Consider the following 144179-nt stretch of genomic DNA (forward strand, 5'->3'; position numbering starts at 1 on the left):
CGGGAGGAATCCGCTCCGTGGAAAAGAGGGTCTGAACCACCACAGCGAGGCGGAGACCCATCAAAAACCACAGGCGGGAGAAGCCTGTGGACGTGGGATTCGGCCGGTACCTTTGCGCCCCCCCTACTCATGGGGAAACCCGATTTCGGGGTTCCGGAGCAACGTGGGGTGAATGGCGCGGTGCCTTGAATCGACTGCTTCTTTCACGGAGTGAAGCCGCATTGCTGTTGCCGGAGAGCGCTGACTTTTTCCTGTGGACAATTGGAGCTTAAATAACTGTCCGTGAGTAGAACGGAAAATTGGAATAAGAAATTTCCTTTAATTTGGCACTGAAGCGGAAAGGTATAAACAGGAAGTCTGCCTTCCGCTTTTTGTAAATAGATTGAAGCAAAGACACGGCAAGCTAGAGATTAGAAAATCGTTTGTAAAGGATCAATTTTCATCATTTAAAATTACTGAACCCCCCCTTGGAAACAGGAGAAGAGGGGGGAACTTTTTCTGGACTGATTAAACTTGCAGAAGACAAGTAAAGAAAAGCAATTCTCCACCGTCCTGAACCTGGGAGCGGGGTGTCAGGACAGACGTCTTCGGGAAGTTCATTGACTATAGACAAACGTTTTTGACAGATAGTTAAAAGAAGAGAAACATATTGATTCCCTTGTTCCCCTTCGCATCTAAAAGGAACAAAATATTGACAAAATATCTGAAAAAGGAAACTTTGTTGTTAGATTTGCTTTTTTTTTAAAAAAAGAGAGAGATGGATACAAATAGAAGCTTTTTCCCCTAGAGGGAGCTTGTGAAACTGTTATTAAACTCGAACTGGGGAGCTTTGCAGCTGCAGTAGATTAAGATCGTAAGAACAGACTCTGACCTTCAACAAGAATGTACTCGGAGGCTCTGGTGTTGGCCTTTTGTAAGACAAGTGCCTTATTGGAACAGTTACATGAGAAGATGGATTTGATGACTGTTGGGATCGGAAAGTTTGGACAGGCAGTGGGTACTTATTTAGAACCCACTCAGGAATTAACTCAGGAATGTGCTTTGACAGATCAGATGAGGGAGGAGGTTGTTGCTGGACCTAGTGAGGCAGAGATGGAGGGAACTGTGGCCCAGCAGGAACATGAGTTGTTGGACTTGACGAATGAACCTGGAGAAAGCCAGATTTGGAGAGACAGAGTTCTGTTTGGCTTGGAGATGGGGGGCTGGATAGACCCCCCTATGCAGGGATGTTTTGACCTTTCAAGTCTGGCTTTGGGCCGGGAGGCGTTCGGAGTTGTGCGGGCCCTTAACTTTGGAGGGACTTTGAAACATGCTTTTAAGTACCACATGGAGTTCAGTCTTGACTTTGGAAAAGGGGCTGATCTGTCAAGAAGGGACAAAAACATTGTCAACCTGTAGTCTACCCGAGTGAAAGGAGCAGAAGACAAAGTAAAGCACAGGTATAAATATGAAGAAGATCTGCGGATGGGACATGGAAGAGATCCAAGGGCCTCGGATATAAGGTTACCAGGTTGATGGACTAGATGGATGGGATAGAAAGGACTGACAAAACCCGAGACCAGGAGAAAGAGACGTTGGATGAAGATTGGAAGAAAGTTTTAAACAAATTATTTAGGAAAATCTTGTAAAAGTAAAGAGTATTAGAAAAATGTTGGAATGGGACTTCCGGGTTGGCGCCATCGCCGAATGGCGGACTCCCTCCGAGCTCCGGAGGGAGCCTGCTCGGCAGGGGCTGGGTCCTACCGCACCGGCGATGCGGGGACCCTTAAAAACCACGGCCACGGAGGCCGTGGACATGGAGACTCGGCTGGCACCGCTAGCGCCCTCCCGACTCGTGAAGGAGCCTTTTTAAAGGCTACGGATCGGGTGCCGGGGAGAAGCGTGGTGCTTTGAGTCCTCTGCTATCCCTGCCGAGCGAAGCCGCATGCCATTTGGCGGAGAGCGCTGACTTCTTCTATTGAAAATTCGGACTTCTTAACAACAACCCGTGAGTAATTTGGAAACCGGGTTCAAAAGGAGAAAAAAAAAAATTTTTTTTTTCGGATTGGACACGAGCGGGGGGGGGATCCAAAAAGGAAGTCAGTCCCCCTCCCTACTGTAAACCTTCCAAAACAAGGATGGTGGAAACCAAGGTCCAAAAAGATTTGTATTGCTGATAAAAACTAAGAATTCCACGATGGGGAACTACAAGAACTGTGCTGGAGGAAGAATTGAGGGAGAAGGGAAACGTGACCCCCCCCCTGGGAACCGGGGTGATTGAAGAGAGAGCCTGGTGAAAAGAGTCGGAGATTTTGACAGCTGTCAAAGTAGCTGTCAAAGTCGGAAAGCAGAGAGGATCTTATTATGAGAACTTTGCTGGTTAAATTTGTTACAATTTGCTATAACCCGTTAAAACTTGGATACAAAATGGCGAAAACATGGATAACAATCGGACTTTTGGACTAGAGAAAACAAAGTTACAACAATCCCCCTAGAGGAGTTTCGGGACATTACAAAGATGGTCGTAAGTGGAAAAATACCATTGGAATTTTACAGGACTGGTTATCTTCTGGGAAAGCTGCAAAACGGAAATAATATTTTGTCTACAGGGTGTTCAGCTAAAGGAGACAATAGAATTTTCTATTGAAGAAAGGAAGGGACTGAACGCAAGTTTTTGTTCCTGAATAACAATAATCCCTGCAGAGTTACTAAACTTCTGAATTAGAACGTTTCAGCAGCGGAACAAGAGGAAATTGGACCACAACTTGGAAAGAACAATGGGGGGAGTTTTATTAAAGATTTGAAGTTAAATGTCTTAAAAAATAATTATAAAAAGAAAAAGCCAGCAAGGAGTTGGGGGAAATAGGTGATTCATGGACTTTAAGAATTCCAGGCAGATAACACGGTTTGGTGGTCAGGGGGAAATTAAACCGGGGACAGGGGGGGGAGAACTAAAATCCAAAGGCTTGTCAACTTTTTTTTTTCTGAACTGGCTCTTTTTCACCTATTATACTTTTTATTTCTTATTTCTTATATTTCTATTGTGTGGGGTGTCCTTATTTTTTAAAAAAAAGGGAAATTGTGGAATGAAAATGGGGTGGGCCCTGGGGAGAGAACTTTTGTTTTTTATTAAGGGTATTGATGAGGAGTGTATAAATTTTAAATTCGAATAATGGTTTAAACAAATTAAGTTTTAATTAGAACTGAGAGCTTGTGGAGCCAACAATATGAAAGGGGAATATGGTAGGGGTGGGGGAAGGGGGGAGTCCCGGAAAGTGGATTTATGAAAATAAGGCTTTGAATGTATTTTAATCTTTACTTTCTGTATCTTTGAAAATCTTAATAAATATCATTTAAAAAAAAAAGAAAAAGAAAAATGTTGGAATGAAATTATTTGGCTTTAACAGAAATGTTAAAAAGAATTATGTAAGAATATGTCATGGTTAAGAGAATTTGGTATAAATAAGATTTAAGTTTTAAGTTTTAGGGCCTTTTATGGTAAGATAAGGTTAAAATAGATTAAGGTAATTTAAGATAAGGTTAAAATAGATTAAGGTAATTTAATGACAGAATATTATGAAAGATGGAAAGGATTTGCTGAGATAATTAACAACTACAATACAAAAACGGGAGGTGTGAGGAGGTCGATGAAACAAGGTAATGACAGTTAATGATTTGGGAATATTGGATTTGTTTTTAAATTTTTTGTCTATTTTTGCTTTTTGATTTTGATGTATTATGTGTTTTGTTTTTTTCTCTTTTTGACCTTTTTTTTTTATTGATTCGTATTGTTTAAATGCTACTTGTTTTTTCCTTCTTTTTTTTCTTTGTTTCTTTGTAATCTTAAAATTCTCAATAAATATTATTATTTTTTTTAAAAAAGATACTGAAAAATACTTAAAATGTCTTATTGGAAAATGGCACTATGGAGGCACCAAGGTAATATTGGCCCCTGGCTGGGTTACCTAACAGTGTAACCAACCTTTATTTCATTAAGGGGTTTTGAGCTTTCTCTCCAAAAGTGCAGTGGGTTATCCATAGAGCTGAAATATCTTTCGTTGTCTAAACTTCATGCCCCAGAGTGATTGATTAAAGCAAAGTTTCTCTTGGACAGGTACATAATGCAATCAATGATGATAAATGATGGGCCCTTTATACTCCTGTAGTTATGTCATCATTTTCTTGAAAAGTGCCTATCAACTATCTTGCGCTTGTCATATTAAACTTTACCACTGTAAATTATCTCATGATAATAAGACTACCTTGAAATGTGCATTTCAAACAATACCCAATTGCTTTTTTCTTTTTTCAAAAAGCTCATTCTTAACCTTTCATAATTTTTGCTCCTCAAAAAGCTGTTTATATATATAAAAATAAGGGAATTGTGGAATTGAAAAAGTAATTTTTTATTTATCTGACAAATTAAACTTATTTTTTTATTTCTGTGGACCTGGATCAAATTGTCCTGTTCAGCCGTCCTGCTTCTATGTTTAATCAACATGCAAGGGGGAGGGGAAAGACAAGCACACTAACTCCTCCCTCCTTGCCCTCCATGAGTTGCATGGATAACTTCTGCAGCAGGGAGCCTTTTCAGCTCATAGAAGATTCCCACATCTTGATTTTCCAGGATTTTAAATCACACAGGGAGCCTCCACTAGTAAAGAAGACTCCCTGTTGAAGTTATCCCTCCAATTTATGGATGGGGGTGGGAATGAGAAAGCAGAGTTAGGATGCTCCCCTCCTTCCGTGCTCCCCCTTACGTGTTAATTAAACACAGAACACCTGAAGAAGCCTTGCTTTTGTTGGGAACTGTATTTTGAGTTAGAGATTGCATTGTTTATATAAAAAATGGCTGTGTACAGAAGGAAAATACGGTAATCAGTGCAATATTCGCTTTGAAATACCAAGTGACCCAGTTTACCTTTGCGACATGTTCTTTAGAAACTAATTAATATGATTGGGTATAATCTAATAAACTTGAGAACACATCCACAGATGTATGAATAATGTAGAGGGCCTAAAAATAATATTTGGGGATTATTATTATTATTTTGCAGAGAATTACTTTGCAGTCATAAATTGCTTCAAGAGCCAAGATTACTTTAGTTGTAATAATCAAAAACTGCTACAAAATAAGCCCTGGCTCAATTAAGAATACATATGGTTCTTAGGATGAGGGCTGTCTTTAGCTGTGTACTATCAGTGCCATGAAATAGTGGGCTTGTGCTGGATTTACAAATTCTGGAAGCAAAAACTATTCGCAGGGTAGTAATAGACCATTCCCTAATCCAAGTGGGGATGTTTTTTATATAGTAAGTCTGGTCTGCAGTAGCAAGAACTGAAAGCAGCAACATGTTCTAGCACAGGCATCCTCAACCTCAGCCCTCCAGAAGTTTTTGGCCTACAACTACCATGATCCCAAGCTAACAGGACCAGTGGTCAGGGATGCTGGAAATTGTAGTCTCAAAACACCTGGAGGGTCGAGGTGGAGGAAGCCTGTTCTAGCATGTCTACCCACTCTTTTAGGGTCAGTGTTTTTATTTATTCCCTAAAGGCAAGTTAGACAATTTTTTCTTTGGTTACTGAGCAATCCAGTATTTTATTACTATTTTATTACTATCACTAAAAGTGCCCTGTTATGTACTGAGTTGAATAGGATCCAAACTGCAGCAGTCTGATTGGTCCTAGAACAATAGGATCCAAAATGCAGCAGTCTGATTGGTCCTAGAACAATAGGATTCAGAATGCAGCAGTCTGATTGGTCCTAGAACAATGCAGCAGTATGATTGGTTGGCAGGAGCCACCCAATCCAGCTCCAGATAGAAGTGAATCCACAACCTGATTGGCCTACAGGAGAATTCCGGAATTAGCCAATCACGTGCAGCCCATTGTGTAAATAATGTATATAAAGCAGATACTTTGAGGGGACTTTCATTCCCTCCTCACCACTATGAGTGGAATAAAGAGCATGAAATCACTTTGCAACTCTGAGTATATTTCACTGGCGATGAGGATGGGATCCCGCTGAGCTGACCGCCACACACAACACCGCAGCACCGCCACCTGCCGCACCGCTGCCTCGCACCGTGTATCCAGGCTTCAGCTCCAGGACCCAAGGAACTCAGAATGGCAACCGACAGCAGCTTCTCGCCATTCAACCCAGCATCTGGAGACTGGGAAGCATATGCCTCCCGTTTCACCTTCCTCCTAGAAGCCAAAGGGGTCACCGATGAAGAAGATGCCAAGAAGAGGGCGATATTCTGCAGCGTCTGCGGAGAGGAGACGTTTGAAATCGCCCAGGCTCTCCTTGCGCCTGAAGACGTCGCTACTGTTCCATACAAAACAATAATGGAAGGGCTGAAGGGGCACTTTTCGCCGCAGCCCTCAGTGGTGGCTCGTCGAAATGCCTTCTACGCAAAGCGGCAAGCCTATGGGGAAACAATAATTGGGTTTGTGACCTCTCTCCGCCAAGCCGCCCGGTTCTGCAACTTCTCAGAATTGGAGAACATGCTTCGTGACCGCCTCGTCGGAGGCCTGAAGGATGAGAAGCTACAACGACGCCTCTACGCTAAGAAGGTCCTAACATTCCAGGTCGCCCTGGAGGAGGCCCTGACAACAGAAGCTGCCGAGAGGTCGACGCAAGAGGCATGACCGAGTCTGCTGTCCCAACCGAGGGTCCACCACGAAGACACCACCGACGACTCAGAATCTGACAGGGAGGAGGTGCACCGAGTACAGCAGCGCACTCAAGCAGCGCACAGACCACAGCTGCCTCGACGAGAAGGAGGGAACTGCGCAAGCTGCGGGGAGAGTCACGAGAGGAGGACCTGCCGTTTCCGCAATGCAGAGTGCAGGCAGTGCGGAGAATTGGGACACATCGCCCGGGTGTGTCGTGCTCAGCCCACCCGACACCAGGCATCAGATGACCGATCCAAGAGTCCCAGGTCCCAGGGCCCAACGCACCAAGGCAACTTGATGGAGCTCACAGACTTCCAGGTATACATACCAGCTGCCCCACCGCAACGTAGAGAAAATTTATGTAGAGGTACATATAGAGGGGGCACTGTGCCGCATGGAGCTTGACACGGGTTCAGCTCTATCCATAATCTCGGCAGGGACCTTAAGGAAACTGTGTCCTAGTGGGGGTCCCAAACTCAGGCCGGCCCCATTCACCCTCTGGGACTTCCAGAAACGTAAGGTGGGGACCTTCAGGGTGCAATATCGAGGGCGGACGCGGCAACTGGACTTGCTTGTGGTCAAGGGCCCCTACATTAGCTTACTGGGATTGGCATGGTTTGGACCACTGGGGCTAGCCTTCACTGGGGTGAACCACACTAGCTTACAAGTGGACGTGGACGCCATATGCAAGGAATTTCCGGGGGTGTTCAATGGGAAATTGGGACAGTATACGGGCCCCCCATTGCTCTACAGCTTGACCCCGCAGTACGACCTGTCAGGCTCAAGGCCCGCCAGGTCCCGTTCGCCCTGAAACCCTGTATAGACGAGGAATTGGACTGGCTCGTGGAGCAAGGAGTGCTGGAGCTGATGCCTAATGCCCCCTGGGAAACCCCAATCGTCACACCCGTCAAGCCTAATGGTTCGGTCCGCATCTGCGCAGACTACAAATGTACCATAAACAAGGCCCTCACAGCCCACGCATACCCAGTGCCAGTGGTCAGCCATGTCCTTGCCACCCTGGCTAGGTCAAAAAAATTTGGCAAGCTGGACTTGGCCCAAGCATATCAACAGCTGCCAGTCGATGAGGCCACAGCAGAGGCACAGACGATTGTGACGCATAGAGGAGCATTCAGGGTAAATTGGCTGCAATTCGGTGTCAGTGTGGCACCAGGCATATTCCAGAATCTAATGGACTCTCTCCTTAAAGGGATTCCTGACATCACCCCCTTCTTCGATGATGTGTTGATTGCTGGGCCCACACCAAAGAAGTTTGAGGACCGCCTCTGCACCGTTCTGCACCGTTTCCAGACGGTGGGTCTCAAGGTGAAGCGGGAAAAATGTCTACTAGGAGTGCCTCAGGTGGACTTTCTGGAATTTATGGTGGATGCAGAAGGGGTCCACCCTACTGGGGACAAGGTACGGGCCATTTGTGATGCCCCAGCGCCCAAGAGCAAGACTGAACTTCAGGCCTTCTTGGGACTATTGAACTTCTACCATTCCTTCCTTCCCCACAAGGCGGCAGTAGCGGAGCCCCTACACAGACTCCTGGACAAGCGGGCCCCTTGGGTGTGGGGCCAGCGCCAGGAGGCCACATTCCAGGCAGTCAAGAACTTGCTTGTCTCAAACTCAGTCTTGGCACACTTCTACGAGAGGCTGCCGGTGGTGCTAGCATGCGACACCTCGCCCTATGGCATCGGCGCTGTCCTGGGACACCAACTCTCGGATGGAAGAGAGGTACCGGTGGCATACTTTTCCCAGACACTCAATGCAACTGAGCGGAACTACTCGCAAATTGACAAGGAGGGTCTGGCAATCGTGAAGGGAGTAAAAAAATTCCATGATTTCTTGTACGGGCGGCCCTTTACCGTGGTGACTGACCACAAGCCGTTGCTTGGCTTGTTTGCCCCCGAAAAGCAGACCCCCCAAGTACTGTCTCCTCGCGTCCTCAGGTGGTCAATTTTCCTTGCCAGCTACCAGTATGCACTGATTCACCGCCCTGGGAAGGCGATGGGCCATGCGGACGCCCTCAGCAGGCTACCACTACCAGAAACAGGCCCTGACCCAGCACCTGCACAAGAGGTTATGAGCCTGGAGCTGCTTCCCGACCGACCCATTCAGGCACAAGAAGCTGCACACCATTCCAAGAAAGATAGGGTCATCTCCCGGGTCCTGGACTGGGTATGGATGGGATGGCCCAGCAGCAGCCCCGGGCCAGAATTCGCCGGCTACACAACCCGCAAACACGAACTGTCGGCCCACAAGGGGTGCCTGTTATGGGGAAGCAGGGACGTTGTTCCCCAGCCCCTCCGCAAAAGGGTCCTCACAGCCTTACACGAGACACAACCAGGGGTAGTGAGAATGAAGGCCCTTGCCAGGAGTTATGTGTGGTGGCCAGGGATCGACGGAGAGATAGAGGCCTGGGTCAAACACTGCCAGGCCTGCCAAGAATCCCGCCCAGATCCCCCAAGGGCCCCAGTCCAGTCCTGGGAGTCCGCCCGAGCACCATGGTTACGCCTGCATGTGGACTTCGCTGGCCCCTTTCAGGGGAAAACATTCTTCATATTGGTGGACTCCTACACCAAATGGCTGGAAGTCGCACTGGTACCGTCCACTTCCACGTCCGCAGCCATCCGGGTACTACGCAGGCTGTTTGCAACCCACGGGCTCCCTGACACTCTCGTCTCAGACAACAGGACCGCATTTACATCAGGAGAATTACAAACCTTCTCAGCGCAGAACGCCATCCGCCACATCCATTCGGCGCCATTCTACCCTGCCACCAATGGCCAAGCAGAACGTATGGTGCGGACCACCAAGGACCACCCTCCATCGCATGATGCAAGGGGATTGGGAGTACCGCCTTGCCACATTCCTTCTAGCACAGCACAGCACCCCCAGCCCAACGACTTGCCGGAGCCCTGCTGAACTACTAATGGGTCGGTGCCTTACAATCAGATTGGACCGCCTTCACCACGATAGAGCTCAGGATGAGGTAGTGGTGGGGGAAGGCAGGAACCCCCGGACCTTCGAGGCCCAGGACCCAGTGTACGCAAAGAATTTTGGGGCAGGCCCAGCATGGGTACCCGCCACAGTCACCAGGGTCACTGGCCCCGTGTCGTACGAAGTGCTAACGGATGGGGGGCAATGCTGGCGCCGCCACTGAGACCAGATACGGCGACGATTCCCAGGAGAAAACCAGGAGGAGGACAGGTCAGAGGAGTCCCAAGGGAACAGTGGGGCAATGAGGCCCATAGAACAAGAGGGGCCAGCAGGAGAGGCAGAATCAGTAAATACAGAGAGGACATGCGAGGCCGAAAGGACACTGGAACCAGAACCACGACTGAGCGAGCTGGTTGCACCAGACCAAACGGCCCCATCACAGCCAGCATCCTTGGAACACGAGCCAGAACCTGAACCCCGGACCAGGGAACACCCCAGGCCGCAACGCACACGTAGGCCGCCGGCGTACCTTGAGGACTATGAATGCAACCTCCCGGGCAGGACTGGAACTTAGAGGGGAGAGGTGTTATGTACTGAGTTGAATAGGATCCAAACTGCAGCAGTCTGATTGGTCCTAGAACAATAGGATTCAGAATGCAGCAGTCTGATTGGTCCTAGAACAATGCAGCAGTATGATTGGTCGGCAGGAGCCACCCAATCCAGCTCCAGATAGAAGTGAATCCACAACCTGATTGGCCTACAGGAGAATTCCGGAATTAGCCAATCACGTGCAGCCCATTGTGTAAATAATGTATATAAAGCAGATACTTTGAGGGGACTTTCATTCCCTCCTCACCACTATGAGTGGAATAAAGAGCATGAAATCACTTTGCAACTCTGAGTATATTTCATACCCTTAGGCTCATGATGTACTGCAACACTAATCTGGGTGATGTTGGCCTTCATTTCCTTTTTTGATGTTTTGGTTTGATCCGTTACTGCCCTGGAACCTGCAGAGAGAGGTGGTGAATGGAGAATTGCATTTTCTCATTTCTCCAGCTGATTCCCAGGCACAACTCTGCCCTATCCTACAAGAAGGATGTCAGCAACATTTCCTGGAATGCAAGGTTCTGAACTCTTACTGACTGGCCTCTTATATGCTGGCCAAATAACCTTTCCAGTAGAGCTTGTTTGTTTTTTAAGTTAGGACTTATTAGGTCAATGATTTTCCTAACCAATTGTGTTTTAGATTCTTGAAGCTGCTGTTACTACGGTAAGTGTATGTGTGTGTGTGGTGTGTGTGTGCGCGCGTGCGTGCATGCACTATTTCTTGCAGCTTCTCCTTACTTTGGAAGATTCCCAGATTCCTTGAAAGAAGTGTGGTAGATTGAATGGAACACATTTGCCTCCTTCTGTCCAAGTAAGGAGGAAACCACTAGTTAGATGAATGCCTGCAGTAAGGAGGATAAACTTACATTAAAAAACCATGTTAGTATATATATATATATATATATATATATATACGCGCAAGTATTACAGCAAGCATTTCAGAAAGTCTCTTCAATAGGCAGGCTAAGAAAAGCAGTAAATGTAAGAAGTTGAACAGCAGGAAGCACAGCTATAAGGCACCATTAATGTTTCATTGCTGATCTCCTGTAGCAGAATACCAATTATTTAGGACTACCGTTGCATGGTAATAAATGTTGTATGATATATTTTGAATGCTCTTCACTTAGGTACCCAGAGCCTTACACGGCATACTTCCTAACAGGCAGCGATCCAGAATTTGCTGTATCGCCTCAAGCTGGGGAACTTCTTCCACTTGACTCGACAGGAACCTGGATCACTGTTGGATTCAAGCCTAATATGTACAGCAAGAAACACACAGCAACATTAGTAATACAGGTGAGCCCTGACAATGGGATGCCTGATAGGGAACTTTACTGTAGTAAGCTCATGGACTTAGGGATTTTTTCTCTAAAATAAATGCTTATAAAATATCCTTTCTGTGGCTAGATATCTCCTCCTAGTGAAATAGGTCAGCTCTACTATAAAGAAGGTACCTGAAAATGACTTTTGTTCTTGGTTGCTGTAGTATCCATATCACACTCCATCCATGTACAGAATTTACAGTGCGGAATTCTGAGTTGCCTTTCCTACCCATAGTGTGAGATGGCTCACTTGACCCAAACAAAGATGCTAGAAGTTGATGCTGTTTATTTCAAGCACCCCATTAATCCCTGGGGTACAAATAAAGCCAGCAGCCCATTTATTATTTCTGCTTACTTCCTGCTGTGAACTAATTCCCTCAGAAGCTGCATCTCAAACTGTTGAGCATTAACAAGAGTTTTGATTACCTAGGGCGTTAGACAGTATACATATTTCTAACACTCTGATCTTAGTTCATAAAACGAAATGTTCTGCCTTGCTTTATTATTGCATGGTAATGTTTTTTTGCACCATGGTGCAGTTCTGGTAATGTGGCTTTTTGAGGCACCCCCTATGCTGGGAACAATAAATGACCCAATTACACACATTGTGGCAGATAGCTGTTGTCTGCTTCACAGTAATAGACTATGAACTCATTTCTAGTGAAATTTCTCTTTGGTGCTTTCAGACCACAGCAATGCAATGGATGTATGAGATCAACGGCCTGCCCCCACAAACTGTACCACCAAGTTCATCAGCAAAAGTTGACTGCAGGAATACCTATGTCAGATCAGCTACGGTGCAACAACGCAACTTTGTACGGGAAAATATGAAGCTCTTATCCACTGGCGTGTCCTCCACCATTAAAGGAGCACCTCTCGTTCTAAGAGCAAAATAAAGCATAATGCCCTCATTTTATAATTTTTTTTATTTTTTAGAAGAGTTGTATTTACTCAGACTAAATACTTTATACATAGTGAATTGTAAAACAATAAATTTTGTAACAATTCTAGTGAGCAACTCAGTGCAGAGTTTGTTTTACCAATTGGGAGAATGTGTTGGGAATTTTTGCTGAGTTTCCCTGATCAAGTGGTGATAGCATATTAGCATAAAAATACTGCAGGATCTGCAATGTCCTAACATTGGAATACCACTGCATCATTTTTAGGATAGCCATAATAGAAAAACCAAGCCCCCCAAGTATAGGGTACCATTGCAATCTACTACTGGTATTACTGAAGTTAATTAAGCACTTGGTTAGGGGCTTCCCAGAATCAAAGTCATTTCATTAACCAATGCATGTGCCGCATTGAATACTAATGCAATTTTATTAATACTAGTTCAATACAGGTGGTTTTAAAAAATACTTTTTGTTGCTTCCTACTTGTATCCTTTTTGACTTTCTGTAATCTAAGAACTACAAATTTTAAAAGTTGTTTTGAGCATTGCAAACAGCAAGGGCGCTTGGTAATGCCGGCCCCGCAGGATGCATTTATAATATTGATGGTGTGGAACTGGTAGGAGCTACTGATTTACTGTCTCTGCTGTGTCAGCTTCGTTGGCAAGAGTACAGTGAAATTATAACAGTAGCACAAGAACTGTGGAATTCTGGCTGAGCTATCCTTGGCAGAGAAGTGGGGGAAGATGCTGTAAGACACACTTAAATTCATTCAGTCGTGAAGACCGCAGGGATCTGGGTCAGCCTGCAACATACATTAAAGCATTCAACAAGTGGCACTTTCTTACAGTGAGATAAAATGAATGGGCATTATGTGGGTGCAGTGATGTATGGATTATGTCCCTACCTAGCAATCCTAATAGCCTAGATCAGCAATGCTGTGATCTGAAGCTTTAGGATATGTTGACATTGGGGTTTTGTCTAGGACTTAGATGCACTCATTCTTTGCATATGACCTCCACAGGAAGCAGGGTAACAGCAGTGCTAAACCCTGTCATTCCAGGAAGAATGGGTAGTGTGAGGGAAGGCTCCAGAGTGTGCATGTGTCGGGGGGGGGGGGAGTATTATGCCAAAATACTCACAACATTGTGGCTGTATTTCATGATTGGCCCTAAAAGAACAAGTTCTCAATGGAGAAACCTGGATTGTACAAGGAGGTTGAGCCATTTAATTTAGACCACTTCCTCTTTCTCCAACCAGATATTAGACCACTTCCTCTTTCTCCACCCAGATATTCTAACACATCCCTATAAATTTTACTGATGCTCTGCCAAGGATGGATTTGTTTCACACAGACCTCCCCAGGAGTTTTCATCTGTGCCCTAACACTTTCTGCTTCCACTGTTGCTGCACAATCCTATATGACTATCACACTTGCCCCTACTCCACTGGTGCAATTATGTGGCTGTCCCAAGACTCACTCTGCATAATTAACACTGAAGAACCTACCCTGGGCATAACTACCCAGATCTCTTCCCTTAACTTCTATTTTGGGGAAGAAGGGGTTATTCTAAGTGTGGTCTTTTGGATCATCCAGTATAGACTGGAAGAAAGGTGGTGCTGGGTTAGCTTGACTAGAACCATGAAACCACATTAAAAGAACTCTGTAAATGCTATTTTACCCACAGTTTAAGCAGTATATTTTAATTGCAAATCTGAAGGGTAAAAAATAAGAATGGCATTTGCTGGCTTCCTTGGTCTGAAATGAGCAAGAAAAATAGTTAAAATCAAAATATTTCAATAGGACTGTAACAGGTAAATCTAATATTTATAATAAAAAAGATAAATATCAAGGCACATCCAGGGTGTTTATCTGCCTGCTAGATATTTAATAATGGTATTTCTCCCTGCAGTGACTTCTTGCTCTAAAATAAATGACTGAACAGTGTCTTATTGCTGACACAGATCACAGTTTGTTGCTAATGGAATGTTAACTGCTTTTTAAATAACTCTGAATAAATCTGCTGATCCATAAGATTCATCAGAAAGAAATTCAATTCATCTCTTGGCTCTGTTACCTGCGCTGACATTAAACATATTCTTCCATAGTTTACTTCACTCTGGACTCATAATGCCACTATCAGCACCCGGTTTGCAGCAGGACAGTTTAACAGAAGGACTGTGACACATTAATAATATAATGTGAAATGGAGATGATATCTAAAAGGAGGTGAGGGCCTCAAAAACATTTTCTCTACTCCTATATATGCAGACTCAGAGCCTTCTGCAAACTAAAAACAAACACAGAGAAAATATATAATGGTCCTATGAAAAGCAATCATATAGAGGAGTTTGCATCTTTAAAAATGTTTTAAAGTTGAGAGGCCAAAATTACACAACAAATCTTTCTTCTTGTATCTCATTTAAAACATATACTGCCCTTTAACCTATTTAGAATTTCAGGGCAGCATACAACCAATTGCATCACAGTACAAACACACTAATAACTTATCACAAGTTGCATTAAAAATGTTCCTGTGGCAGTTGCATAGTCATACATTCTAGCAATACCAATGTAGGTGCTAATGGATGATGGGAGAATCACGTTCTGCCACCAATGACCTACTGTGAGTTGACTGCAGTTGAAACAATTTTTCCTCCTACAATAATTTGAAGACCCACTGATGGGAAGAGGATTGTATCACTTGCAAGCAATGGGCTGCAGGATGTATGACTTGCCTGTACGATGATGATGAATCAAAGAACGTGGCAGCCAATGGAGGCTTCTTGGAGTGAAAGGAACTGTAACCGCATGCTCACCAGAAGCCCACAAAGCACATCCCCATATGAATGAATATTAATAGTCCAGTTTTTTTGCAGATATTTCTAGTGTTCTATAGTAGACATTGCTAACTTCAATTCTTCTGAACATGTTCTCAAGATATCAGGAGAGAAGTGGCAGCTTATTGGACTCCCAGCAATCTAACATTAAAAAAACAGCAACCCATGAAGAAAAGAAATGACAATAAGGTAAAGGAAGAAGATAGGGCAATCAAAATATCAAATATTAAGGAAACACAAAAATGAACAATGACCCAGCTATGTGGTGCATTCTAACGTCATTCAAACATGCTGCATTTCCCCTTGGTGATATGCATTTGGAGTTGAAAAATGGATGCTTCTGTTTTTTATGAGTTTTTGTCTTTACAAATGTCAAGCGTTGTAATATTAGCTGAAATATGGAAGAGCACTAAGAATGGTATGTTCCAAGACAACAAAATAAGGTATAGTATCTTAATAAATCATTCTAGACAAGCAAGCCAAAAGTAAGTTTGCTCAAGATACGGCAAATAAATAATGGATATCTTGGATATCTACTTCAGTATGAGCAAGGAATATGAAATATATCACATATCAAATACAAATGATAAAACAGTAAAATATATGAAACACAAAGTAGTATGGAGCAGACTAGCAACTAAATTCAGGTATTCAATACAATTAATTGGCCATCAATTTTAGAAGTCAAATCAGATATTAGGTATTAAATTCTGCCTGAAATACTATACCCACGTTGTAAAGGACATCCAGACCTGCCACAAAGGTAGTTCTGAAGTGCAGAGCAAAAGCAAATTTGTCCCGCTTGGCAACACTCAAGATCACATGTGCCTTCCTCCTCTGATCAATTTTAGGCTGTTTGGACACCCAACATTTAAAGCTTACAACTTTCCCCAAAGAATCCTGGGAATTGCAGTCTTCTAAGAGTGCTGGGAACTGTAGTTCTCTGAGGGGGTAAACTAGAGTTTCCAGAATTCTATGGGCAAGTTGTATGCTTTAAATGTATGGTTTTCACACAACCTTTATTGTTCTAAAACAGGATGGGAAAGTTGTGGCCCTCCAGACGTTGCTGAATTCTAACTCTCATCAGTCAACAAGAAGGGATGTTGGGGACGGGAGTCCAGCAACATCTGGAAGGGCGTAAGTTTCCCATCCCTGCCCTAAATCTTATTCCACGTATACTGATGGTGAGTTTGTGCACGAAAAGGACCGATCTCACTTCTCATCTGAAGTTTGGCAAGATCTAATGGCAAGGCAGCCTGAAACAGCTTCTCACCTCTTTGTAGTCTTAACAGTTTCTATGTCAATAAAGGAGACTGAATTGAATTGACTTAACAGTTGCAGATTTCTTTTGCAGGGGAGGAGTTCCACAACTTAAAATTAAAGGATATGGATGACAGTTCTTTGTGCACAAGTCCTAGAATCCTCTGCCTGCAGGCACCGAATGGAAAGAGTGCAGGTGGATTGTGTCCACTGTCTTTTTCTATTTGGTGCAGCAACTGGCTTAGATAATTGTCAAGGTTATGGGGGATTAATCAAGCGAGAAGGAAATGCTGGCAGGTACTAAGAACACTAAGGTCAGACGCAGACATCTGCTGGGATGTCAGCAATACAAAGAGATCTCTGTCTCTGATAGCACAGGATAAGACAGAAATTGCAGAGGAACTGAAAGGAGAGGATGAAATCACAGTGGAAAAGTTAACCAGCTTGTTAAACAAAGAACTCGAAAGAAACGATGCTTATCTTGAAGTAGTAGCTTACATATTCAGTAATGCAGGTGGTTTAAGTGCAAAAGGATCTGAAACAGTAAATACCAAGAAGTGGAAGGGATGTTGGGAAAGTGGCAGTTTTTGTTTGTTGGCATCAGTCTGTCTTGGGAGACAATGGAGGAGTTGCAGAGTTACAGAGCCTACTGTGGCTATAGAGACCAAGACATGTTTTGTTGCAGCTGGGGCAGATGAAGGCATCCAATTGTGCTGCTGCAGATACACCATGGTGTTTCTCCTCTCAGCAGTCATTCCTCCTCTGGGCACTGCTGTGGATACACAGCCTGACTGTCTGTGTCCAGGCACCGCAGTAATTGGCAAGGGATTCTCACACAGCAGGGTTTGATGTTCTTAGACTTCATGTCATGTTTGGAGACATCCTTGAAACAAAGTTGGTCTGCCAATGGGCCTTGTGCCTGAAGCCACCTCTCAGTAGAGCACTTCCTTGGGGATCCTGCCATCTTCCATTCAGTGGACATGGACATGGCAGTGTGAACATCACTGAGATGGGAGTGCAAACATGCTGGGAATATGGGCTTGGGAAAGCACATCTTTGTTTGAAATTCCGTCCTGCCACGTGGTACCCAAAATCTTCCTGATGCAGCGCATGTGGAAGGTGCTGAGGCATTGCTCATGGCGGTTGTAAGTTGCGCACAACTCACTTCCATAAAGCAGTGTGCTCAACATGCAAACCTGTAAGACCTTCATCTTGGAACTGGACATTAGCATCACATTCTTATATGCTTGCTTGTCTGGTTCAGCATCGATGGAGAGGTTGCTAGATCTGGCAGAACCCAGGTGGTCAAAATTGCCTACCACCGCAAGTGTGTGATCACCAGTGCTGATACATGGAGTCCTGGTTACTTGCAGAATACTATAACTGGAATCTGAATGAGATTCCCAAATAAAGGAGGCAGGAACAGCCTCAGGACATTTAGAACTTTAGGCAAAATGAAAGAAAAGGTGTGCACATGTCTATACACACAGCTATCCTGATGGTTTGACTTCCTTTGTGTCTCCTTTCCCCTCCAAAGTTCACACAGCCCACTCCCTGACTTGGAGAGTTTATAGTTTATCAGCCCAGTATGTTCTCTCGGCCTTCCCTTATTTATGGCGAGCCACATCAGTGTAGCACATGAAACCCAGGGGAAGGTAGGAGCAGTTCTGGTCTTCCTTCCGCTTTTAAAACTGTTGTGGTAAAGTTGGGTACAGAATGTGGAGGAGCACAAGGAAAACCAGTCAAAGTCAGTCAGAATGACAGAAAACCCATTTTCTCGGTGAGAAGCAAAAGACCATATTTGGCAAGAAGACAGCTGCACTTTCATTAAAATTCAAAGCTACCAATGGAGCAAAGCAGTAAGACATAAATCTGCTATTCTGCTTTAGTAGTATGTGGCAATATTAAACGCTTTAACATAAATTTGAGAATGTGAGCTGCAAATATTAAAATTCTTGAATCTGATTCTATTTTCAACCAGGCTGTGACTGATTGGTATGCCTTTATTATGTATACAGCAAAAGAAGATGCAGAAGAACCTTCCTCTCACTACAAAATTTTGTAATGTAACTGTAAACTATAATTTGTTTATTCATTTGGACACATGAGTGGAATTGTGTTGTTCTAAGAGTTTGCAGACCTACAGTAAACTGTATTCTCACCTCCTGGGGAAGACGGAGTGGTGAGTTTTTCCTGTTTTCCTGTTCTTTGATGATCTGCAACTTTTAAAGGGTTTAACCATGTGGTTTGTGTGACTTTAAGTGGCTTTTGATACCATTGTATCCTTCTGGGCAGTTTGCCAGGATGGGCTTGAATGGCAGTTTAGTGCTGGATTTGATTGTCATTTTTTTTTCCTAGCAGGGAAGTTTCAGGGCTTGTCCACACTTAAAAATAATAACCAAGACAAGGTATATTAAACTGGTGAGGCTGTTGAGGGCTAGGAGCTGGCAGGCTCCGTGCAAAAAGGTACTTGAAACTGTAGGTTCCCTCCCCCCACTTCCATTAGATGGCAATTAATGGTGAAGCAGAACAAGGAAGCTGCTGCTTCTAAGCACCCTCTCCTTTTAAAAAGCAACTTGGCAAAAATGGCACCATCACTGTGGCTTGGCAGTGAAAAACATCAGCTTGCCTCCTTAGAGCTGTTTATTGTTTGCAGATTTAGAAATGCGTGGGGAGCAGGGGAAACATTTCCCCCCCTCAGCAGTAGGTTGACAGCAACAAGCAGCAATTAGGCCCTGGAGGAATCAGCAAGGTTACAACTATTGGTCATGGTGGTTTACAATAAAAAACAGAATTAACAGCATCCTCTTGGGTCAGGAAAAATGTATTTTGTGATTTCAGTAGAAACTCTTTGTTTCAAGCAGTGCACTTGCTAAAAATCATTGCTAGGTGTCACTGGCTTCTAGAATATCCTCTCCCACATCCAGGTGATGGAAATGATTGTTGCCTGTCCAAATTATTCTTGCTGCTAGGGCTGTCAAGAAGGGTCAGAAGTCCATCTTTCAAGCCTTCTTATGACTCAATCCTACACATGCTTAGGACATTCTCAGGTACGTAGGACTGTATTAAAAGCTAATGGTGCAATACTGTGCATATTTTACTCAGAAGAAAGTCCTGCTATACAGTCATATCTCGAGTTGTGTTTGCTTCACCTTGCGTTTTTTCTGGTAACGAACGAGGCAAACCCGGAACTGTTTACTTCCAGGTTCGCCACTTCGCGCATAAGCAAGAGCGATCTGCATGCTTTGCGCATGTGCAGGAGTGCTCTATCGCGTTGCGCGCAGAAGCGGTGCTCTACTTATGGACTTTTCAGGGTGCGAATGGCACCCCGGAACAGATCGTGTCCATAAGTAGAGGTACCACTGTATTCAAGAGGGTTAACTGCACATAGCGCTGTAGCCTAAGAAGACACCTACCAATCTTCTGGAGGTAATACAGTTTATTTATTTCACTTACTTATTTAACAACGTTTATATACCACTTGATTGCTAAAAAACAAACAACCCTCCTAGCCATTTTCAAAAATAATAATAATAATAATTTATTATTTATACCCCGCCCATCTGGCTGGGTTTCCCCAGCCACTCTGGGCGGCTTCCAAAAGAATATTAAAATACTATGATACATCAAACATTAAAAGCTTCCCTAAACAGGGCTGCCTTCAGATGTCTTCTAAAAGTCTGGTAGTTGTTGTTCTCTTTGACATCTGGTGGGAGGGCGCCACTACCGAGAAGGCCCTCTGCCTGGTTCCCTGTAACTTGGCTTCTCGCAGTGAGGGAACCGCCAGAAGGCCCTCGGTGCTGGACCTCAGTGTCCTGGTAGAACGATGGGGGTGGAGATGCTCCTTCAGGTATACTGGACCGAGGCCATTTAGGGCTTTAAAGGTCAGCACCAACACTTTGAATTGTGCTTGGAAACGTACTGGGAGCCAATGTAGGTCTTTCAAGACTGGTGTTATATGGTCTCGGCGGCTGCTCCCAGTCACCAGTCTGGCTGCTGCATTCTGGATTAGTTGTAGTTTCCGGGTCACCTTCAAAGGTAGCCCCATGTAGAGCGCATTGCAGTAGTCCAAGCGGGAGATAACCAGAGCATGTACCACTCTGGTGAGGCAGTCCGCAGGCAGATAGGGTCTTAGCCTGCGTGCCAGATGGAGCTGGTACACAGTTGCCCTGGACACGGATTTAACCTGTGCCTCCATGGACAGCTGTGAGTCCAAAATGACTCCCAGGCTGCGCACCTGGTCCTTCAGGGGCACAATTACCCCATTCAGGACCAGGGAATCCTCCACACCTGCCCGCCTCCTGTCTCCCAGAAACAGTACTTCTGTCTTGTCAGGATTCAATCTCAATCTGTTTGCCGCCATCCATCCTCCAACCGCCTCCAGACACTCACACAGGACCGTTACCGCCTTCACTGGTTCTGATTTGAAAGAGAGGTAGAGCTGGGCGTTCCACAAGGCGGGCACCACTAATGAGAAGACCCTCTGCCTGGTTCCCTGTAACCTCATTTCACACAGTAAGGGAGCAGCCAGAAGGCCCTCGGAGCTGGACCTCAGGCTGAATGATGGGGGTGGAGACGCTCCTTCAGGTATACTGGGCCGAGGCCGTTTAGGGCCTTAAAGGTCAGCACCAACACCTTGAATTGTGCTCAGAAACATACTGGGAGCCAATGTAGGTCTTTCAGGACCAGTGTTATATGGTCTTGGTGCCATCAATATGAAGAAGGCAAGGCAGGAGTGCAAATTTCACAGCTACTGTACTTGATATGGAATTGCTCCTCCCTGTACTCTATACGATGTCAAAACAAGCCTCACTCATCATCTAGCAACTGTTTCATTGACAATACAGGAAGATAAGAAGCTGCTTTACATTTAAAGACTATTTACAGAAATATTGTAAAATTAATGAATGTTAGAATGATGCCAGAATGAAGTTAAGTGGTTTTAGCAGCAATGTCATAAAGGTGTATGTAAAAATGGATGGTTAATTGGTGAGAATCTAAAGCTATAATATATTAAGTTAAAGGACTAAGACAAAAACAAAGAGGGAAAGGAATTGCTGAATTAACCAATTGAACTGGAATACAAAAAAGGGAGGGGAGAGGAGGTCAGGGAAGCAAGGAAATGAAATGTAAGATACGGAAGGATTAATTTGTTTTTAAGTGTTTTTTAATTTTTTTTCTGTACTTTGTATTTTGTATGATTTTTCTCTTTTTTTCTATATTTTCCCTTGTTTCTTTTCTCTTTAACTATGTAATTTTTTGTTTCTGAAATTTTAATAAATATCATTTTAAAAAAGAAAGAAAGATAAGAAGCTGCTTTACGCTGAATCAAACCACTGGTCCATCTGGCTCAGTACTGTCCACACTGACTGGTGGTGGCTCTCCAGAATTTCAGACTGGGATCTCTCCTAACCCCACCTGGAGAAGCCGTAGACTGAACCCGGGGGCTTCTGCCTGCAAAGCAGATGTTCTGTCACTGTCACTAAGCTATGAGCCTACTGTTCTATTTCCCACATAAATTCCTTTACTTGCACATGTCACTTTTTTGTATTGCGACTTCACTTCAAAAACCGAAAATCAGTCTCACTCCACTCCCATTTTCAATGGGTTTTCATCTCCCACAGACCAGGCCTTCCACACCCACCAACACTATCCCTTGCTCTGTTCATATCAGCTTAGAAATATTCACTGTTTAATGTTCACTCGTCGAGTAAAGATGGAAAGGCAAACAAATGTTTCTTGGAATGCTAGCAAAGCATCTCAAGCAGACAGAAAAGAAGGGAAATGTGATTCATGAGTGGCAGGAGGTCTCTGCAACCGATGAAAGCAAAGGCAGCTTCTGTTGTATTGCCTCAAACAGTAAGGCCTTCATGCAATAGTCTTCAGGGGAGTTTGTTTCACATATGTAGTAATTTTCCTGTCTGGCAGGCTGGCAGTGAACAAGAGCAAGTCCTTTGTGCATAGATATTTACAAGGCACACCAATGCTTTCACTTTGGGCATCCCCATTCCTACTGGAGGAACATGCTCCTGAAGACCTCTTGTGCCAAGAAAAATGAATGTTGCTTGTTTTCCCCAGTCACGCTCTGGAGGATTCAGCTCCTAAAGCACTGTTTTCCAGAGCCTGTGAAAAAAGAAATATTAGTTTCCTTTCAAAGCACAATAGTTGTATGCAGATATGAAGCTAATATTTGAACTCTGTCAAGCAAGCTCTCCTAATAGGATTTTAAAGCCTCTAGCCAAGAACTCAGCTTCCATTATTACAAACAATTTACACATGCCACAGGCAAATACTAATGTTTAAACAATAAAAAAGGATCTAAACTCTGTTGTTTAAACGACAAGAGTATAGGATTACAGGCTAGTAATCCTATTTTTAGCCTCCCCCCACCTTTTTCTGGCACTGCCTAATCTGGGTACAAACCAGCCAAATATGAATTTAGTTGTACAATGGGGTGCTTAATATCTGCTACATCATTTATCTGAAGGTGCTTTCAGATATTTATTTTTTGTTGGTAATGGTCTCATGGGGTGGTTCCTTGTCAGAGAGAATGCTTGTCAACTTGGCATATGAAACCACCCACCTTTGAACGCAACAAGGGAAACATCCCTGGCCATTTTGGAGTTCCACATATAATGCATGAGTAGAGACTTTGTTGGCCGCGATTCTGACACTGTTCCATCTAAACATGATCTTGAGTTGCCGGAAATGGGTGTGAGCAGAATGTTCAAACCCCAGTGCCTCATATATGGTATTCTTTCCCCTGATTCCAAACAGCATATTCACTTCCAAGTGTACACACAGCCCCTACACGTGAATTTCCCTGCTCACTTCAAAAGCGGTAGTACTATGGAGACACACATTTTGCATCTGGAGCTGTTCCTTCCATTGAAAATAATGGGAATGCCCAGAAACCATCTGCTCCATAGGAAATCATTCGGGGAAGGGCCATAGCTCAGTGGTAAAACATGTGCCTTGCATGTAGAAGAACCCAACTTCAATACCTGACATTTCCAGGAAGGAAGCCCTGCCTGAGACCCTGTGTACACAATACTGAGCTAGATAGACTAATGGTCTGATTCAGTGTAAGGCAGCTTCCTATGCTCCTGTGGACTGAGGTGCATATCTTGAAAGGGTTAGTCATAGAAAATAGCACCTAGGTTGCTGCAGAGGTCAGGAAGCAGGGTTCTCCTATCAGGCCCCTAGGAAGTGCAGTCCAGAAGGGCTGTGGCTCAGTGGCAGAGCATCTCCATTGCATGCAGAAGATCCCAGCTTCAAATCCTCACATCTCCAAGTAGGGTTGAGAGACAGCCCTGCCGTAATTTCTTGAGAGTTGCTGTCAGTCAGTGTGGAAAATACAGAGCTGGATGGACTAGTGAACTGACTCAGTGTAAGGCAATGTTCCTATGGATTATGGCACATGTACCGAAAGCAGAAACAATGCTACCAGCTTTATGTTGCATTCATGTTACATTTCAAGTTACCTTTACAAATCACAAGAGAAATACCACAGTTTGTGCATAAGAACCTTGCAATCAGATGTAACCCTTGGAGCAAAACATATATTCCTTTAGAATTACCATTTCTTTCTTGCCCCAAGACAACTCAGAGAACAAGTGTGTGGTCTGCATTTAAATGTTCACATATCTGCAAGACCTTGCAGGAGAGAGTTCTTTGATTACAGAACAGCTTTCTTCATGGGAAAATTGGTTTCCTTGGGATTCAGGTGATCAGAACGAGGCATTTTACTGAGTCTGAATGGTATAGATTGCTATCCGGAAACATTCAGAGAAGTCTCAGCGCATAATCAAAAGGAATCTGTGTTAAACCCAATAAGCCTGAGCATGAACTAGAGTTCTGCGGGAACAAGACTGTACAGTGGTACCTCGGGTTAAGAACTTAATTCGTTCTGTAGGTCTGTTCTTAACCTGAAACTGTTCTTAACCTGAAGCACCACTTTAGCTAATGGGGCCTCCCGCTGCCGCCGCTGGGCGATTTCTGTTCTCATCCTGAAGCAAAGTTCTTAACCCGAGGTACTATTTCTGGGTTAGTGGAGTCTGTAACCTGAAGCGTCTGTAACCCGAGGTACCACTGTATTTGTGAAGCCTCCACATTTTACTACCAAAGTGGCTTCAGCTCATGCATCTCTGCACAGAGGAAATATCCAACTTCCTTTTCATTCATTAACCTGGAAGTGTGGGAAAAGGAATCACAAAACACTTGCACTTCCTGTTTCAGCATTTCTGTAGGTGTTGCCCCAAGACTTATACAGCTGATGATATTGTAGATTTACAGGGGCAAATTCCATCAGGTGAAATAACTATTGTCTTATATAGAAGCAGTGTGGGAAGCTAAAATCATAAACAATTAAGGTACTGAAAGAATACAAATAATGAAAAAATAATATATCAACCTCAAACCAAAAAAGAAACCATTAAATCAAGAAAAAAACATGAAACAAAATGTTAGATCAACATTTTGGAACAAGGCAGCAGTAGTAAATAAATATAAAAATAAATATAAATAAAACTACCATCATCATGCCAGTAGGCATTTCAATATATTCCAGATTATTCTTAGTGCACTAGCAATTCCCATCAGTGGGACCTAACAATAAAATATATACACAGTCTCAGAACTGGAAGACACACCCCGCCAAGAAAAGAGCCCAATGAAACCCCTCCTCTCACTAGGGTTCCACCTCTTGTCCAAAATCAGATTCTTATATTTACAAGGCACTCAATTCTGTATGTATGTTGCCCCTTGGAAACTTAATTTATGAAGGCAAAAATGCTTCATAAAAAAAGATTCTGGAGGAAATAACAATAATTTAATTCATTGAAACTCTGAAAGACAGAACACACTAGATCACTTGGGACTTTGAAATCTGATGTTAATTGTATTTAAATGGCTCACATAAATAAGCATTTAATCAAGAAACTTTGAGGGGCGTATGGCATGCAAGAGCAAGTGGAAAATATGTTTGGGTTTTTATTAACATTGCTTCATATCCTAAACTCCATTTTCTTTGCATCAGTAATATGATTCTTACTGTATTTTCTAATTCCTCCCTATATACCCCAACATATGTGTGCTTCACATGCACACACTTTTGCATAAGAATATATCTTCTTATATAAAACTCTAAGTCACTCACTTTTGTTGGAGTGCACACTATCAACCCATTAAAAGACGGGGGACGCATTAGTCCTCTTCATTGGCTATACTCCACACAACGTCTATAGGATGAGCGGCACTGTGCCCTCTGCCTCTGTCCTTGGTGACATGTCCCATGCCCTTCCTGCCCTGCCCTGTTCATACCCTGAAGGAGGGAAGTTTGCTGAGCATAGGCAAACTCTTCCCATGATTGGGAACCCTGATCACACATGGTTTCAGGCAACGGTAAGAGCCTAGGCACATTCACAAGACTTGTCTGGTGCAGGCATTTTGCTAATGTGCGAACAGCATGGTGCAGAGCCAGCAGGTTCAGCCCTGAGAACTCGCTTTCCATGAGATCTTAATCATATAGAGAAGATAGGGAACCAGTGGCCTCCAGATGTTCTTGCATACCAACTCTCCTCTGCTCCAACCAGCATGGCCAATAGTTAAAGAGATGATGGAAGCTGTGGCCCAGCAACATCTGGCAGCCACAGGCCCTCCATCCTGAAACAGATCATAAGGACAGAAAAAGGCCATTGACAGCACAGTTTATATACACATGCACACACAATACCCTTAGCAAGGCTGAATATTTCACTATTGCTTTTGAATCAAGGCTTTCAGGATAATCATGCAATTGCTGCATTGCACCTTTGGCATGTATTGAATTGATCGTTCAGATTACAGAGGCATTCAGTGGCAGAGTTTGATGATTTGTGTCGTAAACAAATACTTTGGTTGCTCAAGAGTGCCTGCTTTATTACAAGCTTAGAAGACTCTTCACATCATTCCAGATACCTGCTTTGGTTATAACTCTCAGATGCCACAGCTAATTACTCCAGAGCACGGCATGGATAATCAAGGCACGGAGCAGGTGGTGCCGTTTTGTCAGGCGTCACATGTGCTATTTTTGCTGAAACAAATCCAGAAGCTAACCTGCAATTCGAGCAAAAGAAACAGAAGGCTTTTTAAACAAACCCTTTGCCTAGACTACCTGGAGCAGACAGCTTCAGAGGGATGACTGATGCAAAACATGTGTTGACAATCTGGCTTGATCAAAGACTCAAAAGGAAAAGGGATGAGGTATTGTCACAGAGAACAGAAATGAACCACTGTTGGGAGTTGTTCTGAATGATCAGCTGGGGTTCAAGGCAAGTCTATTTCTTTACCCCCTAGCTTTTGTGGAAACAAAGGTGTGTGTGTGTGTGTGTGTGTGTGTGTGTGTGTGTGTAACACCCAAACCCACCAGATTACGCAGAGTGCAAGCATTTTGCAACAGAAGCAGACTACGAACAAATTGCATAGGCCCGCTTGAAAAACGTTAAATCACAGATATGAATGCTTCAATTATACAAAGGTTGGCACTTCTCCCAGAATGATTGAGCCAAATGCCCTTTGGCCATTGTTTGTTTCTAATATTATAATTAAATATATGAAATTGGAATGTTGTCCGCTGAGTAGCATAGATGGACCACTAAAAATGTAGACTGGGTAGAACCATCTACAGAACGATTTAAAACAACTCTCTTGTCACTGCCAATTCATTGTTACCATCTGTCCTTGTTCTTGTAGTTTTGCAAAGAAATCATAGCTAACATAACACGATCAGATGCCCAGATCCACAGAGAGAACAGTCGTTTTTAATGTAATGTCTTCACATCTCATCAGATTCAGCACAATCACTTCAATGTGCCAGGTTTTTTTCTTTCCCCCTTTGGTGATATGATATGTAGCATTAACAGCCAAAAGTCACTCCCTTAAAATATTTTCATCATACCAGATGCTAATAACTATAGAATTGCTACCCTTGGGTATTTGAAAAATAATACCACGGATGTCCTGCCATTCATGCTGTTCAATGAAGCATTTAATACAATCAATTTCACTTGAAATATGTCATGCCTTGTAAATCATTTTGCTGTTCGCCTTTCCAATGTCAACCAGTTGTCACACTGTCAAATTGAAATGAAATGGTTCCTATCTTTGCAAACTAAAATTCAAGGGGCTTTTCTGCAGACTCTTTTCATTAAGGTTGCATTCCTGAACCAAATGGACTAGATGTAAGTCCCATTGAGTTTCTGGGGCTTATTTCTGAGTAGACATGTTGTATGACAATGCTGGTATAATGCTGTATGATAATGACTCCCAAAGCCCCATGAGACTTGTGGGCAGGTTCTTGAGCAGTTTGTTGGTGTTAAGTCTGCTACAGCACAAGAGAACAGAGTACAGTGACATCAAAATCAGAGTCCACTAGCAAAAAGTACCACCCAAACTGCTTCCAGACTGCCCCTATGTTGTGAGTGGGATTCAATTGCATAGCAGTAAATTCAGGTTGCAGAACCAAAGTGGACTTGATGTTTTTGCACAACAAAACCACTTCCACAGAAAAACCAACCCTAGACTTTCTGCAGTGCAGAAGAATACACTGGAAAGTGTGGGATAACAATTGCTTGATCCTACCTTGTATAACCTCCTCACAAACAAACCATTGTTAATGTTTAATAAAGAAAGGGCATTGTATAACTACCCCACAAATCAGGAAGAATGTTCAGTAAACAACTGAGGGAGGCCTTGGTTTGTTAATAAAAACACAGTGGTTTGTTTTTTTCAGTACAATCAGTAAGAGCTGTCATCTCCCCACTACCCCATGTCGTGTTAATATTATCATATCAAGGCATACTGACTGAATTCTATTTTCCTCGGCAGAGTATGCCAAGGCTAAACTGAAATTAATGGCTTGACATTTATTTTACTCTTTGGCTTCACTGGGATTCGGACACACCTAATTCTAATGGGATCATATGTGTTATTTCTTGCATTTTCTTTGCCATTTAGCCTCACAGTGTGAAAGTATTTGTCCCTCAGTCTCTATACTCTGGTCTCTCTCGCTCTCTCCCCGCCCCCCACCTCAACTTTCCAGACCTTTTATGTGTCTGTGGAAGGCTACATCCTTATTACATTTTTGGATGCCTCTGGACCCTCTCATTTTTTATACGATCGTAGGCTAAACAACACATGATGTTGTGAGTCACTGAGGGTTATTTATTTATTTATTTTAATCCGAAGCTGCAGAGGATGCAGTCTAAAGGAAAAGATCCATGTGGGGGATATAGCTTCTTAACCCTCTCGCCTCATTTTCTTTTCCATTGCTCTTCTCTAGCAGTTTTTCCCAGACAGTTGGAGGATTTCAGCTAAAAGCCCAAGCCAAGAATGTGGATGCTAAATTGTAAGTAAGCACAGTATGTGGGAAATGTCTTTACTAATTGTATAGCACATTTGTTGCTTGGGCATTAGGGAGTATGTAAAACCCTTAATTCTACTCTTTTTAAACTGAGGGGTTTTTAATCCCACAATTTTCATGGGGTTTTTTTTAAGGAAATGCATCAAGGTACTCCTACTTTTTGTAGCAGTAGCAACGTTATTCCTAAAAACACAGGGACGTTTCTTTTTGATCCACACACCCCTACCCCATGTCTGATTTTGGGGAATGCAATAAACTAGCTGAAATATAAATAACAACCTTCCTCTCTCAAACCCTACCATAACTTAGGTTACGCAGCTCACCTCGGCTTCAAATTTGCAACAGGCATCTGTATTTAAAATGGCAGCTGTCATTGTGAGGCAAGATCAAAGTTCACCCCAAGTTCCTCCTTTGTGGGTCTTATCTCCTTCCCATTGCACCTAGCTAGAGGTGAGGGGAGGGAGATGGGGAGAATCAGGCTGCTCCATTTCTAGCCCTCTGGGGCCTCGCTTGCCTTCACCATTGTTTTATGGTGTGTTCAAAGGGATATAGCAAGGACATTCCTCAGCTGTTTTATATATCCTTCTGGTGTACAGCACAATCACCCATCCCAGCCATAGGCCCCATCTGCACTATGCATTTAAAGAAGGATTATATCACTTTAGACAGTCATGCCTCCCCACAAACAAGCCTGGAAACTGCAGTTTGTTCAGTAGCTGAGAGTAGCTGGGATACCCCTATTCTCCTTGAAGAACTACAATTTGCAGAATGGTTGAACAATTAATCCCTCTTCCCAGGTAACTCTGGGAATTGTGGCTCTCTGAGGGGAATGGGGGTCTCCTAACAACGCTAACACATCATTTCTGTTTTCTGCATACAGTGGTACCTCGGGTTAAGTACTTAATTCATTCCAGAGGTCCGTTCTTAACCTGAAACTGTTCTTAACCTGAAGCACCACTTTAGCTAATGGGGCCTCCCGCTGCCACCGCGCCGCCAGAGCACGATTTCTGTTCTCATCCTGAAGCAAAGTTCTTAACCCAAGGTAATATTTCTAGGTTAGCGGAGTCTGTAACCTGAAGCGTATGTAACCTGAAGCGTATGTAACCCGAGGTACCACTGTAGTCCTCTTGTGCTGTTACTTTTCTTTTGGTCTGTGTAATCTTAAGGCTAAAGCCTTTTTCTTTTGTAATATGAATGTCCCCTTTAAAATGGGGATATATATATATATATATATATATATATATATATATATATAATCCTTTTCCTGCTCTTAATGTAGGTGTGGTGGGTTAGCCACACAGAGCTGTTATATGTTGTCAAACACAAATGAATTTGCTCAATGCCTCTTCCAGCTGGCTCCAAGCTTGCAAACTAGTCAGGGCTTTTTTCAGGATATGCTGCTGTTTGATAAAGCTGCACCTCCTTATTTACTATTCATAGCCACTGTCTTGATTTCCTCTGCACATTCACTCATTCTGTTCAGGTGTCTCCACTTCTGTTTGATGACTACTGAATGTAACAAACGCTGTGAAATTCCTTCTCTTTTCTGCCTGAAGATTGCCTGCAAATGTTTTCTGTGAGTGCAATATAGTATAATAACCCATCTATGAGGCTTAGGAATGAATAGCTCAGGCACATTGCATTGCTGTCATAGCTACTGTCTGTGGCTGAAGGCTCCCATAAATTCACAGCTACAGCAGAAATACCAGGCTGCCTTCTCAGCTGAAGATTCATTACCAGAGGGGGGCAAATTCATAGCTGTATAAAGCTTTCCATCTGACAGTCAATTGTGATGCAAAAGGAGCAGGCACAAAGGAATCAGATGTGTGGAGTGGCGATATATCATGGCTAACATGGCAATAACAACCTACTGGACAGCTTTCTATTCAAAAAGCTTTTCTTGCACTGGTAGGTCAGAAATCAACAGGACCACATCCAAAGATGAAGGCCCCAACAATGCAGCCAAATATCATCGGGAGCATGGGTATTGTTGTGCTGGTATTTCTCCTTCACTTGCTGTGTGAGAGTTTCCAACCGAGAAAATGACGAGAAATAACTCTATTTGATGCTTGCAATAAAGGTCAATCCTGAACAGCTGTCTTTTCATGTGTTCTGTGAGGAATACTTGTGCAAAGCGGTAGCACCATGATCCGTTACACACTAGTCCGCTTAGGAATTCTACGTGGAACTTTCACACGAAAAGTCACATCCAATTAAAAAGAGACACATTTCCCAGCAATTGGGCTGCAGAGATGTTTCATGCCATCCTTCTCCACGGTCGTCATCCTATTGCAGCCCTTTTCCTGAATTCCCAGATTTCTCTTTCTTTCTTTGGTTTAAAATGGTGTTTATGGCACGACACCTATACATCTATTAATCATCAAATGCGGCCCTCCAGGCCTCTCTGTCTCCCCAGGCTGCACATCCTCTGTAGCCGCAGCCCTCATCATGGATGTAGCCAGGATTTATTTTAGGGGGTCAGGCTTTATGTTGGTGGGGACAGAACTGAGTTATCTGCAACGCAATTGGTTGCAATAAATTAATAAGTATTTTTATTTATTTACTTGATTTAGGTGGGGCAGCTGCCCCCTGCACTCCCCTGGCTACACCCATGCCCCCTTAGAGCTTGCTTCACACCCTTCTTGAGGGTTTGCTTTATCTGGCTGGAATGTGTCCTTGACTTCTGAAAATGATTCTTGCTTGACTGGACAGATAGGAGCATGGGAAGGTTTGTAGAAACTAGCCTGCTGTACAAAAGTAATTGCTCTACCCACTATTGCTTTTGGCACCACACACCACTGGCATTTGGGTCGCAGAATGGAAGGCGGCTCTTGGGCTGAGAAAGATTAGATAGAAAAACACAAACACACACACACACACAGAGAGAGAGAGAGAGAGAGAGAGAGCTCTGCTTTCTTCGTAATGCAGCCTTGAATTTCCTTCAGTTCTGACAGACATTACAGCAGCAATTCTGCTTCTGGAAATCTACCTAAGGGGTATCCTTGTTGAAGCAGTGCATTTCTCAGCAGGCCTATTGAAGTCAAGTCACCAAGTGGTATCACATCTCCACTTTTTGTTTCACTTTCCGTTTCATGTGTTGCTGTCAGCAAGGCAAGCACGTTCTGGATATGAAAACATGTAAGGAAAAACTCTACCTACAGGTGTGCTTAAAAAAAATAATACAGCCAACTTTTGCTTCACCAGCCTTGTTAAACTATTGGCGTACACATGAAGAAAACCTTTGAAACTAACAGTACAATGCAGCTTCCAGAAAGAAAAGCATAGGGGAAGACACTTGCTCACAGTGCACCAACGTTTAGAAGCTGTGGATTTTTTTACAAGCTAAAGACAGAAGGCAGGAGGTATTCCCAGATCACTATGGTGCAGGGGATGTTTAAGTCCTGAATGTGATCTTTAAATTGAATTAGGCATGATAACTACAATAAGGCATAACCAAATCTGAATGGGGGATAACCTGGACACTGATCTCAATATCAAGACTTAATCCCCAGGTCATATGAAATTGTAATAAAGCACATAACTGAGCATGTGCAGAATGTGGTCAATACCTTTTACACTTGTTTAGGACAAGGATTTATGGGCACACTGTATTCTGGCATCTTCCCTTTTAGAAATGAATCCCATCTTGGACCAATCTAAGTCAATAGAAAATATCAAATCAGCGTTCTAAACTTGCCATCAGTTTTGGATACCACACAGTGACTGCTTTGGCCCAGTGCTAAAATTCATTGTTGGTGAGAGCATGATGACTACTGCAGGAAGTCTTCTAATTATTAAATGAGTTTCTTAAACTGTAAAATATTGATGACTTCAATCTCCCTAAAATAGCACTCAAATACTAAATAGTGCATTATTTTCCCCTTCTTTTTCTGATTCACAAATATGTTTGTTTTGCAGCACAGTGGTACCTTGGGTTAAGTACTTAATTCGTTCCGGAGGTCCGTTCTTAACCTGAAACTGTTCTTAACCTGAAGCACCACTTTAGCTAATGGGGCCTCCCACTGCCGCCGGAGCACGATTTCTGTTCTCACCCTGAAGCAAAGTTCTTAACCTGGAGCACTATTTCTGTGTTAGCCTTCAGGAGTCTGTAACCTGAAGCGTATGTAACCTGAAGCGTATGTAACCCAAGGTACCACTGTACATCATTTCTTGATAAAACACCCTGTTCCCATTGAAATCAGGTGAAATTACTATTATGGTGATGAAAAGCTTTAAATATCAGGCAAATGTGGAAATAAGAACATGAGACATATCTGCATTCTGCTACGGATCTTAGGCTACTGACCATGATATTATTGGAAACAAATCATCAGACACTTTTTAAATAGATGCATTTTCATACCCACCTTTTCATGCTGCAGCACTATTACTCTCTCATTAACTCCAGAAACCAATTTATTGTTTGTGTCGTCAGTTCAAATGGTAATATAATAATAAGCTAATGAGGACAAAAAAGGAGGGAAATGTTGAATCATACATTATTGAAAATGGAATGGGCTGGACTATATCAAAGCAGCTAATGCTTTATAATAAAGGAATTCTGGGAGAATGGGTTCCAGTTACATTTTTGCTGAGTTAGGTTAAGCATACCCATGCCTACATCTAATATGGGCTTGCCTACATAAGTAATGAAACTGACATAAGAGATGGAAGATTCAATTCTAGCATTTGAGCAATATTATTACAAAGGTTTTGTGCCACCCCTAATCTCTGCTGAATGGCAGCAAGCTACCAAGACATCAAATTTCCTGTGTGACGTTGCCCTCCCCATCACCTTGGCAACCTCCTGCCTGGTTGATGGTTTCCATCGATAGGGTACTGACTTGCCCAAAAGCAAATCTCACTGGTTATGGAAAAAGCTTGTGGTCTGAATCAGAAAAAATAGCACTAGTACTACAGGCAATATGGGTTGCAGAGAGACTCTTTGGGTGAGTTCTGCTACCTGAGGAACCAGGGCTAGGAATGGGCACCAGTCACACCTGAGCGTGCCTGAACACTTTCATCTCCATTTGAGACACGCTCTCTCCTCCACCACCCCTGTAATGATAGACAAAATGTGAGGGGAAGCAGAGGTGTCCAGGACAGTCTTCTGCCCTGTTTCCTTCCTGCTTGCAGAATTTAAAGAGCTCCAAAGGCTATAGTATTAAACATTTATTTAGAATTTAGTATGCTACAAGCAAACTATGAATCCTTTATTTCTTCCTTACTAGTGTGTGTGTGTGTGTGTGTGTGCGCGCGCGCGTGTGTGTATCATTCCTAAGTCTCTAAGGTGTTTTTAAAAAAAACATTTTTATGAATGTGGGATTCTGTAGTCAGCATTCTTTTTCAAATAGCCTTGGAATTAGTTATTTATGTCAAACTTGTTTGTTTGTTTTTTTTTAATTCACTGATGCAGCATAAACAAGCCCAGCTATCCTACATTCTAAAGTGAAAGTCAAATTATTCTTTGAAATCGGTGGCTGCAGTCACATCGTAGTCTCAGCCCAAGGTTCTCTGCTTCAGCAGGAGAGCATCTTGTCAGGCCGTTTAAGGCCTAACCCTGCTGATGCCCCAGGCAGCCCCAGGACTTGCCCTGTTTTCTTGAACACTCTGAGGCAATGTGGACAATTACAGTGGCAGCCACTCAGAACCCATGTGAGAAATGTTGCTGTTGCCACAGAGTGCTGTTGTCCTTGTCCTCCTGTGGTAAGCCCTCTTCCCATGTCCGACAGAGTGAAATGGGAACAGGAGCAGGAAGGAAAAGGTCACATGCTTCCATGGAAGGGGAACCGGAGAAGGGCACACTAGGCCCTGTGTGAAGGCCCCCTCAAATACAGTGGTACCTCGGGTTAAGTACTTAATTTGTTCTGGAGGTCCGTTCTTAACCTGAAACTGTTCTTAACCTGAAGCACCACTTTAGCTAATGGGGCCTCCTGCTGCCACCGTGCCGCCGGAGCACGATTTCTGTTCTCATCCTGAAGCAAAGTTCTTAACCTGAAGCACTATTTCTGGGTTAGCAGAGTGTGTAACATAAAGCGTATGTAACCTGAAGCGTATGTAACCCGAGGTACCACTGTATACAGCTGGACCTGCATCTGGCCCCTTAGGTTCTCCCTTTATGAAAAGACAGGCAACCTTAATTGCACATTATTTGGAGCTGTGTAGTTTCCACCAACCCACCATGTCTCCCACCGTGTTTCTCTGATAATATATAGTGGAGAAAATGCAAGGTGTGGTGCTATACTATTTTTAGCATAGGTAAACCCCCCGGTCTCGTTGATCTCTCTCTGGATGCATCTTTAGAATAGGTGCTCTTAAGGAGGAACTAAAAAGGGAGTAGGTGGTTTTTGAGGAAGTGGGGTGGTTAGGCCAGACTCAATTACAAGTGCCTGAAAAGAAGTGAGACAGCATCCTAACCCATTTTGAGCAGTGATTTAATACTGCACAAGCCAGCTTCAGATTACTCAGTTTCTCAGTCCAGAAGCAAAAAAAAAAATCAAAAAATCTATTCATTGAAAGAAAGCTTGAAACAATTCCAGTAGAAGCAGTGATATTTAGTTCCTAGTTTCAAATCAAGCTAGTTTTACTTTTCACTGACCTGGAACATAATGTGAGTAGTGCATAAATTAATTATCTTTTTTGAGTTTGCCTCCTTATAAATTTATCCAAACGTCTGTTTCCCTCAAACCAGGGCTAAATATCTGTTCCACAGCAGAGCTTGCATAGATTTGTCCACAAATGTTTGTTTATTTGTTTGCATGCAGCCCGTTGCTGTGTGAACAGAAAACTGAGCTTTAGAACAGCAGTCCAACACTGACATTATCAACTGGAATATAAAGAGACATTTTGGACTCAATGTTCTAAAGCCTTACTTAGAAATAGCATTAGAACATGGCTGCAGCCCCTCCTATATCAAGTTGCAATTATTGGAGCAAATGGGGAGGAGTCACTTGCAGTGTGAATCAATGGGCATCTTAAGCTAATAGGGATTTAGCTCAGCCATACATTTTGGCTGGTGAGGGGAGAAAAGCTCCAGCTTCCTCAGAATCCTATCCCTCCTTGGAACTTAGTGCTCCCTTCCATAAGTTGCAGAAGTTCCAAGCCCAGCAACTGTGAAAGTGCTCGGCTATTAAGTGATTTTAGACCTCATTTTATGGAAATTCATTGGCCAGGAATTGAGAAACGGAATTTGAACATGGAATTACTCTTTTAGATTTTGCACATCTCTAATTGTTCTTCTAATCATGCACCAAAGTCTCAAGCGGGCACACATGATCGCACTATCTAATAACCATTTTTACTTACATTTGTCAAGGCTTTGGTTCACAATTTTTTCTTTAGCCCATCTTTTAGGGAAGCTCATTAGTTTCTCTGGTATTTTCAAACCTCTTGAGTAACTCCACTAAAATTAAAGGCGAGCAACCCTCTCACAAATCCCCCAAAACGAGCATATATTTACATTTTTCCTCAGCCTACTAAATTATCTTTTTTGTTATCGACAAGGCTTTCAGGAAGCCATGGTAACCAAGGGCTATTTTTGAATGATTTTAATGTGTGGTGTTTCTTGTGCAAAGAAAGAAAGAAAATCACTTGGTCTGGCACTATTGAGTAGATTGATCCACCTTGTGTGTGTCACCTCTTCAGATAATCTAATCATCTACAAGGGCCTCACCGCCTTCTCTGTGTTGTAATTGTATATTTTGTGTGTGTGTGTGTGTTCTGTCAATTTCTAAGAAATAAAGCTGTATATAATTTCTAAAGGCCTATAATTTCAACATACAGTAATTAATTCTACAAAAATAGGAATATACAATAGGCAAGTCTACTGTCAAGTTTATATACCACTTAAAGTAGCCTTAAAGAATACAGCGGGGGGGGGGGACATCTGGACCTGTGGTAGGTTCCCAGGCAGATGTGACAGTGTAAATGCAATAGCCCAGAGGATGAGGGCAAACTCCAAAAGAATAAGACTTCTGCACTTCCTCCCTTTGTCTAAGCAGAATTGGTATTTATAATAATTGTTCCCTGATAGTTGTTGGTGCTCTGATACAGTTTGACAAGAAACATGGAGATCAAAGTGAAGGACAGAGGGAAGGATTATAAAGAGATTGTGGTAGCATGTACTTGTGGCAGGAAAAAATTAGTGTACTGCAACAATTAATGCAAAAGATCTGTCCCCATATAAACAAGGAATGGTGAATTCTGTGCTCTCATCTGTCCTGGTGAAGCCCTGTACTATGATATATACTACAGCAGTTCTTATAAAGGCTAGTGGGGAAACAGATACTTAGAATCATAGTATCAGAGAGTTGGAGGGGCCTCTAGTCCAAGCCACTGCTCCATGCAGGAAATCGAGAGCTTAAAGCACTATAGCAGGGGTCAGCAACCTTTTTCAGCCATGGGCCGGTCCACCGTCCCTCAGACCATGTGGTGGGCCGGACTTTTTTTGGGGGGGGGAATGAACGAATTCCTATGCCCCACAAATAACCCCAGAGATGCATTTTAAATAAAAGGATACATTCTACTCATGTAAAAGCACGCTGATTCCCGGACCGTCCGTGGGCTGGATTGAGAAGGCGATTGGGCTGCATCCGGCCCATAGGCCTTAGGTTGCCTACCCTTACACTATAGCCTCATTCTTATCATGGCAGAACTTAAACTGGCAGGAAACTGGCTAGCCTCTTTGTTTGCATCCTGGTCTGCTCCAATCACATAAAGAGGGGGAATCAGGGTGTCTAATGGCATAAGGAATAGCCAGTCACCAACTTGCCCCTCTAACAATACGGTTGCACAAATATTGAAATTGAACATTTCAAAAGCATTGATACATTATTTTCAAGAACTGGACTTGAACATGCAAGCAACCTGAGTCCTCCCTGCCTAAGACCTTCCTGTCCTGTCCTCTCCTCTGACCTTCCTGCTAGTCAGTACTCCAATTGGGGAGAGGAGAAATAACAAAATTCATGAGCCCCATCACCTGACACCCCACAACTTAGTAAAATCTTCCCTCTATAACCTTCTACAGTGTGTAAAGGGCCAGGTCTACCTCTCATTCAAGTACTGCTCACAGCCCCCTCCTTCCCCAAGGAAAAAAAATAGATATTGGGGGAGGGGGAATACTGGACAGTAGAGGGCCGAAGTATAATTTGCAGCCAGAGATTGTTTAGCATGTAACTTTGGCCACAATGCTAGGCTGGATCTACATTGATCTGCTAAACATTTTACATTAAAATGTTCTATAAAGCTTAATGGGAGTTTCCCATTGCCAGTGACTCACTGCTCTGCAGCACCCTGTGGTGTCACATTTTAATAACACGTTTTAAATGACGAGTGTAGATTAGTCCCTAGAAGCAAGTTGCAAACTTGAAAAGGGCTGTATGGTCACTTTTAATTGGGACTTCTCTAACTGAAGCATGGATTCTCACTGTTGCATGTAGTATCACTTTGAATAATTTCCCCATCTCTGGGGGCTATCCATATTCTATATTGCAAGTTTCTACCTAGTATAGTCTGCACATATTTTAAGTCCTCCATAGTGAGTCTGATAACATATAAATGCCCAATTATCTGGCCTTTCTTGACATTAGGATGACTTGGAGCACATATTTTCCACATTCCACAATTCTAAGTAGTGAAGCATTGCTCTAAAAACTGTTACTCTCTTTCCACCAACCAATAGGTGCCTCACTCCCTGGAATCATCTATAATAAAGAGTCACACCCTTTGTACCTATAACTCCTTAACAAAGTGTGTAAAGCCTTGTGCTGGTCGTCAGTTTTATGATTTACTTTGACATTTTCATGGATAAAAAGTGCTTTGTAAATCTGTGATCATTGTCACAGGCTTGTTTGTTCTGGCCTGGGGACCTCATCTGAGAAGATAAAAGGTTTTCATCAAGGGCTGACAGGCAAACTATTTGCTCAGTGACAAAAGCCAGATGGAACTAAAAAATATGTTCAAAGGAAATATGAAAAATATATTTTAAAAGCTTCAAAATAAACAAGCCTGAAGTTGACTATGCTCTGTGTTCGTGACCATACAATATTTATCGTTCCAGAAGTTGCTTTTAATATCTTAATTTTCTGACTGAGAAAACCTTCACAACAGTGATTCAAAATGCTGCTTCTCCGTGGCTACAGAACAGGTATGCCAAGACTCTGAGGTTCTTGAATGTTTCCATCTGAAACTTCCTAGTGTGCCAAGAAAGTACCGGTAGTTTAAAAAAACTAACAAAACAAAAGCAAAACAAAAACACCACCACATAATTTTATTAATCTAGATTTCCAAGATAGCCTACAAAAGAGAACCATATAAACAGCTTAATTGATTTTGTATCTACTGTTTTTTGTATTTTTACTGTTGCTACAATAACTGCTTTTGTTTCTGAGAAAGTAGTGTTGAAGTGAGTAGGATCTATGCAGGATATCCTTGACATCACAATCTGACCCCTGGGATGAAATATACGTTGTGTATGTCCATGTGCATCTGAGCATTGGATGGCAAGTTCAGGACAATCCTTTGCACATGGGGTGGATGAGCCCTAGGGGCGGTAACTTTTTATACACGGATCAGAGTGTTGGGCAAAGGAGAAGCTGTGTGCTAGATGGGAATGTAAGATGAGGTGGATCCAGCCTGAGGGAGGTAGCTTCCTACTCACCCACCCCTGTCAGAGCACTGGCCCATGAGGCAGAGTGAAACAGCCGCCTCAGGCAGTGAAAGCCCCCGAGATGGCACCCTGCCTGCCTGCCTCGCTATCAGCATCAGTTCCAATTTCTGGTGAGATCTCACCAATGCCTGCTTGGCAGCAGACTGGAGTGGCACATCCCATTTAGCCTCAAGTGGCAAAACAGGACATGCCACGCCTGTGTAAAGTGTGTTGTCTTGAGAGTCCCATGGACTGCAAGAAGATCAAACCTATCCATTCTGAAGGAAATCAGCCCTGAGTGCTCACTGGAAGGACAGATCCTGAAGCTTAGGCTCCAATACTTTGGCCACCTCGTGAGAAGAGAAGACTCCCTGGAAAAGACCCTGGTGTGGAGAAAAGTTGAGGGCACAAGGAGAAGGGGATGACAGAGGACGAGATGGTTGGACAGTGAGTTTGACCAAACTGCGGGAGGCAGTGGAAGACAGGAGTGCCTGGCGTACTCTGGTCCATGGGGTCACGAAGAGTTGGACGCGACTAAATGACTAAACAACAACAAAACCAAGTCTGGAGAGACCTGGATTAAAAAAAAAACACCAGTCATTTAGTCATGAGGCTCACTGGATGGCCTTTTGCCAATTGTTTTCTCTCGGCCTATTTTACCTCACACTGCTGATGAAAACATAAATGGATGGGAGTGTGGGTGGGGGAGAGTGGATTCTGAACACTGCCCTGAACTCATTGGAGAAAAGGGCAAGGATATAAATGTAATAAACACACATTTGTGAATGTGACCCTTTTACCGCAAAAAATGGATGGAAGACTGAAAGTCCTTACTTGTTTGTTTCCAAACGTTGTCTCTGTCATAGATCATTCATATGGTTGTCATATCAATCAAATCTTATCTTATCAGAGCTGACAGATTACAGAAGAACCTTCTTCCCTTTCTGCTACCTGCCAGGATTAAGTGTGAATAATTATGGTCATCCCTTAACATTGCCTGATTATTTATAGTGAGATAAATCGTGAGACAGCCAATCTAAAGGGGGCTCACATTGACAGAAAACCATATATATATATATATATATATATATATATATATATTGTCCTCAGATAAGTTGATATAGAAAGCAGGTGTCATGACAGCCAACTCTGGGTCTCAGAACTGGCTGATGATGTATTTTAGGATTATAACAACTGTTAAGTTACCGTTCTTATTGTATTTGATTGCATGCTGATGGCTAGTTGATGGTTCTAAAGTGGTCCGTAAGGTCAGAGGTAAAGGGCACTTCTCTCAGTGCATGGATAGCTCAGTTGGTTAGAGTGTGGTGCTGATAACACCAAGGTTGCAGGTACGATCCTTGCATGGGACAGCTACCTGCTGAAATGGGCTCAGATGAATGAACTGTTCTCTTTCTGTGTGTAAAGCGGGGGAGAGAGAAAATTTAGACTGGAATGTAGGCAGCTGAAACAGCCAAGCAATTGGGTGGTGGATCATTGCCAAAGGCATGTGGTTTGCTTTGGGGACCTTCAGGTATTAGCACTGTCTATATGTTGTTCTGTGCTGAACATGTGTATTTTTTAACTAAACAGAGAACACAAAGGCACAAAAAGTGCCTAGAGCTCTCTCATTAAATGAAAACAGACCCATTAAAGGGCCGACTCCTGGAACTTCCTAATGCTTCTGCAAAGTGGTGTGACCTTCCTCCTCCTCCTCCCTCTTTTCTACTCTCATCCTAAATACATTTTGCTTAATAATAATAATATCTGACATAATAATGGATTGAATCAACTTTATTCTTATTCTGGCAGAAAATCTGTATCATGGTAAAGGGTGGAGGAAATATTTTGTCCTGTTGCCAACCTAAAGGCAAAATCACTGTGAATATGGAACCCTTCTAAAAGCAGTTTTAGCACTGCTGTGAAGAAGATGCAAAACAAACCCCTGTGTTGCAAAGAGAACGTCAGCAATGTCTAGGCAACACAATGACCATGTACATAAGCAATAGACAATCTTTATAGAATGCCTTCAAACCATAACAAGTACAAAATGAAATCCTTAGTCTCAAAGTCTCTGGAAATCTTAAAATGAAGCGAGGTACCAGACTTTGTACGATGAAAGACAAGCTGTGAAGCTTTGTGTATTCAGCAAATATGGTGTCCAACACTGAACAGTGATTCCGGATATTGACTATTTCATATAATTCTTCGTCAGCATGGTGGGAGGATATAGAATTGCTTCATAAACCCATCTTATTTCGAATGAATGTATGTAAATGAAAATATCAAATGCTGTGGAACAGTGCTCATGTAATAAGTCATGTAATAAATAATTCCCTACTCATCTTGCAGCCGTGAGACAGGTTTCTTCTTCCTCTGGCAGTGGAGACTCAGAGAAGTGACCTGCATGATAATTCCCCTCCCCTCGGCTTCCTGTTTCCTGTGTGTCAGGGGGTGGACACTTCTCCCAACACCGCGGAGAGAGATAGAGAGATAATCAGAAAATGATGGGGGAATTTTATTATCTGCATTCCTCTTTGGTTGGAAGAGGAACTAGGCTCTCACCCGCAGTTTGCCTGACGGTCTGGCCCCTCGCTTCCCCATGGAATGTGAGGGCAGGAAAAGGCACTGAGTGCGCGGAGCATTCTGGCTGCCACAATCACCCAATCCCATTCCTGGAAGCACAGGTTATCCTGCTAATTGGTTTTTTTAACTGGAGTAAACTACAGGTGCATGCTAGAGATGATGAGATGAGAAACTGAGAAAATGAACCCAGTTACAAGGATTTAAAATGTTTGGATTGAGAGGGGATTTCATTTGGTAAGAGAGACGATGGGAGGAGAGGAGCCCACAGTTTGCTTATACCTCTATATTTATGACACGGCAATGCATGGTATTTTTATTATAAAAAAATACCTGTACAAGTGAGAAAGGAAGAAATTGGAATATGGAATTTAACAAAACTGGAACTGCGTGTGTGAGAGAAAGGAACTGAGAGGGAAGGGGGGTGGATTGATAAGATATATTTGCTTCTGTTCTTAGTGAAGCTACTTTTAAACACCATGGTCATGATCCAGTTGAAATTAGTTGTAAGCCTCACTGAAAATTAGTTGCAATAATGAACACATTCCACTGGGTTTAAATGGGACTTTATGACTTGGTTTGGGACCCTTGTATCTTTTCATTCTGCCTTCAAAGTAATGGTCAAAATACCTACTCCCATCTTGGACAGACAGACTATGTCACTTCTTCTACGTTACACGTATTCTTCTGGATGCAGATAGCATGTTAATCTAACAAAACGTTACCTTTAAAAAAAAGACATATAGTTCATGCTGTCACAGCAACATAAAAAAAAATGTATTGCAGCATTGCACAGTGTAATGGTATCTGTTGGGAATGTTTCACAGTAGGCATGCATTTCCCTCCAGGGATTTTATCATTTTTTAGTCTCTCTCTTTCTCTCTCCTTGCACGCATGTTGCTTATTTCATGACCCGCAGTGTGTCAGTTCAGTCCTTCTGCTGAATAAAGACTAACCATTCTTTGAGGAGGAGAAGAAAAGAAACTTGGAGAGAGGGAAAGAAATTTCTGTAACCATTACAGGGGAAGAATGAAATTAGAATGGGATGTGAAATTCGGGGACTAATACAAATAATTTCCTTCCTGGTAGCAGATGCACAGCTCTCACCAAGTCATTTAGACAGCAGCCTGCACGCTTGCATAGAAATTCAGTCAGCCTCCCTTGAATTCTGGGAACTTGCTTGTTAGAATTCTTTCCTATGACGTCTGAAGACTATCAGCTGCAATGGAGAATACTAAAGACCCGCAGACCCACAGAAACAGATGTCTAATGTCTTGCTTCTGAAATTCAAGACCACTAAATCAGATTTAGTTAAACCCCAAGGCTCAGGTTACGGCAGCATTTGTAAGCAGAGGAAACACAGCATTCCTGCCATCAGTAGATAACCTCACTAATAAATTATCAGGATGGATAGGTAATTCTACAAAATGCTTTCCATTATGTGTGCTTTAGATACTTTTTCTTTGTCTAGATATATCAACGCTCTGACAATGATCCCATTGTTTAGAAATGTCACCGCCATCCATTATGTGCTGCACTCAGCTGTTGCATGTCATGCAGACAGGACTCCATTCCTTGCCTGGGCATGTGAGCACCATCCCTTTCCCACTCTCAACAAGCGATGTGTACCGAGTTTGTAATGTACATGACAGCCCAAGACAGTTGCAAGAATGGTATATGTTACAATTATGCTAAGTAATTGATCACAAGAATTTCCGTGAAGTGCATGAAACAGAATACCGAGACAGTGGATGACAGCAGAATAGAATACTACTGTTACTTAAAATCAAGGATGTGTACACATTATTGGATTAAAATGCAGCTAGGTCATTCTTCTTCTCAATTAGGATCAAATCTGATTTGTGGGGAAATGTATCACAATGCAGTATTTCATAAGAAACTACAGGATCAATACAGGACCGATAATAGTTTGTGGGTAGCGCTGTGTGCACACCACTTCCCAAACCAGGAGTGGGAGCACACTGGGTGCAAAATAAGCAAGAGTGTGTATGTGCTTCATGTACACTATGTACCACACCTGTATGGCAGCAATGGGTCCTGGAAAGGTAACATAGGAAATGCCCTGTTTTGATAGTAGAAAATAACCAGAATAATGGTGATGTGGTTGATGTGGTCCAAGCCCCTCTGGAATGTGTGCTTTGCTGGGATCAGCTCTGCTGATTGAGAACATCTGAATTGCACAGACATTTTGTATCATGGATGGACTGGTTATGCAAGTGAACTGGGAGACCCAGAGGCCAACTCTTACCTCAGCCATGAATTCAGGGGATTCTAAGCAAGCTGCTTTCTCTCAGTCTAACCATCCCTAACACAGCAATGGTAACTTTTATCTGTTAAAAAGATCACTGAGACAGCGAATGCGAAGCACTCGGAGCAGGGCTGAAGAATGTTGGTTGCAATCACCTGATAATTCTACTGATTTTGGTTCAGAGTCAAATCTCAATAATAATAATAATAATAATAATAATAATAATAGTAGTAGTAGTAGTAGTAGTAAATAATAATAATTTATTTATACCCTGCCCATCTGGCTGGGTTTTCCCAGCCACTCTGGGTGGCTTCCAACAAAAGATTAAAAATACATTAAAACATCAATCATTAAAAACTTCCCTAAACAGGGCTGCCTTCAGATGTCTTTTAAATGTCAGATAGATGTTTATTTCTTTAACATCTGATGGGAGGGCGTTCCACAGGGCAGGGATAGCATTCTACATATGCAGGTGGACTGAAGATGAAGAAAGATGTGAAGTTTTAAGTGTGATGGTGGTGGTTAGAATACACATTTGATGCATTCAAAAGCATTTGTTTTCAGGTCAAAGAATATGTGTTCAAGCCAACACGGAATGTATGCCTGTTACTCCTAGTGCATAGTCAAAGAGAAATAGACCTGTCACAGTCTTTATTTGCGAGGCATGGGCGTACACATCACTGAACACAAGTCCTTTCTTTCTGGAGCATACCAGAATCCTGTGTTTCTCATAGTAGGACAGAAGTTTCTTCATGAATCCAAAATGGTAATAAATGTTAAATGCCCCTCATCTCCAAGTTCTGCTGATGTTTATCCCACCCACTTTGTTCCCTAGCCCTCTACTGGCTTCATGCATCATTCTCATTACATGCTTTACCTATTCTTAAACTCTCCAAGGGCTTTGTCTCCTCATCTTCCTTTGAGTGTTTGACTGTCCATCCTGAGTGAGGTTCCACAGATTCTGTTGCTTAAATTGTCATTTCGGATCCCTGGGATAGATTCTTTGGCTTGATTCACACACATGTGTTCATGACTGTCGTTTCAAATAGGAGCTTGAATGGGTGTTTTCACACTTCATATAGCACAGACTGAAGGGTTATCCACACTTACCTTTCAGCCTGCTCTTTCAGGCACACGCCTGTGCTTAAAAGCTCCATGTCTGAGGGCTTTTTAATTTATTTTTTTGTTCCAGAGCTTTCCCTGTGAAAACCTGCTCTTTAGCACTCAGTTGGAACAAACGTAAAGTTGGGTTTTCTGTGAATTGCCATTTGCTCCTGTTGAGCAGGTTTAAAGAGCAAGTTTTCATGGGGCAAACTTTGAACAAACAAACAGCGAAAAAGGTCACCCAGATGCAGAATTTTTAAAGCGTGGAATGTGCCTGGAAAGAGCAGAGGAAAGGTAAGGGAAGACAAGCCCTGAATTTCCATCTCACCTTGGTCATTGACAGTGCTTTCTTAGGGGTGGCTGTTCAGCTGCTGGTCATGAAGCACGGAGGAATCAAGTGATGTCCCTGCCTACATGAACAATTAATGACAGTGTCCCCTGTCCAAATAGTATGTCAAATCATTCCTGGAGAAAAATGTATTATGACTCTATACTGTGACCTCTCTCTCACCCTAACATTTCTTTTTGGTGGGGAGAATGGACCAGCTGAACAATTTATTGGGTGTTACAGCTGGTGTTAAATGTTTTTATGGTAATATGTCATTTGAGATGCAGCTGTCGTATAAAGCACCCCAAATTGTACTTGTAAAAATTTAAGAGAATTCCAGAAATCATATCAATTGCTCTGTCTTACATTGTGTGCAAAAGAAAAACAAACCTGATCTTCTTTTTTTAACCACTCCCTTCCAAGTCCCAACAACTTTTTACCTCTTGGAAGCCATGTCTGGCATCTGTTGCCTTTGCAATATTATTGTCGGTGCCATTTTTTATGTATATAAACAGGAGCTTCCTAGTTCCAAATATGTAACTGGCTTATGGGTGGTCTGTTTAGGCAGACAAGTTCAATCTGTGTAAAGAACACAGCACAATGGTCTATGAAACAGTGGCACTGCATTATGCATCAGCCAGATATGTTAACGTCATGATGGAGATCAGTTTTAAAGTTACAAATGTGCTTGGGGAAGACGTGTGAATTAGAGCAATGGAATAATAATAAGAGTAACCAGTCCCACACACTATTTGCAATATATACAATAATATATGAATAGTATCCAAAGTCCTGTGCAGAGTGGACAGGACTAACAGATTCATTAATTTCAATAGGTCTAGTCTGAGTAACCCTTCAAGGTAAAGGTAAAGGGACCCCTGACCGTTAGGTCCAGTTGTGGCTGACTCTGGGGTTGCGGTGCTCATCTTGCTTTATTGGCCGAGGGAGCCGGTGTACAGCTTCTGGATCATGTGGCCAGCATGATTAAGCCACTTCTGGCGAACCAGAGCAGCGCACGGAAATGCCGTTTACCTTCATGCCAGAGAAGGTATTTATCTACTTGCACTTTGATGTGCTTTTGAACTGCTAGGTTGGCAGGAGCAGGGACTGAGCAACGGGAGCTCACCCCGTCGCGGGGATTCGAACCGCTGACCTTCTGATCAGCAAGTCCTAGGCTCTGTGGTTTAACCCACAGCGCCACCCACGTCCCACCAAGTAGCCCTTAGTTGCATACAATACTATGGGTTCTGTTCAGTGCTGTGGACATAGAAGTCTGCTTCTGCAATGGACTTCCCTTCCCTTTCCTATGCACACCCAAAATCTGCTCTGAAGAGCCCCCCCAAATCCTCTGGAGAAGATTTTGAGTGTGCATGGAGAAGTGCAGGGGAGAAGAAGGCAAATATCCATTGCATACGCGGAAGTCTGTTGTGCAAGCAGAATGACAGTGTTGGATACAACCCTCTATAGAGTTGTGCCATAAGTTTTTAAATCACTTGTCCAAGCAGGATTTATATGCAAATGTTGTTGTTGTTGTTGTTGTTGTTGTTGTTACATTTCTATCCTGCTCTTTTTCACAAAGGAGTTGAGGATAGCATGTTTAGGTTACCAAAAGACAGAGTGAGAACGAAAGCAATTACTGAGAGGCACAGAGCTACAGGAAGAGAAAGGTTTTGTTCTGTTTGAAGAAAGCCCAGACCAAGCAAGAAAAAGTTTAACTTATTAGAGAAAAGTAAGGTATAGATTTCTTTTAACAGGTTTTCTCAAGGATCTCTTCCTTGGTAGTCCAATAGACTGTTAAATAACACATCCACTGATCTTAAACAGCCATCGCCCCCACCCTCTTGCTCCTTGATATATAATTGCTCACTGGTAGTGGTTTAATTAGGGGATTTTTTTGTTTGTTTTTAAACACATTTTAAACAAATTTTGTCAATCTAATAAATGTATCCCAATTAATAGGTTGACATACTTTGCAGTAAGAGTGTTAACAAGGATGTGTTAAAGACCAAAGACACCAAGGTGAAAACGCAATGGAGTTCTTCCTCTTGAAGGACTTTCCTCAAAGCTACCTATCAAATTGACAAGGAGATGTACCAATTTATAACAGAGACTGAAGTTTCTCTCTGTAGCTGTGCTCTTAAGTACTGCATCCTGGGTATTATAAGTTCCAATGATGTCTGCAGGATTCGCAAGAGGAAATAAGATCTTTGTATGCAAAGAGGAGCATAGAACAAGCCGGAAAGGAGGCAATTACAGTGACAGGCTGCTGAGCTGAATTCTTCCTTCTTTAGCTAAGGTACAGACCAGCAGCTCTTGAAGCTTGAAATCAGGGCATGGAACTTGTGCACTGGGGACCTGTCCCATATCTACTCCTGACATGAAAGGGAAGACAGAAAATAACGCCAGCTAGCTCCCAATTGTTCCCCACTTTCCGTTGCTTGAATTAAAATTCTTCTGGCTGCTTAAACAGGGACAGTTTTAAGTATTTTGCCCCTGCTAAGCTTTCCTTTATCAGTTGTCCATCTGGAAGTTAAGAGCCTTCCTACCCTGTATTGTTACCCCATAATTCTGCAGCATCTTGACAGAGTTCATGTGCTGCCAGTGTTAGACCACATGAATTCCATACAAAAGGCCCTCAGGCTCAAACCCTGGCATCCCAGGGTAGGACTGCCAAATGCCAACTCCAGAATGTCACTGTTTTGCAGCAGGGATCCAAGCACTTATCGGAAATGTAGGTTTTCACAATGAAAGTGGATTAAAACACTCAGCACAACAAATCCACTTGAAGCACACACATGGACATGCACAACATTTTGAGATTAGAAAAGTGATGGGGAAATGCACTGTAGAGATGAATGGATTATTATTGGGAAGATTTATAGTTACCCTGTGAGCAAATCAGGGTGAATGCTCATTGTCCTATTGCTGGCCTGTAAACAAATGAAAATGAATATTCTGGACATAGACTCAATAAACTGGGTTTCTGGAGCATCCCAGTCTCCTATTTGAAACTCTAGAGAGCCATTGTCAGTCAATGTACGCCACAGTATATGAGGCAGCCTCATATGACTATACAGTACAGATATGCAGATGCTATATATTAATGACCTAGCATGTGAAAAATGTATGCACACACATACATATAGGCCCCAAATGAATGTGTTTAATCTTGTTTATGAAAGGAATCTTGAATATGCATGCAAGTTACTCTAAAGTTGGGAACGATAATGAACCAGTCAGGGGGTATTTCTTCACAGAACACAGAAATAATTCATTTCCCTAAGATGTAGACATGGCCACCAACTAGGATAGTTTGAGAAGGGTTTAGAAACTTCATGTAGGTAGGGAAAGGCAATCAATGGTTACTAATCATGGTGGCTATTTATTTTCCCCAGTATCAGACGCAGCATGTTTCTGAATCCTAGTTGCTAGGAAACATGACTGGGAAAGTGTTATTGTGCTCTCATCCTGCTCATGTGCTTCCCATGTGGTTGGCCTCTGTGAGAACAGGATGCTAGACTAGAGAGACCTTTGGTCTGATCTTCTTAAGTTCATATGAGTTCTATGCATGCAGAATCTGTCTGACTCTTAAGAGCCACCCTGTTTCTTTGATGAAATATGACCCACTAAAGTACCGTATTTTTTGCACCATAACACTCACTTTTTTCCTCCTAGAAAGTAAGGGGAAATGTCTGGGCGTGTTATGGAGCGAATGCCTATGGGTGGCGGGGGGGATCTGCTGCAGTCGTGAGCAGAGGATCCATGGTTCCCCTTCCTTCCCTCCTCCGTGGCTCGCTTTGAAACAGCAAAGCGGGAGAAGAGCCGCGGAGTGGGGAGGAGAGAGGGACAGAGAGCCCGCTTGCTTTAAAGGAGCAAAGTGGGAGAGGAGAGGAACCTTCTCCCCTTATACTCCTCTTCTTCATTATTAGCAGCATCCTTCTCCACACACCCCACGCATGCTTCTTCTCCCCTTAAACCCCTCTCCTGCATTATTAGCAGCATCCTTCTCCACACACCCCATGCGTGCTCCTTGTCCCTTGAGTGCTTTTCCTTCCCTCCCCACTTAAAACGTGGTTACAAAGCACGGATCCACATGGATCCTCAGGATTTTTGCACTGGGTCACCCCAAATTCACCATCAGATCACATAGCACGTCCATGGCTACATCTTGCACCAAAAAAATCACACACCCACTGTTGCCTGGGGCCGCAGTGGTGCAAAAACGTGGTTACAAAGCACGGATCCACATGGATCTTCAGGATTTTTGCATTGAGCTACTCCAAACTCACTGTCAGATCACATGTCTGTGGCCACAGCATGAACCACAAAAATCATACATCCACTGTTTCGTTTAGAATATTTTTTTTCTTGTTTTCCTCCTCTAAAAACTACGTGCGTGTTATAGAGTGAAAAATACGGTAAATGAATTCATGAATGGGTTCAACCACTTAACTGAAATACAAGGAAAAGTCCCTGTGTGCAGAAGCACCTTTGCTCATTATAGTGCATGTGAAATTCAGCATTAGTGCACCCTGTGCTGTTTTTGCCCATGCATTTAACTGCTCCAAAAGCCATTCGTAACAACTAGGTTACAAATTCAATAGGAAATGAGCTTAGAAAGTTTCAAAATGTCTTTTTTTCTTTCAACCACTCCTATGGGATATTTATGAGAAATGGGAAAAAAATGTCACCAGTATGGCACACTGCCTCATTGTTGAGTCTAAATAAATGCTATATTATAATATTAATAGTAGATTGGCTTTTAATGAGGGGGAAATAAACAGCAAGCTTTTCAAAACACACACAGTGCCTTAAAGAACATTCTGTATGACCTGGCCTGGTAGCCAATGCGCTATTGAAGGGAATTACGACTGGACAAATTTTGTTTCTAAAAACAAGAGGTAGATTCCAAAATGGTATATATGATCTGAGGAACAGAAGAGCAAACGTGTCACTTTAGTAAGATATGACAGATAATTTTAGAATTTTTCTGTGCACCTTCAGTCACAGTTGGCAGGGACCCTGAGGATCATCTAGTCCAACCCCCTGCATTGCAGGAATACCCAGCTGTCCCATATGGGGATTGAACTTGCAACCTAACCAACTGAGCTATCCAGTCAATCAAGAAACTGAGTGTTTGATGATTGGTTTATCTCCAATATAATATAATGGGACACAAAAAGATATCCGTAACTGATAGCCCAACCATACAAGTGTTGGTATGTTCAGGTGCCCCTCAGTGGCAACAGCAGGAGGTAAAAAGTCCCAGCAGGAAAATATTCAAACAACTGAGAAGTGATAATTTAATAGGCAGGCAATTAAAATAACTGTCCTCATTACACATGCAATAAACTACAAGGTAGTAAGCAGGTAGGGATGATTTTTACTGCTTTACTGATGAGACAATGAGTCACATTAGTTTCTGACTGTTAAACACACTAGAAAGAAAACTAGGTATATCTCTTTTTTTACACAAAATAGTTGGACTGGTAAATTGTGTGAACAATTTACGCATACTATCAGATTTACCAGTACTTGCCATACTACCAGATTTACTTGCTCTCAGTGCTTTTCTTCTAGAAAAAAATGTGCCAGTACTGCATACCCTCAAGTTCCACCAGAAAAAAAGCACTTCTTGCTCTTCAGAGAAGGATGGGGAACCTGTGGCCCTCTAGATCTTGTTGGACTCCAACTTCCATCAGCCTCAGACTGCTTGCCAAAGGTCAGGAGTTATGGGAGTTGTAGTCCATACGGAGGGCTGCAGGTTCACTGCCCATGTTGTAAGACATCTACTGCAAACTTCTGTAAGTGAGGAAGCATAAAATTCCATGTGAAGATGAGAAGGCAAAAAGGAAAACTCAATTTTATTTGCACTTTAATGGGAAACTACTTGATTTGCACTTCTTGATCCAATATACCAAATGAAATACAGCTGTCCTTTGAATTTGCACTAATCAAAATTTTGCAATGCAGTTCTCCAACCATACTTTACAAAAATACATATATGAGGGGAAAGTGTGCATGAAATATATATAGTAGTGATGATAACATTGAAAAATATTGGACAGAGATGCTGGCAAAAATGTGTACATTAGTCAAAACTGCAAAACTGCTTGCAAAAATGTGTTTATTAAGAGCAATTTGCACTAATATGCAGATAATTTTTCATGGTTGTTTTTTTTAAATAACCTCAGATTGCTGCAGGAATGTGGAAAACTGGATTTAAGATTTGAAAACTGAGAAACTGAGTGGGCCCAAATTGACAGATCATTCCTATTCACAAATAAAATAACACACATGGGCATGGAGAGTTCCCATAAGAGCATTAAATCTAGGGTCTAATATTACTTTGCTGCACACAATGTGTGAATAATCTTTATAGCCGAGGCACATAAACCCATTCTGTGCATTCATTATAAAAGTATGATCTATAGCAGAAGAGGACCAATACCTCATTCATAGAATTTAAGTTTCCTTTTGCATGTTTGAGCTTCCTGATTTGAGCCAAAGTCCTTCCAGTTAAGATCTTATATCGAATACGCTCTGAAGAGCTTGATTTAAAACCTCTTGTCACAAGACACTAATCTGACTCACTCCCTCAGTACAGGGATCACTGCTCAGTGGCAGAGTGCATGCTTTGGATGTATGAAATCCCAGATTCAGTTCCCACTATGTGAAGTAATAAGGAGATTTGTATTGGACTTCAGGGAATTCTTTTTTGATCTGCAGCCAAGCAGCTTTGGCAGTACTTGGCTAAGTAGACCGTTGGCCCAGCTTAGTATAACAGCTTCTTATATTCTTACTGGTGCCATATCATACCATGGAAAAGCTGTTGATCTTGGGAAAGGGATAAGAACTATAATAAGAAAGACCAAGGAAAGCACATGGGCACAGTCAAAATTATTGTTACTGCTGTTTTTCATTCCAAGGGTTTAGGCATGGGAGGCAAGGAAGGATGAAATATCTGATCGAAGCTTTTTCTTTTGTCAAATGGAACCAAATATCTTCTAGTATTATAATATGAAGTAGTATTGTTGTAATGAAGATCTTGGTTAAAATCCCTATCCATCCATCCATGGAGCGGACTCAAAAGACATTGGACTGCAGACCCTGCAAGGGCATAGATGGCTGCTGCTCCAACTTCCTTGGGAACAGGCTGGTCCTCCTGACTGAAAGCAAAGATCAATGGTTGCTGAGGGCTCTCCCCACTTTTTAAGAGGAGTTATGGTCAGTATGATCTTCTACCATATACATACATGGGTTGTGGTTGGGTTTTTTCTTTTCCTTCAAAATTCCATGCCGCTGCCCGAGTTGAGAGATTATTCTGATGATTTCAGAAAATATAGATTGCCAAGCAGATCATCTTCTTAATTCTAATTATATTGTTCAATAAAATTGAGTGACAATGGACTTCTCTGCCTTGTGATAAAGCTTTAATGTGGTCCTTTCTCAAGCCTGGGGATAATCAGTGGGAAAGACTGATAAATTTACTCATAAAAACTCCCGTAAGATTTTGTTGAAAGTTTCCAACTGCAATGTCTAATGTAGACATTATTTCATGGAATTTCCAAGTATTGTGTGTGGCTTTGAGGGCCAAAATTGAGGGGAGTGTCACACTACATTACTTCAGAATAAATAAAATGATTTGTTTTTCTGAACTTTTTAGTTTATTTCTTTAACTAGCTGTGTAAGCAGAAATGAGAGTTGTGTCATATGACCATTTTATAGTTTTTGAGCAGCATGTCTAAGTTCTTCTCTCTCTCTCTCTCTCTCTTTCTCTCTCTCTCTAAGTTCTATATCATCAGGTATTTTATTCACCCTTCCTCCACATACAACTTTCATGCCCTTGATATAAATTATGGCTAAGGGTTATCACACCTCTCCTCATTCTGACCAATTTAGGTCATTGGTCAATGACAAGAATGATAAAGAGGATTTTGCATACTTGCTCCTAGGTGGCATTTCATGGATAAAAATAAACTGGGAACCTTCCAAAATATACTCAAAGCACAAGTGATTTATGACTTGCATCGGTGTTGTCTCACAGACTACTAATTTTCAGAGTGTGTAAATGGCTTAGCAATCTAAAACTGTAGAACTAGTGGTGCAGTATCAAACCACATTTGTTAATAATATTTGCAATTCGGAAGCAGTGATTTGAAAACTTCCATCTCCCTGGGAAACACAACTTGTAATAAAAGTTCTAAGCAGCTTTATTCAGACTGCTGCAGCAATGTGTCTCCTTAAGAAGCTAATTGGAATGCCCTGTTCTTAACAAAATAAAGAAATACATCACAATCATTTGACAATAACACAGGAACCAAGAATTAGAGAAGGCAAAAGAAAAACTGTGGTGGCTAAGGTGAGGTTGCTAGTCAACAGTTTATTTTTTGTCCCATTTCTGGAAGGGTAAGAGGCAAAGCACTTCCTTTCCTCCCCACCCCCACCCCCATCCCGCAACTCCTGGTTCAGGAAAGACAAATTTCCTGCTCTCAGAGAACTCTGGGATCCCAAACATAGTGTGCATGGGGCCTTCCTGGATATGTGTGTGTGTGTGTGTTGGGTTGGGGGTTTCCTCCTTTTTTGTCTGTATTTTGCTTTGAGGTATGTGTAGGTGATTTGCCAGATTTGTGGGGAGAGCTCATCAACAGTTTTTCTTCTGTGATATTGGTATTTTGTAGTGCCCACAACAGTTTTGAAGATACCCAAATATGATCCTTGGCCCAAAAAGGTTGTGGATCCCTGCATTAACTCATTTTAGGCCTAGCATGATTTCCTGCCCTTACTTCCTGTGCCGTCAAATTACATCTCCTAGCATGCAGTGCTTCGGTTTTGTTGCACAGAGACATTTATTTGCCTAAGAACACAACAAAGAGGTGCATGTTTGTAAAATATACTGCCTCCTGTCATCAAAATATAAGTGACTTTTCTGTTTTAGCTACATAAATGTGTTAACGGCAAGACATATCCCTTTGTTCATCAGATGATGGATAAAAAACAAGTATGTATGAAAACAAAAGCAGACAAAACCTATATAGTGTTGCCATGTTCTGGAATGGCAAGTTTTAATAATGCAAGCTTAGAAAAACTAACAGTGAATTCAGTCTCCTTAATAGTCTTATACATAGCTTTAGCATGGGTGCTGAACAGGGGCTTAAGTTCCAAGCAATACATGCTTGAATTGAAATCCTTTTTAGCAATTGCTATAAAAAGGATTAGTGGAGGTTATGAAAGTTCTAGCTAAATTGATGGAATAATAAAAGAGAAAATTCTAGGATGGTGTTTACCTGCTGAGGTTGTGAGTGACAATGCATTAGCAGCTTAAGTACAGCTCATCTGGTGAGACTGGAAGCACTTCATACACGATGAATACTCTATACAAAAATCACTTTTGTGTATGAAACTGTATACGTCTCACACGCCATTTGCCATACATCTTTTTTTAATGACAATGCACTCTTGGTGCAAAGCCACAAATGATGTGATAAGTCACAACCAGGACTCAAAACAATTTGTTACATGAAATTGACTACCATATGGGAAATTGTTGCATGTGAACCAGGCCTGACCTCTTTTCAGGATGGAGAGAAAACAGTCAAGTCTGAACACTGTTATGTCTTGTCTGAATAACTATGCATGGTACAGCATGAGATTCTGCAACACCAGCAACTTTCCTATAAAGGTCAAAGGTGTCGTGACTTCTGCAGAATTGGTTGTTGGCTTCTAACACTGAGTGGGATAATAACAGGAATTTAAGTTCATTGTTAGCTCTTCAGAAAGTGGTGGCTAGGTAACATGGGTCCTGCTTAGGCACCATACTTTCAATTTGGTTATGGTAATCAAATATTTCAAAAAGACGGAGGCATTTAGTTTTGTCAGCCACTAGAGAGGGAGCGGGGATTTCATTTGGTCTGTACTTTTAAGTGGAATGGCCTAATTTGCACCTGCCAGAATAATGTATGGATCAGAATATAGTCATCCTTCAGATTTCACATTTCTCCAAATTTTATGATATGGTTCTCAGCTCAAAAAACAAAAACACAATTAATCTAGTAAAACATGCAAGCATAAGTAACGTGGCCTGGGAAACCCACTGCCATTTTTTATCTGACTGAAGTGTAAGAAAGAAAATTGTATCCTGATCAAAATACCCTTGCTCTAGTGGTGATCTTACCACTGGTAGGTATACCAAATTGAAGTTATTTGATTTGGATATTTCTTCAGAACTGAATTTGGAGCGAGACAGGGATGTTCCATCTTTGAGTGCAAAGAACAGGAATTTCTTGGCAAGGCCTCGAGTCATTAGAGTTATATGCCGTAGTTTATCACAAGCTTGCAAGAAATTCCCACTATAAATGGCAGAAAGAAAGCAATATAAGGCAGCAAAGGCATTTATGCGGGTGAGCACAGTATGCCTGCCTTGCTACCAAAGCAGTTCTGCTGAAGAAGCGAAGTCATGATTGTCTCAGGGAATGTGAGAGAACCAACAAGTAAAACAGTCTATGGGATCAGCAGCTTTTGTCAGTGAAAGCTAGTCCAGTGAGGCTTATGTTTCAGAGTTCCCCAAATTTATGTTACAGTGTGTTACAATGGAGAACAATGTCACAATCTACCTCTAGTTATACTTAGAAGAATATATGTGCAGCTAGTTGTGCCAGTGAAACTGAGAATGCACATCTGAATGGGTGTTGTATTGAAAGTGTTGGAGTCTGGAGAGACATTATTACTATCATCATCATCATCATCATCATCCTTACAATTTATTACATGCCCTTCACCCTAAGTTCACAGGATGGGTTACAACAATTAAAACAAAATATTAAAAAAGAGTTTAAAATAACCACCACACTCAGTTATGCATTCTACCACACATCTGACTGTGTACCTTATTGCATCTATTGTTCCTGATTTGGCACAGATCTCCTTAGCTAGATCAAGGCATGACAATGTTGCATTTGATCAAATATGGGGAGCTGAAGTTAAAATACTTGCTCAGTTGTGTAGCTCTGCAGGTAACTTCTGCTTATGTACCTCAAAGTATGTGTGAAGAAAAGAGAGATAAGAATGACACTGCTTCTGCTTTTAAAAGAAAAGTGCTGTAAAATGAGTACTTCATATAATTATCACGTATTTCCCTCGATGTTTACCCAGTGTTTACAACAAATATTGAAAACACAATAATAAAAAAACAAAACTATGTAGTCGAACAGGGGTTTAAACCTGTGGCCTTCCAAATGTGGTTGGACTCAATCTCCCAGCATGGCCAATGGGTCAAAGGTGATGGGCATTGTAGCTACTTCTGGAGGTCCTGAACTTGATCAACAAGGATACATGAGTGTACTTAATAAGCATTTTGTCTCATTTTTGGTGAGAACTAAGATAGTAACAAATTCAGCCCATGGAAATAGATTATAGAAATGACTACTAGACCACCATCTTAGTCAGTTTGTATAGACCAAAATATTCACAGCATAGTCCTTTGCATGTTTACTCAGATGCAAATTCCGCTTTGTTCAATGGAGCTTTTTCCCAGGTAGAGTGCCTCAATCTTATTTTGCAATTCTATGCATACTTAACTGGATGCAAGCCCTATTGAACTCAGTGGGCTAAGAGTTCTTGCCAGGGCAGCACCAGTGGCACAGCTGCCACTTACCAGGATGGGTTGGGATAGGGAGGTGGTGGGATTGGGGAGGAAGGAGCAGAGTTGTGGAGCCAATTTGGCATTCCCACTGGTTTGCCCACATTACCATGTTCAGCACTGCCATCCTGCTTAGCACCTGTCCCACCAGTTGCTCCTGCCAGAAGCCCTTCACACATTCCTTCATTGTGGACTCCAGAACCAGAAACGTGCCTCACAAATGTGAATTCTCTCCTTGGTCTCTTCTTTAGGCATAGGTGGAATGCCACAATTTTAACCACAACTCACAGTTTCAACCACAATTGCTAAAATATCAAAACAGGTAGATGTGATGGTAGGGTTGTATTACACTTCCCTTTGTGTAGGAATAGTGACTTAGTCCACATTCTTAGAGTAATGCCAACTTTACCACATATGCAGCTGAAATGTCTCCCAGAAACATCAAAGAAGGATGCACTCTCTTAATCTCAATGCCATTCTTAGTTTCAGACAGATGCTTCATTTTGTTGAGGTCTCCATTTTGTTTGGCTAAGATAAGAACAGTAATGCAGCTAAGATGACCAAGATATGAATGAGCTATCAAATAAAAGTATAGAACATACAGATTTGCTGAAATTGAGAATAGATTAAACTTTCCTGTGAATTCTGGGAGACTTTCCCTCTTTCTTCCTATTCACTCTCTTTCTTTCTCTCTCTCTCTGGTAGTTTTGTATAAACGTAAGTGTAAATTCTTTCTCTTGTCACATGCCTGCAATCCCTGAAGCCTTCTTTGTGAAACTCCATATCGTTTCACATGCATCATTTTCTTTTTAAACATGGGAACTCTGCTCTTTTGTCAAGTACAACAAAAATATCCACAGAAGCAATGGAATGGCATTCAGGTGGCCAACATTTCTCATGCCTGTGCTGTTCCCTGCTGTTATCATCCTGGCCTTTGCCTATTTACATTCCTTGTGCTTCGTGGACTTATATGCTTCATGAAGCAGAGATATTGCACTCCATCAATTAATGTTGCTCTTGCTAGTTTCTAATTTGTAGGTTCCCACTGCCTCTTTGTTTCCTTATTTGAATGCAATATATTTTAATTTTACAGTAAACGTCAGCTTAAATTAACATGGTTGTCCTAATGACATAATGTGACTTGAAGTTATGTAAATAACTTCTTTCCAGATATCTCTGATTAAGCTGAAGAAACCTCTTCCTAATTAGTTCTGAGATAATCAGTGAGAAATCACACTTGATTAGATATTTTAAATGCGCATCTCAAGTCCAAAATGGCAGTCTTTCCTGCCACATGACTTTTCAGAAGCTTCTTTGAGTTACTATGTCTTAGTTTTATGCAAACCACTCTGAATGTTGTTGCCTGTTACAGCCTTCCCATGGCCACACTGAGATTAATTGCTGGCTGGCTTCAATGTGTGTTAAGAATGTTAGGGAATGGAATGTTGTCTTCAACTCCCCTTAAGATATCATTGGTGGATCATCTTGGAAGTCTTACTGGCTGTGGCGGTAGAGAAGACTGCTACTGGTCTACTGCATTGCCAGTCAGTATTATTGCTTTGGCAATTTCAGTGATGTTGACTTGACCAGGGAAATACAGGATGGGGATATTAAATGAGGCATTAGAAATGGGAACTGCCCCACTGAATTCAATGGGGCTCACTTCCAGGGTTAGGATTGCAGCCTCATTCCTTTGCACATTTATTCAGAAGTCCCGTTGTGCTTTATGGGGCTTACTGCCTAGTAAGAGATTCAGAGAAATGCACTCTGAACCATCATAGCAGGTAGTTGTAGTAATGGGAGAACTTAATCTGTTGAATTTTTGCCTGTTAAAGCTAGCCAGAAAAGCTGGGAATCCTACACATGCCACATCCATCCCCAGCCTTCCCATTCCCTTCACTTTTTAAAAACACTGATATCAGCACCATAGACTGTTGCTCAGATGGTGCCTGGAGTCAAAACCCAACCTTATGTATGGGATTTACATGGTAATCCTATGCAAATCTACTCTGAAGTACGTTTCACTGGTAGCATCCTAGCAAGCTGACAGGGAATCAGAAGGGTACCATCGTTCTCAACCATCACCAACACATCATCATGGTAGGGAAGCTAGAGAACATGTATATTTTATTCATCTTTTATTTGTCATTAAAGTCCTCAGAATGCAAATGCAAGCTTCAGCAAAGTTATTAATTATGTAATATTTGCAGCTTGCTTTGAAAAAAAATAATAATCCAGTGTCAATGCATGCCACTTACATCTGCATGAACTCAATCCGGTCCTGACAACAAGGAACTATGCAAACAGCAGCAATTTCTGCCCCCTTTGCTGTCAGAATTCTCTGACACGCCTGAACAGAGGGCTTATGCTATTTGGTAATATTGCGTTTAATATTGCATTGTACAGGATGTGGGTTGAGGACCAGCATTAAACACTCACAGATGTCTCAATGCTTAATGCCCCCAGATCAGCTTTCGAGGGTGAAGGACAGTACCCTAAAGTCAACTCTCTGTCCTACTCATATGAGGCTTAGGATGGTAACCCAATTTACAGGACAGACCCATTCAGAGGCAGTGGGTCTAACAATTACGGTAGCTCCTATGGCACACTATCACCTTAGTTTATCTAACAATAATAGAATGTACCTTGTCAGACAAAAAACAAAACAAAACACACATACGCTTATTAAGTTTCATCAGAACATAAAATAATAGCATTGATAACAGCAGGGCATCAAGGTTACACAGAAGGCAAATTACATCATGACTTCTACAACATACATAAGAAGTTTCATCAAATAAGATATAGGAAAAATAAAAGGATAAATAATAACAAAGAACACACAAACAAGGAGCATTACATATATCTATAAACATAATTACGCCAAGCCACTCATTTGGTTTAAGAATATTATGTTTTAATAGCTACATTTCAAGCAAAGAACATGACTGGAACCTGCCCGTCAACACTTTAACTGGTTTTGACCATCTCAGCAGTTTCTTTTTACAACCAGAGAATCACATAGTTGGAAAAGATCCCAAGAGGCCATTTAGTCCAAACTCCAATCTTATAGCAATATGCTTCCAGTTAAGTAGGGAGTTCCCCAAGTACACAGAAACCTTCTGAGCAGGACGTGGGGTCAGAGAGCTAAAGCCCCATGTCGTGCACCCTATCATTTAAGTTATCGTCTTTCTGTGCAGGGCTTGTATACTGGTGGTGGTATGCTGTGATTTGGTGTTGCTTTGTTGTGGCAACATGGGCTGATTGTTTTAATTTTCCCTCTTCCATGGAAGTCAATATATATGCCATTTTGTGAAATGTAGTCAGTTTAGTACATTTATCTAGGATATGTAGAGAATTGCTTACTTTCATAAGTTGCAAAATCTAGCACAGGAAGTATATTGCTAATATTATGATAGTCCCATGGACTGCAAGAAGATCAAACCTATCCATTCTGAAGGAAATCAGCCCTGAGTGCTCACAGGAAGGACAGATCCTGAAGCCGAGACTCCAATACTTTGGCCACCTCATGAGAAGAGAAGACTCCCTGGAAAAGATCCTGATGTTGGGAAAGATTGAGGGCACAAGGAGAAGGGGACGACAGAGAATGAGATGGCTGGACAGTGTTCTCGAAGCTACCAGCATGAGTTTGACCAAACTGCGGGAGGCAGTGGAAGACAGAAGTGCCTGGCGTGCTTTGGTTCATGGGGTCACGAAGAGTCGGACACGACTAAACGACTAAACAACAACAACAACGATTATACTAGTATGGTCATTGATATCTGTTTTGCTTTAAACACACAGAAAAACAATAATGAAAGGCTACAAATATGATCAGAAATAGATTGTCCCTGAAATATGTAGTTAGCTCCCTCCTTTGTAAATTAATCAGCAGTTACCAAAAATCTTAACATTAATAATATCTTCTCCCAATGAAGCTAGCCCAGTCAATCTTCGTCTTGGGAGCATAGTTCTTGGGTAGATAGGATTTTGGAAGGTGATTCGCTTTCGACAGTACTGCATGCAAAAAGATGGACAGTTGAAACAGGAAAAAGAATTGAAAAAAATAGATTAAATACATTTAAGAAATGAATCTCTCCCTTCAGAATGTCTCCAGATCTGCAGACTTGAATAATATTTGTTCTTTTTGACTAGTTAAATCTAGAAAAATTAGCATAACCTATGTGGAAACCAAGGATGAATTTTGATTGGGAGAAAAGTTTTTGTTGTTTTTAACTTCATTTAAATATTTCTTTTCTTACTTCCCTGCCTGAAATCACTGAGCTGGAGATGATTTGGTTTGTACTCGCCAATCTATATGCCTTTCCCCATTTCTAAACCCTTTCCTTTTATTCAATTTCAGCAAGACTTCTCTTATCGTAAAGCACTACTTTCTAATATCTCTGCACCAATCTTAGTCTCCAATGCAATCTCCTCAATTCTTTTTCTTCCTTTTTTATGTCTGGGATTTGCTGCAGCACAGCCATTAATTCCAGGATCTGCTCTCTGTTTCAAGCTCAGTGAAAGCCAAGACTTTATAGCCTTACTTTGGCTTCATCACATGTCCTGATGCCTTATTTAATCCAGGACATTTCATCCTAAAACCCAGATAATGTTTGGAACTTTTACTGTAGAAAGTATGTTGTATTTCCTTTGCTGTTAAAAATAGCTACTTTCGGCTACTCTGGCTGAAATCAATGGCTCAGCTCCCAATGATTTTAGTTGCAGCTGACCTTTGGTGAACATAGACTAATGTATTAAGCTGAAATCATTAAGGAATACCTCTTAAACATAAGCTGAAAAGTGGCTGCTCTTGTGTTTTTAATATGGAGGCTTAAATTTACTGTCACTTCTTAAAATGCCGAATGAGACCATTCTTCTAAGTAAGCCAGTTCTTTGAGAAGAACTGGTCCAGCAAGCAATTGTTACAAAAGAACTGCAGAGTGCTAAATGTTAAGGTTCTGTTAATGGTGAATTGGACCTGGTATGCAATTTCTTGAGCTTTTAGTTTCACACCACATCACATTCTTCATGAACTATAACCAACCTTCTATCCTGTTGCCAGTAATTCAGGAACCAGAGAATACTCTCAAATGTGCAAATCAAGGGTACAACGTAGCCAGAGCTAAGCAGTTTACGGCTGCTGTTCCTTGCCCACTTAGCTGAGAGTCAGCCAGATACTGTACTTACAAGTGAAGATGTGTATCCCATTGCATTTTAATTCCAATTGAAACCCATCTGACTTAAATTAGAAGAACTTTGGCTAGTTCAGGCATGTGGATAAACCAAAGATGGTATACAGGGTAAAATTATTAAATCTGTAGGACCTGAGATTCCCACCATTTCTTCATTACTTGGCTCTTGTACCTTTGACAGCTGTCTTTCAGCCAGAAAGAAAATAAGTAAAACTTCCTCCTCATAAAACATGCCAAGGATGGTTGGATGGAAATAAGTAAATAAGCATCGTTACCTTGTGTGTGTTCCTATGGCCCTGAAAGAAAGAGACAGGGAAGTGAAGGTCTCCAATAACCCCTTTGCTGATCTTCAACCCTATATACCACTTCAGCCATTGGGGCACATATCATATCCAATTTTTCTTTTCTTTTTGAGCACCTGCATCATCCATGATTGCCTATAAACCATGGCCAAAGAGCCCCTGAATTCTAACAGTTCCTCGTATTTTCTCCTTGAGGCCAGATTGATGTAATCCTTTGCCACTAAGGCTTGGTGGGTTCTTTGCTGCAGAGCCCTAGTCTTTCTCCAGCTTTTAATCAAGATTATACTATATCAAGCAATATGGTGCTTCTAATGTACACCACTACATTTTTGCCATTTACGGGTCACAGACATGTTAGATGGGAGATCCTTGAGTAGAGCTTCCAATGTTTTTATTTGAACTTTAATATAGGTACAGGAGAATCCAAATTTCATTGGAGCCCTGGTGCTGTGGAAAGAGGGGAAAGAGTGTTTACTGTGACAGGCCTGGTGGATTTTCCTATCGCTGACTGGGTCCTCTGACTTTGTCTTTTGTATCAGGACTTTACTTAGGCAAGTGGTGCGTTCAGCCCTTGCAAACTTTTATCAGGGAACATGCTACCTTGTAAACCAAAAGAGACAAGATCTTGCTTCCAGGGAGTCTACAATCTAAAACAGATGAGAGGCAAGGTTAGGACAATAGAGGAAAAAGGGTATGTGGGCACTTCAGGGAGTGCCAATAAGTGCTCTCGTTTTGGATTGTTAAAGTGTGAGACGTCCCCATCACCTCAATGAAATGAATTGCTGGTTGACTTCAACATGTGTCAATGAATGTGATGTCTTTTTCAACCCCTCTGCAAAATTGCTGCCATATTCTGAAGAGAAAAAAAGAGGACACATTTGCTGACTTCTACTTTTAAATATGGATCACTATGGCGACTCTACCCATGAGAAAGTGGACTTGTCTTGGAAAAACAGAGGACACATAGCAACCCTAATGACATGGCGTTACCGTGGCAGTCTCACTAGGTGTGAAGATAAAGAGGTCTCCTATGGTATCACCAGACAAACTTAATTGCCAATAATACTGCTTAGGAAAATTCATTGAAGTTGAATGGACCTGGAGAAGATGGAATGGGGATATTAAAAGTGGGAGGGAGGAACTGTACAACCCCTACTTCTTTTATAAGATGCATAACACAACTTGCTTCCTTTCCCCAAAGTTTTATCAATTCATAGATGTTGTCTATTTACCTGCTTTTATTACAAGAAACAGAAGTGGGACAGAGGGCATTGCCAAAGCGGATAGGGTTAAATATCGGTTCTGTAGAGAGGCATGAAACATACCCTGCTGAGAATGACAAAATACTTGCTTGGTTGGATTCTCCGGATTTGTATCCTTCTCTTCAGTGTAAAACAATTCCCAGGGGGCTTACAAAAGCGTAAGGTACTTTACATTTGCATTCATATTCAAAACCATCAGCACTACAATCTCTCAAAGATCAAACATAAAAAGAATGGTTCTAAGTATTAGCACAACTAAAAAATAAATAAAAGCTAGATTTCATCTCCACTGCATGCTAGACTTCTGTGTTGCTACAGGTCATAAGGTACACCCAGCCTAGTCCAAGATGAGAATACAACCCACAAATAAGGAGCATCATCAGGACACCTCGCTAGAAAGTACCCTGATGCAGAAGGTCAGCTGTGCTCTCACATGAAGGAAAAACTGCCATTGCCCAATTCTATATTGCCCATCAAAAGGTACTCTGAGAATGTCTAGATATTAAAATGGCTATTTCATGATTTTATTGTCAGACAATGAAATAAAATCGCTTTTACAACCCGTAAAATAAAAATGAATTATACAAGGTTCCTTTCCCCGAGACTGACTAAGAAAGATTGTGCTCTTTTGGTCAGTGTACTTCACACTAAAAGAAAATAAATGAAGTGTAGGGGGAGACAATCAACAGCAAACACTTTTCTAAACATTTGTTATATAACAAGGTCATCCTAAGAGACTGGAAAGGACACAATCTTCCCCTAATTAAGTAGCTCCTGCAAAAACTCTTTCTTTGTGATGCTTCCAAGATTTTATTTGGAGGGCAATAAATTTGCAGTGCATATTCATTCTGCTCCTATTATAAAGCATAATTAGAAGAACAAAGGTTAAGACCAACGTTTTATCCAGAAAGATCTTGTGCCAGTACTACAGTTTCCTCAGGCACTGGTGACTAGTCAAGATTAATTAGTCTGATGACCTACAAAGGATATTTTTCTCCATTTCCATTAACTGTGCTTGGCAATGCCAAGAGTCAACAGTTGAAAATGAGTCAGACTTTACTTTCTTCATCGCTGCCTTCAAAATTCTAACTTGTCTTCCTAAGATTATATCAAAGGGATAGATGAATATGAATTATGTCTTTTCAAGAGACTATTATAAGAGGAAAATAATTAACAAGGTATGTTACAAATGGATTGCACATGCTCTGCATACAGAAAGTTCCATGTTCACTTCCTGGCATCTCCAGTTAGAAGGAGCAGGTGGAAGTGATGGAGAAAATGCCTGCCTGGGACTCTGGAGAGCCACAGCTAGTCAAAATAGATAGCACCAGGCTAGGCAGACAAATTTGGTCCCATCTACACTATACATTTAGAGCAGCATCATACTTTATGTGGACCCTCCACAAGAGGTCCAGAGGGGGGCAACACAAGAATGGGCCTCTTCTTCAGTGGCTCCCCATTTGTGGAATGCTCTCCCCCAAGGAGGCTCACATGGCACTTTCATCACATATCTTTAGGCACCAGGCGAAAGCAATCCTCAATAACCAGACCTTTGGCTGATTACAAATGTGTTTATTTGAGAGAATTATTGGCTTTTCTGTTTGTTTTTTGTTATGTTATGTATTTGGTAGTTTCATTTTGTATTTTTATGCAGTTTGCCATGTGAACTATGGACGAAGGTTGGTACAGTGGTAACTCTGGTTACATACTTAATTCATTCTGGAGGTCCGTTCTTTACCTGAAACTGTTCTTAACCTGAGGTACCACTTTAGCTAATGGGGCCTCCCGCTGCTGCTGCGCCGTCATCGTGTGATTTCTGTTCTCATCCTGAAGCAAAGTTCTTAACCCGAGGTACTATTTCTGGGTTAGCGGAGTCTGTAAACTGAACCGTATGTAATCTGAAGCGTATGTAACCCAAGGTACCCCTGTATATAAATTAAAAAACTAAATAAATAAATACCACTTTAAACAATCATGGTTTCTCCAAAGAATCCTGTGAACTGGAGTTTGTTAAGGGTGCTAAACGTTGTTAGGAGGCCCATGTTCCCCTCACAGAACTACAATTTTGGAGTAGTTTAACAATCAGTTGCTCTCGAACTCAGGATGCAAGGGAGAAACGTGCTAAAAGGAAGGCATGCTTTTCAAATCCACACCATGATCACCTCCCACCCGGAAACCAATGTCCCCACTGTGGAAGGACGTGTGGATCCAGAATTGTCCTCCACAGTCACTTATGGACTCATTGTTAAAACCATGTTTATGGAAGACAATCTTACTTGGCTACGAGTGATTGCCAAAGATGAAGAAGAAGCTCTTCCCAGGGAATTCTGGGAATTGCAACTCTCTGATGAGAATAAGTGATCTCTTAACTAATTCAAAATTAGTCAGAATGGTTGTATGCTATGTCCCTTCCTCACCCATTGAGAAAGAATGGGCTACTCACCATAATTTGGCTCTTCAGAAATTTCACTCAAAAGTAAACATAAGGTGGCATGAGACTTTGCATGGTATGTTATGTAGATTCCCCTGTGGCACCTCAAAATGATGTTTCATGCAACCTTTTCAAAGAAAATACCCCAATAAGGCTCAGCATGGCGTTCTTTTTCTCCAAAGCAATTGTCCACCATTTCCTCCACACACCCCTTTCTTATCTAGGCTGTGCATTCTGCCATTTCAAGTGCAGAGCACTACAACGTCTAACTTGTTTAAAACAAAAAAGGAAAATAAATAAAGCTGTTGTGCTGTGGCTGAACAGGAAATCATGCCAATGCACAGTTCAAGCTAGCATTACTTTTGTGCTTGGAGCAAAAGTCAGGTTTTTGCCTCACTGTTTGAAAAGGTCCTAGAAGGGTCTCTGGGTCCCTGTTCCCCCCAGGAGCAGCATTTTCAGCTTTGAAGGATTTTCACAGATTATTTTCTCCCTTTTTAATGCTGCCTTTTCCAGGAAGCTAAATAAACTTTGAATAGGTTTTGGACCCTTTGGCCATGCTTTATGTTTACTACGTCTTGTTCTTCAGGTAGTAAAATTGGAACAGAAGTTGTATGTAAGAACTAGCCAGCCTCCTCTGAGGCCTACAAAGGTTGCTCCTGACAGTGACATACAGCGTGGTAAACAAACCTGTCTAGATTTGAAGGCGGCTGCAGGGCTTGGTTTAACCACCGTGTACTACTCAGAAATGACAAATGGAGATGTGGAACCAGAAAGAGTTATGCAGCAGGGGCAAGGAAACTAGTTGCTTGCCACTTAAGACATTTCCCCAGCCTTTCATCCCTGAGCATTTTACCTAAATCTAGCTCATGTCAACAGTAAAATGAGCACTGAGGCTTTACAACACAATCTTGGTGCTTATTTGCCTCTAATGACAGCACAACATTTGCAGCAGAATCTGTTTGCTCATAGAAATCTTTTTTGGCAGATTGGATTTGGCTAATCTGAGGCAAAGAAGGAACAGATTTCACAACCTTGCAACTAATAACATTCTCAATCTCATTTATAATATTGTAGAAACACTTCATTTAAACTGCATAGCTGTTTCATTGGTCTTCAAAATACATTAAATTAGCATTGACATCAATGCAGAAAGAAACTGGGATTCCTCTTCTCTTTCACGGTTAATTCATGGAAAGAAGCATGGTCTGAATTATATTTCTCATCTCTTTTATTGCTCTGCACTTTATTCTATATTTTATTGCAGTTTTGTTTCTCTACATTGGTACCAATGTATTCTCTCTCTCTCTCTTTCTCTCTCTCTTATGATCCATTAATATCTTTGAAGTTTGAAGGTTCTACAAAAGTTCTAAACATGTAGGGATTCCCAGACCCTTCTAGGAAAGTGCCCTTTACACTTACGAAAACAGGGAAGCCATCATATTCAGCAGATCTATTTTGGTATTACAAGCCTGATTCATACTTTACCCAGATTATGTGGTAGGTCCCAAGAAATTTATTCCATATGGTGGGACTCCAGAATGCAACCATAGCATATGCATTTGCTTATTTTCCACATTTTATATTCTGCCCTCCAACAGAACTGCATTCCTAGGGCACCTTATAGAAAAAATGAAATACACAATAAAACAAGCACAGGACAACAATACACAATAACCACAGAGCAGAAGAACACAAAATAAAGCACACTGCCCAGAACTGTTTAAAAAGGCTTTCAAAGCCTGGGAAAATAAAAAAGACTTTTCTGTGTAATGGGGCAAGCCTTCCTGTGGAGGGTATTCTAAAGATGGCTCCTTCTCCATTCACCCACTTTAGAAGGTAAGGGACCCAGAGAAGAGCCTCAGATGATGACTTCAGTGAATGGACAAACTGGTACAGGAGAAGATGGCCCAAGACAAGTAGGGTGTTAAAAGGTAAACACCAGCACATGTAACCAAGCTTAGAAGCTGGGCTGAAATTATTTCTGCACAAAAGAGAGATGATTCTGTCAATTGATGCCTGTTAGCTATCTAGCAGCTGTGCTTTGAAATATTTACAAACCCATATACAATGTATTGTCATAGGACTGCTGGTGCTCCTGCGAGACATTCCCATTCGGCCCCAATAACCAATGCAATTGAACCTCACACATGTTACGACGTAAGACAGAGTCTGACCATATAGAAGGTGCTCAGTTTTATGGCTCCACATTCCTTAATTGTTGCACAATTAAGAGGCGCTACCAGAGGCGTAGCGTTGGGGGGGGGGGGGACACACATTTTTGACATACATATGAAGTTACATATGAAGCCATTCTAATTTGTCTTTCCCCATCATGTGAAGGCAAATAGTTAAAATGTAAGCTGTCTGAAACATCATGGCAAAATAAACAGAACTTGCCACCTTCTTCTACATCAATGAGCTTTAAAAGTGTCACATTCTTGTTTGCTGACACTTGTAGCAGAATGCTTGCATTTTGCAATATCTGCCAGTATTGGACACACTAAGGGAACCAGGCATGTTATTTGTTGTTGTGAACTCTCCTTTTTATTCTTTACTCATCCTGTTGCCATAGAAATGAATCCAAACACCAAACACTTTTTTCTTCTCCCCGACTTAAAGGCCACTCATTCCATTTAATTCCAGAGATTCGCCATCAATTGTGTGTGGGGGGGGGGGGGGGAACTGAAGTAAAACAATGCACTGGGCTGTTTAATAAAAAGAACCTTGATTTGCACAAGGCTGTGAGTGAATCAAACTGAAAAGCCCTGGGAAAAAGGTGAATCTGTGCACCAGAAGATTGCCTGCCTCTCCCTATTATTAGGTACAAAAATAGAATGGCTCTTGTAAATTGCTGCTAACCTCATCTCCAACAAACCTGACAGGAGAAAGACCATGCTGGGTAAGCTATTTTGATATTTAGAAAATTAGGCTTTAAAGAAAAATGTGGTGAGACCTCAAATTTATGCCACAAAGTGAGACAAAAGAAAATAGCTCCCTCATCTGCACAGTCTATAAATGGATACCAAAGAATTTCGTGAGCTAAATTAAATGCAATGTTCAGGGATGTTCTTATGAGATTTCACCACTTTTACCCGCGGTGTTAATAGTGTCGGCATCACTTCACATAAATTATTTTCCTACATAGATTTCATTCTGTAAGAAAACAGACTGTAATAAATGTCGAAGACTCTTTAGCATTTTTGCCCACTGAAAATCATGCATATGCACTTACATGAGAGTTATATGGGCCATATTCGCACCATATATTTAAAGCACTATGATATCACTTCAAACTGCAACAGCTTTCCCCAAAGGATTCTGGGAACTACAACTGTTCCTGAACAGGGATATAACCTTGAGACTAGATTACTCGAATGCACTCTATGTGGGCTGTCCTTGGGTCTGGTTCAAAAGCTCCAGTTGGAGCAGAATATTGTGGCCAGATTGCTGATGGGAACTTCTGGTCAAGAACATGTGACACCAATGTTAAAACAGCTGCACTGGCTGCTCATCTGCTACCAAGCATAGGTTCAAGGCTCTTGTATTGATTTACAAAACTCTGAACAACTTGGGTCCTCCAGGTTCTTTTCCCCCTAAGTCCCCCCCCCCCCCCGGAAAAAATCAGGAAATTTCAGACTTAATCCAATGAGAGTTTCTGAGAGTTACTGCATTTCTATTTATGGCACAGAACAGTTAGTTTGTAAGGGATTGTGGGAGTAATTTAATCCATTTTCTTGTACTGGTCAGGATTTCCATGCCAGGAATGCTTCTTATTCCTCATAAAACAGAAATCTGTATAATTAGACATCAGGAATAAATAGAATGGGAATAATCGAGAGGAATATAATAAAGTTCAACCTGCAACTCACTCCAAGTACTCATCTGCCTATTTCTGTTCTACCAAATGGGAAATGGTATAGAATTACATGGTATTGCCCCAGCAGTAGTGTGTAGCTGGTATGCCACAAAAGCAGGTTTCTACTATTCTACTCCTGGAGATGATTCTGTGAATTCTTGTTTTTCCGTAGTGGAGTTCCCGTGTCTTTAACAGCTGCACAATAAGAATAAATGAATCTCACACCCTCCAGTCTTCATGCTAGTAAAAGCTGTAGTTGTTGGCTATTTACCTACTGCACAGCTGTTAAATGCACATAGGGTATCTCACAAGGAATATCTATCATCTATCTATCTATCATCATCATCTGTTGTGATATTTTGAAGGATGGGATTGAATGAAAGCTGTTCATTTAAGAAAATTAATTCAGGAATGTGCACTGCACATTCATTTTTTAAAGACAGAGAAACATATCCCATAGTAGGTAGCTAACCAAATATACATTACCTGGAGCATGGTTTTGGGATTTGTTGCAAAATATATGTTGACACAGAAAGATGGGCAACAATATCTATGCCATAAACGGAATATTCTGTATTGCTGCCGCAGGACATTGACTGTGAGAATTCTACATTATACCATGCCTAGCCATAAGCAAACTTGCTTTGTAAATTACTGCATTCCTTTATTCCACCACTCACTCATCTATTTTCAGTATTGGAAATGAGAAATAACTATTAAGGCTCTAGCAATATGTGCCAAGATTTCTATTACCATTTCCAATATTCAGCATTATTACACATTATAAGTACCCAAGCCTACATGTCAAGTTGCCACAACATCTAGTAATGAGTTTGTCTTGTTATTTTTTCTAGAAAGTGTGCTCCAAAAGTATGCTTTGCTAGATATGTTCATTTTTTAAAATCTACATTAAAAATAAACAGAGCTACACATGGCAGTAGTAAATCTACTTCCAAGCTATTTCACGTTCTACTTTGTATAAACTAGGGCTTGGGAGACCAACCAACAGCCATAATAACAGAAGCAATTGGGTAAAGATGCTTGGGACTGATGGAGAGTAAATGTATAATGAAGGGAACCATTCTTAAAAAAAAAAAAAACACACAGAAAATGGGAACTTTTCTTGAACATTCTCCACTTTCTCTAACTGATATCCCCAATCAGAATTGAATCTGGAGGAGTTTGTCCACCACTGCATGGGCTTTGCCAGGGTTGGGGGAGGGTTTGGGGGGGAGCAAAACCCACATGATTGGTCAGTTAGTTGAGTATTTCTATTGTTTTACTTGATCTAAGGGGGGCAACTGCCTCCCCTTTGACCAAGCCCATGCCTTCTACCCTTTTGGAAGATACAGGGGACATGTTTAGCAATAGCTTACATTTAGAATTTTGAGGAATTATGATGTCACTCACAAAACGGAGGCCGTGGAGGTGTGGCACATGGCAAAATAGTCTAGGAATGGCCCCATCGGCCACCTTCATAAAAAGCCACCTACAGAAGCCACTGCCACTGTTGCTCTTTCTGCTTAGAATGGATGAGACAACAGGTATCAAAAGATGACATCCAATGAAATGTGGGTAAGGCTGAGCCAATATAAACAGGAACTAAGCAGGAACACCAAGCAGCCTCTCATGCATTGTGGATTCTTGAAATGATATCTACTGTGACCTTTCATGGACACAATAGGATGTGTTGATGGGAACATTGGCAATACTGGCTTACTTGTCCTAGATATGGACAGTCAAGCTGTTCACACTGGAATGAGGGTCAAAATCTGCTCCGCATCAGTGTAGGAAGTCCCTGCTCTCTTATTACAATCATGTTCCCATGGGAAACGGAAGCACCCAAAAAACCGGACATTGTAAAAAGTTTAAAACTGTAGCAGAGTCATACATCAAACTCCCATTCAATTTACTCACTACTTTATTGTAGGAATGGTTTCCTCTCAGTTTCTCATAAGCTTGGTTCTCACATTTTCACATCAGTTCGGATTCCCCCCCCCCCTGAACATTCCTGAGAAATTAGGTTCCCATTTCTTCTAATTTACACTTTTTATATGCAATCTTGCATTTTTGAAAATGATTTTTTCTCAATATAATATAATATAATTTCACTAATATATGCATTTGTATGCATATTATACCCTAGTACAAGCTGGAAAACTGCACTGCAAAAGTTAGAGAAATGTGGCTTTTGAAGGATGGCTGTGTTTCAGTTTACATATTATTTCAGAATGTGCAAATTAGGTAATTAGATTCACCTTGAATAGGAAAATGGAACAAATTTCCATTGGCATGCTTAGAACACATGCTTTTTTACTGTTATTTATTACTCTAGCACTCTCTGTACATAAATTGGATATGGTAAGGAGCTATTCTTTGCTTAATTACTTCTTCCTATTTTCTGTCGTCCCTGAAGACTAAGCACTAGAGGCTTGGGTGTAAAATTATTTCCCCACATTTCCTAATCCCCCCACAACATACTTCCTTATCTCCTGCTTCACTTATAAACACTAATATGCACATCCACTTTCAACCTTTTGGCAAAGGACCTTTTCCCCTGACTTTGCCAGCATAAAAAGCAACCAGTGATGGACTTGGGGCTCTCAAATTTGGCTGATGCTAAAATTTGGCACCCCTGTCTCTCATGCTCTGTTTTACAACATTGTTGTGGCACCCCCTGCAGCGTGGCACCCATACAGCCGCACTGGTCATGCTACCCTAAGACTGCCTCTGCAGCAACAAATGCCCTATAGGAACTTAAGCTTCATGTACCTCACTTTAACAGATCACTGCTGTGTGCAAGTCAACACAAAGGAAATTATACCTAATACTTACTACATAGGAAAATATTACCAAGTTGTATTACGTAGAAAACTTCCTTGCTGAAATCTGCACATTTGATTTATTAGAAGGACATTTTACTATTTGTCAGGATCAATATTGGTGCCAACACTATCACACACAGAATATCTAGTTGGGTCATTTTTCTATATAACTGTGATTAGTATTGTTTCAAAGCTGCATAAGGCATATGATGATGACTTCTGTGGTGATATTCTACAATGTTGCTATCAATAATGAAGCCAACATTAAGAGAAAATGATGTGAATATGGAGATTAACCTGCGTGAGGAAATTTCACAGGTACTTTATTATAGTTTCAGAACTCAATATGGGAATTAAATGAAAAGCATAATATGAACAAAAGGTATTGTATCAAATAGGGGCAAAACTAGATGATACATTAAAGGTGCACAAGTGCAACCACATATTTACCTTTTGTGAAGCCCTGTTCCATGCCCAATAATTGTTGGACACCTCTGCCCGATGGCATTGTGGCCCATAGATTCCAGCAAAGTACTACGCAAGGTTTTTGCCCAGTATCCTCTCTGTGTGATGGCCTCATGGGAAAAAGTTGTCCCATGAGCCCTTGCTGCGGGGGGGGGGGATCCTATATAAAGCTGCTTCCCCTGGAGCTCACAGCCATTTTGCTTTGAGAGCTTCCTGCCCACCCTTGGGTTAGAGCCTTCACTGAGCAATTTTGGGTTGCTGGTTGACAGGGCCAGAAATGAATTTCCCCCCCCATTCAACCTGATTGACGCTTGGTTGGGTATTTTTCCACCTTTTCCTCAGTGAAATTATGGCTTTCCTTTGTTAGGAAGAAGGAAATTGTTTGTATGAGGGTTGAAATGGCATTGGGCAGGATTAGAATAGTATAAGGGGCCCCCATAATGTCAGGAGTCCCAGTTTCTGACTTGATAACACAGCAAGCGTGGTTAATTAAAAAGGAATATTTATTGCAAAAACAAACAGAGTTCTCTAACATGCCGCCAGCCTCATCAATCATGATGACCCTTCTGAGCTTCTCGTCCAGTTACAGAAGATATCAAACTTTCTCACTTTGCACCTTTTGCCTTGTTTCCGGTCTAACAGGGCTATCGTTAGGAGGGACTGGCTCAGCTCCAAACCCTTCCTGTTCTGACAAACTGCTTCCTTCTCTGTTCGCGTCAGTAGAGCATTGGCTGGGTTCCGACTCGCCCTCAGCCATTCTCTTATCAACTGGCATTCCAAGGGGCAGGGGAGTTGGCACTCGCTGATGCTCATCCTGCCGGGCAGCTAACCCTCTCTGTTCCTGGTAGCTTTCTTCAGCTGTGATCTGGTTGTAAACCTTCACTATGATCTGGTTGTAAACCTTCACTGGGGTCTGGTTGCAAACCTTCCCTGGTGGCTGGCTCATTCATGACACATAAGGGGCCTCAGGGGAGGATTGACCATAGCAAACCTAAGTTTGGGTTTGGTATCTGCCTGTTTGGAATCTACACCCTAATCCCCCAGTAAGACCTTGCTTGCTTGGCTTGCACCACAGCAATGGCCGACTCTCAGGGTACAGGTTTGGAACAGTCCAAAACCAGCAGATCCATTCCATCAACATCGGGCTTGTGGAATGATGAACTGATCCTGGGACCCAATGCCATGCTACTTTTCTTAATGTCTGGATTGTCAATTCATGCAGCCTTGTAAGGATCCTGCTTTGACTCAGACTCCAAATCCTTTCAAGGAAACCAGTAGTGGCTAGAAATTAATCTGAATCTGATGTATACAGCCCAAGAAAACATTTCTTTGGTTCAGAAAAGGGAACGTATTAGTATGGACAGGGTATTTATCCTTTATTCAAGGATACTTCAGAGATCTGCTTTTCATTAATTTTAATTTAGATAAACCCAACCGATACTGTCATGATCAGTTGCCAAGAGACTTCCCAAAGCTACAAATCTCTGAATTCCCCTCCCCCCAGCTTCCCATTTGTGTGATGATGTGAAGATACTTCTAACTGCACAGGAGAAAGTTATGCAGGAGTTGCAAGGAATGAAAGACAGGCCATTAAAGGCTCTCCCATGAGGATAAAAGTAGACAAAAAAGAACCTACATTTTTATTCTTTATGGGAATAGGAACCTTGTACCTCAGAAGATGAAATTGGAAGGGAGCTATCAAAAATACATTCGCCCAGGCAAGTCATCCATAAATTCTAACTAGTATCAATGGAGTTCACTCCTTGAAGTGCAGTAAGAAACAGTGAAACATGGAAACACTCTTATAACTCTTTTTCTCTGCTTTGAACAGAAGTGAGAGTTCATGCTGGAACTCACAGATCAAATACCTTTTAATTTGAACAACCTGGACCCTTAATCTGTAAAATCTGCTTTTGGGTATATATCTAACTTTTTAAAAAAGTCTGTCTAAGATTAGGATTCATTTCCCCAACAACAAAATAAAGGAGAAACATCACACACTCTTATTTATCGTTCTCAGAAAGCTTTTTTTTTAAAAAAATCAATTTTCCTTGAAATAATGCATTTTTGTATTTTCCTTTCATATATGCATTTTTATGAGCATTTTATTCCATTATGTGAATTTTTGTACAATCTGCTCGCCTGGAGAACAGGTTTGCAAAATTCAGAAAAATGCAAATTTGTAAGGATGGCTTGTGCTTCAGTATTGAAAGTGATTTGCATTGAGAGAGAAAAGCTTCTGTGGAGGGGTTGGAGGAAGGCAAGACGTGGGCAAGGAGAGCCCCATAGTAGTTACCAATGCACCAATTTTGCCCCTGTAGCTTTCCTACAGGAATTTCCCAGAACAAATAATAGAATTGTAGAGTTGGAATAATCGCTGGCATATAATCGACAGGGCTTCTGGGCCTTTTTTTAATAGTAAAGTCCCAACAACCATGGCAAATTGTAATTCCCAAATATATTTCTGTTGGGTATTACTGGTAAAGCATTGTGACCTAATTAATCCCTTCATTCCCCAGTCACTGATGCTGGAAGGACCCTCATTGCTGCTGGAAGGTAAATTTTGAGAAGAGGGAAAGTCCAGGAATGCTCACAAGCAGGGAAAAGACAAATGGAGGACATATTAAAAAGACTGATGGAGAAGAATTCAGAATAGGCCAAGTCCTTGAAATATTTCAGGGAATACTCGAGAAAAAATCCAACCCATTTCTGTGGAGTCACTGAAAATGCTTTGAAAGAATAAACCAATTGCAACTGAAATGTGGGGCAGAGAAAGTTTTCCCACCAACACTCATTGAACCACCAATACTCTCTGAACCATCTTCATTTTCAACAGTAAAAACCAATTGCTTATCACATCATCGCTAGTCCTAAATTGTTGCACAGTGATATGGCACTGGGAGATTTTAGATTAACCATATTTCAAAATCAAATACTGTAATGGAAAATAATAAAATTATTTAAAATACCAGATATGCATTTAGATACAGTGTTCAAATCAGGGTCTACTAGAATCTGAATACAGGCACCTAGAATAGATTGTGGTTTCCAAGGGGAAACCTTTTAACGCATGAGAAAGTGGCAAGCATTTGTATTCCTCCTTACTTTTGAGAACTCAAAATCAATTGCAGGTCACACACCACTAGTTAAAGACAAAGCTCCCCTCTTTCCTAATATAATCCCCTGAGTTGATCTTTGGTCAAACTGTGAAAATAATTTTATGTTCCAGCACTTCATCCTAGCTTTAACATTTAGCTGGATATATTTATGTTCTGCTATGAACATCACAATGAACTGAGTATGTTCGCCTACACATTCTCTCTGCTTAAATTAAACCTGTGGAAATGGAGAGCAACAGGTTACCTCCATTTGAGAGAAAAAATCTGCTCTTGGAATGTCAGAAAATAAAAAATCTCTGGGTGTGTGTGTGGGGGGGAACCATTCAAATCTACACAAATTGATCAAGATTGCCTACTTGTGTATTATTTGTAGTCCTGAGGAATTTGATATTATTCACTTAAATGTAATATTACTTACAAAGTAAAATGTTGCTCCTGGGAACTCTGTTGTTTCTAGCATGGCAAGATGTAAAAGCGGGAGAGGGCTTCTGCTTCTTTAATAGTACTGCTGAAATATCCTCTGCCCTCTACCTTATGTCCACCAAAGGCATGGTTGTAAGTCATTGCTGAGTGAGGTGGAGAAGCAGAAAGCACCGGCAGGATCAGGATCAGGATCAGGATCTTCAATTTTTCCCCAAGGACATTTAGAAAGGCAATTGCTAGAGACTGAACCCCCTACTTTACCAAAGATAAAGCATGTCAATATCATCTCTGTAAGTTGTATGTCTTGACTCCTGCAGAGTGAACAAAGATCAAAGGACTAAGTCAGCCATACACTAACAAAGATGAAATGGAGAAATTGGTTTCATTCATGCTATTTTCAGTTCTTATCTTAATCATTGTCAAGGGAAGATTCAGAGTGTACTATTTTCTGTCTCGGGCTTTGTTATGAAAATGAGACTACAGGAATTTAATCAGTACAGCTTGCGGAAAGTAGTGGCTGATCATTCTGCAATTTCTTTTAATGTTTATTACTGGATGTTCCTGGAGCTATTAAAAGAAAAGCACAACTGGACGGAAACCAGAATAGCTATAAAATATAATTAGAAGAACCCAAGAAATCACGCACTGGGGATGCCATTTTTATGGCCAAATATAGGCGCTTACTACAGATGACAAAGTAGTTATTTTTCAATTACACTAACTTGTTCTCCCGATAATGTACCTAGGCAGTTGCGTATGATAGCTCAGCAATTCAGAATGGCAAAATCTCAAGATGAGTTTGGGTGAAAATAGTCCCCGTCCCCCCCCACATCACCATCATCATTCATTCAGAGGCTGTAGCTGTCCAGCAGTCAGCTTAGCACATGGGACACCATTCGCCCCCATCCCTGTAGAAGGAATGCAAGGTAAACGTTGCCTTTAAGCCACCACCTACATTGCCTACTAAAACAAGTTTCACAGTGACTGGAAGGAGGGCTCATCCAACAGGTTGGGGGGGGAGGAGGCTGTGGCCTTTACCTTTAAAAATAAAAAAACCAAGACAGCCCTGAGTCTCAGTAGCATAAGATTTTCCCAAGAACATAGGAAGCTGCTTCGAGTTCAGTATTGTCAACAATGACTGTCAGTGGTTTTAGTCTGGTGTTTCTCCCAGCCCTAACTGGGGACACCAGGGATTGAAGCTGTCACCTTTTGCATGCAAAGCATGCACGCCACCACTGAGCTGTGGTTCTTTCCCTGGAGTGCAGTGACAGAAGTACTCCTGGTATTTTTGTTACTATTTCCCGTCCCCTCCTATTTGTGTCAACCTTTACAGGAGCACTAATTTGCAGTGCCCCAGAAAAGGTCAGAATTCGACTTCATATTCGCCCTTATCCAAACCACTACTCTGCTCAGGCACTGATCCAGAACCTGTATGGCCCCACCTGATTCAGATGCAACAAACAGAACTGATTGTCAACAACATTTTTTTTTTTTTACCATGAAAATGGAACTTAAAGAAACTTAAGCTCGGTCCTGCTTTTAAAAACAGGAACTTTATTTATCCAGACCTGGCTTACAGACATTATTATATAAACATCTGTACATCACACCCCTCTCTAAATGTTGTTGTTTTGTATGTAATTGCCCTTTGGTCTCTATTACATAGATGCCATTGATTTCTGAATGTTTATTGCCAAGCTTAATCCAACTACCATTTAAATGACAACACTTATACAGTTGTCTCTTAGGGATGAGCTGACATGAACCAGATTCACCCTACGTCTGGCCGTTATCTAAACGGTTTGAGTGTGAATGAGTGAGTGCAAGAGCTGTGTGCTTGAATGTGCTGTATGTGCACAGTGAGGATGGGGGGGGGGAGGATGGAGAGACAAGAGGAATTCTAGCAAGTGGGAGTTAGAAAACTGGGTGGGACCTCTGCTCTGTGTGTCTAACTGTCCACATGTGCAGCTTGCAGTAGCATGTGGCCCTCAGAGGCAAATCGTTCCTAAGTGTGCCCCAAGGCATAAAAAAGGTTAGCTAGCCCTGGTCTAAGGTCAGCATAGAGAGAGGTGCTCTTACCCAATCCTTCCCTCTCATATTGTGATGTGACCAACAGCCAGGTTCATTTGTAACATGGCGTTTCCACTTTATGCAACTGAATCATAGGGGTTATGGCCATCCAGTGTTTTATTCAGCCCTGTTAGAATCCCTGCATGCTCCTTCCTGTTCCATTCTTCAGCCAATTGGTTCTATAAAAACATCGTTTACCCGCATGCCACCTACTATTACATACTGGGCCTTTCTTCACCACCGGTTTTCTTTCTGACTGGGTAGTAATCCTCTAGGACCATTTCTGTTCATCACAAAGCAACTCAACTTCAGAAGTTGTGACTGCTCACCGAGATAACTATTTGGGCCTTTTTATTATTACCCTACAGTACTTGTTACTAAAATGGGAACTATTCTACCCAATAAAATATTGAATAATATAATTGCAGAAACTTATCTTCTCTGACACATACCACTCTTTCATCAACCCACAGGTCTCTTTTTAAAGTAATGAGACCTTTTGAAGTTCAGAAAATGAGGCTCTATTTTTAAAGTTGTTTTTGAAGCAGTCCTAATACACCCTATTCCATAGGCTACTTTACCGTATCTTCTTCTAAAGTCTGTCGCCTTTCCCTTGTCTTTGTACAATTCCAGGAGATTTTGTTGTTGTGTTTAGAGCACAAAAGACTATTAGTGCCAAAAATGTGAAGGATCTAAGACATGATAATTATTCCTGGAGTGGAAAGAAATAATGCTGTTGCAGTCAGGACCTCGAGATATGAAATGAGTTCTTGTTTTGCTTCTGATAAGAGGGAAAAGAGGATGTATTTCCTAGAGCTCTATCAAATGATTACAAATTGAGCTCACTATTTGGAAGCTACGGATCTAAACACAAGTCCTGCTGTGTATTTTGTAATCTATATTTTTACCTTTCAAAGTCATCTTTGATTTCACAACACTGGCAGGATTTGCTAGTATAAGTAATTGAAATGCTTGTGTTTTAACAGACGTTCCAATGATATTTCCAAGCTTTCTAGCATCTGCTAAAGATAGCTTCTACTAAAGATATACTTTCCCTCCTACGAATTACCCTCATTTTGGTCTATTATCCTAGTTGATTTGTACTTGACTAAAAAATAGCTGTCAAATTCCCCACCCCAAACACGCATGCTGTTCTGAGCAGTTCTGAACCTTCACAGGCAACCTGCTACTTGACTGAGCAAAGATTATATGCCTTTACTTGACAGGATTTTTTTTGTATATAAAAAAAGTTCTTAAACCTTAATTTTTCTTTTTCATTATTAACCTGCTTAAACTTGAGAAATATTGCTTTCTTTGCTTAAACAATGAAATCCAGGTTACAACTAAACAATGAATTTCTGAAACCAAGATACAGTTTTCTTACCTGTGATCCCCAATATGACTGATTTGAAGCTCCAAATATGTGTTCATATTATGTTAGCAAGCAAAGGCTCTTCTTCTTAAACCAGGTAAGTAAGTATCTAACCCTATTGGGGGACACTAATTAGAAAACACAAGAGTTAAGATGTAATACCTTGGTACAATGAGATATTAGCTATACGGATCAAGTTTAATATAAAAATGAATTTTTTTTGTTGTTTTTCAATATTTTAATGAGTTCATAGACAGCAATACAGTCATGAAGAAAGGATTAATGACAAGTTATTAAGAACAGAGAAGGAAAGTTGGAAAGATCCCTCTATGCAGGGATTAACTGACTTTTGGGACATGGACTCGGGCCTGGAGGAGATTGAAGTTTTGGGGGCCTTTTGACTTGGAGGAATATTGAAATATGCCCTGAAATACTTTATGGACTGTAGCTTTAACTATGGAAATTTGGCTGATCTGTTCAGAAGGAAGAAAAGGATTGACAGGTTGGAGTTTCCCCGAGATCTGCTCTTTAGCATTAAAGAAAATGAAGAAGACCTGCAGAAGGGACTTGGAAAAGAGTTAAGAGCCTCAGACATAAGATCACCAGGTTGATGGACTTTATGGAGTTGACGGAAAGGACTGGCAGAATCCGAAACCAGGGAGAGGAGATGGTGGAAGAAGATTGGAAAATTTAAAGTTTATATATAGACTTATGATAAAACTAATGAGTGATAGAAAAATGGTGGAATGATTTTTTTATGGGCTTAGCAGAAATGTTATAAGGAGTTAAGCATATATAAGTATTTTAGTTTTAATGGAAAATAAGGTTAAAAAATACGTTATTTACAATATGATAGAAAATGGAGAAAGAGGGAAAGGATTTGCTGAAACAATTAAAAGAAGTGGAATACAAAAAGGGAGGTGAGAGGAGGTCGAGGAAACAAGGGAATGAAAGATAGAGTATGGAAAAGAGATGATGTATGTTTTTAAACTGTTTTTGTTTTGTTTCATTTAGGGTTAAGGTTAGGGAGTGGGGTTTGTTTAGTTTAGTTTAATGTGTTTAGTTTTGAGTTTAGGTTGTGTTTTGCATTGTTTATATATTGTATTGTTTTTCTCTTTTTGCTTTCCTTCTTTGTCTTTTTTTCTGTCTTCTTTTTCTTTTTTCTCTTTTTGTAATCTATAAAAGTAATAAATATTATTTTTTTAAAAAAAGAACAGAGACTTCTGGGATCACAATACAAACCTATTTCGTCTCAAATAGTCATGACACTATATGTTCAGGATCTCCCTTTTTATCACAATTTCAGGTGAGGAAACATTTCCTGCTTCTAGTTATGCGCTCTAACTCTGAAATAGAATCATGGGAGACACACAAATGTCCACTTAATAAAAGGAGAAATGCTAAAGACATAACTTAGTAGGAGAGCACATACGATGTTGTATAAAAGGTCATTGTTTCAATCTCAGGGATCTCGAGTGAAGATCTGGTACAAGGCAACTTTCAGTGTTCCCATATGGACCAACAGTCTTCTTCATGACAGGATATCTCTTTCTATTTATAGCGAACACAAATGGTTCTTCCTTCTACATCTTTTCTGTAAAAGCAACTGCATGAGCATGTCGCACACTAGCCTCAGGCTCTTTCCAAAAGATGTGTATCAATAGAGACATTTGAATTGAAAGTAATAGAATATGATGGTCGATGGAAAGGAATGAAGCCTTCATGTGTCAGCTGATGCCACCAATCGAAACCCAAATTGCACTGCTTGAGAAGGCTAGAGAGTATTCATGGTTGCTGACATTGTACGGATATGGAAGGGGAGGAGGACGTGGAAGGCGTACAAGTTTTGCATGAGCAGATGCCAGCTAAGATGTACCATCAGCAGGTGGGCGATGGAGTGTGAGCTACAGCTGTGTTTGCTTTAGCGTTCATTTTATTTTGAATTATTTATAAAAAGCACTAGCAGCAATTTGGAATTTATTCAACGACATGCCCTATCAATGATTAGCTAATTTCTCTCCTGCAGACAAGTTTGATGGGAAGACGTGAGCTAGATAGCAGACAGGTGCTGAGTACTGCTCTGCTAGTTGGTTGTCACTGCTGTAGCATTAATGTAGGATGGAGGGACATGTTACACGGAAACACTGACTGAACTCTCTCTCTCTAATAGCAAACTGCAGAGCATCACAGCACTTAAAGAAGCACCTCAGGCAGCACCACTGGAGGTAATGTTATAAAAGAAATCAAAAGAATTGCTACAGAAACTGTATCTGCCTCGTGAAGTGGGATTTGTTGTATTGTGTAAAACAGCCCTGGTTTGTTCTTGAAGCCTTGACTTGTTTTATATAATATTGAAGTAAGGAATACCACCAACAGAATTTGAAGCTTTGTCTGATAGCTGGCAGTTGTGACATGATCCCTTCTTTTTTCTCCACTTGCAGCATATGGTCTCTGGGGCTTCACTCACAAGCATTCAGTGACCAACTCATCATTTTTGAATCACTGATGTAGTAGAGAGCCAGTAAGATTTATCTGACTGAGTACAGTACACCGCTTTACATGATAGCCCCAAAATGTAGGTTATTTATTAGGGCTGTGCACAGATTGGGGCTTCAAGTTGTACATCCAGAATGGGCCTGATCCAGTCTGGACTAGTCCAGACCTGTTCGACCCTGGACTGTGTACAGTGTACTTGCAGCACATGCATACATGTGACAAGTACTAATAAAGACAAGAAACAGAAAACTGAACACAGCTGTAAAAAACTGGAGCCCAAATTTGGGGGAGGAGACACAGACAACAATTTTGTTTATGTTTTAGTAAGAATGGAACTGGGATGGACTAGGTAAGGTTTGGAAACCTTACACATTCCAAGAGGCAGAACTAGGAGAGCATTGGGTGGGGTGGTGACATTCTAGGCTGGCTCTGAAGCTCTCATTAAGGAAGGCCAGCTCCTCCCCTCTATGCAGTTATGGAGCACCTATATGTCTACAACAGTATGCATAGCTGAATCTTGCTTATATGCCTTGCTCAACACATAGGGGGGTACAGGCAGTGGGACCACCAATGCTGGTAGCTGGGCAAACAGGTATGACCCTGCTGTTACTCCACCTGTAAATCATATGTGTGTGGTTTAATCTGTGTAGGGAAATCTGTGTTGGACTTGAATTTGTATGTCGGGAGATGAAGAAGATTTCCATGGATTTACTGGGCACTGTTGCATAGATCCCTTTTTCTCCGTCTCAAAGGATCATTATGAGAGTACATGCAAACAAAAGTGTAGTAAGCCCACAACTTATGTGCATTTAACCTGTGTGCATTCAGCTTTACACACTGGGCAATAAAAATTAAATAAAATTTAAAAACAGGAGAAAATGAGGTGGGCATCCAGGGAGTAAAGACGATCAATGGGCTGTAACCTCCATGTAAGTTTTGGGCTTACTGTAGTACATAAAGTGCAGGGAGCTGTTTTCTGTCCTCCACATCTGTGTATTGTTTTGGTTTAGATTGCAAGTTTTTATTACAAGCAAAATATTTTTTTTTATAAAGGTAAAACATTTCTAGACATAAGACTACAAATGTAGGCCTTGCTTCCTTGTGCTTTGTTACAAAGTCCTGCTGACTGGTGTCCGCCACTTCTGACTAACATTTCCTCTCCAGTTCTTAAAGAGACAATGAACTATTCCCACAATCTGGTGGGTAAAAAATAATGTGCCCAGCAGCAGAAGGAAAGCAATCCCTTTTGGCAATAGCTTGTCTCTTTATTTTGTGCCTATTGACAGGTCCCCCCAACTTTCTCCAAAGAGGGGCCATTTTGACTCAGCCCCATGCAGCTGAACTCATACTGTAAAGAAAGAAGCAGTCTTCAATAAATTGCTACAATGGATTCTGCCTTCTTATGACTTGCTCCATTTATAGTTTTCTGTTTCCTTCTCGTTCTGGTTACCTTCTTGTGATTCACACTTTGTCAGCTACTGCAACCGCCAACAGTGATGCTATATAAGCAGAATGCAACATTGCACTAAATTTAAAGAGACAGACTACTCAGTCACACTTACTTTGGTGAGAATCCTGTCTCTTCCAGATTTGGAAATGGTTGTGAAAGATCAATGAGCACAAAAACCCTCCTTTTTATAGATTGAAAGCCCCTTTCTCAATGCATTGCGAAATCTTACGACCAGATTTTCTAGTCTCAGAACATTTATTGGGAAGTTAGTTTCATTGATTTCAAAGTAATTTATTTTCCTGAAAGTGCTTGGGATCACAGACGTGCAATACTAAAATTTGCTGTATAAACCAAATTATGATTGACCTCCCCCCCAAAAAGACGAAGAAATTACACATAAAAGTGATACAATAAATGATATATCAGAAAATAAAAATGTTTAAAGTATTGCAGAGAAATATATATATATATATTCTTGTGTGTGTGTTTTACTATGGTGGTCACAAGAATAAGAGCCATGTTGATTCCAAACTACTCCAGTGCATGAATGCACTGAAAAGCATGCATGCCCTTCTACATTTATTACCCCAAATGGGCTTTTAGTGTTCCACCACAGATCATTCTAAAATGCAGGCTATACACACTATCAATTCAGCAAAATGACAAGGAGATGGGTTGCAGCTTCAACATCCTAAGGTATATATGGTCATGTACATATCTTGTTTACTCGCCCTGAGCTCTGGAGTATACCAGGGAGCCAAAAGGGGTCCACAAAGTGAGAGAGGATGCTTGGGGCGATTGGGTCAATGACCTGAGCCATTTGGATGTTCCATAGGTTGACCAGGGCTTTGACAAGAGTGCCTATCATAGCAGCTGGAAAATACCACAGAGCCATCTGGAAACCCACTGGATCCATAAGCGTTTGACGGTTGAGCATCTTAATAGGTCCCCTGCCTGTGCAGAATAAAAGGTGCTGAAAGCCTAAATCTCAACAGGAAGTGATCTGACCATGACAAGGGACTGGCATCAATACCCCACTCACTTCCAGATCACCTTCTTCCTGCCCAGTTGAGAAAACAAGGTCCAGAGTGTGGCCTGCCATAAGCATTGGATCAGTGACATGTTGGGGTAGCCCCAAGGTCACCATGAGCCACTCCAGAGCCAGTTGCCTTGGCATGGATGTTGATTGCTTGTATCTCCTTTGTAAATAATAGTAGGCAAGTTTAGACACCAAGAAGAGAGGGGAATTGAGTCTGTATCTTTTTATTATACCTTTGGTGCCAACGCTTTGATTTAGAGGATAGTTTCAGGCTGAACACATTGTACTTCTCTAGGGCATTCTGTGTTATGTATGGGTCTCACATCATGGCCTACTAAGGCATTTAGTGATACTCAGGCCCCTCTTTCTGAGCAATATTGAATATAAATCTAGAGCAGAGAATGTAGATACTTTGGAATAAAAACAGTAGATAGCAGGAAAATAGCCTCCTGTTCCCCATTCAGGAAGAAACAAAAACACGGAGATTCACAGCAGACAGCAATCAATTATTGGGACACAGTGGGAGCTAAGAAAGAAAACCCTCACTCTGCTCTTTCCTCAATCTCTTCTCATGACCAAGATTGTAACATGAATAGGAAATGGCATGAGTTTAACCTATGCTCATTGCAACCCTTCAGATGCAATCTTGTGTTCTGTTTTCAATGCTGAAATGCATGTAATACTTTAGGGAAGGACACTTTCAAGTATAGTCCTCTGTGGAGATGCATTCTGATTATTGTTCAGACCATCCCCCCCCCCCCCACAGCTGTAGGTATCATTTGGTTATACATTTTCCAAAAGTGCAGACTTCTCTTTGTTCTCCTTTGTAGCAAAGCCCACAAAGCTATTTTAAAAATGTATTCATTGCCCTGCTCTAGATGCACAAGACTAAATCAATTTAGCTTTACCCACGATTTCATATAATGCACAATTATCATTCCAGGATCATATAGCTTTATGATCACTTCTATAGGGCAGTAGAGGCCCACATAGAATAGTCTGTATCCCCCAAATAAGCACAGCTTTTTGCTGTCCTGGGTGTATGTAAACTGTTCATTAATTAATCACTTTTGATAGTTCGCATTTGTTTGCCTTAAATATCCAGTCACCTAAGTGACAAAAAAGAGGTGTAAAGCCCAAAAGAACTCAAACAAAATGTAAAGCTTTAGGGTCTAATTTCGTATTGGGAGCTACAGTTGGATTAAATGACATGAATGATTGATTATAGCCTAATATCTATTTGTCTCAGAAGGCTGGTATCTTTTATTCATATAAAAACTAGTGTGCATAATTTATGAAAAAATGCAGCTTCCCTTCTGCCCTGTCCCCACCTTTTTGGGGGGGGGGGGTTAACATTTTTCTTCAAAGAATCCCAATTTTATCACCAAACTCATTTAATCCCTTGCACTTGATTAGACATAACGCCTACTCAATCCATGTCATACTTCAGTAGCAATTGTGGGGTTTGTTTCCACAAGATGTGGAGATGGCCACCAACTTAAATGGAATTAAAAGGAGATTAGATAAATTGGTGAAGGATAAGGCTCTATCTGAATCACGCTTACTTGTTTTTTAAATTATTTGTCTTAACTCTTTTATCTTATTTTTGTGGTGGTTTGTTGTGTGGAATATTATAGGAGAAAGCTACTGGCCAGGAGTCGGTGACTTTTTATACCTTAATACTGAGTTCACTCAGCCTCACAAACGTTGAGAAATAAGAAGCACACCCATTTTTTTAAAGAAATGATGCCCACGGAATCATGAATTGCAAATTGAGTGCTGATACAGTCATAGCTGAGAAATGATGGGTGGAGAAAGGATGTGGCAAGCGATGCCTGAGCTGGTGCTGACTGAGCAGAAAATGATGCAGTTTCCAACTGATTTTCGTTGCTTCCTGCATGCTGGAAACTCTGCTATTAAAATCTGTCTTCTGCCTAGTCAAGTGGAAGTTAAGAAACATTGAACCTTGAGCATGCTACTGCAAACATACTAATATGTTTCAGCATATACTTTGTATTTCCCCCCCCCCCCGCCCCATTTTTGCCAGCAATTCTTCTGGCTGCTGCATTGGCACTGTAGCCAGAGGGAAACAGACTCAACCAAGCCATAGTTACAAGCAGGAATGGACAAAGCTGTCCATTTCAGTTTGTCATGCGCCCAGTCTTAAATTCAATTCTCCGCATTTCTATAGCAATTAATCAGCATGTTAGAGTGAATTTCTCCTACTATAACATATTTGTATGAAGTTTTGACTAATATACAGTGGTACCTCAGGTTAAGCACTTAATTCGTTCCAGAGGTCCGTACTGAAACTGTTCTTACCCTGAAGCACCACTTTAGCTAATGGGGCCTCCCGCTGCCGCCGCACTGCCGGAACACCATTTCTGTTCTCATCCCGAAGCAAAGTTCTTAACCTGAAGCACTATTTCTGGGTTAGCGGAGTCTGTAACCTGAAGCGTATGTAACCAAAGGTACCACTGTACCCATTTTTGGGTATATGGCTTTGAATATATATAATACATACTAATGTTATTTTCACTTATATAATCATTTTTATACATCACTTTCCTTAATATATACATTTTTGTACACATGGGGCTTCTTTAAATTCTTCATGAACACTTATTGTCAGTAGTGCATAGCATCCACAGGGGTTCTCTTGTTTTATGTAAAGGATCTGGACAGATGACTAACCTGTGACTCTCTCAATGTTGTTGGACGTCAGCTCCCATAGCCATAGCCACCATGGCCAATAGACAGAGCTGATGGGAAGTGAAGTCCAACAATGTCTGGAGGGACACAGGATTCCCATCCCTGCTCTAAATCCTTTGGTACAGGAACCAGAATTTTCTTTTATGTTTGCAATGACTAGAAGGGTGAAGAGTTTGATGAGGAATGGGACTTCAAAGCTTAATCTGTAACAATCATGACCTCAACCTTTCCACTTTATCGTGTGCTATTTAGGAAACTTGTGTGTCATTCAATTTGTTTATTTGATGCTAAAGAAAATCTTATCAAAATGGGTTGGAGGCAACCTCACAATCTTATTATAAATAGAAAGAAATACAAGGATGAGAGAACATAATGTCAGAAATGATTAAAATCTAGTATGTACCACCAACACAAGTACTAATTTTATTATGAAGCTGAAATATTCATATATTTAATAAATGGAATTTTCAGTAAGAATTTTCACTGAATTGAGAACAAATATAAAGAGCGTTTCCGTGTGCTGCTCTGGTTCTCCAGCAGCGGCTTAGTCATGCTGGCCACATGACCCAGAAGCTGTCTGCAGACAAACACCAGCTCTCTTCGCCAGTAAAGTGAGATGACCGCTGCAACCCCAGAGTTGTCCGCGACTGGACTGAACAGTCAGGGTTCCCTTTACCTTTACCTTTTATGATGCATCAATGAAAAATATTATCACCAGATAAGATTTTACAGTCAATGATAGACATAGCATAGACCCAATATTATACTCTCATAATTCCTTATTGAGAACTATTTAGCAGTGCTAATCCAGGTTGCAAATTACCACAGGTTGAATAGCAGACCATGTATGTACAGTGGTACCTTGTTTTGAGTCTGGGATCCGTTCCGGAGCCCCGGACGCTCGAGGAAAAGAATGCTCGACAAAGCGCCGCTCTGTGCACGCACGTGGAGCAGTTTGCGCTTCTGCGCATGCGCAAGCGGCAAACCCAGAAGTCACCCGTTCCGGTACTTCTGGGTTGGCCGTGGACATCAGCTGAAATGGATGCTGGACAGGGCAGACTTATACGGAGGTACCACTGTATGGCTATTTATTCTGTCTATGCTTAGCCTCTTCTCCACTGTAGAACATGTCTATCAAGGTGCAAAAATCTTTCCAAAATATAACTTTGAGAAGTTATAACTATTAACTATTTTTTCAGTAATGGCTTCATTTTAACACATAGTTAATATTTTCTAAGCTAGTTACAGCACATTTGACTAATGCAATTCTCAGCCATCATAAAAGCATAAGGAAAGCTTGTTGACAATGTCCCATCTAGTCCAGTATCCTGTTCCCAAATGTCCAACCACAGGAGCATTAGCCAGGTGATTTAAAGGATTATCTCTTTAAATGTCAACAAATTTAGATCCTTGATTGGATTATGACCACTGTCATATTTATACTGTGATTATATTAATACATCAGTTTTGGCTCATACTCATACATTAAATGACATTAGTTTGTTAGTGTCACAAATCCTGGTAGTTTTAATGGAATAGAGTTTGTATTTTAGGTAATTTCTCCCAAGTTCTTGATGAGGATACAACATCTGTCTCATGTGTAACTTTAGTCAGTCTGTGTTTATATTATATCCTCCAGAAAGCTCAATACCACTTTCCAAGAAATACAGAGTTATTTAGTTTGCGTTTATATTATGCCATGTAAATTCCAAAGCAGTCCCGCTAAATGACAGTTTGGGAGTACAAGACACCACAGGAAACTGGCATTTCTGGTTCCAAAAATCCTCTGGCTGCTGCTGAGTCATGAGAAGCCTAGAGAACTGGCCTTAGCCACATACATGCAGTTTATTAAACTCTGATTTCACTGCTCATTTCAACTTCATGACAAAGCATGTTATTGTAAAAAGTCTAAGCTGTAACTACAACATGAAATCTACTTCTACCTGAAATATATTATAAAGTGACAAACAATTCAAACCCCAAAGGGCTGGTTCCAAAGGAACCTGCCAATATTAAAACATTTTTTCCTCTCCCACCAAGGACTACATGCATAACCTGAATCCACACACACACACACACACACACACACACCACCAATATTTCATAACTTGCAACTCTCAGTTCAAACAGAAATGATCTCATAAAAGTCCCACATTTCACTCTTCTAATAACACAATATGTCAAAGAATAAGATCTCATTACCTTAACCATTGATTTGTCTCAGGTGTTGGCAAAAGAGAAAGAATATTTTAGGAGTTTGAGCAAGGAAGATAAAAAACAGAGTCTGCCTGAATTTTCAAAGTATTGATCAGCTCAAAAACTCATGTGCAACAGCCCCATAATCAGAGGCATTGAACACAGACTCCCACTGGGTGATGGAAATGGTTTCTTCGACTTCACATTTTTCCTGCAGATAAATCTATCTTAGGTTTGTTTACATCTACACGAGATGCAGAAATAAGAACTGAAAAGACCAAACTTTTCCTAGTGGGTGTTTTACAGGTAGCACCCCAAATGCCATCATAACTTACTTGCTTAATACACAAGGAGAAGATGTGGCCTGTTGAATACTACTGTACATAATAATATCTGCCAAATTTAAACTTTTTAATCATAAGCATTACATCCTCAAGGGTGATACCCTTCCGAATAACAGATTTTCAAATAGTAATGTTTCTTGATCAGACTTCATAGCCCTAACAAATACATGCACAAAATGAAGAAGAAGAAGAGTTTGGATTTGATATCCCACTTTATCACTACCAGAAGGAGTCTCAAAGTGGCTAACATTCTCCTTTCCCTTCCTCCTCCACAACAAACACTCTGTGAGGTGAGTGGGGCTGAGAGACTTCAGAGAAGTGTGACTAGCCCAAGGTCACCCAGTAGCTGCATGTGGAGGAGCGGGGATGTGAACCCGGTTCCCCAGATTATGAGTCTATCGCTCTTAACAACTACACCACACTGGAGAATGGTCTTTCTGATTATTGTTCATTTACTGTTAAATGCAACTTGTAAAGACTACTACCGAACATGTTGATACTGAATGAACAATGCCATTGGGTGGTATCAACTAAAATAAGCTTAAGAGCCGGAACCACCTTGTATGAGATTTTTTGTAAGTGAACCGCCCTGGGATCTCTGGATGAAGGGCAGTATACAAACTTAATAGATAATAATAATAATAATAATAATAATAATAATAATAATGCCTTTTGCATTCAGTACACATCATATATACTAACAGAGTACGTCCTCCATGCTTTGAATGTGACTTATTGAACAGAAAAAGCAGTTTATTTAAATCATTTATACCTCATCCTTTCTCTGCAGAGCTCAAGGCAGCTAATGACAAAGATAAAATAATAAACTGACAATTTAAAACAACATGCGCAATATACCAATAACATATTAAAATAGCAGCAGAATGTAACAAATTACTACAATAAATTTGTATAAAAAGCAGAGATAGTTAAAAACCAAATTCAGTAATGCAATAATGCACATTCCAAATGCTATTCTTGATGACTGACAGCTAAATATGTGAACTGGTTCAGTGGGAAAGCATTGCATTTGAGGTGGCATATGGTGATCAGAAAAGTATTACCTACAGCATTATATCTATGATGATTCATTCTCCCAGGTGATGTTGCAGATCATGTAATGAACATTCATATGTGAAACAACCCTTAGGACAGGCTTGGGGAATCTGTGCCCTCCCCATTTGTTGTTGGGTTCCAGATTCCTTCAGCTCCAGTCAACATAACTTGTAGTCAGGGAAGATGGGAGCTGTAGTCCAAAAACATCAAATCACCAAACTAAGGAAGTTGTTCTTTGCAGAGAAGCACAATGAGAAGAGAAAATAGTTTGCATAGTTCTTAGCAACCATTTGCTGTTGTTACTGAGAACGTGCCAGCAGAGAGTCATTTAGACAAAGCTTTTCTGCTGCTCTTCCAGCTTTCCAGCTTGGTTACCCATATTCCACTCCTTAATTTATTTTTGTGTTGTTCTACAAAAATGTGCCAAAGGCCTCACATTTCTCATTCGCAGGAAGCTTTCCAAGGCCAAGATACTCTTTGCTTCTAGCAAACATTGCCATTCCAAGCACTTCCTAATTGAACTGTCACAGCTCATGCTGTTCCCATTATTTTATTTCAGACCCCCAAAAAGCAGAGGCAAGTTCCCCTTGTGAACTATGAGAAGGCCTTCTGCACAGGAAGAATAAAATGCTAATGATGACTCAGAAGGTATTCACTAATAATGAATGGCGACAACCTTGTGGCAAGATGGATAGAGTGGAGAGATGCACGTTGAGCTGAAAGAAGCATTCCAGTGAGTCTACTGGAGACTAAATAATCCTTATGGTGTTCTTTCCAAATCTCTTTGATAGGCAAGGAATTAATCGTGGTAAGACAGAACAAGGGCTTTAAGGGCTATCTGCATCACAGCACACACTTAAGTTGCAGCATGTGGTTAAGGGTACTGGTGCTGTTTTTCATGAGCTTGAGAAGCCAGAGAGGCAGTTGGCAACTAAGGCCCCTCGGCTCAAGAGGAACTCCTGGTTCAGAGAACCAGCTTCCCAAGTTCGTGTCAGAACTACATCATTTAGAGGATGATGGCCCATGACAGGGAGGAGCCACGAGCTCTAAGGCAAAGCTATGCAGCTCACAAAAGGTGGGTGAGATTGCTTGAATGGGTGGATAGGGATGTTGGGAATTGGACGCAAGCTAGCGAGGGTGGTTAGTTGGTTAAGCCCGAGAGGTGACTCCTTAGAGGCATCCACCTCACAGCTGTGATAAAGAAAGGTTTATATTGCCTTTTCGAGCCTTGACCCTATTGTGTCTTAACCACCTGGCCAATCAGGGCTCAAGGAGCAGGACTGTACTCCTGTGCTTCAAAGGTATTCTGCTGTGCTTTGATCCCACTCAACAACCCGGTCACAGCATTTGGTACCAGCTTCAGCTTCTGGATCAATCCCAAGAGAACCCCCATATTGAGTGTGTTACAGTAGTGCAGCAATGAAATGATAAAAATGTCTACATGGGAGAAGAAATATGGCGCTTTTATGAGCACCCTGTTTCACCACAGGGACCCGGTATCTTGTTAGTATATATGTTTCCTTGGGTGTAGGGAGGAGTTGGTATCAGCCTGATGTTGGAACATTCCCTTTTCTGCCAAATATTCCTCTTGGCTATATCTAATAGTAGCTATTAGATTTGCCTCTCTTACAAATGTTCTCAATGCAGCTCTAGCTTCCAGCCTAGCAAGCTGCCTGGCAGCGTGGCATCTTAAAGCTGTCACTTTACCACTGACTTCCCATGCAATAATTTCAAATGACTGGAGAACACCAACCAAAACATACCTGGGGGAGAGCAGTTGGTTCAAGTGAGCAAAGGTCAGACCTCAGCTGTAGGCAGAAATGAAGTATCTCTCTTAGGTCTCAAAATTTGTCTCTGTAATATTCAATTTTAAAGGCTGTCAAAGAGAAGATCAGTCATTTCACACTGTAACAAGAATAGACATCCAAAAGCGTTCCTGAACATTGCTTTATCTTTGAAGCTGAGGATTTTAAAATCATCTTTAAAAATGAGAACTACTCACCCCTTTTCCAGCTATCTCCACATACACTCCAAGCTGAAGCTTAAAGAAAGAACATAACATAAGAATAAGTGTAATGTAAGAGAAGTCAGATATTGGATATTGTGGTCCTCACTGGGTCATCTTGGGCTATGTGATCCTCAACTCTCAGGCTAACCTACCTCACAAGGTAGTTGTGAGGATGATTTAAGGAGGGCGAGGACCATTTATGCCTCATGGGATATAAATGTAATAAATAAACAAATCCTTTGCTGAATTAGACCAACAATACATCTTTTTATTAATATTAAGGAACCAGAAATCACATATTTTTTTCCTATTTTGCATTTCGCCCCTTGAAGTGAGTTTTTCTTTCTGCTGAATATACAAACAATTCTCACATGTTAGATGCACTGCTACACACATTATTAAATGTCTTGTTGTATGCTACACACAAACTAACCAGCACATGAACAGATACATATAACAATGCATTTAACACTATAAAAATGCTTATATATGAAATTATGGAATTATGCTGCGGATGTACAGTACCATAGGTTTGAAACCAGATTTTGGAACATAGGTGAACTCCAGGTTTGTTCTGAATGTTCTCTTGATCAGTCTCATGGGCTAACCCTACACATTCTAGGGCTAGGGGTAGAGAACTGCTTTCAGCCCAAGGATCACATTCCTTCTGGGCAACCTTTTGGGAGCTGCATAGCAGTGGTGAGCAGGAGCAGGGGCAGGGGCAGGGGCAAAAGTGGGTGGAGCAACAAATTTAATTTTAGCTTTGTACTGTGGGCTAGTGTCTACACACAGAGACAACTCACTCGATCCTCCATTGAAGCAAGCATGAGTCATTATCAGAGTTCAAGGACACATTCCTGCCTAGCAAAAACACTCAGGGGGAATGTAAAGGAAGGCCACTGAGAAATGTGCCCTGGAGAAAGAGGGTATGGCCTCAGAAAAGTTTCAAGGGCCAGATAGAGCAAGGGCCATAATGTGACCATGGGCCTGTGGTTCTCCACTCTTGTTCTAGGGTCTTGAGACAGAAAAAAGCTAGGCAGATCTTTAAGGAAACTTAATGGTGGATTAATTTCTTTGTCTTGTTGATACCAGGTCATAACTCTGAAAGACGGGACATTGTTCTGAGAGATGCAAGAGACTAAACCCTTCCATTAATAGGCCATACCATCAAACCAAATCAAAGGAACACTCTATTTAGTGAACTATCCTAAATTAATCATGCTAATATAATAACTATTTCTTTTTGGTAAAACTGTTCTTTGTTTTACAAGGATCCTATAAGGCCACAGGGAACTAGGGATAGAGTATATATAATATTATATTCTTTCGCTGAACATTTTTCATTCACTTTTGACTCTAAAAGGCCAGTTAACTCAAGGGCTGTACAGCAGGGCTATTTGCATCCTAATTAGAACAGCCTGCTCTGGCCTCATATTTCATTTGTTCTAAGCAGCACCAGGCTTTTTCAGTAGGTAAATGGCAGCCTAGGGTTGTACCAGCATCTTTTTTTTTTTTTACTTTACATTTGCCTTGAACATTTATCCCTAAAGAAGAAGGTATAATTCAAAAGCTTACATTCAGTGGCCAGCATCTGAACTGCTGTGCAGGGATTATGCAAGACGGCCAAGTGCTCCCAAAACTGAAGGGACCTTTGGGAGCAACCTTAGATGTGGCATAAGGAAGTATGCCTGAAAGGAAACTGAGGAAGGCCTCAGTGCATGCTCAGAAGATCATGGCATGCACATGTTTGGCTCCTGACCAATAAGGTTAGCCTCTCAGTCCTTCTTTGCAAATTAATTACTCCAGTATTTTATTATTAGAGAGGAAAATGTTTTATTGACCCATGTGGGGAGGAGATGGGGGGATCACTCAAACCAGCAAGCTGCAATGCTTCTGTAGATGGAACGTTTGCAATTGTGTGAACCCTACAACTTAAAAGTGCCTAAGAAAAAAAAAGTTTTTCAAACAACAACAAAAATAATAGTTTTTTCCATAACTGAACTATTTTATCTTCCTGAGTCTTTAGTTTTCCTGCTTGTTTTGGAGGTGGCAGCCATTTTGTGAAAGGTCATATTCCTGGTGGTAGCCATTTCTGGCTGATGCACTCAGCATCTCCTGAAAATTCAAAATGTGCCCCCAGACCCAAAAAAGGTGGTGACCACTGTCTCGGACCATCACCTACACCAGGGAATGGGATTCTGTGGCCCTCCAGATGTTGCTGGACTTAACTCTATCCAAGATACCAGGGCTGCAGGTTCGCCATACCTGCCTTACATCATTCCTGAGGGTCTCTCAATGCACAGAAGCATTTTTTTCCCCCAGAGGTGTGTGGAAGAAATGGAGCGGTGGGAAAGACCTGTTCCATGAATGTGGATTCTTGTTTCTTTCAAAAAATGGAAGTTAGGATCCATATAATATAATGTGAGAAATACAGCAGTAAAGGAAAGCAAAAAATATTTCTCCTATTAAGAAACAGAGGAATAGCCGTATTTTAAAGAAATGAGGTTATTCACACTTGATATTTTAAGTGCCAGAATGGCTCCCAGATGACGGCAGGGTTGTGAATGAAGGAAGATTATATTTATAAGATAAAGGTTATCTAATTTGGCTGTTTCCTTGATTAATATCAGCTTCAGAGCTATTAAGCAAGAACGGCATTCTCCTGAGCTGCACATGTGGTACCTAAATGACCAAAAGTAAATGTGTGAAGCAAGTTTGGAGATCCTTCTTTGGGCAAAATGTCCAAGGAATTCTGAGGGAAGCTAAATGAGTTTCACGAAGGATTTTTTTCCTGGCAATTCCACACGTGGTGTTTCCTGCTTGGCAGGGGGTTGGACTCGATGGCCCTTGTGGTCTCTTCCAACTCTATGATTCTGTGATTCTATGATTTGATGATTTATGATTCTATGACATCCCTTCTGGATGTTCATTCTATACATGGAAAGTGGGGCAAGATCATGCTACCACCTGATTTCCCCCTCTCACAGCAGCCCTCTCTGCATACCTCTCAGGATCTCCCAACTTTTGTTGACATTATATTTCATTATTTCTTTGATTTTATCATTCTGTTCTGAGATACTTGAGACTGGACACTGGTCATTCTGAACTTAAAAAATAGGAACTCTTTAGATACTGTAGCCCAATGTTGTTGCTAACAACAACAACAACAACAACAATATATTTATACCCCCAGCCACTCTTGGCGGCTCCCAACAGAATTAATTATAATAATAAAAAGGGGGTAAAACATCAGACATTAAAAACTTCCCTAAACATGTGCAACACCATAATAAACCTGGGCTAGGAACCCAAGAACCATAGAATTAGCTCCATCCTCCCAAAGGAGCCATCATATTGTGGCAGTACACCAATGCAATGGTCATTGTACCGTGCCCTAAACATTCATCTGCCATTGCATTACATATTCAGATTCTATGGAAAATTTAAAATGGTGAGATTGTGAACAGAGCAAGCTAAAATAATGATACATCTTGCTATTTGAGAGAGAAAAATGTGGGATGACATGTAATTCCAAAATCTATTTCCAAGGAGCCATACACGGTAGCTAGTCATTAACCATCTGAAACAACAAGTTGAAGACTAAAAAAGTAATTCAAACTGAAGATTGATTTAAGGAATTAGGCAGGTTCCAGCTATGACTAATTAATTATTGAAGTTAAAGTATTGTCCCTCCACAGTAGGTACTTTTTCATAATTACAGCTCAGAGTAACATTTATCTTAATTAGGATCTCTCATCTCATAAAGAGTTGCTGCACAGCATCTTTTATTCTGATCTATTATAGATTTTGTTTGGAAGATGCAGACGGGTGTGTCATTTCATTGGGACACAATTGTAAATACCGTATCTAGATCGCCAGCTCTGTGGCATCCTTGAACAAACTGTCTGCATTTGTTTTAAAAATAGCTTTCAGTTAATTTGTTTCTTTTCAGAAACGTATTTTCGATTCAATCTATTTGGGATAGATAATTTTGAATCAGGGTAGGTGTTTTCTTTTTGCATTCTTGTGACATTTGCTTTGTCCTCGGCTTCAAGTCACATCCAGAGTTTCCCAACTGAGAAAGGGAAAAGATCAGCACCCTTGATTTGAACCTCTGTGCTTTGCCTTTAAACACCCCAGTAGCTTGGCAGGAAACTATTCCTAACCGAGGCAACAAGCAGAAAGATCACTCTTTGCTTGCACTCAGGGGGAAAGAACGCAGCACTTGCACTCAAATGCTTGACTGTTGTCAAGTTATCCATTTTATATACACTCCATACTACACTTTCCGGAAGTCTCTGTTAAGGGATATAGGAAGCAAAGGGAATCAGAAAGTAGGAGCTAGGCAAAGGGTTAAGAAAAACATAGAGATTAGAAATACTGTTAGAGGAATTCAGAAGCTAAAACAATTAACCATCTACAAGAGATTTTGTTGTTAGACAAACTTCAAAGGGATACAACCATCTGCAAATGAAGGTGGGATCTTGGAACACTGTTAATACTGTGACTCATTTACAAAATTCAAACTGGACAAGGTAAATAATGCTCTTCAAAGTACAACATGACTACAACACAGCTACAGTGAGTGCTCCCAGCTGGGAGCTTAATTTGCAAATGGGTTGTTGAGATATCATAAGCAGGTAACTGGCAAAAAATATATTAGATTACATCAAAAAATGGTATTTCCCAGATTAGGTGAGGAAAACTATGGGCTGGTGTCTTGGTGCCGACAATGTTGTATGAACACTGCAAAAACTTGAATGTGTGAGGAGCACCAGTCCTGAAACAAATAACTGACTGGAAGCTCCAGTATAATAGATTACCACACTCCTGCTATTTGCCAAAAGGAAGTGGCACCTTTGCACCAGCTACAGCTGCATTTCATACCACATAGAAATGTTGTGATGGGAAGGCTTATCTGGACATAGAAAACACACCCCTGATAAATCTGTAGATGCATATGATAGTGCACTTACGGAACTAGCTAAATCACGTGTGTATGGAGCATTAGAAGCAGATATCTTTATGGATCTAGTGGTGGGGAAATGTGTACACAAAATATTACAGGATGACTTGACACTGGCTGTAAGAAAGGGCTTGAGAAGAAAGTACCTAATGGTTTCCAAGAGTGGTGACTCTGCCAATATTTCCATTAACCATGTCAATCAACAAGCCAAGGCTAAAATATATGTGAAAATCACCAGGGATGCAGTGCGCTGTATACAAATTAGACAAACTGTATGTTACCTGTGTTGCTTGCATGCAGACCCAAACATTTACATGATCACCAATTCAGTTAAAATTCTTCCTTGGAACAAGCAAGGCATCAACATTCTGGGATCTACACATCAAACAGATGTGCTTACAGTCACTGATTATTACTCTTCTTACCCAGAAGCAATGGAACTGCTAAAGAAATAGTTCTTCAGATACTATCAGCAGTATACTGCAGATTTTGTTTTGCCAGTTTTGGATGTCCTCTTGATGTTGGCACTGACAATGCTAAACAGTTTGTTGCCTGTCTCACTGAACAGCTTTTCAAGTCTTGTGGTAGTAAACATATCTGTGCTTCCCCATATTATCCAAAAGTAGTGGGGAGATCAAATATTTTCATTGCTGTTTGAAGAAAACTCTGCAAGCAGCACACTGTGAAGAGAGGAACTAGGGGGGGGGGGGGAAGAATTATCAAAGATCTTAATGGCATATCGATCTACCCTGCCCAGGGCTTCAAAGAAGATACATGTTAGATTGCTTTTGTCATATGGTATCCGCACTAACCTTCCTGGGCCTTGTGATCAAACGGACCTAGATGAGCTTTTCGTTACAGACAATCACCAGCAGTACTTGAACAAGATGAAGCAATAACGTTGATGCCAAGCAGAGGGCTAAGGAGCTGGGAATGTATTCTACATTGCTAACAATAATGTAGGCAATAAACTTCAGTCAACATAGACATGCTATGCCATTCTTAGGAGCAGATTGTACACTTCATAGGAGCACGTTAACACTGATAATGGGCGAGTTATAAGTAGGAATATCACATTTCCGTGAAAGTTTCCATCTTGGTTTGAGCACAATGATGCAGCAGTCTCTCAAGAAAGAGAATTTTACAAAAAAGAAAGGAAGATACTTATATATTAGTTGTCAATTTGAGAGATGGAAAGGTGAGATTGCCTACCTCTCAGAATTCGTTATGGCATGATGTACTTGCATAATATGTGACTCTTGTTAGTAGGCAGACTGTTCTCCTGTGAGACATTACTGTGTTACATAAGGTTTCTTGATTGTAAAAGACACTCTTGTTACCTGTTATTTTATTTCAAAGTTTAAAAATATTTTTTTAACAATAATAATAATAAAGAAGTTGAAACAACTCTTTGTCTAAAGAGATTTCATTGTTATTAGACAAACTTCAAAGAGACATAACAAGGGCTTGCCAGAACCTTCTTTGCTGGTTCTTGTTTAAACAGTCTAGAAATGAAGATGTATTTCTTGAGCTTTTAGTAAAATAGGCCTGGGGGGATCTTTCAACAATGGAAGTCTTGCAAAAGCTCTGAGGCCCTTTGCTTGTGAAGTCCTAAATTCAGACTGCTTTAAATGGTTCTATTAAATGACATCCCATCTTATTGCTGATATGTTTGATGTTTTATTGTCTGCTTATATAGGGAGACTGACATTGGGTATGGCCTGAAAATATAATTTACACATCTTAAAAGCATCTTTCCATTTTTCCACATTAATCTGCATTTTTTAATAAAAAAATCCTCAAGAAAATTCATCAGCATCTTAATATGAATTTCTCCTAGTGCACCTTTTTTGTATGCAGTTTTGCCTAATACACACATTTTTGCAGTGAATTTCCTGTGAAAATATGCAGTTTCTCCGAATGTATATTTTTGTAAATACTGTTTGGTCAGAGAGCTGTGTTACAAAATTCATAGAAGTGAAAATTTCAAATGATAATTGTCTTTCAGTTTATGCATTGGTTTTTTATATTATTATTATTACTATTTTTATTATTATTAATCCCCCAGCCACTCTGGGTGGCTTACAGCATATATCAAAACATATTAAAACACCAAACATTAATAACTCCCTGATACAGGGTTGCCTTCATATGTTTTCTAAAAGTCAGATAGTTGTTTATTTCCTTGACATCTGAAGGTAGGGTGTTCCACAGGGAGGGTGCCACTACTGAGAAGGCCCTCTGCCTGGTTCCCTGTAACTTCACTTCTTGTTGTGAGGGAACCAGCAGAAGACCCTCAGAGTAGGGCCTCAGTGTCCAGGCTGAACGATGGGAGTGGAGACGCTCCTTCAGGTATACTGGGCTAAGGCCCAGGTATACTGGGCTCAGTGTAAATTAGATAGGTTTTCATTAAACCCCATTTGACTGGTCTGTTTCCAGACACAATTCAAAATGTTGCTTAGAATCTACAAAGTCCTACACAACTTGGGACCAGGTTATCTGAAAGAGCGTATTCTCCCAAAGAAGCCTGCATGAGTTTTAAGAGCCTCAGCAGGGGCCCTTCTTTCTGTCCCACTGACATCTGAATGACATTTGGCAGTAACCTGAAAAATATTTTTCTCAATGGCTGCTTCCAGATTCTAGAACTTCTTGCCAAAAGAAGACACATCTAGTCCTGTCTAGAATGACCTTCTGCAGACTGCCAAAAATGTTTTTATTTAGACAGGTCTTTGGCCCATAAGCTGATTTGTAAGTTGGAGCTGGTTTTAACTGGTTGTTATTGATGATTTGCTTGCCTCGCTCTTACATTTTCTTAATTTTATATTTGATTGCTGCTGTCCTGAGCACCATTTGGCAGCAAAACAGGATACGTATTTAAGAAAAGAACAAACAAATTACATAAATGCGATGACACAGAACGGAAATATCAGCCCTAAAATATAAAGAGTATCTGTACTAGGATATTTGCTTCTGATGGCATGGAAAAATATCTATCAGCTGGAGACAGAAAGTAGTTTGTAAAGGACAAGCAAGACAAATTTGTAATCTAAACAATGTTACTGCAAACCTTTGGGACATCGCTATTGATCGCATGGTTTGTGTTTAGCTGATTTTAAAAAAGCAAATGAAACAAAGGTAATAAATACAGTAGGTTCCCTTAGAACTTATGACTACCAATATTTCGTATAGAAGAAGGTTCCCATGTCTAATTTGATGGTCAGTTGAAACACAGTTATATTTCTAAGAGTCCATCATTCATTGCATGCTTAGAAAGCTTTTTGTTGTTGTTTAGTCGTTTAGTTGTGTCCAACTCTTCGTGACCCCATGGACCAGAGCACGCCAGGCACTCCTGTCTTCCACTGCCTCCCGCAGTTTGGTCAGACTCATGTTGGTAGCTTCGAGAAAACGTGTTCTCCCTAGCAGAGAGTGCGTGTTGCGGTGGGGGATACAAGCCACCCCATTGTTGCTGGGCAAATTTGTGGAGGGACCCAGGCAGTGAATTGGTTAATCGGGTCGCTGGGGAGAACTGCTTGTTGCCAATTTTGAAGGAGGGGTCAGAGGTTTTAAATACTGGTCGCCCAACTTTGAGCGTTCTCTTGGCTGCTTGCACTGGATCACCTGCCCACCCTCCCTGTATTGGGGGGGTTGTTCGCTTGACCTTGCTATGCCTGTCATGGGGTCGTCTGCTTTGAGGCAGGGGCCTGGTAGGAATTTGTCCATTTGGCTGATTGGCTGGTGCCATTTGGTTTTGCCTACTGCGTAGCAAATCGTCATAACTTGTAAGGTTGGCGGTTAGGCATTGGTTCAAATTGGTTGGTGGAGGGGTAAGTGCCTACCCCTCCAATGGTGGTGCGGAAAGGGAATTCCGTTAAAGGAATCCAGGGGCTTGCCATTCTTTTCGTCATTGTCCCTGGCATCGGACTTGGGCCATGCAAGCCACCAGGACCATGAGGGTGAGAAGTGAGGGACTGAGGCCCAGCTTCATTTTCTCCCCAAAATTTGTTTCCCGCACTGGCTTTTGCTTGAATCTGGAAGTCAGTTCTGTCCCCTGGGCAAGGACAGATAGTCGGAACCAATGCCTAAGCAACCACTCACTTGGATGTATTTAAATAAAGTTGTGGCCAAAATCATGCCAAAAACCCAAACCAAAATTGATGTGTGATGTGTGAGTTATTGGGGGGTGGCTTGGGGACCTCGACACGCAACACTGCCCAACCATCTCGTCCTCTGTCATCCCCTTCTCCTTGTGCCCTCAATCTTTCCCAGCATCGGGGTCTTTTCCAGGGAGTCTTCTCTTCACATGAGGTGGTCAAAGTATTGGAGTTTCAGCTTCAGGATCTGTCCTTCCAGTGAGCATTCAGGGTTGATTTCCTTAAGAATGGATAGGTTTGATCTTCTTGCAGTCCATGGGACTCTCAAGAGTCTCCTCCAGCACAATAGTTCAAAAGCATCAATTCTTTGGTGTGGTACTATATTATGGATCACTATTTGCAAACTGATATGTGAGGTTTCTCTACCAGAAAAGCAGTACAATCATTGCTTAAACTCATTTCTCTGCCTTGCATATATGAGTATAGTAAAGTCGCCTCTTCAACATACACAACACCAAACACAATACCCAGATACATATATAATAGTACTGTATATCTAATTCCTTGGGGGAAAACTTTTTTCTGTAGTCCAATTTCAGCTATTCCTGTAGGTTGAAGCCCTCTCACACATATCCTGAAACCTCAATCTCCAAAAGGTATTTTCATCTATGTGAAAATAATGACCAGCCCATCTGAACCTTTTCTCTTCACATAGTTATTAAAAGCAGTAACAATTACATATGCTAGATATTAATGTTTGTGAGTATAACACAGTACCCATTTTACCCATTCATTAGGGTCTTGTGTGGAGTTTTCATATATTAAACAACCTGTTTTTCTACAGACATGAGCTTATAATAATCATCAGTACAACTTTTGGCTTCTCTTCTTGGGCTCATAGCTATTTGATGCAATAGCAATCTTAGGGATGTATGTGTACATTCACATCCTACAAAGAAACCAAATTATGTGTTTGACCCTTCCATGGTTTTCTTTTGTCCCCATTTTCATTCTGCCTCATCTTTCAGTTGCACTGGAACACTTGTATTCCATCTGTGTGGGTAGCAAGTGCAGCTGCCTTTGCAGCTGTTGTGTATATTACATTATTCCTTGGCTAGCCATCAAGGAATGAATGATTCTTCCATCCATATTGGAAAAATCTAAGCCAACTTCCATCTGCAAAGAAAAACAAACAAGAAAGTTTGTCTTCAAAAACTTGGCCTAGAAATCTGAATGTCACTGCATTGTACGTTAGACATGCAAATATTCATGTGTTGAAAATAATTATTAACACTTTAAGTATCAGACTGATATTTGGAGGTCTGATAGCAGAACATTTGCTTTAGTTCTCTTTCAGATAATGGAGCATGACTTCAGTGTATTTAGTGCATTGTGGACTGCATATCTGTGCTTTTTATATCTCAGTGTTTTAGTGTTCATCCTCTTCTTATTATGCAGTTTGCTAAGTATATAGGCTAAGGGACTTTTGGCATCAGGGACATGTTAATAATAATGTACTGACTTAGTGGAGCCCTGCTGTGTCAAGTACCTCAATAGCTCCATTTTCTGAGATGAAGGAAATTTGGTAGGCCTAATTCTTTCTTTCTTCTGCTAAAATTTTATTGATCAAAGCTTCTGCTACATGGTCTGCATTGGCAACTAGATCATCCCCGTATAAACTAATCTGCTAATTTAGTAATAGTGCCAAGCTCCTTACAAAATATTCCTCAAATGGACATTTTCTCAATTTCTTCATTGCAAAAGTGTCCCATGATTTGTTCACTAGATCTAATATTTTTGACAGAGAATATTATTTTTAGAGCTTAGCGGTAATACTTTATGCCACTGTCAAAAGATTTCTTCAAGTTTTCTCTCTTTCAAATGAATTTAAGTCTTATAAATATTCTAGATATGTAATCATATGGCAGGGCATATCGTGGTACGTCATGAATAATCTTTGAACATTAATCCACTGTTATAAATGCTATCATAGGAAAGCTGAAGTGACATTCAACAATAACTCTAGGGTCTAGGTTAAATAAAGTTTTCGGGGGGTTTTCACTTCATGGTATCGTAAAAATGATGACTGGTGAGTCAAAGACACATTATATTCTATGCACCAAGCCAAGTAAGACTAGCCAGCAAAGCCTAATGGCTTCAACATCTAGCCACACATTTATTGTTGCAACAAAGCATCAGTTTCACAGAAAACAGACCAGAGAGAATGACAGATAGGCAATGTGCCAAGGAATTGAGTTCAAGACCCAGAAGATTTCCATGCACCAAATCCTACCTTTGGTTCCACATTTACTAATGCAGCACAATGCCCACAACACACAAACCTATTAACATGTACCCAGTTCACCCACAAATAACTTTCCATTCAACTATTTAACTCCTCAACTAATATCACACCAATATCTCTGCCAAATCAAAACAAAAAAATTCCTTCCAGTAGCACCTTAAAGACCAACTAAGTTAGTTCTTGGTATGAGCTTTTGTGTGCAAGCACACTTCTTCAGATACACTGAAGAAGTATCTGAAGAAGTGTATCTGAAGAAGTGTGCTTGCACACGAAAGCTCATACCAAGAACTAACTTAGTTGGTCTTTAAGGTGCTACTGGAAGGAATTTTTTTGTTTTGACTATGGCAGACCAACACGGCTACCTATCTGTATCTGCCAAATCAGTTTACCTTTGATTAATTTCTCCCAATTGAAAACCCTCACAAATTGCACAAGTTAATTTTCACACCCAATTCATTAACAGCCCTGATAATCCCAGAACAATTCTTCTTCAGTTAACTCCTCAAGTACACATTTCCCTCTCATCCTATCAAAAAGAAAAAGAAAAACTAGTGTGGAATAAAAAGCCAAGGGAAATTATATTTGTGGTCTTAAAAACAAACAGAGCTACCACCTAGCTGGCAGTGGTAGTTAGGCATGTCTTGCGGAACACAACATGTCTTGTGGCATGTCTTGTGGAACAATGCTGAGATTGCGCATGTCTTGTGGCACAGAGGTATTTGCTTAATAACCTTTGGGGCAGGTCAATAGTACAAAACCTTTAAATTAAACTGCTGAGGATATTTGAGTTATTTCTTCATAACCTTGGATTTGAAATAATTGTTCCTTCTCTCTCTTACATTAAGCAAACAGCTTTACAACACAGGAAGCTTTCATTACTATCTCCTCCAATTGCTAATTATCCAACAAATATCTTCCCTCTACTGGGATCTTAATTTGATCCAAAGCTTTTTTTTTAATGTGACATTTACTGATGAGGAAGCATGATAGAGAACTTTATAAATATTAATGTAAAAATATTGATAAGCTTACTCCTATGTTGCTTCCAAATTGCTTCCTGCAGGATTTGTAATGGATATTCAGTTTGAATATTCAACACCACTAAAAGCAGGCATATTTTGGGAGATTACAAAAAAGATGGTACAGGCAACAGAAAGAAGGGAAAGAGATTCTGTATTCTTGCAGAAACTAACTATGGCCAATAAAGCTACATAGCATTGTGTGTTTGGCACCCGAGATCCTTCTAATTCCTTGATCCAGCAAGGGTTAAAAAATGGAGGACTCCATTGCTGCAATAGCCAGACCAGCTTCATAAGAATTGCCTTTGTATGGGTCATCAAGATAAAAAAAGGAAGTGGCTTTGCACCTCTCCCTCAACCTGCTGGAAGTTAGAAAAACAAAAACCTGAGTATGAGTGAGAAGCTAGAAGCAGGAAGGAGGCTGGGCAGCTGAGAGATAGAGCCAGGCCTGATTTCTCCTGGGATCCAATTTTGTGGCTATGGGGAAAGCAAGACCTTCTGGGATGTAAATGCTGTGAGTCCCTCCATCACAGGCTCAGGTTGTATATATGTGTAAACAAGCCATGTATCATAAGGACACCACGGTCTCTGCTGTCTCTCATTCCAAAGAAACCAAACCCTAGAACCTTACCACTCAGAGACTGAGGTGGCGTGCATCAATGTATGACTTGAACAACAAAGAACGTGGCTTTCATTCAAGCCATTACTTCTCCTGGTCTAAAGAAAATAGAAACTGACTTCATGTGGCCAGGCAAGAAAATTTCCATAATATGGAAAAGACATGATACTTTTATTCTTTCAGGTCAATCTGCCACAAATGGCTAACACAGGTGTGTGTTTCGAGGCAGGCTAGTATAGTGGTACCTCGGGTTAAGTACTTAATTCGTTCTGGAGGTCCGTTCTTAACCTGAAACTGTTCTTAACCTGAAGCACCACTTTAGCTAATGGGGCCTCCCGCTGCTGCCACACCGCTGGAGCACGATTTCTGTTCTCATCCTGAAGCAAAGTTCCTAACCTGAAGCACTATTTCTGGGTTAGCGGAGTCTGTAACCTGAAGCGTATGTAACCCGAGGTACCACTGTAAAAAAATTGTAGGTTGGTAACTTTTGTGGAAAGGCTGCCTTTATTTATCATGTTCTTCCTATCTTATCTTATCCAGATCGGCCAACATCCTCATCTGCCAGTTAGGGATGGTATTTGTAGGTAGAGGGGAGTCTAGGTGGGCCATCAGGAGCTGAGAGACAGAAATGCCTATAAAATTTGTTGGGGGAATTCACAAGCAGGGAGAGGAGGGTGGCAGTGCAAACTGTTGTCCCCTATGGAAATATTTGTAGATCTTGCAATGGTACCTTGAGGACTGCCTAAACTCTCATATTCCATCTCAGTCACTGAGATCATCTGCAGGGACATCATTGGTTGTGCCCTAAGTTCGTGAGGCTCATCTGACAGCACCAAGAAACCAGGCCTTTAGTGTCATACCCCAGTCATGTGGAATGCTCTACAAACAGAGAGTCAGTAGGTGTCTTCTTTTTAGCCTTTAAATATCTGCTGAAAACTCTTCTATTCCACCAGGCTTGTGGCAAGCAGTTAAGAAAATATATTTCCTTAATAGTCAGTTGATGGTTTCTGATTTTAAATTTTAACATGGTGTTATTGTATATAGATTCTTGTTGATAGCTGCTTTCATAGTCAGTTATCCTTCTGGTCCAATTGACCTGAATTCTGGGAATAGCACAAGCCTGTCATATTTGTTCAAGGGTAAGCCCCACTCTATTCAGTGGCACTTATCCACAAACAAGTGTGTTTAGGATTATAGCCCTAGCCTTTACATTTCTAAATTTGTTGCTTCTGAGAGAGAAAATGCACGAGGTTTGCAAAATTATATTGAAGTGGGCATTTCCAGAACTGGCTGTCAGGTTTGCAAAATTACTCCTAGAGCATGCATTGGAGAGGGTGAAAATAGAAAGCATATCTGAAGGTCAAACTTCAGTGGATCTAAGACAACTGCGCCCCTGCCTTAGGAATGATTTGGCAAATACCAATGATAAAGTCTTTAAATTATTTTTATCTTCATCATTAAATGTCATGCCTTTCAGATGTGTCACGTTTACATGAAGCAATTTATTTCACTGTGCCATCAGAAGAAATGTGAGAGAGGACCATGGCCACTTCATACGGGGAGAGGTCACATGCTGGCTGCAAAAGAAAGGAGCTATACAAAATGATTAACCTGTGTTTGAAATGTTTTGGTCATCTTCATGTATGTTTATGTGATCCATTTCCTCTTTGCTGACAGACATTCATGTAGCCTGTTAATAAACTGGCTAATTAATTTCAGTAGAAATGTGCCATTATAATTAAGCAGCTGGAATAAACATTATGTTGTCAAGACATATAGGTTTGTCAGTTAAGCCACCCCTGATCTATAACACTTGAAGTATTCAAGGAAAGGTTTGACAAACTCATACATCAGCTTGCCATGCTCTTAGCCCACATTTTGCTAGACAATCTAAAAGTACATTCAGATTCTACAGATGAGCCTCATGGTCTTCTCCAGTAATGAGGATGTTTTTACATTAGACCCTTTTAGCACCTTAAAGACCTCATCATCCAGAACAGAGCAGGTGAGACCAAGGTGCTGACAGGGAATATGTAAAGCTGAATGGGCCCCTTTGTGTCTAGCTCATGCATTATTTGTGAGATAAAGGATCATCTGGTGTCTACATATTTTATAGCTAATAATAGATACAGCCATTGTGAGGAATCAGGTGTAAACTGAAGCATGGGCAGGATAAGATGGAAATGCCTCTGTTCCCAAATGATACCCCTCAACAGAACCAGGAATATTCTGCTGAACTGACGGTGAAAGAGAAAATCATCTTATGCAAATGTTACACACTGGCATATACAGCCTTTTCAGGCAAACCCAGTAGGGTGCTTAACGTTTCATTTACCTCACTATTCTCATCTGGAGGTTTCAAACAAGGGAGAAGTTTCAAATAATTCAGCATATGCAACCCAATTGCTCCTATGTTGCCTAAAACAGGTAGGTGTCTACAAGGATGGACAAATCTGTCGATTTTCATTATCTGCTATTTTCGCTAATATACTGTATGCATGTTCGTGCACACTGTTCCTGAGTGTGCACATTTTTATACTTATCCTTTGGTTGGAGAACTGCACCACAAAATTAAGAGAAGTGTGAATTTTTAATGATATCTGCATTTTGGTTTGCATATATTTTGGGAAATGTGAATCAAGTAGGTTTGTTACAAAAAAGTGGAAAACGTAAGCTTCAGCTACATTTCTGCCTCATCTCTTGGTGTGTATCTGTGTGAGCGTGCTTTCTCTCTCTTGAGTTTCTTCTGAAAACTGAAATAACTTACATATTCTTTGTACCAGGCTTTTACAGGTGACATCAATCTCAGCACCTTTTAGTTCCACCTTGGCAGCAAATAGTTGCTCTAGTTTTCACCTTTCAACTTCACTAACCCACTACCTGCAGCAAGACCGAGGTGAGGTTCCCCCCCCTCCCCAGGGAATTGGAAATGCAATCCTATGCATGTTTACACCTAACCAAACCCCACTGTGTTTCTTGGAACTTACTCTGGCATAAGTGCACATAGGATTCCAGCCTGAAATCAGTTTGTCTCGCACCTTGATTCTTACAAACTATATAAGCATCCTTGCAATAGAAACCAGAATGTTTTTCAGGGAGGAAAGTCTTCTTGTAGCAGGAGTGAGAGAAATTACACACACAACAACAGGAAAACGGGGGGGGGGGGGGCAGTGTGAACAAAAAAGAGAGACTCAAACTAGTGTGAAGATTAAAAGGAGTAGAATATCACTCTCATAAAAAGACAGTCTCCCATATCCTTGCCACAGGAAGAAAGGATCTCATACAAAACAACCTTCAGCATACAAAGTTAACGCAGGTGTGGTGATTGCACTGGATATCTGTGCAATCTTATTATGTATAGAAATGCACATATTTGTCCTGGACAGCTTGGGCCCAAATAATGCTTAACTTTAATAAGGAATATCTAATGACAAAAGGCACTGAACAATTAATGTTTCCTTACAAGTAGCAAACTGAATTCTAAAGTGAAAAGTAAGACACTATCATGTGTCTAAGAGACTAAAAAAGCAAGACAAGTGCAAGAAGGCAGGGATATATTTTTACTTTCAATTTCACATTAGTGATGAAGGGATGTTAATTACATTTTGTATCCAAACTAGAATTGCAATTCTAGAATTGCATTTGAAAAGGGTTGCTTGACAAAACTGTCAAAATAATTCATTTGAAAATGCAAGGAATAGACTATAATAAAACTGAATCTTGTAGTAATAAAAAGCAATAAAATTATTCATAAAGATTATCAATAGCTAATGTATTGTCTGGGAGAACTCTTGTATCCTAATATCACTCTCTGGAATCATGTTACATTTATATTGCTATTCAGGGATCCTATCACACATTGGAAGGCTACATAGAATATAAATACATTGTCAGAGATTACAGAAAACCACAGGGGAAATTAAGAAGTGTTTCTTATGTGGTGTTATAGGCTTTAAGCCATTGTGTTCTGAACTTCATGTCATTATTGTTTTGTAGTTAGGTCTTTGATACTGTTGAAAGATATTTTGTAGGTAGGAAACACACCGTAGAATCCCATCAGGGCTATACACAAATAGAGTGGGCCTTTTCTGGGTATTTTCTTCCCAGAGAACTACAGACCATGCAGAAGGAGCAAAGCAAAAGTGTGCTTAGTTGACAAATATGCCTCACCTTTGTTGTTGTTGGCATCCGTCTGTCTTGAGAGACAATGGAGTGTGCCTTCGGAGGTGAAGTCAAACTGTTGCATTAGCAGCCCCGAAGTGATCTACCCAGGTTGCAAACCTCACTTATATTATCTGTTTCTGTTTGCATCAGTTAAAAGCAATGTTTCCAGAAAGGTCATTAAGGGCAGGTTTGGATATCCAGATGAGTACTATTTATGAGGATACCACTTCAATATGAACCTTAGTCCACAAAACGCTGTCTACCCTGTGCATTTCTGTCTTCACATAATGAAGGATGCAGTCCTAAATCTATTTACTAGGGGTGTGTGGCTCACTCTCTGGGAATTATTTCTGAGTCCACATACTTAGGATTACACCACATGGATAAGTTCCCACAAGTGTTGCTGTCCTCTAAATTTTGTAAACTGTAGTAACACCGGCCGTAAAAAAACTGCATACTGGTGCCTTGGTCTTGCCTTGGGATGCACAGGTGGGAGAAACTATATGTTCACAATTTGTAGTGTGAAATCCAGATTCAGGGCTAGCCACGCCCATGCCTTTCCATTGGTCCATAAACTTGAGCTACACAGCCTTTTCTTGAGTTGGAAGAAAGTATTGCATGCAAGAGGTGCCAGCTATGTGCTATTTCTGTGCCACATTCTTGTAGTTCCCTTGCCCCATGGCCAACAGGGAGCAAGGCTGCCATGTTTGCCAGATACAAAAAACAATCATGCCTGATCCCCACCCTCCCATCTGAAAGTCTTTTGTCTGGAAGCAGCTTTAGCTGAAGTGTGAACAAAGCTTCTCAAAGGCAATTGATGCTTAATCTTTAGCAATTAACTCTACAATACCCACAGTGAAGAATCAGAATTCAAGGGACAGGTTGCCAGGGGCAACCACAGAATTCATTTTAAAGGAGAGTTCTAAGACAGGAGGGTGAAAGTGATGGAGTGAAGAGGGGTCCAAGGAGTAACTAATTTTGGGTTGAGTGTGCTGACTTAAAAGCACAGAAGTAGCTGATCTCAAGAACTGGGTATTTCAATAACAGCAGCAATTTAATTACAAAAAACACATCGGGGCGCTATTAGTGCTGTGAGGAATTTCTGCAGTGGGCATCAAGGAGTCAGACTATTTATTAAAAAGTAACAGAAAACTGAGAAGCGCTATGGTAGGCCAAGTGAGGTTGTTGTTGGGTCATAAAGTTATAACCGGCTACACTGAAATCCACAAAAATAAGAATGACTATGACCCTGGACACTAAAAAAATATATAGATGGGTTGTACATTGCCACGTGTCTTTTCAAAACAAGCATGCAGGAGGATCACACGGGTGGATCATAGTAAGGTGAACTAAAACAGAGCCCACAAAATAGAGAACTTGCTTCATTCTGCTTACAGGGTTTCAATAAATAATGAGTTTCTTTATATGAGTCCCTTACTTAATAATTTGCTGCTTGCAGCTTGCTAACCTGCCATAGCTTAACCCAAGAAGCACAATTCCACATGGTCAATGAAATTTCCCAAACCAGGTTATTTAAAACACTTGTTGGAAATTAGAATTTTCTAATTCGTCTCTGCAAATTGCTCACAGCTGACCCATGGAAATTATGCTGCATTTTTAATCCATTTCTGTAAACTGTTTGCAACCAATGTCAAAGATTATCAGTTCTGTTCAATGGGAACTTTGTATTGACTATATAGACTCTTTTGTGTTGGGATTGCCGATGAAGTGTGCTGATCAATGGAGTTGCTTTAAAGTGAAACTAGGTTTGATTCCATTAAAATCAATTGTTTTGCAGCAACTGCGTATATATCAGTCCCAGTTCTTGCAGAGAGACTATATTAATTCAAATATTTTGATGATATGCGGACAATATGTGAATGTTGTAGGTAAGATTTATATAAACATATAGTTTTAATTCTATCAGTGTTGAATTTAATGTTTTTTTTCTATGTTTTTAGTGGTTCTCCTTTTTTATCTGTAAGCTGTCTTGAGTCCCATTAGGGAAAAAGGTGGGGTATAAATAAATGTATAATAATGTTAATAATTTGATCCATCTCATATCCCCAGCAATGCCTAGCTAAGTGACTGGCATCCATTCTAGCTTTGTTATTAATTTCTCAGAACAGCATTTCCTCAAAAGCTGTCACTGAATGACACTTCCATCATAAATGGAAACACACACCTATTGTGTTTCGTTTTGTTTTTACAGCAGCATCTTGGGAAGATACTGGAGTTTATATTTTATAAATAAGATCAATGATGTACAGTGCCCACCTTAAAAATACCTTTAGAGTGGGTTATTAAATCCTTGCTTGCTGAAATGTACTGGTACATATCAAGAATGCAGAGTTCCTTGGCTACATGATCTACCCATTTTTCATTTGGTTGCTAATAAATATCAGGACTTATTCAGGCAAGTCAGAAAATGTCTGCATTGTGGAGCTATTATAAAGTTAATGCTTCCTGGATGAATTGTATGTGTGATCCTAGCCATTCAAGAATACTGAACTGATGACATCACTGAGGGTAAATGAAACCAAAGATGCTACTTTTGAGCACATGAAACATCTTATTGCCTTACACACTTACATCCCAAAAAATCACCAGAGGAGGGAGGTTCAGTGATGACAACTGAGTTTTGCAGAGATAGTCCTCCTTTTGGCAATTCCTAGAAATGATTTATTTTATTGATGTAGGGGAAATCATACTTACTGGATTTAAAAATTACTAATTTGTTCTTGTTCTATAAGAAATTTTGCTACATCTGAGAAAATGTAAGTTTCCAGTTGCAGACTAATCTTCTTAAACTCTGCCTGGGGAACAGTCAGCTTCCTTTCAGAGGTCCTGCCATCCCAGTGTTCATTAGGTGTGCATAAGATTTCTGCCTAAGTATGATCATAGCCTACCTAGGAAACAGAAAGCAGGGCCAAGAAGAAAAGTGATGGTACTGAGAAAGTGATTTTTAACATCCCTTTCCTTTTGCTGTGCTTAAGCCTTTCTGCTGCTCTACCTCCTAATGAAACTGCCCTTTTAAATGTTAAAGGTTCTGAGTGAGATTATTTGGGATTAGCTGGTCTATCTATATCACCCTAGTGCCTGAGCCAAGAGATTAGCCCTGGCAATAAAACCCTCCTTTCAGAGACCAGATGAGACTCTGTTTTCCCTAACTCTTGGCCTCTCTTGTGCACTAAAATAGGTTGCACTCAATTCTTGAGAGAGAGGTAATTTTCTGAGGTTTCCTGATGACCTCTTAAAATCTTAATAATTGATTCACAATAATTGTTTCAATTTTTCTGCATTTCTTATAGCATGTATGTTTTTAACTCTGGAGATAAGTCTAAACATGCAAATTGAATTCCCACTAGAAGAAAACATATAGTTTTACTGAACAAGATTAATACTATCCTGAAGGGTCAGAAGAAATGTTAATTAACCCCAACAGGCTACTATAGTAAAACATTGTAAATTTTAGTGCAGGGAGCATTAGTTTTGTAGGATAAATTTATCTCTGCACTGTTTATTAATCCAGTAAAACATTAGTGCAATATAGAACCTGCTTATTAATCATTGAACACAAAATTGGCACACCCTTGCAATTGCCAGCAGAATGTGCATGAAATTAGTCTGTTAAATACAGCTTATTTGGGATTTGTCAGCTATTACCATGTTTTAGTACTTGGGCACTTTAAACTAACTGAAAGAAACTTTACCAGTTGATGATAAACATTAGCTGAAATTAATCAAGGCAAAGTGACAGACAGGGGTAATTAATCATCCTAAGTAGATATTACACTTTTCCTCAAGAAGCTCACAGAAATGTTATATTTTCAGAGACTTTATCCTGTTGCATAGTTGCCAAACTTTGTATTTACACATTATTTGAAGAGAGTGATTTGATAGCTTTTGTGGTACACAGTGGGAAGGAAATATTAGACCATTTGAATGCATTGTTAGCCTTCCTTATTAGTCTAAGGAAAACACAACAACACAATTGCCATTATGCCTTTGCTCCTGTTGTGTGGCTACATGCAACTTTTCTCACTATTTCCCGCCATTTAACCTGTTAGCTATTACGCTGCTGCTGTTTTAAACAGTCCAGAATTGTGACATGAAATTTCTAGGGCCAAGTGCAAAATTGTGGCAATGGTTCCCTAGTGACAACTAAAAATATAAAGCATCCTTATATACCATAGCTTCACCTAGCCCAGAGTCAGGTGAGCAGTGAAGACGAAGAAGAGTTTGGGATTTGATATCCCGCTTTATCACTACCCGAAGAAGTCTCAAAGCAGCTAACATTCTCCTTGCCCTTTCTCCCCCACAACGAACACTCTGTGAGGTGAGTGGGGCTGAGAGACTTCAAAGAAGTGTGACGAGCCCAAGGTCACCCAGCAGCTGCATGTGGAGCAGCGGGGACGCGAACCCGGTTCACCAGATTACGAGTCTACCGCTCTTAACCACTACACCACACTGGCTCTCGTGCTGGAACTGTTATTGCAGTAAGGGTCCCAAAGAACCAGAGAGGCTTATGCAAGTCCCTCCCTTTCCTGGTCATCTCCAGGCCATTGTCCAAAGCTGAATCTCCTCTGGCATCTCCTTCCTACAGAAGAGACTCTTCATCCCAAAGAGACCCTAAAGCCTCCTGCCAGCCTAGGAATAACTCCTGTTCCCACTAGGTCTGCTATTTGGGATATTTACAATAGAGTCAAGCCAACAATGCATGTTTGTTAGATAGACACAATGATAGGTGCTGAAGCTCAAAGTCCTGTAAGTTTTCTAGAGGACTCTGAGAAAAACTCCCACAGTAACCTGTCAAGGGGAGGGTGTATCCTCCAATATAATATCCTCACCTGGCCAGGGCGCTTCCTCTTCCCCCCTCATTCCAGCTATGTGAAAACAATTGTCTAGAACAGGGGCAGTCAATCTTTTTATACCTACTGTGCACTAATGCATCTTTCTTGATGGTAAAATAGCCTTACCGCCCACCAGAGCTCAATGGAAAGAGGATTCAGCTTGTGCCATAGAACCACCTACCGCCCAGCTAGAATCCTGAAACGCCCACTAGTGGGCTGTATGGACCAGGTTGACAACCCCTGGTCTAGACTAAAGTATGACTTTGGAATTGGATCACCATTTTAAGCCCACATGAACAAAGCTGCTGTATCAGTTACTCTTCAAGTATCCTGAGTGAGTAATTGCTCTTTTTACCTTTTACAATACTGTTTGTATGATTATTAACGGGGAGAAAAGGAGGAAATACCAGGAGAATCCAGTCTGCCTTAAAGCATCCTGGATTACTTAAACTTAAAGGTTAAAACTAACCTATCAAAGCTTCCATTTTAATCTGCAAAGGGGTTCACTCTGCTAAACTCACACAAGTGAAGAAGGAAGAATATATCCTCTTCTAGCATCTACACACACACATCCCTAAATGCTGCCACCTTTGAGATCCAAGAAGGGAAGAATCAGGGACAAGGTAGGTCTTGGAACATGATCAGAGAGATTCTCCGAGGATGAGGCAACATGGCTATGGTACTAGGTGCCTTTGGCCAAAGTGGTTTCTTCCAGGTGTCCAGTTCTACTGGTGTTCTCCATAGAGTTTCTCACCTCTTCCCAGGTTCCTGTCAGGCATTTGCAAACTTTATCAGACTGATGCCAAAATATTTGCCCAATAATCTGAATTTCTATTTTCATGTGGAGGGCTAACATGTTAATAAGGAAGATGAGGGTCACTACCCTGCTATCCACGTTCCCAACACCCAGCTTGACTGAAACCTTCTGACCTCTGCATTTGGTGGGGGTCTGAAGGGGAAGCCAGATGTAAGCATGGGGGGTTCTCCACACAACTGGGGGAGCCCTATGTGACTGGAGATTCTGTAGGTGGAGCCCACAGCTGGGATCAGTCCTTCAGACTTTCGATGAAACCATGGAAGTCAGAAGTACCTAGATTGGTAGGTGCATGGAGGGGGTGGATGATAATGACTGGTGGGCAGAGCCCTTTGGGAATGGGACCAGAAGGCACAGTTCTGTTCCCTTCCATGTCTTATTTCTTCACACAGAGGGCTTGGAAGTCAAGAGGCCTTGGTGCTCTCTGTGTTTTTTTAAGTGCCTTTCTTTGGCAACCTGGGGATTTAAGAACTAATATGATATCAGAGATTCAGATTATAATAGATTTAGTTTTGCAATATTCTCTCAAAGTGGGTTGTAGGTCATTTGTAGGCAATAACAACTATTTTACTTTTAAAAGACAACTGAAGGCGGCCCTGTTACAGAAGTTTTTAATGTCTGATGCTGTATTGTTTTTAATATTCAGTTGGAAGCTGCCCAGAGTGGCTGAGGAAACCCAGCCAGATGGGCGGGGTATAAATAATAAATTATTATATTATTATAGTATGTGTGCCTCCTGCAGATGCAAATCATATATTCCTTGGCTCCTGCTAGTGCCTGCTATGTGGAATTATATCTTTACATGTGTTTCTAAAGAGGACCCTTCAGAGCTCACACATCTTCAGGGATTTGACTTGCAAGATTGGTAAAAACCCTCCTTTATGCAAGTCCACTGCCTTCTTTCTAGCTCTCTTTCCACACTATTACCTCCTCCCCATACCCACATAAAGAGCTTCCGACAAGCATCACTCAGAGCCTCTCTTCTGCAGCCACATGCAAAATTAGATATTTCAAATGAGAGCAGGCAGGGAGAACAGCAAAAGCTTTTCCTTTTCTACACAGAAGCAATTTTACTTCAATAAAAGATAAAAAAAATTGCAGAAGATGCACAATAAAGGGAGTTGCACTCCAGGGGTCTAATATTCTATACCTAGTAGAATACTTGTTTTGCACTGACTATTCTTGCTGAAGATTTTTGTTCTGTTTTTTGCTTCTCAGCCAGATAACTGAAAAGAGCCTCTCTTCTGAAACCATTTAGAATTGCCAACAGAAAGCAATACGAAAAATTTGCTTGTGCTGCTATTTTAATCTGCACAGAATGTGCTTGTCTGAATGCTTCCCCAAGAACAGACATAGTGGTTCAGCATGCCATTGGTGGACATCCTCTGCCCTGAAAAAGAAATTCTGAGCTGGAGGCCAGCAGATATTTTGAAACCAGTGCTGTTCCAAAACATGTCTTCCCCATTTCCTCTTTCATTCCTGGGAAAGAGACTTCATTTTTTCCTGCCTATTTCTCAGAGCATTTTTGAAATTCTTTAAAATTTTAGTGGGTGTGATTAATTTCCGTAATCATTGTGAGGTGGCTACGAGTAGTCTTCTTCTTCTTCTTCTTCTTCTTCTTCTTCTTCTTCTTCTTCTTCTTCCCATTATACATTGCAGTTGTGCTCTGAAATCTTCCTGACTGACTGCACTTCCTGAAAACATCTCATGCAGAAATTACTTTATGAAGTCCTCATCCACTGAAGCACAGGAAGCTGGGTACCAAAAATCTGAGATTGAGACAGTCACTCATTTAGTTTTCAGGGGAAGTCCTTAAAATCCTGTTCTTCTGAAATAGCTTGTGCAGAACTGCTCTAAGGATCTGTGTTAGAACACAGTTCTAAAATTTAGTACAAACATTCTTTTAAATGTCATAATTCTGTTCCCTTGCTTTGCCCTCAGACTGATAATTGCATCTTTTAAAAAGTGTGGTAAATTTAAGCAACTAAATAATTAGACTTCACATTAATCTTGAATACTCACAAACCACACATTCTTCCTCAAATAACATTCATTTCAAAATAAGACTTCTTGTTCAGTTTAATTACCTTGGCAAAAACTGGACTAACTGAGGGTTGTATACATTTTGGTATTCCTCTGCTGACAGGAGACTCTTTGAACCACCAGAGGGTTCCATCAGTGGAATAAAGAGGAAGGGGATTTGTAATGGGTTTAGGGGTTGCTCGTGCGTAAGTTGCCGCCACTCCTGGCTAGGTTACCTGGTTAACCCTTTCTGACTGAGCAGCCTCCAGCATCGTGACTGTCTCAGTCGCTGGCAGAATCCGTCAGTGGGCGTTTCTTAAACCTTTTCCAGCATAAAAGTTGTTTGACGCCAAGTCTCTTCCTACTCTCCCTGTGCGGAAGTCTTCTGCGCAGGGAGGGTGTGGGCAGCGGAGTACCCGTACTCTCTCCACTGGTCTCCAGCGAAGAGTCTTGGAGCCTCCTCCCCAATTCCCCCACCTGCCCCCCCTTCTCCACTGGTGTTACGCTGATTTCCTTCCCCAGCAGATGGGCTGCCTCTCTCCCTACTGGGACCCTCTCCTGCACCGCTCCGCCTCTAGCTCCGATGGCAGTTCCCTGACAGGATTTTTTGCCAATTTCCCCTCCTACCTGTAGCCTGCATATTACTACCCATATTGTTTCAAGTAATTCTCCAGTGCTTTGGGACAGAATGGGCAGGGAAAATAGGGCCCCATAGAGTTCATCAAAAATTACTTCCCTCCCTGGAGCATTGACAGAAGCCTCCACTGAATCAAAAATGTCTCACATCAGTAAAGGGACATCCTTAGGTACATCTTGAAATTCACCCATCAAAATATATCCTCAAGAATCTTCCCCACTAAATAAATATTCTTCATACATGGTGCAAAGCAAAACAAAACTGAGGCAGAAGCCTTAGGAAGGTCCTGACGTGCTTGGCTAGCTCAGCCTTGTCCAACCTGGGGCTCTCCTTAAGTTTTGGATTACAATTCCTATCTGATCCAGCCAGCTTGCACAGCCCATTTTCCCCTCCCCTTGGTTGCCCCCAAAAGCCTGTCCAGAGGAAAGGGGATTTCTTGAACAGCATGGACTATGTCATGTGGGACTATAGTGCCAGGAGGAAGGGACCTTGAATGAATGGGAGTCTGTTGCTACATGATCCCTCCACTCAGTTTCAGGTACATCCTCTATCACATTGCAGTTCCAAAATGACTCAGCCTATAAAGTTCAGGTGGTTCTCCTGGAGGACCTCTGGAGATGTTTTGGGAAACTGCAGGGGGAGAACATCAGTTGCACAAGATGTATTACACTTGCACGAACATAGGATGCAACCTGTTGGACATACTGTATATTATATAATCTGTTTAGTTTCAATCATGCTGGAGCACGAAGTGCTTCCAGACTCTTCATTGATTACTAAAAGGCATTATTGGTTTATGTCAATATTCTGCACTTACAGCTCTGTATATGTCTGTTACTGAGTTATGGTTATTAATCCTTTACTGCATTACCTGCTCTAGACCAACACCAAAGCTTGGCCTTTGGATACTTTAGCCATTCTGCTCCCCTGTTGGTGAGTGGTCCATGGTCCTGATGTGTCAGTTGACTTCTAAGCTATATCATGCCTCCCAACATTTTTTGGCTCTGTGTACATTAATGATAAAGGAAACACATTTTTATTTTTAAGTATTATTCACTTAGATTTCTTAACATGTCTTTTGGCAGGCGTCAGACAAGAATGCTTATTTATAACAAAAGAATGAAGGCAATGTTATTTATATGGTAACATTTAATCAAGTAAATCCATACAACAGGCAAAGCAAGCTGCCTTAAAGACTGAGAAACAGCATTAGCGGAACAATGAACAAAGATGGCTGCCTAGGATTTCCAACAAAATGCTTTGCTGTGCAAATCTTATTCAGCCTACAAATGTCACAAGTACAAAGAGCATAAAAACCACATTAACAAAGGTGAGGGCTTTTTCTAATCAAAATATATGTTCGTGTTTTCAGGAAAAAAATGTTGCTTTCATTAAGGTATCATCCTAAAGCAGGGCTGATGAACCTTTTTTTTTTTCAGACTGAGGGCCACATTCCCTTCTGGGCAGCCTTTTGGTGGTCACATGCCAGTGGTGAGCAGGGCCAGAAGCAAAAGTGTGTGCAGAACCAAATGTGAATATTACCTTTGCACAGTAGGCTAGTTTCTGCCCACATTCACACACACCCCTCTGTTCAGGCAAGCCTATTATCAGAGCTCAAGTTCTGTGAACAAAGAAGGAGGTGAACTTGAAAGAGGGTGTGTGGCCCAAGGAGAGTCCTAACGGCCACACAGTGAGGCCTGAAGGGCTGCATTGGCCCCTGGACCTGAGCTTATCCATTCTGGTCCTAGGACCTTCTGCCCTTAACATTTATAGTGGCATAGTTGCTGATTTTTCTCCAGATTTTCTGGTATGCTGAATTTGCCATTATTTGGCCAGTACTCTGGAATAATGTACTCAAAACCCCACAAAAAGCTTACTTTTGTGAAAGAGCTGGAAAGGATCCTCAATATTTTCATTTGTGTGGCATGTAGAATCATCACCCCTGTTTCTGTGAGGACGGGATTGGCGTTTGTGGTTTGAAAGATGTCTGTTTTGTGCCACGTCCCTCTGAGCTGCTAGCTCAGTTCAGAGAAGAGATATGGCAGATGTAGAGACCAGTACCAAGTCAAAGTACTGCCCATAACAGCAGTTACTAACAGCAGACAAAATTTCATCACAATAATTGGGTTCGCCATAGCTCAGGCATGCACATTTTTCCTTTTATAATCTCCCACACTCCCACAAGAATAGAATTCTGGAATACTAGACATTAAATAACCCCTACCCACCCACGCAAAGCTGTGAAAAGGCTGTCCCCACGCAATTGCTCATAACTCTGACATTTACCGGCTAGAGGAATACAGGGGTATGTAAGGGGCGTGTTTACAGCCACTGAACTTCTCTCAATTCAGGCACATTTGCATGGAAAAGAAAACTCCACACTCGCTCTCTAATAACAGCAACATATGACCAAGGTGGCAATGAGTTATGAATTCACTTAAAAACATTGGATCAAACAGCAACTATGCTACTATAAATGGTAAGTGCTGAAAGGCCCCTAGAAGCACTAAATAGTAGCCATACACATGGAAAGTAATTGCTCCTACTGTTTTGCAATATCCTTGCTTCCAAAGGCAAAATAAAATATTTTGGCTTAGACTCAGGTTTCTTGTCCCCCCCCCCCCTCTACTTGATAGCTTTGTAAGAAGCTTTTTGAACTACATGGATAGCTAAATTCCCAATAAACATATATGAGACAGTTTCAAGCTTCTGCAACTGTTTTGTCAATAGGTTCCCCCCCCCCCACTTCCCCCTTCACTAAGGTAAGGGCTAAGCAGCATGGGGGAAAGAAAGGATTTAGAACAGAAAACTATTCTCTTTTAAAAATACTTGTAACTTGGACGTCCAAGTAAACATTTAGAAGAGATGATATAAACATCTGACAGAGACAGGAGAAACAGCATTAAAATGGAAGTGTGTGTCATCAACAGAGATAAGTTAATTAAGATGAACAATAATACCGGGGGGAAAGTCCTCACAATCATTATTTAAGGTAAAATGAAGGGTCATGGTTTGCAGAATGCATATAGGTTTCATTGCTCATAATCAAAGACCATGATTTCTTACTCTTAACCATCAAATTTATGAAGAGCCCTTCAAGTCTGGCATACTGTTCTCACCATGGCCAACCAGATGCCTGTGGGAAGCCCACAAGCAGGTCATGATGTCATCCACAAACATAACCACCATACTGCTCATGCCCAATGCTATTCTTCTAGAAATAGAGGTGCTGGAACTCACCATGATGAACACCTCCCTTGTTCTCTTATAATGGCCATGGCGCTCATCCGAGAGGTGCCAGGACTGAGTTCCAGTGAGTTCAGGCCGGGAAAAATCCCTGCTCATCCTTAATCCCAGGTCATTTACAAACATGCTACAAAGCACAGCCCTCTGTACTCATCAGGGGTGTGTGTGTGACACCCCACTTCTTATATCCCTCCATTATGAGATCTGTCGATTAATTTCTAATTTCAGCTTCATTTTCTTTAACCCGTTGCTGATCCATAGGTGGACCTATCCTCTTATCCCATGATTGCCAAGAGTTAGCCTATGCTAGCTGTCAAAGAATGTTTCACTTAATAAGCGTCAGAATGTAATGATATAAGGTACTGGATACATACTTATGGAGAATTACCGTTAGTTCCATTTTTCAAGTAGCTTCAGTATTGGCCTTTTTCTGTGCTACCACACTGAAGTACCTCAACCTTGGAAAAGCACTTCCAGGAGTCATAATTAGACTACTCAGTCAGGTCATGGTCTCTGTCATGAAGCTGCCAACCGAACACAGCCTGTAATCTTTCTGCCCGTGCGTGTGTGCTTGTCCATGTGGTGACTTTTTAAAAACCATTTTACAGCATAGTTCAAGCATGGTTTCATGTTCTCTTGAGATAAGGAAGATGCTCCAGAATCCAGATGCTAAAAGATTGTCATTGGCTATCTTCCCAATGACATGGTCTCTGAGGCAGCTCACTCAAAATCTTGGCAATCTGTATTCTACCTCTGAAAACCCAGCAGAAAGTACAGCTTTGCAGTAATATTTGGTAAGTTTGCATGCATCAAAACACCACAGTAATGTGATTGAATCTCATAGGCTTAATTATGTGCTTAAAAAACAAAATATGAACATGCTTATGTAACTTGCTGGAGAGGTCGCTTAAACTGGAATGCCTGCATTATTGGCTGTTGCAATTTAAATACATGCATATGGAGGGAAGAAGAGGAGGAGGAACAATCCAAACCTGGCTTCTGAATTTGTTTAACTGCTTGAAGGTTATGTCAAGGAACAATCATCACCTGCTCGGTGGTCTAGATGATTGGATTTCTTATTATCGGGGATGCACTGAAGTGTGAAATAGAAAACCCATTGCTCTAGGTAAGAAAGAGAAGGTCTCAGCCTAGGGGAAAGAGTGACAAGCTCTTTAATTATATTAGTAATGGCTGCCAAGAAAGAGCTAGCCAAGGCACTACCACCAGGTAGGCCAGAAGAAAAGTGCGAATTGGTATTGAAAAGCTGTAGTAAGCCACAGGTGTTTTCATCATCAACATTGATCTGCCATTGGTTCTGGAAGACTACCATACATCATGGGAGTTAAGCTGAATTTCTGCACCAGATATTTCCTGACTTTCAAAATGTCATGTGCACTTCTTCAACATCAAGCTTATTGTTTTCAGAAAATACAAACAGCAAACTTGTGTAATTGTTATTAATTATTATGCATCTGATTTATATACTGCTCTTGCTCTCTGAGCCTACACAACAATGATAAAGCATTTTTAAAAGCTAAAAATAGTTAAAATATTCTTACTTTAGTTAAAAACATTCTTAAAAAGTTAAAAGTGGTCTCAGCCAGTGATTTGAGGATTGCCAGGAACAGCATCTTTCACTGATCAAATGCCTGGGTAAACAGGAATACTTTTAAATTTGTCCTGAAAGTCAGTAATGAAGGAGTCACACACCTCACTAAGGAAAGCATGCCACAAAATGGTAATCACCACTGAAAAGGCCCTGTCAAATCTAATGTTCTGTTTCTCCAAACAAATAGGTACTGTATGTAAAATAGAAATCTATGCGGATATGCATGTGATCAGAAATATAATTTTCAAAAAGGTTCAAAACTAGTCAAAAACTGGCAGTGATTCCTTGCAATATGAAGTACATGTAATTGAAACAAGGGAAAATGTCATTTTTCTAAATAAAGCAAATCAATCCAGTACAAGAAATGCAGTGTGTAGCAGAAGAAATGAAAGTGAGACATCATTTGTTTTGATTCTATATTTTCACATTCCAAATCCATACCCTCCTCTTGTGTGATGATAAGGTTACTACTCAAACTGTTATTTCAGCATAGGCATCATGGTGGGTATCTGTTTTTGAACAACTAATGCTAGGAAGGAAATATATATACACAGAAAGTTATATTTTCTGAATTATTGGTATCACTCAAAATTGTAGAGTGTGAACACAAAGTGGGGATCATTGAAATGTAAAAAGAAGTTATATTTCAGTATCTTTGTCCTAATCCTACTAGTGTCCTTGTCCTACTAAACTTTGTGATCTCAACTATGGTTTTCCGTGATAGTATGGCTCATGGTCTGATTATTTTTTAACTCCTCATAGTAAGAATGCAGCAAATTGTCTGGCTTTGTCCAGGCTTGTTTTCGACTATGAGAATTGTAAGCGAAAAAGATTGAAACAATTATTTTTTAATGGTTGCTCAGGTAGAAAACATTGCCATCTGTTCTGTCAATGAACTGCTAGATCAATCTATACAGTGGTACCTCGGGTTAAGTACTTAATTCTTTCCAGAGGTCCGTTCTTAACCTGAAACTGTTCTTAACCTGAAGCACCACTTTAGCTGATGGGGCCTCCCACTGCTGCCGTGCCGCCACTATGCAATTTCTGTTCTCATCCTGAAGCAAAGTTCTTAACCTGAGGTACTATTTCTGGGTTAGCGGAGTCTGTAACCTGAAGCATATGTAACCTGAGGTACCACTGTATTACAGATGAGGTCTCATACCAATGTTGAAGTGTGGAGTGCTCCTTCTTCAGGATTCCAGCCACTTTATTCCATTCTTCCCATTTTCCATTCTGCCCCCTGACAACAGTCAGTCAGCATTCCATGGTCACCAAATACATTCAATCTTCACCTCAAGGTTCCCCCCTCCCGAAGTTGTTTCTTCTTCTTCTTCTTCTTCTTCTTCTTCTTCTTCTTCTTCTTCTTCTACAAACCTTGAGGCTCCCTCAAGCTTGATGCCTGTCTCTTATTTCTGTGCATTTTTGGCTCCAAAAGCAACAACACTCGCCGCCTGAACACTTGGAATGGTTTCATTTACTATATCAGTGCTGCCCACTTATACAATTTAGTCTACCAATGGCATTTCTCTTCTGATTAGTTTCAATGAAAAAGACTCTGTTCAAAAACATTTAATGCTGCAGGGCTTTTTTTTATTTAAGATCTTATTCAGTTCAGCAATTATGATCTGCCCAAGTTTCTATGGACTTTCCTGAAAATGTTACATCAAAACCCTATTAAGTTTTAACGTGTGTTATAGGTTACATTGTGAAAGCATTAAATGGCTCTGGCAGTACTAGCTGATCTTGTGTGAGCAGCAATGAAGGGGAAAGAGAAAAGCTTTTCAGCCTTGCCATGACTATTAAAAGACCCTTTTAATAGTGTGATATCAGAACGGTAAAATACACATTTCAAGCTACGCAGTCATCTAATTAGTTCACCATGTACCCATTTTGCGCTTCTCCTGACACACTTACCTTATACGACACTTGTGAGGCCTTGCTGAAGTTCATGCCTTTAGGGTAGTGACGGCAATAGCCTTCCCCATCTTTAGTGGTAGAATATATACCGTTCTACAAGCTGCCTATGCAGTCCATTACTTTGTAACACAGTGTGCAGCAATCTGCTTAGATTAAATAAACTTTGCAACTAAAACCCTTCTTAAAAGGGAATGCATGAGGTTTAAAAAAACACCCCAAAACAAATATGCACCCAGCTCTCACATACCTCACTCATTAAAGGATTAAGGAGTTTGTTAGGGTATATGTGCATGAATTAAATCCAGAAAAGGTTGCTGTGTTCCTCTGGACTGATTTTTAAACCCTCTTGATCCAGGGGGTAATTCATGCAAGAAACAGGTTTCCTGTGCAGACTGCCCATTGTGGATCAGATGCCAGAGTTTTCAAATAACATAAACATAGGGAAAATAATTCAGGGATAGCAATTAGTGGTAGCTAGCAGTCTACTTAAGGAAAGCTACATGGCAGCTATCCAACCTGTTTCTTTCTTTCTTTTTCTTTAAAAAGAAAGGGTGTGGTTTCTCCCTGCCACTTTTCATTTTATTTCATTTTTTAAAAAAGTTACATTCTTGACATTGCCCATGAATGAGGAATATTCATTTCCTCCTTTGCCAGCTTTTTGAAATACGATCAGTGTGTGAGGCATGCAGTTGATAATTGAAGTAGACAATGATAAGATTTTCCATTTGCAGGCATAATCACCATATGTATTCTAAACTGGGTGGCGCAATTAATGGAAGCACTGCTAAAAGAAGGTAGAATTTCTTCTTTCAAAGAGAAAGAAGAGTGTCTGTGGGACCATTACCATGTCTCATGTACCCATCTGTAGATCAGGATTGCAAATTTTGGATACACCCGTATGAGCGCAACATCGTTCCCAGATGCCACATGTGGCCCAAGCTTTATGTTGTATAAGAACAGCTGCCTGTCACAGGGCTGAATGCATTTTATATTCAGACTGTAACTGTGCCGAAATGACAGCATCCTAATCATACAGCAGCACCCACAGCTTTCATAATGGGGACAGCCAATCCAAAAGTGTCAGTTAATTTGCATATGTTGACAATATAGTGTCACAATTAATGACAGCAAAAGTAAAGGTAGTAATCAGTACTATTCTCCAGGTTTGTTTGTTTGTTTGTTTGTTTTTAATAATGTTTTTTTATTGCTTTTTTTCCAAGGTCAGGATACATCGTCAATTACACAACAAAAGCGATTTTACAAAGAAAAAGAAAAAGTTAAATAAAAGAAAATTCACTTTTCCAAATCTTTTTTCATAATCAACTGGACTTCCCCACATCTTCCATCCCTGCATTCTTTACAATAAAAGAAAATTGTACAGCAAATTAATACCTTGTTTCATATGTTTTTGTACTTTCATCCAATTATATACTCTAAATTTAAACTTTTCACAGTCATAACTTAATTTCAATCATTTTCAAATCTCAATACTGAAGCATATTTTCCCCGAAACTTAGCAAATTCTCAACTTTCATATAACTTATAATGTTTTTGTAAATAGTCCTTAAATTTTTTCCAATCCTCTTCCACTGCCTCTTCTCCCAGGTCTCGGATTCTGCCAGTCATTTCAGCTAATTCCATGTAGTCCATCAGTTGCGTATGCCACTCTTCCAGCGTGGGTAACTCCTGTGCCTTCCAATATTTAGCTATAAGAATTCTTGCTGCTGTAGTTGCATACAAAAAGAAAGTTCTGTCTTTCTTTGACACTCTCTGGCCCACAATGCCCAGGAGGAAGGCCTCTGGTTTCTTATGAAAGGTATACCTAAATACCTTTTTCAACTCGTTATAAATCATTTCCCAAAAGGCCTTCACCCTCGGGCATGTCCACCAGAGGTGAAAGAATGTTCCTTCAGCCTCCTTACATTTCCAACATTTATTGTCTGACAAATGGTATATCTTTGCAAGTTTGACTGGGGTCATGTACCACCTGTACATCATTTTCATAATGTTTTCTTTTAAGGCACTACATGCCGTAAATTTCATACCTGTGGTCCATAACCTTTCCCAGTCTTCAAACATAATGTTGTATCCAATATCTTGTGCCCATTTTATCATGGCTGATTTAACCATCTCATCTTGAGTATTCCATTTTAGCAACAAGTTATACATTCTTGAAAGCACTTTCGTCTTAGGTTCAAGTAATTCCAACTCTAATTTTGATTTTTCCACCTGGAAACCAATTTTTTTGTCCTTTTTAAAGATCTCTAAAATTTGGGCATAATGAAACCAGTCTCGCACCTTTCCTTTCAATTTTTCAAAACTCTGCAACCTCCAAGTGTCACCCTCTCTTTCTATTATTTCACAATATTTTGCCCAGCCACCCCCCATATTAAGTATTTTTGTGGCCTTAGCCTCCATCGGTGATAACCACCTCGGAGTCTTGTTTTCAAGTAAGTCCTTGTATTTAGTCCAGACGGTAAACAAAGATTTCCTGACAATATGGTTTTTAAACAACTTATGAAACTTTACCTTGTCGTACCACAAATATGCATGCCACCCAAAAACATTGTTAAACCCTTCCAGATCTAGGACATCAGTGTTTTCTAACAAAAACCAATCTTTCATCCAGCAGAAGGATGCAGCTTCATAATACAACCTTAAGTCCGGCAGGGCAAATCCCCCTCTTTCCTTTGCATCTGTTAGTATTTTAAATTTTATTCTGGGCTTTTTGCCCTGCCAGACAAACTTCATAATGTCCCTCTGCCACTTTCCAAAACACTCCACTCTGTCCACGACAGGTTTGTTTTTTTAAATGCACACAGAGTGGTCAAATTAATCTAACAATGAAAAAATTAATTTAAATCTTTGGCTCTGGGGTAGTCAAAATTTGGCTGAAATGGAAGCAAATTGTGGGTCACTCACTCCTACACTGCCAAGTTTCAAAATCAATCTATTGAATCATTTTCCAACTAGGAGCCATAGAACCTTCTCCCCCTCTGATTTGTTAATATAACCCAACTCACTCTTAACATGACTCTGACCCTATAATAGTATAAAATAGTACCAATACTACAGTGCTTCATATGCCCCCACTGTCAGCAGTGCAACAGTGGTGAAACAAGACAGGGTCTTCTCTGTGGTGGTACCAAAGTTGTGGAAGCTCAACCTAAGGAAGTTCATTTCATTTACAGTATTATGTATTTTATGTATTATGTATTATTAAAGTAATCTCCAAAGCATATCTGGTCTGCCCTCTTTTCCCTTTCAGCTGCTCTGATCAATGCTGCTGCTAATTCGTTTTTAGAGAATAGCCCATCTCATTTGGTTTTATATTGCTACTGATATTTTGTAAGCTTCTTCAAAACCTTTAGTCAAAAGGCAGGCTACAAATATTTAAATGAATGAATAGTAGTTCACGTGCTAGTACAGGCAAGCTCTTAAGCATGCTAAAATTATATCTGTTAAAAAATGAGTCAGACTTGGTATTTAGAGCAATGTGCTCATTTTTGTAACACAACAACCATATGGCTCCGTTGGGCTGATTTTACATCCCCAATAAAACAGGAAACATCATAAATTGTATAATGGCTTGGGTAAAATGTTCTCCTATGTTTCATTCTGTATCACAGGGCCCTCAATAGCCCTAGAAAGTCTTTTAGTACATGCACCCATCTACTTTCATAGAAATAGTGGTGTTGCTATTAAACGGCACCCCAAAAGAAATGCATTGTTTCAGGTCATGAACAATTAACAATGAGGCATAAAAGAAACTGTGCTGTCCTTATGATACATAGTTTTCCCCTGACCCCAATATATACAACCTGCACCTAGATGGGATTGCAGAGCATTCACTTCCCATGTGGGTCTGACTTCCACATTAAAGGCAGCATAGGATTTGAAGGACAGCAAACAGCATTCCTCAGTCTCTTAGTTCCAGCCTGTCGTCACCAGCTCACATGGAGTTCTGCCCCGCCTTCTCCTTCTCACCGCTGACTCCAAGGACCCCAACCAACCTCAGCCTTTGCCTCTGAGGCAAAGCTGAAACCTTAAACCCGGCCTTTGCCTCTGCCCACTAGCACCCCTTTGCCTGGCAATCTTGTCCTCTGATGGTTTCCTTGATGAGCCACCACTGGTCTTTGTCCCCTACTAATGGCACATCCAGCTAGCTCTGCCCACTGGGCTTGTTAGCATAACTAAATCCAGGGGGTTTCTGTGTTTAGCAGAGTTTATTCAAACCTGGAATGCGGGTGGCACTGTGGTCTAAACCACTGAGCCTCTTGGGCTTGCCGATAGGAAGGTCGGTGGTTCGAATCCCCGCAATGGGGTGAGCTCCCGTTGCTCTGTCCCAGCTCCTGCCAACCTAGCAGTTCGAAAGCATGCCAGTGCAAGAAGATAAATAGGTACTGCTGCAGTGGGAAGAGTGTTTCCATGTGCTCTGCTTTCTGTCATAGTGTTCTGTTGCGCCAGAAGCAGCTTAGTCATGCTGGCCACATGACCCGGAAAGCTGTCTGTGGACAAATGCCGGCTCCCTCGGCCTGAAAGTGAGATGAGCGCCGCAACCCCAGAGTCGCCTTTGACTGGACTTAACCGTCCAGGGGTCCTTTACCTTTACCTGTTCAAACCTAGGTTGATTCTAACTTTTACTAAATAATAGCACATTTAGGGGGAATCTACCCTACACACACACACACACACACACACACACACACACACTGTTAACCAGTTTGCAGCAAAAATATTTCCTTCTTCTTGAGACAAGCTGTCAATAAAATCAAGATAGCATGCTGGTGTACATGTCTTAGATCTAAAGACTCACAGGGTTTCATAAGCTTGGTGAGTTCCTCTGAGCTTTTATGATATACATCTTGGCACTGTCGGTAGATGTAAAAGTTTAATCCTCAAAATTCACTCCACTGCTGGCCCAAGACATTTTACTGCCTGAAGTGCAGCTCAAATAGCAAACGCCTACCTAGGGCTTTTAAAGTCCTTCTGCATCATTCAGACATCAGTTCCTGCGTTCATCTAACAGTTTGAAAGAATTACCAGATACAACCTGTGTGGGTTGTGCTTCCAGGGAAGAACCAGGAACTAAAAAGGGCAATACCCACTTCTGCTAGTTCAGGAGAGCTGGGGGGGGGACGGGACAGTTCCTGAGATCTCTGTAGAACTTGAAATACAACTTAAGTTGGTTTATAAGGCATAGCTTGTTTGATGCTGTAGCCATAGAGTCTTCAAACACTGCCTGAAAAATGACACTTCACCTTGCTGCAAGACCATACCGTCCAACATTTCTCTGATGAAAATAGGGATGTCTTATTTAACAACAACAACAACAACAATAACAATACCCCTCCTATCTGACTGGGTTGCCCCAGCCACTTTGGGTGGCTTTCAACATATATAAAACATTAAACATTAAACAAAACCTTCTGTATACAGGGCTGCCTTCATATGTCTTCTAAAGATTGTATACTGTGGTACCTCAGGTTAAGAACTTAATTTGTTCTGGAGGTCCGTCCTTAACCTGAAACTGTTCTTAACCTGAGGTACCACTTTAGCTAATGGGGCCTCCCGCTGCTGCCATGCCGCTGTCGTGCAATTTCTGTTCTCATCCTGAAGCAAAGTTCTTAACCCAAGGTACTATTTCTGGGTTAGCGGAGTCTGTAACCTGAAGCATCTATAACCCGAGGTACCACTGTAGTTACTTATCTCCTTGGCTTGGGGGTCGCAAAGACAGGACTGTCTCTGCACCATCCACTCACAAAAATGCTTTCTAATGGCAATAGTGGAGTTGGTTAATTAAGGGAAGTCTATACAAAATGTTTAATTACACATTCAGTTGTTCATCCAGTTGTTCTTAGGTTTGTATGAATGGTCCACCTTGGCAATAGTGCAGCTTTCATGTTCAGTTTCTTTGAGAACATAGGTTATCTAGCAGTATTTTTTTATGTCTGTTAGAGCTCTCAAATTTATTCTTCTTAAAATAGGTGTGAAAAGCCACTACATAAATTTACATGAACAATGAAGTGTTTTAAATGAGATGTACGTGTATATTTTGTGGCACTTCCATGTCTGTTTTCTCAGGCTTAATCCTTTTTTATGAAGTCCAAAACATTCACAGACTTCCTCCTGTACATAGAATCGCCACATTAAAGGAACTCACATTTTTCTCTGTGTTTGTAGAAAACATGGAGGTTAGGTAGGTTAATTATTTGGGGGTTCTTAATAGTTTCCTTTTGCTGCAATAATGACACCAGTTTTGGCTTGGAAAGAACAGGAAGGTGACTTTGAGAAAACAGAATCTTTCAACTATATCCCATTAAGCAAAAACAAAAAGCCTACCCAAGAGAACATAAAGACCACAATTTAACTCACAGCCTTGGCATTATCAGCACCATGCTCTAACCAACTGAGCCAGACTGGTACCCGAACTTTTTGAAATCAATGAGTTTGCGCACTTAACAGGGGCCTGGATTGTGTCCAGTGTGTTTTCTGTCACTCAAAACATAACATTCTTCTTAGTGCTACATATATTCTTGATGTTTGTCACTTCTTGTTCTTTTCTTAACATAGTGAAGTCTGCTGTAGCTCACCCTGTCACAGAAAAGCTGTGCTGTCATTCCTGAAAAGAAATCTATTCACCACTGATGTACTATTCCAGAAGTGCTACTGAAATATAAAAAAGGCTTTTCAGTCAAAATAAGCCCTTAAGTATTTAGGCTACAATGCAGCCCAATGTCAAGGACTTTAAAGCCCTTTTGTTTTGAACTGACAGAAACCGGGTCTAACAAATGCTTAACGATGACTGAATTGCGGTCCTATTTTATTTAAGTATATAATTTTGCATAATGCATACTGAGACATACGATAAATGCATCTCTGATGTTCACCATTTTCCAATGAACAATGAAAGTTATGAGGGGAGGGTCAGTAGTCAGTCAGTTTTCAAACAGCCTCCATGCTAAATGGCTTTAACGAATTAAGAAAAAAGCAAGGAGAAATTGTGACAATTACTTTTTCAAGGAGAAGGAAGATTGATTACCTAGACTAAGTTCTCAGTTTACCAGCCTAAAAGCTTATCCTTTAACAAACTGTCCCACAAAAAGGCGGGGATTGGATATTGCGGGCTGAGCTGGCAGGAAGATGTTTATAGACATTTCTTTCACAAGCATGCTTAGAAGTCTGAGAAAATTTCAAGCATTTCTTAGTAGGTTGAACCCCTAGGATGTACCCAATTTACTTGAGAGTAAGTCCCATTGAACTCAATGAGACTAACTTTTGAGTAGACATGAACAAACATGTCCCATGTCCCAAACAAGATGCCCCACAGTCTCAGAGAGAGGAAGCCAGATCACAGCAGATCTCAATAACCCTACTGGGAAAACATTTTCTACTGGATTTCTGAGGCAGTGTATTATGGTTTTGGTTTTCCCTGCATGGCTAAAACTCCAGGTTATTATCCCCTTACATTAAAAAAAACAACACACTTTGTTTTGCAATAGCAGTTCAGGTTTGTGAATGAAGAAACAATTGCCTTGTGGCCCTACATGCATAGGCACCCTTGTTGCTGTCATGGATCAAACAGAAGGGCCATATTTGAAAGATCCCCAAACCAGAGACCTATCATTGCAAAAAAAATATTTGTAGTCAGTCACATTCCTCCAGCAGAAGTGGCAAGATTATCCTCCAGACCCCTTGATGTTGGGGGCTTGGCCTGGCAGAAGCCCAGTTCTTTCTTGGTTTCTTCAGTATGAAAGCTAATCCTTTTCAGGCAGAGCTCAGCTGAGGCACATTCATTATGCCTGAGTGAAGGCATGATCCCATTTCCCCTTCCTCAATGACTCTTTGTGGAGAAATCCTTCAAGGAACCATTTAATATGGGAGCCTATTTACCTCAGCTACCTCATTTGGCTGCCGAAATAAATGCAATTCATTCTTTCGAGAGATAAAAAATTTATATTGATTCACACTTTTAAACAGATTTCTTCTTCTTCTTTCACTTCCCACCAATTCCTGCACAATAAGTTAAATTTTACCTCCAGCACATTTTTCTTCTCTTCATTATGCCAATGTACTTTATATCCATTTTCACAGAAGCCCATTTTGATGTCTGCCCTGGCCTACTAGGATAGTATTTTACAATAGACTAAAGGAAGGAATAGAAAATACCCTCTTAACATGAAGAATAGTATAATAAGGCTTAGTAACTGGCAGAGGCTGAGGGTACACTTGTACAATGGTGCTCAGGAAGAGAACTGTGAGAGTGGAACTTAGAGTTTCACAGTCATTTTCATAAAGATCCATAGACTAAATAAATTATATGCTACTATCTTTGCATTATTAATGCTCCATAGTAAGTTAATAAATCTACAAATAAGAGTTTCCATTCTTGCAGTTATTTATAGCTGGGTGAAGGCTGGGGCTGACAACAAATTAAAGAACTCTGCGGTGTAATCCATACCCACTTACTTTGGAGTAGGCATATATAGATTGGTGGCATTAACTGTTTACTCACCTGCCTTTTTAAACTGATTACTCACCAAATTAATTGATGGATTAACAGTGCTATCCTCTATTAATGGCATAAAGCTGGGTGGTTTCTTGAAAACCCAACTATTTTCATATTAATAATCCCAATAATAACAGTAATAGTTCCTGTTTCCTTTACTCCTATGTGCACATAGTAGTTGGGAATTTCCACACAGGACTTTCTGTGTCATTCGTTCTGTACTTTCCACTAAAGAACCAAATAAAGCTGAACTCTGTAGCTCCACCTTCTGCTGCAACCATCTGTAGAAATGGAGTCTTTGTACATACAGTACATGCAAAGCTTCCATGCAACCTGGAACCCTGTTTGATTGGGTTCTGGATTATGTGGACATTTAGCATGGCTCTGTCACTACAGGGGGCTAAGTTGCTGATCTGTGTGCTGGACACAAAACTATTCTTGTGTTAAACAACATGGGAGCTCTATCATCTGAAGAGAGCTATGGATTCCTTGTGCTCTAACATCACCTTGGACAAACAACTTCAAAATTCAGTGCCATGCTCTTGTATCTTATATGTGTACGTGAAGCAAATGTCTTTGCACCTTTTCTTTATTTGCTGTTCCTGTGTGCAGGGATACAAATGAAGTGAAAAGGTGCAGGTGTAGGAATGCTGTGAATATTGGTCATTTTGTGTTCTTGAAGTACAAATAGTATCTTTAGCATATGGACCATTGTGCATAAAGATCTTGAAGAAGCAACAGGGTCATGAACAATTTTTACGCATCCACAAAAAAAGATGCAGCTGTACAACAAGACATTCAGATTGGTGTTGAATGCAGAATATTCTGAAATGATTATTCATCTATTATATTTATATTCCGCCATTTTTCATTAAGGAGTTCAAGCTGGCATACATGATTCTCTCCCTCCTCATTTAATCGCCACAACAGCTCTGTGAATTGGTTAGGTGGAGAGGCAGTGACTGGCCTAAGGACACCCAATGAACTGATTGTGGATCTGAACCCTGATTTCCCAGGTCCTAACCACTATACCACACGGGCACTCTAATTGATAATATTGAACCAAAACAGAAACAGGGTATCTGTATTTGCAGATAAAAGATCCAAACATGGAGTGCCAATGTTCAAAAAGGTAAAAATACCCATGAAAGTAAAATGGTTAGAGTTTTGTGCATCCTTAGGCACATATTATTCCTGGCAGGCATGTTATTTCATGTAACAAAGAAAGGTCAATAAACAGAGACATCATCATAGAGATTCTCACTGAGACAGGAAGCTTCTACAGAGTTGGATAGAGACATTGATCAAGTTTCATAGTCAATAGAAACAAGCCGCAAGAGGCCTTTGGCACCAGTGTACTTGATTCTTTATTAACTGAGTAAAAATAAAATTGATGTATTTTGGGAAGCTCACCTGTTTTAAAAGGCCCATGTTCCAATGAACAGAACATGATACCTTCAAGAAGCTATTTAGGAAACTCCCAACACTTATGGATAGCATTTCTTAAAATGTGTATTGGGACTGAATCTAAAGAACACAGCAGTTACTTTTACAATAGAGCTGTAGTGCTTTGAGCGGGGGATTCTGAAGGTCTGCGAGCTTGATTGCAATAGTGATTTGTCTTGTGCCAGTGCTAAGCTGATCTGTATCACCTGCATTAGGAACCACTGGAAGCTGCCTTGAACTTTAGTCCAACTAGCTCTGAATTGGTTATGTAGACTTAGCAACATTGCTCCAGGATGTGGCTCAATGGGTCAGTGTGCCTGGCTGTTAAGCTGAAGGTTGGTGGTTTGAGCCTACCCAGGGATGGCTGTGGGCAGGATTCCTGTACTGCAGGGAGTTGGACTAGATGACCCTTCAGACGCCTTCGAACTCTATAACTCTATGATTTCCTACAGGAGTGTTTCCAAACTTTGCCAGTAGATTCCAAGGAATGAACATGGGGCCTTTTGCATGCAAAAACATTTACTCTGAGCCATGGTCCTTTCCCAAAGAGCTGTTTCAAGGACATGTGTTTTTAAAACTACCCAGTAACAGGGAGGCGAGCTCACAGCTCCCCATAAGGTGGTTTGGGCACAGTGAGGGCAGTTTAATGCTTGAGTCATGTTAAGTTCATGTATGCCACTCATGAAACATTGTAGAAATATATTCTGGGCTGATAGCCACTGAAGTAATTGAATCGAAATATTCCAGATGGAAAAGGTGTAAGGTTTGACTAAGTATTGGCTGCATTATTTCATTATTAATAAACAAAATAAATTATAAACAAAATAAATTACACATTATTCATATATGTATATATCTCACATATACATTAAATGTAACTACACAGTTAAGGTTGTTGCGACATAACAACATAACTAAGGTTGCCAAGGGGACCATTCCGCATTGGAGGAGCCTTAGCTACAGTGGACATCTGCCCAGGTCCAAGTGGGCACTAAGCTACCTTTTGTGGTTCACCCACTGGTGCTAGCTGGTGGAATGACCATGAAATTGGGTGTTGTGGTGGCAGTGGGAGGTGCTGGAGGCTTGGGGGATCTGCTAGATCAAGCATAGGCAAACTCGGCCCTCCAGATGTTTTGGGACTACAACTCCCATCATCCCTGACCACTGGTCCTGTTAAGTAGGATGGTGGGAGTTGTAGTCCAAAAACATCTGGAGGGCTGAGATTACCTATGCCTGTAGCAGCTAGATTCTAAGCCCTGCACATCCCTCAACAGGCTCAGTCTTCTAGCTCCTAGCTACAACAAGAAAAGGAAAGAAAATGTCCTCACCTTCTCCCTTGGGTGACCTGAGCTGACAGGGCTTCAGATGCAACCAAGAATCTTATTCGCTGTGCCTTCATTGCGATTGCTCTACCTGAACACGCTTATGTGGGAGCACGTCTTGAACTCAGTGGGACTTACTTTTGAGTATATGTAAACAGAGTTGCCGTTTGAGGCTACAGTCATAGGCACCTTTAGCTAAGAGCAAGTCTCCTTGAACTCAGTGGATCTTACTTCTGAGTACATATGCATGTAAGCCTGGACTGCACATTAAAAATATTGATTTTATTTTTTTGAATGGGGCAACTAGTGTGAAGATGAACATGGTCTTCTGCTGAGAGCTTGTTTTTAATCTGTTAGCAGTCCAACAACTGCCTGGTGTTGGAAAGCTTATGCTAGCTAAGTAAAAAATAAAACAAATGGAATGCCATAAATACTCCCCCCCCCCCCAGTGGATGTTTAAAATATAGAGTACCTTTGTTAAATAATTCTCCAAGAAACAAGATTTCCTTTTATAAATAATGTTTGTGTTTACGATGAGTCAAGCTGTGATTATATTTACTTCAAGTGACGTGCATTTGATTCATCTTTTCACCTTATAAAGGAGTTATTAAATTAGCCTAACACAATAGCTGAGAAGTGCTGTGCAATTTAGACAATAAATTCTAATGGATAGCTTCCAGTACAGCTTTATTAATGTCTATATTTGAAATGCACAAACTGCAATCTAAAGGATTTTATGGTGTTGAAAGGCACATAAAGATAGATTACTGCTACATTTTTCCAGTTGTACTCTCCTTTAAACAAGGCCAGTGTTCAGTTTCCCAGTGGAACAACTCAATATAAAAGCTCTGCTTCTGTCTTCTGCTTCTGTTGGAATAGCAAACCCTGATATCTTGAACTAGCCAAACCATCGTTAAGTTTCCAGACACCCTTCGCCAGTAGACCATTTAAAATATATACTTATGCCAGACACTTGAATAACCTTTTCCATCTATGCCACAAAAGCTTGATTGATTATGGCCATAGTGCTCAAATCACTTTCTCCAAAACAATCCATTTGAAATGATTTACTAATGTACTGCTTCAGGGCTGTGGAACTTTGCAGCTCTGTGACCAAAAGAAAGATGACCAAGGTTTCCTGGGTATTCTCAGTCTTCATTTGTCTTGGATAGTAGTGTTGCTAGGTGCTCTGTCTCCTTGGAAGAACTATTTGGGGAAGGACCATAGCAGTAGTAGAGTAAATCCTTTGCGTGAAAACATTCCCAAATTCAGTCTCAGACAGCTCTAGATAGGGCTAGTTGGGAAAGGGTGGTATTCAACTAGGTATTATTCAGAGTAAAAGGTAAAGGGACCCCTGACCATTAGGTCCAGTCGTGGCCAACTCTGGGTTTGCGGTGCTCATCTCGCTTTATTGGCCAAGGGAGCTGGCGTACAGCTTCCGGGTCATGTGGCCAGCATGACTAAGCTGCTTCTGGTGAACCAGAGCAGCGCACAGAAATGCCGTTTACCTTCCCGCCGGAGCTATTTATCTACTTGCACTTTGACGTGCTTTTGAACTGCTAGGTTGGCAGGAGCAGGGACTGAGCAACAGGAGCTCACCCCGTAGTGGGGATTCGAACCACTGACCTTCTGATTGGCAAGTCCTAGGCTCTGTGGTTTAACCCACAGCACCACCCGCATCCCATTCAGAGTAGACCCATCAAAATTAAGAGCCATTTCAATAGGTCTACTGAGTACAACTTAGCTGAATATCACCCATAGTCTTTCTGAAACACTAGAGACCTGCTGCAAGCCAACAAAGACAATACAGAGCTTGATGAACCACAATGGTCTGACTGGGTATAAGGCAGCTTCCCAAGCTCTTAATACTGGCGAGCTAGAGCAAAGTGATACTGACACAAGATATTTCACCAGCCCACAGACCTTCAAAAAAACACACTACTTGAAGCATTACAAATCATTACAGATGAAAGTGATAGTTTTCAGGCAACCCCATTTGAAGAAATAATGCAGATTAGTTCCAATTAGTCTACCTGATATCGCCATTAGATTATGTGTTCTGTTTATAGATCATGGATTATAGAATCTGTGTTTATTTGATCCCCCAGCCGCTCAGTCCTGTGTTCCACAGCACTCTGTAACTACCCAGTAGCTTTTAGAAGATGCTTGATCAGATCACTGGAGAAAAGGGGGTTTCAAGACAATTTCTGTGGTCAGAGAAGTATTTTCATGATGAATTCCATTCAGCCTGCCTCGCCTGCAGATTGTTTTGCACCTAGTCATTTGCATGGGTTGCCATGTGCCCTCTTTTTCCAGGACACACCCTCTTTTTCAGGGGTAAAATTTCTGTCCAGGTGAATTTTTTTAAATTTGCCAAAATGTCTCTGGGTATACTTTCTGGATGAGACATAGATGTAACTGGCGGCTTCTCTTCTCCTGCCCCCTTCAGCAATATATCACAGCTTCTATAGCCTTCATAAAGTAGGGGTATTGAAAATGAGAATTGTCATAAGGTCCTCTTTTTCACTTTTCAAAATATGGCAACCCTAGCAGTATCCATGTCTCGTGCATGAACTACAGAAACACACACATAAAATAAAATATATGGCAATACATTCTCAGTGCATACATCCCTGAAAGATTGTGCATCTTTCTGCTAAGTGCATCACTGTGTGATCTATGGTGCTGTGTCAGCAACCAGAATTTGATATGTATATCTTCTGATTCTGCTGGTCAGACATAAACAAGTACTTTGATCTTCATCCCATAGGTTTTACAAATTGGCTGTTTCTTGACTATAATAGGACAAATTTATGTCGCATGCCATTCGATATACAGTGGTACCTCAGGTTAAGAACTTAATTCATTCTGGAGGTCCGTTCTTAACCTGAAACTGTTCTTAACCTGAAGCACCACTTTAGCTAATGGGGCCTCCTGCTGCCGCAACGCCACCAGAGCACGATTTATGTTCTCATCCTGAAGCAAAGTTCTTAACCCGAGGTACTATTTCTGGGTTAGAGGAGTCTGTAACCTGAAGCGTATGTAACCTGAAGCGTATGTAACCCGAGGTACCACTGTTGTGGACTTGAACAGAGTAAAGAGGGCTCAAAAAAATCCCTGGAACTAAATGACTGTCATTCTTAACTGTGAAGATGAGGTCGCTGATGACCAGAAATTAATTACAAGTATTCACTTGTCAGACTTCTACTTTAGAAATGTTACACATATCACACTTTCCACTCAGATTACACATGTCTAATTGCCTGTCAATATTCCAGCTTCCTGTCCAGCTTCCAATAAAATAAACCAGACAGATATATTTTAAAAATGTAGAGGTAACACAGGTTGATTAACCTGAAAGCTGTGTGTGATGTATGGTGGAATTATTCAGAGAAAGGGAACAGTATGTACACATGCTCAGGTGCTTCAATTGTTCAACTCCACCACCCCCACTACCCCATGAAGACATGTTTCATGTGAACAGAGATTCCAGGCTGAGCCTACTGAAAACTAACTCAAAACTAAACTTTGCAGATGATTCCAGGTCTGGAATTACTATTAATGTAACTGAGAATTTTACATCTCAGGGCATAGCTTCAATGGCTCCATCCCCAACATTTGTACCTTTCAATCTGCAGTAAGGTGACCCAACATTTTCCCACCAACTTTCCTGCTGCAGTAACTCCAGTAGTTTGTGGGTGGAGAGAGTGATATTGAAATTCCCTTATCTCACAACCCAGTCTCCCTATATATCTGGCACATGAAATATATCTAGGTGGCATGTACAGGGAGCCTTGGGAAATATATTTTTCCTAGTGCACCTGACAAGATGATTTACAAAGATCAAATTCCTTGGAAAAATTGCAGACACACTAATGCAACAGTGTTTCCACTGCTGGGAAGGTGATAGATAGGTTGACCTCCCCCTCTTCTGCTCTCACTGCACCACTGCCACTGGACCAACAAAGAGGGGAAGAGAAAGAGAAAAGAAATAGAGGCCCCAATTTCATTCATAGTTGCTGAGCCTAATCTAAATAAAATCTGGGGAATTCACCCATCTCTGTGTATCACACAAATTCACAATAATTCTTTATACATGTATAAAGTGAAAAACACAAGAGATTGCTCATGTGTATGCTTGTGTGTTTTTGTCTACCCACAGGCAATATTTGGACGAAAACAACAGTTCTGCCTTAATTTGAGTACAGGAAAATGTCTGCAAAGTTCAATTGATTTTATGTAAATTCTGACTAGCTGCCCTGACCTTTTCTTAATGAGAACTGTTTAGCTCTCCAGCCTCCTATCTCTCTCATCAAGAAGAGCCATAATCTCAACAGCAAGTCGTCTGAATTTGAGAGGAGCAGAAAGAGTTCAATAAACTCATGACTCTTGGCCTCCCATCACCATCTGGCCTTCTGTATTATAAACTCAGTTGCATTTCTCTTCCCGGCTGTGAATACAAATTGTTAAGACAAGTTTTCACATCAGAGCTTAAAGGGCAGCTAGTTCTATGCTTTAACCGTGCACAGAAACCAGCTTATGATGTTCAGAGATTCGCAAAGTATAATTATCCAGGGCTTCTTTTTCATGTTAAAGTGCATTAGCTAAGAGGGAAACATTGCAAATAAGTTTGCCAACTACTACCCTATGCTTTCTGTAGTCCAAGAGGTCATCTCTGATGACCACAACTACCCAATGAAGCTTATATTGGAGGGGGGGAGTGTTCTCTAAAGTGGTTTTATTATATTGTATTAGTTTATGGATGTTGCATCTATGAGACATGATTGACATTTATGAACTCTCATTTATGCTGAGAGTTCACAGCTCTAGGTAGCATTAGTCATTTCTGCAGCAGTTAGCTAGGGTTGGGTGGTCCATAAGGTCCCTTCTGATGTTGCTAACTATTTTACATGGTAGAATATGTGACAGAAAAGCAGATGGATAAGGTTTCTTGCTTTGTCACGCTCTGCCTCATCTGTGCACAGAAAAGCTCTCCATGCTCTTTATGACAGCTCCAGATGTGTTTGAAGCTAATGTAGCCTGATGAGGAAAACATGTAATAAAAAATGGGTGCCCTATGTTGAAACAGCTCAATATAGGGACCTTCTATGGGATGAGTAATGAAGTTAATAATAGCATGGCTGTTATTGTTGTCTCTGATGGGTGGAATTTGCAGCAAAATGTCAGCATAAGAGTATAACTGGAAAAAAACACCTCCTTTATGGATGGAAAGATTGTCATTTCAGGATAAGAATTCTGAGATAGCAGTTTCTAAATCCCTTTAGTATAAACATGAAAAGGGCTACAAAGATTACCTGTGTGAACTACAGAACTTTGAAAACAGAGCTAATCGTTGTCTCTCCCCACCAGCCCTGAAATCTCACTACTGAATATCAAACAGATATACTGTTTATTCTAGTACTCTGAAATATTTTAGTAAAATCTACTAAAGCCACACAGTTCTATTTAGAGACTGGTGATTCTTATAAACTGAAACTAAAGTCTGAGAAATTCTCAGCCCGGAAATATCAATATTGAAATATTCCAAGTTTCTTATTCATTCCTGAGATGCTTTCGTCGTATTGAATTGGAAGCAAAATGTCATCTGTTCTGCACTTCCAGACTTTTTCATCATTTCTGAATTAGAGCCTCAGTTCTCACTGAGGTGCTCAGGATTACCCCAGCACAACTTGTTGGTTTAATACAGACTCACAGTTATCATTAAATTAGGAGATTATGTAGGGACTTGATCCTTTACTGACTGCCGTTCTGAGCATTTTAAATAGATATTAAACTTTGACGGTTGCCTGCAAAATGAGGAAGGCAATTTGCAACATGAGCAAAGAAAACAGAAATACCTCCCCCTAAGGCAGTGATGAATAACCTACAGGCCTTCAGATGTTGTTGAACTGCGCCTCCCATCATCCCTGACCATTGGCCATGCTGGCTGTAGCTGATAGGAGCTGAAGTTCAATGACATCTGGAGAACCACAGGCTCCTGTTTGGGGAGATTCCTATGTTGAATCCCTTGCATATTGCAGAGGTGTACCCCTATTTTCTTCCTGCATTATAATTCTCTTTCCCTATAGTGAATTGAACCAGGACTGTTTTGTTCTAATCTCCATTGTTGTCACTTGGAAAGGGCAATAGAAGTGTGATTTTCCTTTCCATCCAATCAGTTCTGTTTGGGAAGCTAGATGAATGAATGGTGGGGAAATATACTATCTTCTTTCTATCACTATTACTCCCATTCAATCCTTCCTGGGCAATGGGAAGTACCATGCTGTTTTCATTTCCGTTTGGAGGGATAAGGATTACAGTCTGGAAGGAAAGAAATTCCCTGTGCTTTTCTCTCCCTATATGGGGATTCCCTCGAGAAGGCCCACAGTAGTTTCTCTGCCTCCACACTAAGTTTCAATTCTTTACAAATTTGGAATGAGTTTGGAGTTCATTATTCTAAATTGTGAATTCTATTTGACTCTGGGGATTTAAGTGTGATGGGGTAACAAATTATAAATTCTTTGAATCTG

The 144179-nt window shown here is 41.0% G+C and overlaps 1 protein-coding gene and 1 long non-coding RNA gene across 5 annotated transcripts in view; one reads left to right on the forward strand and one right to left on the reverse strand.

Annotated features, from left to right (window-relative positions):
• Window positions 1–12546, forward strand: part of CFAP47 (cilia and flagella associated protein 47) — a 189891-nt gene extending 177345 nt beyond the window's left edge. The window contains exons 62-63 of the mRNA XM_081003912.1: window positions 11334–11502; window positions 12215–12546. Coding sequence (XP_080860038.1) covers window positions 11334–11502; window positions 12215–12424 — 379 coding nt within the window. The 3' untranslated portion in view covers window positions 12425–12546. The remainder of the gene's footprint in view (window positions 1–11333; window positions 11503–12214) is intronic.
• A 38640-nt stretch (window positions 12547–51186) lies between these two features.
• LOC308476087 lies at window positions 51187–99394 on the reverse strand. Of its 4 annotated transcripts, XR_013985698.1 has the most exons (8): window positions 99358–99390; window positions 94105–94143; window positions 93866–93978; window positions 92111–92292; window positions 80822–80937; window positions 80019–80149; window positions 77363–77678; window positions 51187–51653 (listed from the first exon to the last, which is right to left on the reverse strand). It is a non-coding gene; the product is annotated as an uncharacterized lncRNA (long non-coding RNA). The 4 variants fall into 4 exon arrangements; XR_013985695.1 differs by lacking the exon at window positions 80019–80149 and having other exon boundaries at window positions 93866–93956; window positions 99358–99394; XR_013985697.1 differs by lacking the exon at window positions 80019–80149.
• Between the last annotated feature and the right edge of the window lie 44785 nt (window positions 99395–144179).

The sequence above is a fragment of the Podarcis pityusensis genome (assembly GCF_964106645.2).
Source record: "Podarcis pityusensis genome assembly, chromosome: 4".
NCBI lineage: Eukaryota > Metazoa > Chordata > Lepidosauria > Squamata > Lacertidae > Podarcis > Podarcis pityusensis.